Genomic DNA, 144,179 nt, shown 5'->3' with positions numbered 1-144,179 from the left:
CGTTTCAGTATGGACTATAACCGTTTTCACCACCTCCAGGACCGGCCCGGAGTTGACGTGGTAGAAGTTCCCATGCGCTGGAATAATTTTTATGCAACGATTCGCTGTAATAAAGGAATCGTGGCTGTCGATGTCATGCTTTGTTCGAGTTATATTATGGTACAGTTTTTCGTTTCAGTATGACTATAACCGTTTTCACCACCTCCAGGACCGGCCCGCAATTGACGTGGTAGAAATTCCCATGCGCTGAAATAATTTTTATGTAATGATTCGCTGTAATAAAGGAATCGTGGCTGTCGATGTCATGCTTTGTTCGAGCTATATTGTGGTACAGTTTGTCGTTTCAGTATGGACTATAACCCTTTTCACCACCTCCAGGACCGGCCCGGAATTGACGTGGTAGAAGTTCCCATGTGCTGGAATAATTTTTATGTAACGATTCGCTGTAATAAAGGAATCGTGGCTGTCGATGTCATGCTTTGTTCGAGCTATATTGTGGTACAGTTTTTCGTTTCAGTATGGACTATAACCGTTTTCACCACCTCCAGGACCGGCCCGGAATTGACGTGGTAGAAGTTCCCATGCGCTGGAATAATTTTTATGCAACGATTCGCTGTAATAAAGGAATCGTGGCTGTCGATGTCATGCTTTGTTCGAGTTATATTATGGTACAGTTTTTCGTTTCAGTATGACTATAACCCTTTTCACCACCTCCAGGACCGGCCCGCAATTGACGTGGTAGAAATTCCCATGCGCTGAAATAATTTTTATGTAATGATTCGCTGTAATAAAGGAATCGTGGCTGTCGATGTCATGCTTTGTTCGAGCTATATTGTGGTACAGTTTGTCGTTTCAGTATGGACTATAACCCTTTTCACCACCTCCAGGACCGGCCCGGAATTGACGTGGTAGAAGTTCGCATCCCCTGGAATAATCTTCATGTAACGGTTCACTGTAATAAAGGTTTCGTGGCTCTCAATGTCATGCGTTGATCGAGTGATATTCTGATACCATTTGTTGTTTCAGTACACATTATAACCCTTTTCACCGCCATAAGGACCGGCCCGGAATTGACGTGGTAAAAGTTCCCATGCCCTAGAATAATTTTCATGTAACGATCGGCTCAAACAAAGGAATCGTGGCGCTCAACCAATGTCATGCATTGGTTGAATGATATTGTGGTAACATTTGTCGTTTCAGCATGGACTATAACCGTTTTCGCCACCTCCTGGACCGGCTCGGTAGAGACGTGTAGAAGTGTCAAAGCATTTGAATAATTGTTCTATTGTGTTTGGCTGTAATAAAGGAATTGTGGCTCACGATATCATACATTCATGACACTCGTAAAAATTGAAAGGCCCAAAATTTTCAGACATTGAAAAATAAAAATATCGAAGACTTCCAAAGCCTATAGGCTTACCTTTTTATTCGAAAATGGGCCCAAAAATCAATTTTATTGAAATACAACAAAACAAAGAAAATCGAGAAATCCAAGATTTGCAATGGCGGTTTTATTGCCGTCTTACCGTTTTATTGGAAAATTAACCCAAAAGTCAATTTCATTGGAATGCTACAAAACAAAGAAAAATCGAAAAATCCAAGATTTCCAAAGGCTATAGGCTTACCATTTTATTGGAGAATGGACCCAAAAATCAATTGCATTGAAATGCAATAAAACAAAAAAAAATAAAAAAAATGCAAGATTTCCAAATGCTGTATATAGACTTACCATTTCATTCGAAAATGGTCCCAAAAGTCGATTTCATTCAAATGCAACAAAACAAAGAAAAATCAAAAAACAAGATTTCCAAAGGCTATTATAGGCATACCATTTCATACAAAAATGGGCCCAAAATCAATTTAATCGAAATGCGACGAAACATTTGGAAATAAAAAATACAAGATTTGCAATAACATTTTATTCAAAAATGGACACAAATTCAACTTCGTCGTATGCGACTTAAGTTTGAGAAATCGAAAAATACAAGATTTCCAGAGGCCTTTTTTAAGAGAATAGCAGACAGAATCAGTTTTAATAAAGTACCACGATAGATTCTGAAGTCGAAAATTACAACATTTGCCAAGGCTTACCTTTCTTTTTTGTAAGAAGTGCACCCTCAACGCATTCATATCGTTCACATGCATTGGAACCAAGCGAGCGTTGCTGCTTATATCAATGGTTGAAGAGCTCGCCTTCAGAGCGTGAGGGATTCGGTTCGAATCCCAGTGCTGCGGTGTAAGTTTTTTTCTTTGTCAGTAGGACACATTCATGCGGTTCAGATGCATTCGGTCCAAGGAAGCGTCGGTGTTTAGCTCAGTGGTTAAGGCACGCGCCTTCAGAGCGTGAGGAACTAGCAAGGAGGGAAAACAGCGCGAAATTTTGGACGAACACAAAGCACTGTCGCGCCCGTCGTCGTCTGTCTCCCTTTTGTGTTCGTCCAAAAATTCGCGCTGTTTTCCCTCCTTGCACAATGAACCAACTTGCTAAGCCTTAACCCTAGTGAGGGACTAGGTTCGAATCCCAGTGCTGCGGTGTAAGTGCTTTTTTTTTCTTTGTCAGTAGGACACATTCATGCGGTTCAGATGCATTATGTCCAGGGAATAGCTCAGTGGTTAAGGCACACGACTTCAGAGCGTGAGGGACTGGGTTCGAATCCCAGTGCTGCTGTATGTTTTTTTTTCTTTGTCGGTAGGACGCATTCATGTGGTTCAGGTGCATTCGGTCCAAGGAAGCGTCGGTGCTTAGCTCAGTGGTTAAGGCACGCGCCTTCAGAGCGTGAGGGACTAGGTTCGAATCCCAGTGCTGCTGTACAAGTTTTTTTTCCTTTGTCGGTCGGGCGCATTCATGTGGTTCAGGTGCATTCGGTCCAAGGAAGCGTCGGTACTTAGCTCAGTGGTTAAGGCACGCGCCTTCAGAGCGTGAGGGACTAGGTTCGAATCCCTATGCTGCGGTATAAGTTTTTTTTTTTTTCGTCGAGTCTTATCATGGATGATAAGGCCCTCAACTTTTTCGACTGCTTTTGGGCATCTAGTGCGGTGAAGGCAACTCATCGGGGGAATCTTAGCTCGGAAAGAAGACGTAGTATGCCCATCGCTTCAAGCTGTGACGTCAGACAAAAGTTGAACCTTATCGTGGGTGATAAGGGCCTCAACTTTTTCGACGGGTTTAGGACATCTAGTGCGGTGAAGGCAACTCATCGGGGGAATCTTAGCTCGGAAAGAAGACGTAGTAGGCCCATCGCTTCAAGCTGTGACGTCAGACAAAAGTTGAGCCTTATCGTGGGTGATAAGGGCCTCAACTTTTTCGACTGCTTTTGAGCATCTACGGCGGTGAAGCCAACTCATCGGGGGAACCTTTGCCTCGGATTTCTCCCATTGAGATACAACAATGACCAGAAAACCCAAGCAATGGGGTATGGTAGGATCTTTGCTTGATTAAACGAACTGGGTTCATTATCGCATACTTTCGTTACGCTGACAACACTGTGGTACGGTCTGTCGTTTCGCAGCGTAGATGTGCAGAGCGCCAGCACCCAGCACACCTTGGAGGTACTTTCGAGGCGGATATGTATAAGCAGAATCAAGCATTACGGTGTTACTATGGAGTATTACGTTATAGAGGAACGTCCGTCCCTCTGTCAAGTAAGACTAAGCACACACAAAAAGAAATAATTATGTAAAGCAAAAACTTCCCGTGGTGCCGGGTTTTGAACCTACGGCCTTATGCTCAGAAGCAGAGCATCTTGTCCACTGGACAAATACCGGTGCCTGCAGGAGGTGAGTATATCTGAACAAGATGAATGCGTTGTATTGGCGATACAAACAAACTATAAGATCATTTTTAAACGCGTAAGCGTTACTATGCCGAATCAAAGATAAGGCTGTGCTTTTTCGTCCGTCTTTATGTCACATGGAACGGATGATTGTAAATTTAAAAAAGTACTTTCTTGGCGGTGTTGGGAGTCGAACCTAGGCCCTAAGATCCGAAAGCGAGCATCTTAAGCGTTAAGCCATGCACCAACGCTTGCAGAGCGCGAATGCATCATGTAGCTGCGCTGTGCCGGCGATACAAAAAAATAAAAAATAACACCTTCTGCGCCGTCTCAACGAGAAAACTAACAACGAGTCACTAACACGATCGTCAGTTTAAGGAAATGTGTTAAACAATAATGAGCTCGTTTCGCATAAATGCCGGTGTCGGCGTCGTTGGTTGTGAGCGAAAAATCGAGAAAGATGCGAATAAGTGAATAATAAAAGAATTTGGGTTCGAGTCGAACCGAGGCCTTCTGTGTGGCAAGCAGGTGTTCTACCACAGAGCCACGCCATTGAGTGAAAGTGAATCGAAAAAATAAAGACTGCATGAATGTCATGTTGTGGGAGGAGTCTCCTTGACCAATTGCTTTGAAGCATGCAATATTACGTGGCAGAAGCGTAGAATCGAAGAGCGCCAGGCGTCAAAAGATGCGAATTGCGCAACGAGGGGGAGGGGGTTTAAAAGCCCACCCATTGCAAAGCGCTCATGCACAACTAATCATCATTATCAGCAACAGCACCAACAAAGTGTGCAGGTGCGCTTGGCACCCTATCAAGCGTAGTGGTTACTTCGCCGATTCGCAAAATTAAGAATTATGGGTTAGTGGGCTCTTTGCAACTGAACTTGCAGTAGGCGTTCTAGAATAGTTTGAAACCGCCAATGTTAAGCGCGCGGAAGTTCGTTCCTTTGCGGCACAGTTGAGGTGTCCATCGAGATGCGAAGCCAGGCTAGCGATTGACAAGACGATGCGAACGGGGCCCGATTACGATGTCGAGTTTTACTCTTGAAGGCGAAGCGCGAGCGTCCTCAAAGTATTTTTAGATGCGAAGCACCTTATGGCGGAGTTCAAACCGGTAGTGGTGTGCGGCGCGACCACCCTTACTGCGTATGCGCGAACCCTCTCCACACAACTCCTCTCCACTGCCCATCTCCCCCTCTTCACTATCTTTTCCCCCTCTCCACTTTCCCTCCCCCTCTGAAACGCGGGCTCGACATGCCGAAACGCTGCTTCGCATCGCCTCATGGTCCCCTTTAGCGGGAGATAGTGTGATGTGTTTTTTTTTTGCGGTTCTAAGTTTCGTACTTACGGCCCCACGCCCAGAAAGCCTGTTTACCGACTGGGCTACGCATATTAAACACGTTTGCAGAAGGTGAACATGTATGAAAATTATGAACCGTGTTTTACCGGCGATGCAAAAAGTCGCAGCTTCGGCGCAAGAGGGAAGCCTTGAATGCGATAGCACCAAAACGGAATGTTACACGAAGGTCAGCATAACAGCTTACTACTTTTTCATCCCATCTGACGTAACTCAGTAATATGCTGGCGTAAGGGAAGGCGGCTGCTGCAGCCATCGAAGCGACCTTCGTGCTGTCTGTTACTTCAATGAGAACTTAGCGGTGAGAACGCAGCACGCTCAAAGGAATGAGCCAAGAAATGAGCCCCCTGCTGACGCCTGTCAAGATAGGGGGCGCGCGACGGCTCCGGGCCAATCAAAGCACTAAGTTACTGCCGGAGTGACGCAGCTCTCCCTCCGGGACCGTAGGCTCCTCGCGCGACGAAAGACGGCCGGTGCTTTCGCTTGCCGCTTGAGCAGCGATCGTCGGCTGCCTTCGCACTCGTTCACTCGAACATAAAACAGACGACGCGCCGGGCGATGTTATCGAACCTCAAGGCGACCACAAAAATGCGACTAGAGTATGGGAAAAAATGAAAAATATAAAAAAATAGGGAAGCACCGAAATTCGACTCGGAAGATGCCACCGTTCCGATGCACAGTGTTTATTTCGCACATTTTTAAAATGATGTTTCTATCTTTGGAGGGTTGTATGCGCGGGCGACGGCTGTCGGCGTGCTTACTATGCGTAAAGGCCGAGACAGACGGTACGATTTTCCGTCCGATGCGATGTCCGACGCGGCGGTGCGGAAGCGATGAAAGGTCACCATTCCGGCAGCCGCACCGCCGCTGTCGCACGTCGCATTGGATGGAAATCGTACCGTCTGTCTCGGCCTTAAAACGTCATCTGGTCCGGCGCGGGAGCGGCAGCAGCAGCAACGATGGAGGAAGGAAACACTAAGATCGTGACTATCTTGAAGCCTATAGTCATAAAACAAAAATTTAGGGAAGAAATAGGTCCTGGTCACGTGATACTGGCATCACGCCTGTCAACGTTAACATACGGGGCCACGCTTTGTGGCTCAAGGTATTCGCGGCTGTGTACGTCGCAAAGAGCAGCTTCGGGCATTTTGGAGCGATAATACCGAGAATACGAAATGGCACCATTTCGATTCTACATATATCAGTGCTGTGTGCTTTGGCAATAAAAAAAAAGTTAAGTTGCATCGCGACCTTTTCTCGCACAGACTGCTTAGCACTGCAAAATCACTTGAAACGAGAACGTGACGTAAAGTATAGGGCCCGCAAACTATCATATAAAACTGTAAACAGAACGAGACATGCACTGAAATATTAGCTATTTCGAAAAACATAATAATATGCAGTTTGTGGGAAGACTTGCGCATTTTATCGCATAAAAGCATCATTCACCCATCTTGGCTATCTGCGATAAAATTCTCAGAGACACGTAAAGTATCTTTTACTGCGTTGAATGCGAAAGCTGGGCGCGTGTAGATGTGTCGATCGACGTCGATGCTATTTCGACGTTCATTTCACGCGATATTACGACATGCAGACATGCGAGCCGAGCGGCGTTGTCTCCCGATGGCAAAGAAAAAAAAAGGAAAGCCTCACGTGAACAAGTAATGGCGTCGTGGGATGGCATCGTGACGTATTTTTGCAACGTGGTGACATCTTCACAGGGCGGTATGCCTAATCACGTGAGTTTTCTAGACATTCGGTGGTAACGTCCCTCGCCGGACGAATGTCGGATGATTCGCTTCAAAGCGGCAATAATGTATTCTCATTAATAATAAAATAATACATATTTACTACTGAATCCGGCACACTCTATTAAATGCTTCGAATACTGCAATAGAACACCTCACAATCTTTTTTTTCGAAATTGCGTTCAACAAACTCCAGCAAGTCGTCTTATCTTTTGTGTTTTCGACAGTTCTGCAGTAGTTTTCCGTATCGTCCACAGCCTTTCCACCTTTCTTAGCCGCAATCAAAGTGTTATCTGTTATTGCTATCGTCATCTGTCTGCACGTCAAGCAGGGGCTTGGTTCCAGTCACGGCAACATTTGCGTTGTCGACCACGTCTCTTGTCGCTCTAAAGATTCAGGATATATGCACTTAATCATATTGCAAATATCAAAGGCGACTGTTTAATCGACAGGTCGTTGGGAAAGTTTGGTACACGCCATTTTCTGACACAGACGTGCTGATAATAGCCACACGCATACGTGTCAGATAATAAATAGCAGGTATGCTTCATCTATTCCATGTCACCATCTAAGGTGCTCTGCAGCATTTAATTGATTTGAAATGGAAATCTTATTCCGCAACAAGAGCATGTGTATATGTTACGAATGAGAATGTGTTTCGTAAGAAGATATCAAATGCACTTTTTTCCGACTAGGTGTTGGGTTGGGTGGTTAGTTACTATTTTTTTCTTTCATTTGTCATTCATCCTACGTCATAATACGGGGCACTTCAGTCCGAAACGCTAATTATGCGATAAAAATATGGATATGAAGCGAGCAGGCGTGTTGGTGGGCTGTCACCAAGCTGGCATGCACACCAAACATACCACGCAAAGCTAAGATGTACACCAGATCACATCACGCCTGTCTGGTGTCCGCACCAGGGCACACACACCAGACTGGTGTCCGAACCAGGACAAAGCGCTACCGGCTGGTGTATACACCAGCGACGTCTGATGTTAACGTTAGAACACGCTACAACAGGCTGGTGCGTGCACCAGAACTAGACAGCACTGTCTGATGTTAATAACAGAACACACCAAACCAGCTTTGTGGCTTTTTCAACTGGGGACGTCGACATCCGGGACACTCCGCTGCGTACGACATGTCACATTAAAGGAAAAGTGATAATGAACGAAGTACAAGTGTCGGATGAGCTAGGGGGCGTTGCCTGCCTGGTCAATCACACTGATGACACGCGCCTTCAACATCCCCAATCGGCTGTTCAACCCCGGCGCGCGCTCAACGCGGGGCCCGCCGGCGCATCGCATTCCTTTGCAGTGCTAGCGCGCCGGGGGCTGCAGCGAGCCGGCATGCTGCTTATCGAGCTATGAATAGCCCCGGCAGTGCGATCGAGGTTCAGCAACCGTTGCGCCAGCATCCAACCAATGGAACACGCGCATAGAGTCACGTGGGGGAGGGGAGAGGGCACCTGAGCCAGGGTCAAGTACGTAATTAACAAAGATTCTCCACTGCGGCGCGCTGCCGCCGGAGATTGCGTGCGCTTCTGGAACCCCGGTTCACTGCGAGAGTTCGGAGAACAGCGCATTCGCTATGTGGATGGATATAGCGCCGTTGATTGTACGGGTACCAAGTTCAGGGCGCTAAGCATTCACAAAATATTTTTTGCTCGTAAGCGAAAGCATAGATTCCCCTCCTCCCCACTTCCTCTTACCGGATTTGGGGGGGTTGGAGGACTCAAGCCGAATAATAATCTTTGGGGTTTTACGTGTCAAAACCACGACATGATTATGAGATACGCCGCACTGGAGGGCTCAGGAAATTTAGACCACCTGCTGTTCTTCAGCATGCGATGACATCGACATCGCACAGTAATGGGCCTCTACCACTTCGCTTCTATATGCGACCGCCGCGGCCGGGATCGAACCCGTGACTCTCGAGTCGGCATCCGAGCACCGTAATCACTGTACCACAGTGGTGAGCTATATACAGAAATACATGACAGAATCTAGAGAATCCGTATAATTTCAGTAAAAATAGCAGTGTGAATATATGCATTTATTGAAATAAGACACGGCACGTTCCAGTAGGTCATCTAGGCTCTAAATCTACGATGCCTATAAAAGGGATCGCTTAAATCAACTAGGAAAGTTTTTAGGTGCAGTGCAGTCCGTTATGACCAAGTGGGTGAAATTTAGGGCTGAAACTGAACAATGCAAACTTCTAGAGGAAGGGTCGAACACCTACAGACAGAGTTAAGGGACTTCAGCGCTATGGTCTTTCTCGTGGAGCATTTTTTAAACATTACCCGAGGAAAACGCATCATAATTAAACCAGAACCGAGCAATTGGAACATATCTGCGGTACCCTCATTTGTAAATAATAATAATAGTCGTTGGGATTTCTTGTCCCAAAACCACGATATGATTACATGGGCGTCGGCAGTGGGGAACAGAAGGGGCACTTGCCCCCTGAAGCCACGCCAGCTACGCCAGCGCTAACCGTTTAACCGTTACTTTTTTTGCCTTACCTTTTAGCCGTTGTCCAATTAATTTACCCTTCATGATTTAGGGCCATATTTTGAAGCCGCAGCTTCTTCTCGGTCTGCGTGGATCACAGTGTCGTAACAAGAGCATCGCAGCACAAAGCAAGCCCTAGGAGCAGCTTATTACCCGGGCCCGAAGGCCACACCAAGCCAGAGGAAAAAAACTGCGCGACAACAGCGCATGCGTACTGCGCGGTACAGGAAGACGGGGAGGTGACGCCACCCGTGCCTCCTACGACCAGCACGCACGCGTACAAAACAGGCAACCAGTGGTATGTGTAATAGAACGGACGGTGGTGTTCATTTATTGCACAGTGAGAAGGGCCTACTTCGCGGTAGCAGCAGCAGATCAGGCATGGAGGTTCGGAACCGAGGTCACCGCTGTGAGAGCGGCGGCGCTCGCATAACAACAGACATGCGCACCGCGGATTTTTCTCTAGGCATAGGCGTGCGCAAGGAGGGGAACAGGGGGAGGGGGGGGGAGGCTGCTCCCCCTATCCATTAATTGGGGCACCAGTTCTGCCCCATACATTTACCAAATCGGACTTTTCACGTCATTTTTTTGAAGCGCAGGGTTATGAGTGCGCAAGTTTTTTGAGGATAATGGGGACCAATTACTCCTGATGGTGCACTCAAAGAACTGTTAGCTTCTCACTTTTATCCCGGAAAGCCGGGAACCAATGGCATGCCTCTGTGAGAAGCGCGTCATAGCTTCATTTTCATTTTTTTTTTCATTTTTGCATCTGTTGCGGAGCTTTCTTTCGGAGGGGGGGAGGCGCTGCGGTCAAGCTTGCCTCACCCCTAATGGAGAACCCTGCGCACGCCTATGTCGTTAGGCCTCGTTTTTTCGTTTTCTTATTTTTTTCGCGCCAACCACGTCTTTTTTAATATAAAACATCTCTCTTCTCGTCTCGTCTCTTCTTCGTCCCCATTTTTTGGCTTCATTTTTTTTTTTCGTTTTTTTACACATCGCGGGGGGGACCGATCACGTGGTGCAGCGATCACAGCAAACAGCGACCCAACGCTCGCGGAGGCCCGACGACTACGTTCAGCGACGTTCTGCAGCGGCGGCGTCGGCACAGCATCATCCCGTCGACGACGACGACGAGTGGTGGGAGGGAGGGGGAAGCAGTCGACGAGGCATGCTCAGGAGTGCATGTCGGCGGTCACGCAACCGTAGCGAACGCCGCGGTGATCCCCCGCGGTTTTGTCGGCAGGCAGTCCGTGACGGACCTTCTCCGTCGTTCAGGACGCTTTGCCGGCGCGGCTTGCAGCACACAGACACACACACGCACGGTCCGCGTTATATAGGCACAACGGTGAACGTCAGCTTCACTCTGCAGTAGGAAGGGGTCTCTTTTCTGTACAGGCGGCGGGGGCATACGGGGAAGCCACGTGCGCGCGGAGGCTCTCTCGATCACACATACAGCACAGGCACACGCACACGTATAACATGCTCGGGTACACGCACGCACCTACGGAGCTCGCTGTCTTGGTCTCCTGGAAGACACCGCGGAAGACGATGGAGTCAACGGCGGTTCCACCACGGCAGCGGAGAAACACACGAGAAAGATAGAGAGAGAGAAAAAAAAGCACGTCTTCCAACAACAACGACAAAAAAATACTGTCATCATCACGACATGATGTGCCGCGTCTCGGCTAGGGCCGCGATGATTCCGGCTCCGGGCTCCTGGTGGTGCAGCTCTGGCTGGTGATGACTGTGGTGGTGATGCGTCGTGTACAGGCCGTACGGGTGGTGCGGCTGCGGCGGCATCGTCGAGTACTCGATGCCGCACGGTGGCGGCTCCGAGCCGAGCGTCTCGTACGTGGCGTGGTCGCCCGCACCCAGAGGCGGCAGTGGCGCGTAGCCGCCCGCCGTCGTGCAGACGGGCGACGCGGCTGTGGCGGCGTCCAGGAACTGGACCAGGTCGCTGTGCTCCAGGAACGTCTCCTGCGGAGGCTGGGGCGCGTACATGTGCTCCGGAGCCCCGTAGTAGGCGTCCTGCGGTAGATCCCCCTGAGGAGGACCGTACGGGGAGGTAGCCGCGTAGATGGGCGAATAGTAGGACGTCGGAGGCGTCCTCTGGAACGAGTAGCCGCTCGTGGTGCACGTCGTCGAGGCCGTCGTGCAGAGGTGCTGCTGCGTCAGACCCGGAGGACCGAGACCCCTCTGCGTGTGGGTCCGGTACGGCGGCCGGATGTTCTTGAGGAACATGGACTTGTCGTTGAACTTGCACATGAGCTGAGACAGGTGGCTGCCCGTGCCGTCGTCTATGGGACCGCAGCAGTCTTCGGGTTCCATCGGAGACAACTCGGGCGTCGGTGGTACGGGCGTCTCGTACGGCATCTCGGGCATGAGACGGCTACTGCAGTCCGGAGGGCTACCCCGGGCTGGGCTCGAGTCCGGAGGCGTCTGGAGGCCGCCGCCGTTGCCGCCACCCTCGTCGGGGCTACCAGGCTGCGACGGGCTACCCCGACGCGACCCGCGTTTGGCGTGCTTGCGTCTCCGAGGCCGGTACTTGTAATTGGGGTAGTCCTGCATGTGCTGTAACCGCAGCCGCTCGGCCTCTTCGACGAATGGCCGCCGCTCCTGCAGCGTCAGGCTGCGCCACTTTTTTCCTGCAAATGAAAAGTTGTATTAGGTCACGATATATACAACAAAGTTTTTCCATCCATCCATCTATCCATATACAATACCGCCTAGCGGAAAGAAAACAGCGCAAAAGACGGTCTGTGGTTTCTTTCTCTTGTGCTGCGTCTTTTGAGCCGTTTTCTTTCCGCTATGTCATGCCAACACGCCCAAGCATCCATTTTAGCTCCATACACAACACATTCCTGCGAACCAATGTTGTATCTTATGCAAAGATTCACGTGGCCACAAGACGGTCAGTGGACATTTGGACAGTGACAGTGAAGAGCGCGATCACGCTCAAGCCCGTATTAAAGGGGTCATGAAGCACCCCTTGGGCTGATTGAAAAAACACATGCTGCGGAAAGCTGACACGGCTATGAACTGCTCTGCCAAATATTACAGTCGTGCGCGCCGCGTAATGGCCACAAGCGGAGCGCGAAGTTGCCGTTTCCCCAGGCACCCTCTTTTCAAACAGAGGCCGGTTCTCACTCTCGTCGGTGGGCGGGGCGTCTGTCCGCTGTACGTCGCAAGAGACATAGCATGCTTATTGGCCGATAGCCGACGTAAATCGAGAGCGGCGTTCGGATCAGATGCGCTTCTTGCCGCGGGGTGCCGCCACTTGCCGGCGCCGCACTCCTCAGTACACGGTAGCCGCACTCGCGCAAGCGAATCACAGCGGGAGAGCGATCGCGTTTCATGACGCGCGCTGGCGTAACTTCTTTCCCCCATGCCATCCCTCCCTGTCTAGCTTCCAGTGCGCTCGTCGGCACGAGAAAAGAGAGAAAGCGCTGGGAGCGTGCGCCAAACCCCCGTAACTCCGCTGATTCTTGACGGATTGGAGAAATTTTTGCGGCAATCGATTCGGGAGGCAGTACACTCCGATACTGAGGCCATTAGATCATTACTTGGAAAAGTGGTTCATGACCCCTTTAAAGACTCAACTCGCATCATTGTATGAAGGAAGCAGCGCTATACTGCCAAGCCAATTGATACATGTCTGGCACTTCCATTGAGCGAAACTTCTGCAGTATAGTCCAGCAAACTATTCTCATCCGGTTGTGGACAGCTGCGCAGGAACCGTTAGCAACAAAGTACGCAGAAGCCGTAGCGCCAGTGTTACCGCCGCTCTGCTAGGCATGAAGTTAGTAACAAACGAAGCGTTAGCAGACATACGAACAAACAAAGCTACGTGTACGGGCCATTTGCGCGCACCTCGACACCGTAAGTATTTGGCATACGTCACGTTGTACGTTATAATTTACACATAAATCGCACATTCTAGCAGGCTGATATATTATCTGCCTAATTGTATAACAGAAGGAGACCAAGCGCTCGAAATTATGGTCATTAATTAATGATTTAATTAATCAATGGATTCATTCATTTTCACTTTGGCATTATGTGCAAAACCAAACAGTGGAAACAGGGTTTTGCAAAACGTTTGTCCTATGACTGCCTTGAAACGGTCAGATGGGAGTCGTTCTCCGTTCCGTCCGGATACGGATGTCACTACCCGGAGTCCAACCCAGGACCTGGTGCTTTGGCAATAGGACGCTTTTGGTTGCCCGGCCATCGCAGCCACAACCTACGAAGCTTTACGAATGTGCTTGTCTTCACTTTTCGCTCGGACGCATACAGCCAACCCTACCTAAACGTTCCCCATGCCATTTCAATAATTCCGTGTTTCCGGAAGATTCTTACGGAAATATGTGGCAAATATACGGAAGACATGCGGGAAACATATGGATTCCATAAGGGAACATATGGGAATTATGTGAATGGTACACGGAACATCTCAGTAGGGAAGTTGCGTCGAATGTTTGTCTATACGTGAATAATCAATCGGATAAGTCTTTTAATTAACAGGCTATTCGTAGCTGAAGATGGGATGACTGGTCATCTACGAGTGTTTAGGAGCGTAAGGGTTGCCAGAGCGCAAGAAAAAAATATATATATAAAGTAATGCACTTGGAACTGCCGAGCGAACCTTACTCTTTTTAGCTCTCAGCTTCTGAGGAAAGAAGGAAAACAGCTTTTTGGCAAAAGTTGTACACGAACACGCTTGGAGGCGTGCCAGAGGCAGCACCCCTGCCGCGTGCTACCAGAACTAAGAAAAACAACCGGCGCGCAAAAAACAAAAAATAAGCAAAAAAAAAGAAGTAAAACAGAAGCAACGGAGCACGAGACCAATAAGAAGCGCCAAGGCTTCCTGCCTGCAACGTGGCGCTATGGTAACAACCGTATTTGGGACGACGGTCGACTCATTATCGCGCACCCTGGGAGAGAGAGAGAGAGAGAAAGAAAGAAAAAAACAAAGATTATGCTGCGGTCGGCTGCAGCAGCAGAGAGACACACACACACAAGAGACGCAGCGGCAGCTCGAAAAACAACGCCCGCGATTGTGGTGGAGAGGAGGGGGTGGGGTCCGAGCCGGTAAAAGACGATAAGCGTGACGATAGGCGTGACGCAACACGCGGAGACACCGCCCGCGGCGGCGGCGTGGCGACCGTTGGGGACGTGCACACCGCGGTGACATCGCCAGCTATCACGCGCTGGTTTTTACTGAGATCCAAGCTAAAGCCTCATAGTCTATACACACGTATTCTTGTAGTCCCGTTCGTTACTGAACGGTGTCTGAAGTAGTAGGTAAGGCAACATCATTTTTCTTTCTATAAACATCATTTCGGCATTTCTTTTGTTACAAAAACAAAAAAGAAAAACAACAGAATAACGCTAGGACAATGTCAAAAAGCTGCGGTCGGTGCTTGCCCTCAATACTTGGCAGGAACGCGAGCTACGAATAAAAAAAAAAAAATACGCAAGAGTGACAAAAACGCCCAACACCATAAACTGACAAGCAACGAAGAAAAAACAAAATTCGCAAAGCATATTACATGAAACACATAATTCGAAACAGTGTTACGGAAGCAAAATAACGTCGAAGATGATGGTAAAGGAAAACGTCACTGCAGATATAGCAGAAAAATAACTCCCCCCCCCCCCCCCCCCGGAGAAAATGCTAATACCGAAAATAACAGTATCAGAATACTTGCAAATGAAGCAGTAGCACGGGCGTAGCCAGAAATTTACTACGGGGGGGGGGGGGGTAGTAAATTTCTGGCTACGACCCTGCTGCCACTTCATTTGTAACTGCCCCCCCCCCCCCCCCCCCGGCTACGCCAATGAGTAGCACCATCTATGACATCTATATGTGTCTAAGAGCACCAGCGGTATGGTAAGTCATCACGGGATGACTTACCAAAGGTCTATGCTGTCGTTTACAGGTTCTCTATTAAAATAATAGAGCTATGCGTCATTTAAACGAGTGCAGTGCAGCAGGCGAGACAGTGGATAGCTGTCCGCTGTCCTGTCGGTTGCGCTCTACAAGCTCCATGTAGTTTCCGTTAGGCTCAAGAACTATACAGACAGAAACGCCGGTGCATCGCCGCTGCAGGCTCCGAGAAAGGTGGAGCCCGCGCGTCCATTTGGGAATCCACAGCACGCAGTACAGCACATCAGCATGCAGAGGACGTGGTGTTCGTTTACACCTCACGTACAAGAATCCCTTGTTGAAAAGATAACGGTGCCCGCTGCGAGAGCTCAATGCTGTCGCGCACGCACACGTTACAGATGAGGTCATATCCGATAAAATGGCTGAACTGCAAGCGATGAGAAAGCTGGTGACACATATTGAGTAGCCGCAACAGCTATACACGGCCGATCTCGCATCTTTCACGTGCCTGTTCTTCGCAATGGAGAAAGAAGAAACACATGGAGGGAGCATGGCCAATGGGTATAGGAAGACAGAATGACCACATTTCACGAAATTACACAGCGCCGTAGATTGCAGCAGAGTGCATTACCACTGTCAGCTCCAAACTAAGCAAAAACCAGTCTGTCGATTGGCGGCAGCAACAAATCCGATCCTACCCGAGTCCAGTTCTCATGCACCCGATATAAAACCGGATTTATACACGACAGACAAGTGCAGACATTGCGACTCTAGAGCCATTCTAGAGCATATATCCTATGGGAATGTGCAGGTTTAATACACACTAACCGTAATGCAGCCTCAAACTGCGACAGCCTCCGCGCGTTGGGAGTCTGCGTTGCTCAGCTCGGACCTGGAGCACCAACTCTAGGCCATCCAGCGAGCCAAGGAAGCAGCCAAGGGCCAGCAAGCTTTGGCCGAAGCTTAGGCAGAGTACAGGCCCGTCCCACCGAATCGTAGGGCGCCTAATAAAGTTCTTATAGATCTTATCTGAGCAGGCTGACAACAATCTATGAGAGGGGAACGCCTGGCGGTGCTCTTTTTAGGAAAGAGCGAAGAGAAATAGAAGAAGATAGGAAGAAAGAAAGAGGAAAGGAATAGCCACATGACAGGCCACACGGACGCATGACACCACGAATCAATCAATCAATCAATCAATCAGTTGTTTCCTTTCTATCCACACAGACAAAAGTACGCAAGACCCTACTAATGAATCAAGTAATCATTCACTCGGTTTAATTGCTTGCTTCATATGACGAGAGCTTTCGTTACTGATGTGACCGATTCCTTCCGGAAAATCGAGTTTTCAACTCGTTCTTCGCAATCCGCCACGGTGCTCTAGTGGTAATGGCGCTTGACTGCTGACCCGCAGGTAGCAGGATCGAATCCCTATCGCGGCGGCCACATTTCGATGGAGGCGAAATGCTTGAGGCCCGTGTACCTAGATTTAGGTGCACGAGCCCTCCACTATACGGCGTCCCTCATAATCATATCGTGGTTTTGGGATGAAAAACCTCAGCAATTATTATTATTATTATTAGTCGTTCTGCGTAACGAACTCCATTTCACGCTGCCGGCCTATTAAGAATAGTCTTAGTATCGAAGCTTGGGCGTGTTGGTTAGACATCGGAGGGGATACAGCGCAAGAGAAAACGAGGACAAGAAAGGCGACGCACACAGAGCGCTGACTTACAACACTTTATTGCATCGGGTCGTGCCTGGCACCTATCCTAAGCGATATCTACCTTGCCCAAAAAGATCGCAATATTCTGTCCAACCTCGATGTGTCCGTAGTTGAAGAAGTGTGCAGATATGTAGATGATTTCTTGATTTTCATTGATTGTCCGAAAGAGTCATTTGAACAAACTGCGGAAGAAGTCTTAAATGTGTTTAGGCAGAACCTACTTCCGCTGAAGCTGACGCACGAATTACCCGAAAATGGTTACTTAAGGTTCTTGGCTATCAAACTGTACCTCTCTAGCGAACATGTATGTTGGTGTTTTGAACCGAGGAGCGGAAAACCACTTCTGTCATTCCATTCCGCTCATTCAAAATTAGTAAAAAGAGGAATAGCGAATGTGTCCCTCGTCAATGCCCTTAGAAGGTCGTGTCCGCATTCGATGCAAAAAAGTTTTGACGCCCAGGTTAGCCGCTTGGTATCTGCAGGGTATACGAAGGCTCTGGTTTCGGCTGTGGCGGAAAAGCTGTTAAAACAAATCAGACGTGGTGAAAATGACCGTGTACCAGTTGCGCACGTTGAAAAGAAAAAACTTGCTGTACTTCCGTACATACATGATCTGTCCCACAAACTTAAGAGGGTAGGGCAACGTGCTGGCGTTAAGGTAGTGTTTTCCGCACCGGAGAAGTTGTCCAAGCTTTGCAAGTTTGCTTCGAGTGGCAGCCGTAATGGCTGTTCTGTGAAGCATAAAAAGCAGTTTGTGCCCTGTACCACTGGCGTGGTATACGTGATTCCTCTGTCCTGTGGGAAGAAATACGTGGGACAGACTGGTAGGTGCTTAAACGACCGTCTAAGAGAGCACCACAACAATGTGTACAACACGGTTCAGGGCCACTTGGGCATTCATTGTCGTGACTGTGGCTGCGCGCCCTTCTTTGAAAAAAGCGAGGTCCTGGCCAGGCATTCTTTGCAGTTGACACGCGAAATCATCGAGGCAGACTTCATCAGAAAGTTCGATAGCAGTTGCATCAGCTCTCCTTCGATAGCACTTTCATCTCATGAAATATCATATCTGAACAGACCATGAGTGATACGCCCGTGTGCGCAGTGATGGTTGCTCTATGTATAAAGTTCAAAAAAAAAAATCGTCAGTTGCCCCGGTTGTGGCGCATGTCAGCGAAGTGTATAAATGTTCATCCTTCCCTTTCTACCAATAAAGTGTTGTAAGTCAGCGCTCTGTGTGCGTCGCCTTTCTTGTCCTCGTTTTCTCTTGCGCTGTATCCCCTCCGATAAGAATAGTCATTCACCAGAATCTGCAACACGCAAACTAGACAACGACGAAGACGACGACGACGACGACAACAACAACAACAACAACAACGACAACGACAACAACGACCACACGAGCGGTGAAAAGGTTGCAGCAAAGTGACTCGGAGGTATAGGGGGCGTTGACAGGCCGACATGTGTACAGCTCTCGGCGTGCGTGACTACACTCTTTTCAGCGGCTGCTAAAAGGAGGAAGGAGGTTAGGAGAGAGAGAAAGAGAGGGTGAAAGGAAAGAGAGGAAGGAGAGAGAGGGGTGAAAAATGCATCGGTCGCAAAAGGCGTGGAGGTTGCGACCGCGCGCTCCCAGCGCAGCGAGCGCCCTGTGGTTAGGCATATACACAGAGGTCGCCCGCGAGGAGGAGGAGGAGACCTCTTCAACACCTCGCGCGACGAGAGCCTGTAGGTTCCTTCTTGAAAGGCGTCGTGACGAGCCAGCGAGGGGACGGTGCAACAACTGCTGCGCCACGGACGAAGTGCGCGCGCTATGCATTCATACGGGCGACCGATATCTAGGGCGACACGCGTCGATGTGAGCAAGATAAAACGGCCGTACGGCACGTCATATAAGCATGGTTCAGATGAGAAACGGCCGGCGCTGTGCAGTGATTGTCTTGTTCAAAACAACGCTAATACAAGAGCCGTGAGTTTGCAAATGTATTCGCCTAAGACGACTCGAAGGCAAAATCCATCTTTCTCAGTCGATGCATTGATCCTCTGCCTTCTTCCTTCAGCTTCGTGCACCTAACGTGGTTTTTGCACTGCCTCCAGGATCGGAGGCACTGAAAGCTTTCTGCGGCTCACCTGGTTTTGCACTGCCCCCGTGATCGACCCACCCATGACCAAGCTACGATGTCATGTGATGACGTCATAATGTGACGTCACATATTTTGAGGATTTGTGACCTGATGATGACGTCCTCCCTTGATGATCTTTTTTTTTTTTGCATCAATCGTGTTGTCACCGACGCCGCGGTACGACGGTCGACGGCCAGTTTTCGCGTTTGACGAGGTATCTAGAGCTTTGGCACTGATATGGAGCAGTTCATAAATGTGTTGCGAGATGGTGAGCGGTCATATTCGATACGTCCAGAAGATGCGCAGCAGGCCTTGTTTATCACCGACTCGGAAAACTGTCATGACAGCAAGATATAGCTTTGATTCATTCCTCGCTGCTTGACCGCAACAAGGCAAACACAAATGAGTTAGCCTCGCCAATCGGTGAGGCTAACTACACAAAATCGACTAAACAAAATAACAGAAAAATCGGTTAACGGCAACCGTTCGCTTCGTTTATTATCACGTATTCCTCTCTCCACTCCACGCAGTGTCCGCTTCAGCGTAAAAATAAGTTCGGGACAGGCCGTCACCGTTTCTTCCGAAACCTACAGCTCCCGGACTTCCTTTAATTCCGCCGATAACCGATACGACACGCCCGCACGGTGTCACGGTCCATCGCCACACAACGTGCTTCCATAATCAATGCTCGCCGAAAGATCTCGTTCTTCGTCGCGTCGGAAGACGACGTTTCGGCGAACGCACTGCGCGAGATCTAGCCGTCGGCTTCAGCCAACCCGTTCGGCGCGACGCCGAAGGTTTTCCCGTGCGTCCTCTCGATGCGGCGGGCTCGCTCGCTCGCGAGGCGTCAGCTGAGCGGCCAGCCAGCCGGCAGTGCTGGCCGGCCGCTCACGGGGCCCTCTTTCCCACGCTCGGGATGTAGGCCAAGCGAAACGGGTCCGGCCTCTGACTGCCTTCCACCCCCCCCCCCTTCCTTCCACCCTTTCTTTATCTTTCTTTCGTTCATCTTATTCTTTATTTTGCTTGCTCGTACGCCGCTCGCCTGCCGTGGCTGCTTAGGAGGCTCTATGTTGTTGTTTTTCTTCTTAGCGTCGTCGGCTGGACGGACGGTCGGACGCTCGATCGGCGCAGTGCCCGCGCGTAGCGATCTATATGGGCGCGAAGGAACCATCTCCTTCGCGAAAAGCTGCAGGTGCGTGCGCGTTGTTGTAATAATACTCTAAAAAATACTTATGATAGGGTAACTTGAGCAGAGTACCTCTTCATCATCATCAGCAAATTCTACACCCACTTCAAAAGGAAGGCTTCTCCATGACCTCCGGTTTACCCTATATATCATGTGCGAGACGATCTTAAGCTGAGTATTGAAGACATGATAATAATTAACAATTGCCGGGGTTTTACGTCCCAAAACCACGATATGATCACGAGAGACGCCGTAGCGGAGGGCTCCGGAAATTTCGACCATCTGGTGTTCTTTAACGCGCACTGACATATGGCACAGTACACGGGCCTCGAGCATTTTCGCCTCCGTCGAAATATGACCGCGGAGGCCGGGATCGAACCCGCGACCTTCGGCTCAGTAGCCGAGCACCGTAACCACCGAGGTGGGCTCGTCGCGATAATTGTACGCGTATAATGTACGCAGCCATACAGGCGTCGAGGGCTAGGTCGCCTTACACGCGTCGAGTATACAAGGTCGTTTAACCAGACTGCCGAACGGAGAAACAAGAGAGCGTAGACGTTTCGGGTTTGTGAACATTTATGACGTGCCAGCATCGTTGTTGCGTGGACAATCATAGAGTTGTACCGGCATTCGGAACGAGAATGTCCCTTTATGGGTAAATTTTGTGCTGTTTTATGGTCACTGACATCTTCACGATGCAAACTATTATGTAAGAGGGGTAGCCGGAACTACACCTAGGCACCAACCTCTCCTTAGACACGTTGAATAGCAATAATAACAAAAAATGGCGCGATGGTGATACATGGACTAAATTCCGTATCATTAAATGTTACCGGTGAACGCGTGATACATGTCCTCGTTAATAAATCCTAGGTAAGCAGCTAATCCTGAAGAACAACTCAAGTTCTTTCAAGCGCGGACAACAACAACAAAACTCATCCGTGAAAAAAAAAACATGTTAACTGATAAATGCAAGCGGCATACCAAAAATGCCACTAGTAACCGCTGACACGGTGTGAGTTTATGACTCAACGGGATACTTGGCACTCGAAAACGGCGAGATATTTTAAAGCGGGAAGAAAGTCAGGCGAACACGAACGCAAGCGAGCAACAGGACATGTCCTGCTGTACGTGTTGTACAGGAAAAAGGACACGGAAACGATGAATATTTTCGAGACATATGCCAACCACGTGCATCAACTCTCCTTAAGTTAATCTCGTCAAACAAGAGCTTAACTATTTAAACTGTTAGTTTAGCCGAACGTGGGCTGTGTATACCTCAGAATTTTAGAGTTGTTTGCTTTTAGCGACGCAAAGGTCGAGCTTCTGCGCAGCTGCTGCGCGTACACATGTATCCCGCTGATGTGTGTGCTTGTCTGACTCCGTACCGGTTTAAGCGCGCCATAAAAAGCTCACAGGGCCCCTTATGCTTTCGCCTAGATTGCCTCCAAGATCGGAGGCATTGCAAGCTTTCTGCACCTTGTATGTTTTTGCACTGCCTCCGTGATCGGTCCACCACTTAACGAGCGACGATGTCATGTGATGACGTCATAGTGACGTCACAAATTTTGGCGATCAGTGAACTCATATGGTGACGTCATCATGTAGTGATTTTTGGCATCCTTCGTGTTGACGCCCACGGTCAAATTCCGTGTTTTATGAGGCATCTAAGGCTTATTTCGCCTTAATATTAACACAGAGTGCCGTTTCATTCTGAAGTGCATGTTGATACCACGGTTATATCACTGAGTTACCTAGAGGTCGGTTTCTGAGCACTAAGTGTCGCATTCTTGCCTTGGTGTTGGGCAGTTCGCACGAGGAAAACCGAGTGGAACGCCGAGAACCACCCATGTGCGTGTTTTTTTACTCGTATACCGTGTGATCTGCGCACACTGCAACTTTAAAGCGAACGAGCGATGTACGCGGCCACCGCAGCGGCGCCAGCAGCCAAGGACCCAGCGCGGCGAACCGCCGAGTGTCCGTGGAGGCCAACAAACACCACCAAGTTGAGGCTACGTAATACGCCCGCCGCGCGCATTGCCACTATACACGTTAGAATGCATGTATGCAAAGACGCTGAGGAAGTTAAAGCGCCCGACAGAAGTCGGTACGTTCTCACCCGCCGGCGTTGCCTTGCCACCAGAAACGGGCCGCCTTGGCTTTTTTATAATTCCTGCCCGCCGTGACGGGCTGACCGGCGCCGAGTCATAGGAGCGACCGCGAAACGACCGGGACTGCTATATAATGTGAACACTGCAAGTCGAATCGGCCATATTCTCAAGTTCTTGATGCACCACGATAGTCTGTAGTGGTTATGATGCTCGACTGCTGACCCGAAGGTCGCGGGATCGAATCCCGGCCGCATTTTCGATGGAGGCGAAAATGCTTGAGGTCCGTGTAGTTTAGGTGCGCGTTAAAGAACACCAGATGGTTAAAACTTCCGGAGCCCTCCACAGGGCGTGCCTCACAATCATATCGTGGTTTTGGCACGCAAAACCCCAGATATTATTATTATTATCTCTCTCGATCTCACTTTTGTTATCTTCGTAGTCTCCTTTCCCAGTATGGGGTTACAAACCAGATATTTCTTCTGCATTGTTACTCCCCCTCCCCCACTCTCTCTCCCTCTCATCCTGCTGGTACCATGGACTCTGCCGACTCGATGGCGCACGTATCATCACGTCGGCAGCGAGTCCTTTCGTATAGGAACCTGCACACCGTACAAGCCGCAGCCAAGCGACCGCTTCCTTCCTTGCCCGCTGCGGGGGAGGCGAAATCGAGAGCGGTGCGGCACGGCGTACACACACACACACATCGAGCACGAAAACCGCCTTGGCGTCGTCCGATCCGCGCCTTTGCGCACGCAAAGTGGATGCGTGCATCGGCCCGAGGCGGCTGCAGCCGCGGGATTGAGTGGGCGTAGCGCGTACAATACTACGCGGCCATGCACACGCGATACACGGACGCGTATCGCTAATGATGTGCGTGGTACAAAACACCGAGTACTTATGTACGGCGTGTGCGGTATACGGTTTTGTACGACGCGAGCCACCATCCGTTAACTCGGCGGCGAGCGCCGAGGAATAGTATGTATACCATAACGTCGCTCTGGTTATTCGTTGTGTCGGAGATCGTTACTGTATAGCGTGTGGTTGTACCTGCCAAGGAACTGTATATGAGCTATGCTGCGAAGGGGGCGTGGTTCATGTTTTCTGACGCGGCGATTATTGATTACCGCCCGTTTTGAAGGCGACGTTAAACGTAAGCTATATCAGGATCGAATCAGAATGTGCGTGAGAGAGAGAGAGAGAGAGAAGGCAAGACGAGAGGCATGTTAACCAGAAGATTATTCATTCGAGAAATCCATTCGAAATATAAGGCTAATTTCTTACGTTGATCAAATTTTCAGAAGAGCCACGGACGTCAGCATTCGCGAGATAATGGTCAGTCCGGTTATAAAGAAAGCTTAACAAACGGCTTGTTTAATTACTTCATCAGGCATCGACCGGGTATCCGGGTATGGCCGATGGTTAACCAGATGCGCGTCTGGTTCGCCTTTCTTTCTTTCTTTCTTTCTTTCTTTCTTTCTTTCTTTCTTTCTTTCTTTCTTTCTTTCTTTCTTTCTTTCTTTCTTTCTTTCTTTCTTTCTTTCTTTCTTTCTTTCTTTCTTTCTGTGCTGGAGACTGCTTTGCGATGCTTCCATGACTGGTGTACGCATTCAATATTTGTGGTGAAATTAAATGTAAAAGTGCTTCCAAGCGCTGTAAAAGTAAAAAAAGAAGAGCAAAAAAAAGATGCTGTAAGATAAGATGTAATACTAAACATTACAATGGAACCGCAGTACGTATCACAGCACATTCAGTCCGTGCGAGGGCGCCGCGTGCCTGGAATCGAACCCACAAACCTCGGCCGTATTCCGCAGAAGAACGTCGCCAGTTCGGCAGTTCGCGATGTGCGCTGTTTCGCAACATAACGCTTTCACTTTCATAACTTTCACACGAAGCGTACATATAACCGAGGTTTACGAGTTTGCTTACGTCATCGGTGACGTCGTTCTGCTCGTCGCAATGCGAACTCTCGTGCGACCGCACTACGCGGCAATCGCCTGTCTTTTCCGTTCCCCGTTGCATAGCTATCCATCATGTGTCAAAATCGCCCGACAGCGTCCCTGTTGACTAACACTGATGAGCATGCCAAAGGGGCTGTTTGCCAATCGATGGGTCACGTGTTGTGTTAAGGTCCCGAAAAAGAAATGGGGGCGAAAGAAATAATAATATTAATAATACCTAGGATTTTACGTGCCAAAACCACGCTATGAATACGCTAGGCACGCCGTAGTGGCGGGCTTCAGAAATTTCCGCTATTCTTTAAACGTCCACCTAAACCTAAGTACACGGGACTCCAGCATTTCGCCTCCATCGAAATGCGGCCGCCGCGGACGGGATTCGATCCCGCTACCTTCGGGTCAGCAGAACACCATAGCCACTACCACCCTGGCGGGTCCTCTGGTGTTCTTTAATACATTGCACCGACATCGCACAATACATGGGTCTCTAGCAGGGGCGTAGCCAAGGGGGGGGGGGGGTGTTGGAGGGGTTCAACCACCCACCCCCCCGAAAATTTTCAGTTTTGCTTGCGTATATATACACGCACACATACAAACGAACACACGAACATACATGAAGTATGGTTCAACCCCCCCCCCCCCGAAAAAAAAAATCTATTTCTGGCTACGCCCCTGGTCTCTAGCATTTCGCCTCCATCGAAATGCGACCGCCGCGGCCGGGATCGAACGCGCGACCTTCGGTTCAGCAGCCTAGGAGGGGCGATGGTACGATGATTCGGAGAGATATTGGAGCAGAGAGAGAGAAAAGGCGAGGATGAGGGCACACAAAGAAAAAAGCGACTACGGTTTGCTACCATGCCCAGGGAAATGGTTGAGGAGGATGCCTGAAGGATATGAAGCGAGATCAACGATACGGTTTGCTACCCTACCTTGTTGGTAAGGTGAATTATGGGTTGAAGAGAAGAAAATCAGAGACAGAACGTTAACGGACTCCAGGTGGTCGAAATTATCCGGTGTCCTCCATTACGACGTCTCTCACATCAATGGGTTGATTTGGGATGGCACACCCCAATAACAAGTCAAGCAGAGAAAACACTGAGGGTGTTGTTTCGTCCGGTGGTTGCATATCGAAACTATGTAGTCGCTCATTTAGGTCAGTGTATTTTTTCGTAGGAGGGAAAGAAAGGAAAATGAAAGAGGGAATGAAAGAAAGGAATTTTGTAGAAGCCAACGCATGTCTCTATAAAATCTGTTTAGCGTTCTGATTTAGTTGAAACACAGCGTCCGACGCCACGCTGTACGCTCGATGGCCGTTCGTTTTTAGGATGAGATTTTTGACTCACAAAACACTTGTGCTGCGCTACTACGGTCATGTTTACTGTCAATGTTATCTAGCTGAAAAGAGTAAAAAAACTGGGAGGCCGAGGGTGGTGGAGGTGAAAGATTGGCGTTCGTCCAGGGCGTTCCATGGCAAGAGGCCGCGGCCCAGCTGTCCCATCTCTAGTTTCCCAACAACCGAGCACCGCAGGGAGCGAGTCGAACCCACGACTTCCCAATGCCGAGGAACGAGAGCACCAGAGCTGCGGGCAGTGTATACGTGTTACGCTCGCTCGCTCCAGTTTTCGCGGCTGCAGCGCGCCCGCTGCCCTTCCCGCGTCGAAGATTCTCCCCGTCGCCTCCGCGGCAGCTAACAGGACCGGACGGTCGGTCAGTGCGCGCGGCCTGCATCTGTGGCGAAAACAGAAGAAGAAGAAAGAAAAGAAAGCAGAGCGCTGTCCGCCAAGGACGCGAAGGCGTGCGGCCGCCGGACACGACGTGGGGCCGCATTATTTCGCGCGCAACAAGCCGGCCAGCAGCGGCCACAGTGCGCGGTGAAGAGCGCGGGCGGATACACTTTCGTCAAGGAGGTGGCTGAGGAAGTGGCGGTGCAGGTGCGAGGACTGGATCGCTCGGCGTTCTTCGAGGACGAGATCACTCGCTTATTTTTTTTTCTTTCTTTCATTTATTATTATCACTATAATTTATTTATTTATTTATTTTTTGGCGAACGTGAGTTAGTAGTGAGAAAGCTGCAATGAACGCCTTCGACTATCCACAATAAGTACGCGCGTACTCAAGAACTGTTTGTAAGAGAAAGTTCTACGTGATCCTGGAATACTGGACAAATACTACGACAAACAAAACAAGCAGAGAGAAAAACACCACCCGAAAATGAAAAGTGACAGTCCCTGCAGGCAACGCTAAGCAGGGCACAGATGAAGGCCCATGCTCTCACAAGACACTAATTGAATTATACATTGACATTCTCAGTGGCAACGTATTGGTATAGCGCAGCTCAGTTTGAGCATAAAGAAAAGAGGCTTCAGCGAAGAAGGAAACACAGGCAACAGGATGAGCGCTAAGGCAACAGGATGAGCGCGATACCAATACGTTGTCATAATGCACCAACTTGCCCATTCTGCAGTACTTGTCGAGTTCTCAGTGGATTGCACCGGCTCTTGATTGCAGTTATGCGCAAGCCAGCCGCATGGAGGAAGATTCGCGAGAGGGAGAGTTTGTACAGCTTGAAGCTACTATAGGAAACTACACACAAACTCTTTCTTTACCTGCGAAGCTCTCTTGCTAGTAACAAGCCCATGTTTCCTGGCAACTGCTTGTTGCAAACGAGTGGATGTCAAATTTTCCCCTTCATGAACCTATACTAGTAGTGAAACGAATACACGTGGCCGTTAGTGAAGAGCACTTGCGAAGGCAAAGCGTTGTGAATTCGGCCCTTGGTATTCTAATGATCACACGCCAAAACCACGATACTATTATCAGACACGGCGTAATGCGGACGACTCCGAATAAGCTGTGGACATGGACCCAATAAAGGTAGCGGACAAGTAACTTGCCAACAGCAAAAAGTCATGCGTAACAATCAACTGCGTCTCAACAGAATGTATGTATAGGACAACAGGAAAAACTCTATAGATAGCTTGCACGTGACGTCATGGACGCAGCTTCTGAATTGTACTGGTACTCCACGACGGTGGTTTTGATGACACACAAATAGCGTCAATGTGAAATCGACATGATAGGAGCGTCCCTGTGCATGAATAATGAAAGAACCTGCATGTGATGTTTTGAAAAAATTAATGTGACATCGCAAACGTCGCGTCTTTACATGCTGGTGCTCCAACATGGTGGTTTCCACGACGTCAGTGCAAGCCATCTGTTGAAACTGAACTACATTCCTATGATCTTCAGCCGCCGCGGTTGTCCATTGGTTACTTTATATACTCGACTGTCGACCCGAAAGTATCGGTTTCAATCCCGGCCGCGGCGTTCGCATTCCGACGTAGGCTAAATGCTAGAGGCCCGTGCACATAGATTTATGTTCCCGCAAAGAACTCCGGGTAGCCGAAATTATACGGAGCCCTCCAGTACGGCGTCTCTGATAGGCTCAGTCTCTTCGGATCGTTATGCCGTATACAAACCGGCCAACCAAATATATGAGTAGCTTTCTTCGTAAGGGATGGTGTGTGTGTCCGTATAGTGCCGTTGCGCAGGGGACCCCATCTATGTGCTGTTGCTTGCCTCGAGGAAAGGGACCATGGACGTCTGGAGGGGGGCGGGGGTGGGGCAAGGGGGGTGGGGGGGCTGCCCCCCTTTCCCTGAAATTTCGGGTAACTATTTTCTATGCAGTAGCAATAAGCTACTCAGCTTGATTAGCTCATTCAGGTCCTGCATATCCGTGTGAAACGGCCTCCAGGATTGCCAGCCGTTATACACACTACTGACTAGTAATCTTGCCGGTCATGCCACCGCAATGAAAGAAAGGCTGCCTGTGTTAAATGCGACTCCCCCCCCCCCATGCGGATGCACCCCCCTGCAGAAAGTTCTGCGGACGCCCTTGGAAGCGAGCCCCAGGCTTGGCAGGCACGGGGCAACCCGCGCCAGCCCCGGCTGCCACCGCTGGCTGTCGGCCCCGAACACGCGTCCTCTTCCTCCCTCTCTTTCCGTACCCGTGCATCGCGGCCGGGCAACTCCGACGGCGCAGCAGCCGGAGGTGCGCTGTGCGGCGGGGGCCGACCGACCCGCGAGCGGAAGGCAGCCGACACGCTTGGACGGACTCGTCAAGGCGACCGCCCGCCCCGCCCGTTCGCCGACGCCGCCGCAGCAGCAGCAGCAACAGCAACGGCAGTGATGGCGAGATAGACGAGCCAGATATACCGAGGCCTCCTTCGCCGAAGGAAGTGTTTCCGAAGAGTCCGCGGCGACGTGCAATCGTGATATACGCTCGCGGCGCGTTCGGTCTAGCTAGCCGGCGGAGAGCGATCGGTTTCGTCTTCGAACTGCGTGTTGTTCGGAAAACGAGCGGGACACGCCCCCACGACTATGGGGTAAAGTGAGCGCGCGCGCTCATCGCAGCCAAGGGCATGCAGCTATAGACGTTGCGTGCGTGCACGCGTGGCTGCGGCAATAACGATGCCCGGCCCCCCGTCTATCGGCGGTATGGCTTCGAGTCATCCTGTAGTACGTTTAAGGCATGCTTACAGGTATAGATAGGTTGCACGTGACGTCATGGACGAAGCTTCTGAACACGTATCGGCGCTCTGCGATGGCGGCTTTGATGACAAACAAGTTCCGGTTAACCTGCTTCAACGTGACAACGACGTGGCAGGAACGCGCCTCTGTGCGTGATTAAGGAAAGAAAATGCACGTGATGTTTTGATAACATTAACGTGACATCGCCATCGTCGCGTCCCCTCATGCTGGTGTTCCAGCACGGCGGTTTCAGTGATGTCAATGGAACATCTATTATAATTCTAAAAGGAAAAATACGTTCTTTGTGCGCAAAACGTTTCAGGAAAAAAGACAGATAGGACAGAGCGCACTATTCTAAAACCGAGCTACCCCCCCCCCCCCCCCGCCCTTACCCAATTAGTTGCAGCGAAGCATGTAGGAAAAACTCCACAGCTGTTGGAGGTGGCGTAGCCGCGGTATACTGAATGTCAGCGCATGAAGCTATTGCACACTACACCCATGAAAGAGTGTTACGGGCATAATTAAGGGTAATGAATAGGTGTAATAGAGTGTCCGAACAATATAAAACAGCACTCGTATGAGTGTTAAACGGCCACTGCGCAGAAAAACAGCCAGCAACGCAACCTGCAACGAAGCTCTGAATCAGCCTTACGAATCGGAGCCCGGCGTAGTAGGCAGGGACAAATTGTATTACAGTGCAGAAGTACTGTAAGGTACTCAACTTTCGAAAGACGGTGCAGTAAAACCAGAGCGCCGATACACAGAGGTGAATTTTTTTGTTCGCTTCTCTCTTCCCGCTGTTTTCATTGCGCTGTCTAGCTAAGCTTACGTAATACTCTACCAACAGGGTCAATCGTACGCCGCGCAAGCTATAAGATATAGCTTCTAAGATTAGATAATGTTATTATTCTTCTCTCAGTCGTCGCCACTGACGTCCGAGCTGTTGCTGTGCTGGCTTCGTAACCGCCTTTCACGTCAATGTACAACTCAAATAACCTGTTTCCAAGTTTCTCATTCATTCATTCATTCATTCATTCATTCATTCATTCATTCATTCATTCATTCATTCATTCATTCATTCATTCGCTTGTTCGTTCGTCAGTTCACGACACGGTGCGCAAAAACGCAGCGCAGGTGCGCAGAAAGCAGCTACAGAAGGTTCTCAGACAGAGTACTTCGTGTTCCCAGCATAGAATAAAGTAAAAAAAATAGACAGAACACTACAGAACGACCAACCGTACTTGTTGCCGCTACACTGCTCAAAAAGTACAAAACGCTGTACACGCTGACGCCTCCCCGTCAAAGCCAAATATGGGAAACGCTGAAGGCCGAAAGTTACAGGTCTATATCTAACATGAGACGGAGGCCGCAGGAATCGCCGGCGCCAGCGAGAGAAAATCCCACGCCGGATCGGATACAGTCAAGGCGCAGAACATAGGAGAGGGGGAGGGGGGGGGGGTGCCCGGCGATCTCGGCACCACGAAGTTGATGCCGCCGAAAGCCGGTGATTTTCTCGCGCTGCTGCCAGCTGCAAATGAGAGCTCGAGTGACGTGTATACCTTCAAGTGAGTCATATGTATAGTTGCTGTATCTATAGTGCGTAGGGCTCTGGCGGCGCTGCAGTGTTCTTGCTACAGTAGTTGAGCTATGTCGTGGAGAGCGCACTATGCACGCAAAAAAGAAAAAAAAAAGAAAGAAAAGGAGAAAATAAGAATAATCCTCACTGTGAGAGTGTGAACGGGTGATTTCAATAGACACGCCGCGCAGCCACTTCCGTGTAACGCCCAGTGCTGGAGACAGGAAATGAAAGACTTGTCGTTTCACTGAAGGTGGAGGCGGGTGACGTCGCATGCTAAGTACGTGTACTATGTTACAAAGATCATGATGTTCAGTTGCATCACAATAGAATATTGTATACAGAGTTAAAGAAAAATCGCACGGTCCCTGATGCCATTCCCATATAGTAAGACGACTCGAAGGCGAAAGCTGTCCGCCGCGGTGGTATAGCGGTTACGGTGCTCGGCTGCTGACCCGAAGGTCGCGGGTTCGATCCCGGCCGCGGCGGTCGCATTTCGATGGAGGCGAAATGGTAGAGGCCCGTGTACTTGAATATCGTGGGTACAGCGCAACATCAGAAGGAAAAGAAAACGACACACAGGAAAGAGCGCTGACTTTCAACTAGACTTTATTGAAGGTGCTTCGGCCGCTTTTATACATGGTGCAGGTACCGTGCGCATGCTCTATAACACGTGTCATAGTATGTATGATTACGCTAACTAAGAAAAGAATATTCTATATCGGATAGGTGAAGAGAAGGTGTACTAATGCACTGATCCGAGGCCTTCCTGATAAAAAACGCTTCTATAATTTCTCTTTCATGCTTCGTTTTTGCTTTTTTCAGAAACCTTGTCTTATGGAATACAGGACTGCACTTGCATTCCTTGCAATGTATGGCCATATGGCTACCATACCCATTCTTGACGTTGTACGCATGCTGCCTAGCTCGATCATTAAAACATTGCCCTGTTTGACCTATATATAATTCAGCACGATATTCAGCATGAACCAACTCGCCCAAATCAAGCTCTTGTTCCCGTGTACTTAGATTTAGGTGCACGTTAAAGAACACCAGATGGTCGAAATTTCCGGAGCCCTCCACTACGGCGTCTCTCATAATCATATCGTGGTTTTGGGACGTTACACCCCAGATATTATTATCGAAGGCGACAGCTATCTTCTTTTTCATCTCGCTCGATCGTAGCGATCACCCCCTTTGCTATATGCTATATAGCATATAGCACCTGACGCTATATGCACCTGACGCGGTTTGGCACTGCCTCCGGGATCGCAGGCGTTGTGCGCTTTCGGCAACTCACGGCGTTTTGCAGTGCCTCCGGGATCGGCCCCACCTTTGGCAAAACGACGGTGTCGTGTGATGAAGGCATGATACGAACCCCCGTTATGGGACGTCATAATGACGCCACAAATTTTGGCGATCTGTGACGCCATGACGACTTTAGCACGTGATGGCTTTTTGCATCCTTCGTGCCGACGTCGACAGTCAATTCTTACGTTTAATGGCGCGTCTAAGGCTTTCGCCTTGAGAAACTCAATGGGAATGAGACAGAATTCAGGCATATGGAGCACGTCGCTTGTGTCACGAAGCCAGGTTCACGATTACATACGGCTTCGTGTGACTCAAAAGCCCGAGTGCGCATGCGTTTGAGTATAGCCGTAAGCACTAATGTCCAGATGAGTCACATATAACGTCGGAATTTCAACGCGTATGATGAGCTCTATATCACTGATACCAGAATCAATCACGCAATCAAGAAATCAATCTATGTACCTGCATATTTTCAGTATCCAGAGGGTAGCGGAGGGAATCGGTGGACTGCCGGCCCTGAGCAACGGGCGTAAAATTTATGAATGAAAACCGTCACAACCGTCAAATTTATGAATGAAAGTAATGAATGAAACGCCGGCGCGTGAAAATAACAAAGAAAACCAAAGTGCAGCAAAGCGAAGCAAAGTATGCCGTTCGCATGGTTGGCGAACACGTGAGATGAACGAACAATGTAATTAACAGCCACGCGAAAATGCTTAATTGCACGAGGCGGTTCACGACCACGCGAACAAGAAAACGAGCACGTATATTAGAATGAGTGTATATAGACCAAGTCCTACAACACGCCACTCCTGATCTATTAAAGCACCTGTAATCACTATACAAAAACCCTCAATTTGTTTAAGGTAAGGTTCCAGGTTTAAGTGAAACATTCCTGCAATATATTTCACTCGCTTCAACGGAACGATATTCCAAAACGACTTCTTTTGGGCGAGTTGGTGCTTACATTGCTTCTCACGAAATGTATTTTGCGCCACAGTCAAATGTACCAAAGCGATTAAACGGAATGGGTTTTCATATAACAACATAAGAGGGCGGCATGGCAAATATTTGATCTTTAGTGCTCTTTTTTGTTTTTTACATTCCGACAAGGCAAATATCTCAACGCTTGCGCTTTTTATTTTTTACGTTCAGACAACATTATAAGGAGTTATCTTCTACCGAAACAACCAGTGTTATCAAAAACAGTGTTCCTGTTATCTGTATCTATTATCTGGAACATCCCCCCCCCCCCCCCCCCCCATCCGCTATACATCAACATAGCTGCAATCACAGGTGCATGGACGACTGTTCCAGCTCGCCGCAGGGATTGTAAAAAGAGCCCCGAGTTCTCACGGTTATGACGTGCAGCAAAATCATATCGCGAGTTTGGTACGCAAAACCCAAGAATTTCTTTTTAACCCTTTAACAATTAAGGAATCTTGTCAACTTTTATTTCTTGCCACTGAGGGTATACCTATAGAGGAAAAAAAAAACAACTGAAATGCTATTCGAGTTATAACTTCAATATTTCCCTAAGTAATCAATTAGTAACTCGTTTGCTGAACTTTCTGCTAATTGAAAGATCATCCAGATTACGAAATATACTATTTCACAGGCCATGGTCACGTTTTCCACGAACAAATCCAAATTTAGAAGTATCTAAACAGCGTATCATATATGATACACCGGAAGTTACAGCTTAAAAGAACGTGCTGCACGTTACACAATTTTGGACTCATAGTTATTTCGAACCCGATATTTTAACACAATTTGGGACACACGGTTGTTTAATTACGTTAACTCCATGTATCGTAATGTTTAGCTAATAGTAATTATCGGGGTTTAACGTCCCAAAACTGCGATATGATTATGAGGAACGCCGTATAGTGGGGGGGCTCCGGAAATTTCGACCACCTGGGGTCCTTTAACCTGCGCCTAAATCTAAGTACACTGGCCTCTGCAGCATTTTCGCCTCCATCAAAAATGCTGCCGCCGCGGCCGGGATTCGATGCCGCGACCTTAGAGTCAGCAGTCGAGCGCCATAACTTCTAGACCACCGTGGCGGGCCTATGTTCAGATAAGACGTAAGAACAAAAACAAACCAAATATATAGAAAGCTCTTCTCTATACTTCTCCTCGAAGTGGAACGCAATCGCATTTAGGTAATCGTACGATATCTAATACAAAATTATGTTTCACTTATACGTGAAAACCAAGGAACGCGTCTGAATGATACAGCCAACCAACCAGCCAGCCAGCCAGCCAGCCAGCATCGCGGCCGTTCTCAGTGTTGCCGCGCGATGACTGAGATTCGCCGCACGACATCATCACGGGAGTAGAGAGAGGGCGAGGGTGCGTCTCTTTAGCGGCCGGCAATCGACAGGAAAACGTTTACCTTCGCTGCATGCATATCGCTTCTTTTTCTTTCTTTTCACGCCATAGCAGGAGCGGAGGCAGCGCGCGTACTGCTTCCACACAAACACGCACTAACAAACGCCAAAAAAGCACGGAGAATAGTTCCGTGCAGCGTTACGAATGCTGGAGCTCGCGCCAGTACGTGCAGCCAAGCGACTGTCCTTGCCCGACGCAGCCGCTTCCGGCCCCGCCGTTCTGCTCCCGGGAGCACTAAGCCGATGACTTGCCAAAAATGGCCTGCACGTTATAGGAACGTTAATTAAAGAATAATAAGTTAAGGTAACGACAATTCCTTATTGGGTATTAGTAAAATATGTGAGCTTATGTAATAACCGAAACGACTGCTACAACTGTGACAGGAGTTGCAGTAAAAAACCGGCAGAAGACGCAGAAAACGAAGTGGCGACGCCGTCGTGAAGTTTCCGCGCTAGCGCGACGTGACGTGACGGGATTCTGACAAGGTGTGTTCGCTGGTCGATAGTTAACGGTTTTGCCTTTACAACGGAGAACTGTGCTGTGTTCCACGAGAACCAAATGGCTTTCCTCTACTCCGAGGCCGCTGAAGTTCGAGAAGACAAATTTCAAAATCCGTGAAGTCACATTGATGTATACAAAACCGGCGCCCGACGTTTCGGCTCGGAGTCCAGCAAATACAAAACGGAAAGTTTGAGTCTTTATATTATTTGCAGTAGTAGTGCTTTTTCGTCAAACCAGTGAACATAAGGCGCTTTAAAGCAATAATTTATCAGGGTTCCTATTCCATAGGACAACAAAGACTCCCTTCCCGCTTGCCCGCTCTCATTAGTTCCCAGAGCGCTCTGGCTCCCCTCTTGGATTCGCTCAACACGTAGACATGGCGAAAGGTTGTAGTGTTGAAACGAATCATCATAATCTTTTTTGGAGAGCTTCCAATGATAATTAATTAAACAGGGTGACACAAGAAGACGCAAGGTGACCCCGATTGCCTCGCGTAATTCTGATGCTTCATTGTAACCAAGCGCACTGACTGATCTGTCATTTCGTCTTCCCGTGCTGTCGATGTGCAAGTGACCCGCAACAGTGACCAACGCGACGTTTCTCCTAGACAGGTGCGAGGCATTCCCTGAAACTCCACTGACTGGTCACGTGATCTGGCTATAAATCACGTGACACGAGGCGTTCGCTGAAACCAACGTAATCTAAAAACTTTAGCTAAAACACCATCGTCTGAGCCGGCAGGTCACGTGATCTGGCTAGAAATCACGTGACGCGAGGCGTTCGCTTGCTGACACGTCATTGCCGGAGCCGGCAGGTCACGTGATCTCGCTCTGACCAGTGATGTGCAAGCGCGCGCATTTCAAATCTCGAACTCGATCGCCTGGCAAGCTCCGCTAGCCTCCTTTACGCTGCACACATATTGCGGTGCGACCGAGAGACGGCGAGCGGGGGAGAAGGGGAGGGGGGTCCACACGGCCACACACACACCGGGGAAGGCGTCGTGCAATCGCCTATATCGACGGCTCCTATACGTATTCGGCGTGGCCCGCGGCGGCGGCGGCGGAGGAAGAGCGGCAAGAGGCGACCGTCCGTGACGAAATTATTCGGCTTCTTTCTCGGCCGCCGCGTACTCGAGAAAGAGCCTCTCGCACAGCCAAGCCAAGCCACTCCACTCCTCTCCCCCATCGCGCCTTCAGTGGCGGTGAGTAGCGAAGTAGCGAGTACGTATGTGTTTGTGCATGCGCCGCTGACAGTGAAGCAACTGAAGCGTGCAACATTTCCGAGCGGCCACTTTCGGCGGTCGGCCGTTTATACGCGAGAAACGACGCCGCGAGGGCGCGTAGGGTGAATGGAGGCGAGTCACAACAACCGCCGAAAAAGGAGCGGGATGCGCGAAACGGAGCCACGCCGATGCACGCGCAGCTAGAGGGTCAACTCTTGACGATATATATTTGCCTATAAGAAAGGTACGAGGCCGTTCATTCAGCCGGGAATTCTGGGCGGTCCGAAAGCTAGGACTTGCCGAAACGTCGTCATTCCAGCTTAATGCCACTTTGTACACTGCTAATCTATTGTATAAACCAGGCACGTAGGCAAGGGGGGGGGGGGGGGCCGGGGGGCCCGGGCCCCCCCCCCCGAAAAAATTTTCTGGCTGCGTGCCTGGTATAAACCACGTTATAAATTAAATACTCACAACAACAATAATAATAATAATAATAATAATAATAATAATAATAATAATATAATAATAATAATAATAATAATAATAATAATAATAATAATAATAATAATAATAATAATTGCTGGGGTTATACGTTCCAAAGCCACGGTATGATTATGAGAGACGCCGCAGTGGAGGGCTCCGGAAATTTCGACCACCTGGGTTTCTTTAATGTGGACCTAAATCTAAGCGCACGGGGGGCCCCTAGCATTTTGCCTCCATCGAAACGCGGTCGCCGCGGCCGGGATTCCGTCCCGCGACCTTCGGGTCAGCAGTCCAGCACGATAACCAATAGACCACCGCCGCGTGCTAATTGGTTGCAATTAGCAATACACTGCGTTATAAATGAAATATTCTTTATAACGAAGTAACCCGCAATGACTTATTGACTACCTTGCCGTGTTGAGAGAAGCTGTGGTTACTTCGAAGAGTACAAAACGAAAAACTAAAACACTTCGAACGTCTGAAACCGTCAAGCAGTGTTCGTATTAGCCGACAGTTCGCTCCAAGCGGGATAGCTATATACGGGATCGCTGTATGCGGCTTGGCTCCCATGCATATAAAGCGGTATAGCGCCTTGTTCGCAGCAACGCTCGCGAGGGGGAAATAAGAGGACGCGGAAGTGGGGAAGAGGCGACGTCGGATGTTGGCAGCCTCGCGCCGTCAAATTCTCTCCTCCTCCCCCCCCCCCCCCCCCCCCCGCTGCCATTTTTTCCTCTGCGATCGGGCGTGACATCGTGCGTGTGACCGGAAGGTTCCTGGCTGCCGTGTATGTAGCACCTCGTTACGTCCCTCTCGCTGTCTTTCACGTTTCACCTCTTTAGAAATGCACAGCAAGGACATAGAGCGCTGGTATATCGTACAGTTCACGCTGTGCGTACAGCAGAGCGGCGTAGCCAGGGGGGTTCAAACCCCCCGAATTTGTTCAATATCGCATGTAAATATACACGCACGCATATACAAACTCACGCAAGAACGTACATAAAGTGTGGTTGAAGCCCCACCCCCCTCCTTGCCTCCCGAAGGAAATTTTCGGCTACAGCATAGCGTACACACCCCGTCGCCCCCGAAAGTGGTGGTGCGACAGGCGGGAGAGAGGCGATACCCCCCGCCCCCAATCTTTAAATTTTTCATGTGTATACGCACGACAGGAGCCAGACTTTTTTCCGTGGAGTGGCGATTCAACCAACCTTTACGTATACAGTGCGTTTGTACTTGTGCGTACATATATGTGCACGTTCAAAAGTGAAAGATTTCGGCAGGGGGGAGGGGGGTTCAACCCCCTGCCGCCCCTGGCTACGCCAATGACGCATGAACATACATAAAAGGTGGGTGAGTTTGGAGTCGAAGGAAGTGCCGGCTTAGTTTTGCTTCTTGAAACATCACTGGAACAGCAATTCCTTCGACCATGGAAGCCAAGAAAGATGGATGTCTTCACTACGGACGCTGAAACAGATTATGCCGCAGAAACCCGCCGTTTGATGTAAACATCCACAGCATTGGTGAACGTGTTGCACATGTCGTAATGGGGTGTATATCTGGAACAGCGATGCCCTAAATGTGGAAATCAAGTGCGCACGCGCAATTTCCGCCACGCGCGGGTGCAGCTTTAGCGGAGCGCGTCACGTCATGCGCCGTTCGGAGCCGCCCCCACGACCAAAAGATATACATGCGCGCAGCTGACGCCAACCGCGCAACGCTTTTCCGAGTACACGTCACAACCTCAGCTCCTGCGACCACCGTCGCAGTTTGATGACGCTTGTCAGTGGCCGAGGCAGGAACCCGCTCAACTGGGGGGCACCGAAAGGGTTCGACAGCGGCTGTATGATCCCGTTTTAGTCTGAGCGAATAAAAAAAAAAGAGAAGAAAAACGCCGACCTGTACGTGTGCTCCCTCAGGTATCTTTCGTAATCATCATGTACATCAGTGGTTCTCAAATGGAGTTCCCCGTCGCCATCGTCCGCGAAAAAAACAAAAACAAAAAAACCTTTTGGAAGCGAGTTTTGACCCATTCCCTGTCCCAGGTACTGCTCCAGGAACTGCAACAACATTCTGAACAAGATCGCCTCGGCTGCCTCAACGCATCAAACAAAAACTTAGCCTGCTACATCACCCCCCCCCCCCCTCTCGCTTCTTCACATCAAGGGGTCCGCCATCACATCGACCAGTCCACAAGGGTTCCCCGACACATTGACGGCTAAGAACCAATGTACCCAGTAGCCCGAGTGAGGTGACGTAAAAATTAAGGCAAGACGCAGAAGAGGCGCGCTGTTCTTGTTCCCACTGTTCGTTATTGGTAAAAATAAAGTTACATTGTTTTCTGAGGGAGCCAGAAAGTTAACATACCTAGTTTCAAGAACTTTTATTGAGCCAATGCGGCCAAAATACCAAATGACACTTTGAATTCCGTGACGCCGACATCGGAAATTTCGGAGGGAAAGTTAAAAGCGAAGCCTTTGACATTTATTTTCTTATACATGAATAAACTTATGGCAGTCAAATTAACTACACCAGAGTTTTCAGATTATAATTTATCACTTTGCACAAATTGATTGTTTTACTTTAGTGTCCATGTAAAGCCGTTTCTTCGGGCGATTTGTGTACCGTTCATCGCGGCGGGGTGACGGGTGTGCTACGCAGCGCACTCGCAGCAGAGGAGCGAGGGTCGACGGTAGCACCGCCGGTGGCGGCCGTACACTTGTTTTCCGGCGGCGTTATTTATGGGACCCCCCTCTAGGGGGGGGGGGAGGACCCCGGCTCGTCACGCTGCCAACTCGGGGGAGAGAGTGAAGGAGAGGCCGGATAGCGGAGGAGTCGCTGTCGACAGAGACGTCGTTGAGGCCACGGACAATCCCCTCTCTAACTCGGACGTAACCTCCTCTCCCTTGACGCCACCGCTGCCTTTCTATTTGTCCGCACCCTTCAAACGTCACAGCCAGCGCGCACACGCGCGCCGTGCACGGATGGACGCCCGACGGGTGCGGACAAGGCACGTGTACGTGTATTACATGGGCGAAGGTGAGAGTGCAGTACCTACCCTCCCCCCCCCCCCCCCCCCCCAACCCCCTCCTCCCCAGCTTTCTCTGATAAGCAGCAACGTATCCAGGAACTTTGTGTGCACCAGGACAAGAACAAACGTACGGCGAGAGGAATAGATACATATACATGGCAATATACGCTTGCCTCGTGAAACCGAACGCACCTCCGCGACAAGATGAACGCTTGTTTGCTCCAGAGGCACTGATTATCCGGGGCGTCCGCAACGGAGAGTGCGTGTGTGTGCGGGGTGTGGGGGGAAATGTACAGGAGTGTTCTCCCCCCACAACCACCCCACTATCCACCTTCCTGAACTGGGCCACGGGAGGCGAAGTCCGCCCTCGGTCGAGAACCTCAACATTCCACGCACTAGCTGAATATATTTTAGCCTGCTAGACGGAACCTTGCGTAAAAATAAAGATTCCGGTAACTACAATGATTCATTTTGCGTGCTTTCCTGAATGCAAGTCTACTTCTAGGAGCGTGTGTTGGGGGGGGGGGGGGCTAGTTGGTAAGACATTGTTTTGACAACTTAAACTGCGCTGGGGACGAGACACCAGAGCAGGAAGAGACAGGACGAAGACAAACAACTGTTAGCCTGTGAGTTGTTAGTCTGCGTTCGTCCTGTCTTCTTCTATACTCTGGTGTCTCGTCCTCAGCGCAGTTTAAGTTCCCAAAATAGAACATGTCTACCTCGTCCTCTACCTCCCCCCCCCCCCCCGCCCCCTCCCCCCCTTTTCCTGGAAACATAGGAAAACAGTAGCTCCACACATTAAGGTTATGCAGCCGGTGTACTGTGTCGGCAGGACCCCGAATTACTATCAAGTGAACTTTGCTCAAGCGTTAAACGTATACGGTTCACTATGAAACACTTATCTCGTTCATTCAAGTATTCAGTCGATCCGCCTAGTAGACACCATCAGAAGTACCCAGAATGATATCCCGTATATTTCGCGGCAAAAGGCCTGTCTGTTATCACTGATCACGGACCGAGAAAGAATTAAAGAGCGTGAGGCTTGCTGACAGCACCGCAGCTGCATGCAAAGCGAAAATCCGGTATCTGATTAACGTTCCCGAATACGCACACACTTCTCGAAAGAAGAATGATGCTCGTTGCGAGGCGTTTTTTATGCGCACGAAGCGGGCCGTCCGTCCAAACAGCGAGAAAATTTCATATCGACGCCGGCTGTTATGTGGGAGCGCGTGCGTGATCGATATTTAGCGTGCGCGAGCTTTCGACGTGAGGTTATAACCTATTTTTGAAGCGTATACCCGTAAGTTTACGAGTACCTGTTTGCATACACAGCCTTGAAGGGCGCTTCAAAAGCGCTCAAGAATGCGCGTTCCATTGCTCAACATAGACGACTAAATAGACAGCAAGGTTGATAGCGGTCGTCTATAAGTCTCGTTACGATTCTCACGAGGCCAGCAAATTAGCCAGCAGCGCGATGGCGCTTTTCAAACCGAGAAAACTTAGATGGGGCGAACTGGGCAAGTTGGATCTGTCTTACGAAAACGTTCTGCACGCACTGAGCATTATTGTAGCAAGAATAGTGATAACTTATTCACGTATGGCACAGACTGAGACTTGGAGCAGTACCAGCCATGGTAGCTTAGTAAGTCAGGTGTTGCGCAGCTAAGATCGAGGGCGCGGGTTCGATCCCCGGCCACGGCGGCCGCATTTCGATGGGGGCAAAATGCAAAGGACCATTGGAGTAACCAGAGAGTGAGTTGTAACCTCCCCCCCGCCCCCCGACATTTTAAGGCTATATAAGGCCTTAAATGACTCATCAAACGCGAATATTTCCTGGCGTCCCGCGTCGGTGGCGTCAGCACAAGTGATGCGAAAAATCATCATTACTTAATGACGTCACCATATAACATCACAGATTGCCAAAGTTTGTAACGTCCTCATCACGTCACTGTGCCGTCACATCACGTGACGTCATCATATGACTTCAAGAGATGACATAATCGCTTGGTCAAAGGTGGGCCGATCACGGAGGCAGTGCAAAACCAGGTGAGGTGCCTCCAATCCCGGAGGCCATGGAAAACCACGGTAAGTGCGGAGAGCTTTCGGTGGGTGCCGGGGCAGGATCAATATATACATCGACTGAGAAAAAGATGGCTTTCGCCTTCGAGTGGCCTTACGTGAATGCATAAGACACCCTGTGAATTTTTTTTATCGAGTTTTGCATGTGCGTATATGCAAGCACATATACAAACATACGCACGAACATGCATAAAGGTTGGCTGAAGCGCCCCCCCCCACCCCCTCGAAAAAAAATTCTGGCTACGCCCCTGCAAAGAACGCCCGTGTTCTTAGGTTTAGGTGCACGCTAAGGAACCTCACACGGTCGAAATTAATCCGAAGAACCCCCTCCCCCCTCTATACGGCGTGCCTTGATGATAATCATGTCGTGGTTTTGGCCCTTAAACACACGGAATTATTACACTTAGGCGCAGCTAAGGGTGTATCCACACGACGGACCGAATCCGTCTTTTCCGCGGCGGACGGCGCATCACGTGACCCCGCGTCACGGATTTGTGCCATCCGTGGCGCGTCCGCGGACGTCGCGGACGGAAAATGCCAAGCTCTTTTTCGCATTCGGATTCGCGCGGAATAACACAACAGATTTAGCCGAAGGTGCCATTATCGGTCTGGCAACAAGCGCTGCTTTTTCTTTTTCTCGTATGGAACTCCATCTTCAACTTAAAAGAAACTCTGCGCTGTAGACGGAAACATAAAAACCTTCAATAATTTTGCTAGCGATGAATGCGTTTTCGACTTTCAGACTGCTCGCGCCATCTAGAGAAAAAAGGAACAAGCAAGCATTCGCACATTATTATGACCTCTGGGATTTGGTAGCACTCGCGCTACCGCAGATCACCGAGCTCATGTTCTGTTAATAGAGGCACTCGCTAAGCCTACAGCTCTCAGAAAACGAGTACGGCGCTCGGAAACAGTACCAAATTGTCATGAATACGTTGCCGGCGAAGCTTGAGGACACAAACCTAAAGCCGACACAATCGTCAGTTTAGGACTAACAGGCCGTGCAATGCGCGGCGAAGAGCTTAAAGATTCGAAGCGGGCAGCTCTCGCTTCAGACAGTGCCGCCATGTTTTTTTGCTGCGGCGCGTCCGTCTAATCGCTTCGTCCGTCGTCTGGATGTGCTTTCCAGCCGGACGGGCGGCGGAACGATCGTCCGCGGACGAGATGTCCGCGGATAAGTCCGTCGTGTGGATACACGCTAAAGCACCGCGAATTAGTGATGCGGAACCATCGATTGTACCATCGATACTATCGATAGCTGCGTCGTTATCGAACTATCGATTGTAAAAAAAAAACTATCGATAGTGCTATATATAGTAAACTCTATAGTACTTGTCGATAGCATAAAATCAACCGCGCGAACTAATTGCAGCATAAGCTTGCTTACCCAAGCGCGTGGTAACGGCAAGAAAGTTGACATGTTTATTATTATTATTATTATTATTATTATTATTATTATTATTATTATTATTATTATTATTATTATTATTATTATTATTATTAAATGTGTTTAAGGAGAGGTTAGTGTCTATACATGGCTCCGGCTACTCCTCTTCCCTTACTTATCAATTTGCGTCACGAACTTATTGTTCCATCACCAGAATGCTTGGGTGACACGTGATAATTGAGTTGAACTGTACAACTTTATCGGAAATGAAGCCGTTACATGCGGTGTAACTGCACTCCTTCAAATTTATATTGCATTTCGTGATTTGAAAATAAAAACATCAACAACTAAGTCTGTTAATTGTAAGATGTAACTGGTTACTTTTGGATATGAGTTTATTGATCTGCACATTACGGTATTTTCACAGCGGAAATAATTTATTTATTGCGCCGAAAGAAATGCTTAAGCGAACTAAATATTGCTTATAGACTGGTATCGCAAATGTTTTGGCACTATCATCGGCCGACAACAACACAATAATTCACAGCACTATCGATAGGATTTATTATTGGTAGTAATACTACCGACGGTACTATCCACTGCACTACCGATAGCCTATCGATAGTGGTACTCTCAACAGCTTCTGTACCCCTATCGATAGTTTAAACAATACTATCGATGCTATCGATAGTCAATTTACCGATACTTTTGCATCACTACCGCGAATACCTTACCTCATTAGCTAAACGAGAATTTCATTCGTTTATCATTAATTCACACACAGACATTTCAGCGACCCCGAATTGGAGAACGTAGACATTTAAAAATCGCGACATGTAGAAACGGTACATTCGAGTGTAAAGTTTATTTTCAGAGACATTTTTTTTAATGTCTGATTTTAATTTCCACCCGAGTCGTTTCATTGTTCATATATTCGCAGGCTAAAAATATGACAGAGCTTCATCCCGTGAAAACATGGAATGAAGTTAAATTTACGTGTTTACGTTTTGACGTAGTAATTTAGAGTAAAGATGAAATTTCGTGATTTCGTACACCGTATTAAAGCGCTATGTATAGTAGCACGCGCGAGGTCAGGCAACGCTATAGATACTTTCAGAGCCCGAACACACAAAAAAAAAAACAGAACACTATATATACCCGTTCAAGCCATCGTGTCGCGACAGTGGGCGTAGCCATAACCATTCAAGCTGTTTTGGTAGAGTGTATACTAGAATATTCTAGTACACTTTAGTTTTGGCGTTGTTCATAGATCTATCAGACATGATAGTATGTGTGTGGGTGTGTGTGTGTGTGTGGGTGTGTGCGCGCGCATTTGTAAGTACGCTTGAGAGAGAGATATCTCCATGTTTCGCAAGCATTAAACGAAGCCAATTGACAATAGAAGACGCGGAATGCTAAACTAAGTCGACGCAGATGAGTGACATTTCTCGGCCCTCTCATTGTCGTGAAGGTTGTTGTAGAAATAAATATAGACCGAGTGTGTACAGATACACATATACATCATGCATGTATACCTCTTGGTATTATAAACAAGGCGGCGCATCTGATGATGTTTGAAGCCTGCAACGATATCGACACTATGTGGCTGCCTTTTTTTCGAGGCTCTCGCGGTAGCTCATACAATAATTCTTGGGCTCTCACGTCCCGGAAACCACGATATGACTGTGAGAGACGGACTCCAGAAATTTCGACCACTTGGGTTTCAGTAACGTGCGCCTATATCTAAGCACACGGGCCTCTATAGCATTTTGCCTCCGTTGAAATGCAGCTTAGTAACGTGGCGTTTTTGGGCGTGTTGGTATGTCATATACTGAAGATTATAGCGCACGAAAAAACACGGACTTGCCCCGCCGCGGTGGTGTAGTGGTTATGGCGCTCGACTGCTGATCCGCAGGTCGCGGGATCGAATCCCGGCCGCGGCGGCTGCATTTTCGATGGAGGCGAAAATGTTTGAGGCCCGTGTACTTAGCTTTAGGTGCACGTTAAAGAACCCCAGGTGGTCTAAATTTCCGGAGCCCTCCACTACGGCGTCTCTCATAATCATATCGTGCTTTTGGGACGTTAAACCCCAGATATTATTATTATTATTATTAAAAACACGGACAAAGGAAGCGCCTGTGTGTGTCACGTCTTCCTTTGTCCGTGTTTTTCGTACGCTATAAGCTTCAGTTGAAATGCAGTCGTCGCGGCCGGGACTCGATCCCGCGACCTTCGGGTCACCACTCGAGCACTATAACCACTATGGTGGTCTATAGACCACCGCGGCGGGTGCGGCGGGAAGTCACGATAACGTGTTCACAGTTGCTGATGTTGAAATATTGCGACAAGTCGTGCGTCTTCGATACGAAAGGCCAATATATACCGGGTGTACCACTTCATCGATAACGGAATCTTTTTATAGAAATGCTGTGGTACGAGGCACAAGTTGACTCACTCATTGCTGGATTACTTGAAAGATGAGACATTATAATTGCATTGTAAATCAAAACGTACAATTGGATAATGCCTAGCAAGAAATCGCAAGTCCAACGTAGGTTGTTTGCTTCTGCTCTCTCTACAGATTAGACTTTCCTTCCAAGAAATTGAAACACCGAGTACAAAATAATATCAAATGTACTTAACAGAAAGAAGGAAACAACTCCTTTAAGATATCAAAATACTCTAAAAGGTATTTAGTATGGACAAACTTGATTAGAGTATTTCATCATCATCAGCCTATTCTACACACCTTCGCGCAGAAGGCTTCCTGGGAGCCGCCATAATCCCCTCTGGGGCTGTGGTAAAAGTCAGTGTTTGGTGGAAAGTTCAATATATATACTACGTCATACAGTCAACGGTCACGCGTATTCGTGCTTTATGTATACGTCGGCGGCATTGCTACACCGGTGGCGTGCAGTGATTAAGCCTCTCGTCCGGGCTGTGAACTTGATCGCGTCCCCAAGCGGTCTCGGTTCACTCACCCGTACAACCCGCCTTTCACAGGAGGTGTGACGCGGTCGTCGCTACAGGTCGTTCTGCTCTTGAGCACGAGGTCGCTGGTTCGCGTGGCGGCGGTCACTTTGACCGGTCGCATGCCGCGCGCAAGGTGCCTCGTTGCAGCGTCGAGAAATTGCAGCGCCACAAAGAAGGGGAAAAAAAAGAAAAAAGGGGCGATTCGCGACCGAAGCGGTGAGGAAGTGGTCTCACAGCGTCCACCTCCTAATGCGGAAGGTACTGGGTTCGGCTCCCAGTGCCGACGGGCATCCAGCGGTTCTACGAAGCGGGTAGATATGCCCCAACCTGGCCCTCTCTTCAGCTTGTCAACCCGCACCCCTCCCCCCTAAAGAACAACAACAACAACAAAAAAAAAAAGAAATCTGCGCCGCGTTGCGTTATGGTTTGCAGAAATTAAGTGTTTTTCCTACGGGAGAGTGTATTTTGCGCCTAAACAGTTCGAGGTCACGTGACTTCGAGCTGTGGCAATGCTTATGCAACGTCATGCAGAGCTTTGAATTTCATGCTAACCGTACGGAGGTGGTACGACGTCACGCGTGACGTCTTCTAAGCGGTCACGTGACCCCCAGCTGCCGAGGTGCGAATAGACCGAATAGAGTCTCCTCCCTTTTCCTAACCTCTAACCGCTAAATCCCTCTCGAAGCCCGAGAAGGAGCCGGAAGATGATACAGCAGCCAATAAAAGTCAGAAACGTCAGCGACAACGGACTGCGGGAAACAATGGGGCGAAATTGCGTGTATATATATACAGTGATGATTTGCCGTCCTCCCGGCCACTTTGAATGCCGAAGCTCATCATCAATCTCAATCAACGGGATGAAAAACTGCGTCGCCCTGAGCACCGTGCACGCACGCGAGCTTGCACTGCAGCCTGAAGAAGAAGCTACCGCCGAAACCGGCTTTCGCCAAAACGGCGACGCGCGGAAACTAGCGGTAAAGTGTAAAAGAAAGAAAGAAAGAAAGAAAGAAAGAAAGAAAGAAAGAAAGAAAGAAAGAAAGAAAGAAAGAAAGAAAGAAAGAAAGAAAGAAAGAAAGAAAGAAAGAAAGAAAATTCCTATGCCCGCAGTTCATTTGGCTTGCATCTGTGCGCTGCAGGCGACGAGGAAAACCGCAGAACGACGTTTGAGTGGTTGCACTGCATCCGCTGTCCGGGCTGCTTTTGCGCTAAAACGCACACGTGTTCTTCATTTGGCGCAAAGAGCCAGCAGCGCATGGAGCCGGTCGCGAGTGAAAGCCGACGAATACACGTTGGCAAACACGACGCGTTTAAACACGCAAACAAATACGGAGTGGAGGAGGACACCCACTGTTCTGAACCAGCACGACTAGTGTATATATGAGTTTTTGTTTTTGTTTTTCTAAAAGAGCCGAATCCAGAAAGCGGAACTGAGATAAGCCTCACGGGAACCCATAGGCGTGCGCAGGGGGGGGGGGGCAAGGGGGCGAGAAGGGGGGGCGCAAAGTCAGCCCTTTACATTGTAGGGGGGGGGGGGGGGGCGAGAAGAGGGGCGCAAAGGCAGCCGCATACATTGACATAATAGGGAGGGGGGCGCTGCGACGAACCTTCGCCCCCCCTAAAGGGGAACCCTGCGCACGCTTATGCGGGAACCTAAAGCACGCCTTAGAATCTCCGATTTTCGAGAACATTTGCAATCAAAATGGGGCCATTACTGATTTTTTAAAGAAATCGGACCAGTCACGTTACAGAATGCGGGCGGAAAAGGCGTCAGAAGGTACTGCCTTCAAAGGAACTTAGGCTGTTTTGCTGAAAACCGCTTTATAGTACCAAAAAATGTCCCCTCTGATCGTCAGGCTATATATAGGTTTGGTAAGCTAGACCAAAAAGGCTAAAAAGCGAACGCCAGGTGGCGACACTGCGTCGTATGTTCCCCACTCAGCCGATTTTGACGTCATCAGTTTCTGCTACATCATCCGTGTGTGTGTGTGTGTGGGGGGGGGGGGGGGGGGGGGCTATAGTTAATATTTCTGATTATTAAAGACGGGCCGCATACATAATGCCAAAAGGTGGGCTAAGGAGCTCCAACCATTAACCGAATCACAGGTGTAAATCATTTCTGAGAACCGCCACGAGAGTACAAACGCGAAAGTAAAGAAACTATCTTTAAGTCAGTGACGTCACATCAATCACAGTGACGTAGAAGTAAGTTCTGCAGGCCCACCCGCGTTGGTCATAGATTCAAGGAACCCTAAGGTTTCTCCAGTAACAGCTCTTTTCCGGTAACATGTAGACCAGTTAGCGCGAAACATAACGCCAACGGAGATTTAATGAAAGAGCAATTTTTTTTTTCGTCGCATTCTCTAAGATGATTAACTGTTTCTGTTTGGCGTCCTTTTAAGGAATGGTCCTTTAGCCACAACCGAGGCTTGCCTTCGCAGGTCTTCGAAAGGAAAAAAAAAAGAAAGAAAAGAAAATGTCACGGAGCTTGTGACGTGTGCGACGTTCGCCTTTTCCTGGGAAGCGATGCCACTGGAATGGCATCCCATCCTCTAGCACTTCTTTTAAAGGTCTAACGCATTACGGGACCAGAGTCACGAGGAAATGCACATATTAAATAAGCGGTATGGTTCTTATATGCTTCACGCACTTCCTCAGACGCTGAAGGGCACGCGCTCATAGAACTCCTGACACTGCGTCGTTGTCTTTTCGTTCAAGTTAAGAGCCAAAAAGAAAAATTATTTTAAAAATCACAGCATATCCACGGAGTGAATGATGATGAGTGGGCGAAGCTGCGGAGGTTCATCGGTAAACCGTGAATCTTCCGTGAATTCTGCCCAGTACATCATCACCGACGTGAGATCGGGCGCGTTTATACTAAAGGTTCGATGAGTTATGACGACTTGCAGCTCACTTTAATTTTACATCTACGCTGTGAATTTTCATTGTTTAGAAAACCATTGCTTTAGAAAACATCTGGCGTCTTTCGTTAAGCAGCTGGCGTCTTTTCGTTTCGCTTTAGAAACATCTGGCGTTCTTTCGTTTTGCTTTTAGAAAACATCTGGCGTCTTTCGTTGGTTTATTTCATCAATCAACGGCGTTTTGAACAAAATTTTTATTGTTTAATCACGCACAGGAGAAATCTCACCAGGCACTACCTTGGAGGTAAACAATGGCTGCTAATGGGAATGAGAGACAGAAGAAGTCGGCTTTTAGCTAACACTTACACTTCTAACTTCTACTAACGTTTCCTACTGGAACATGCCAATGGCTGCTAATGGGGAATGAGAGACAGAAGAATTCGGCTTTTAGTTAACGCGCACGCTGCGAATTTTTTATTGTTCAACAACGCACAGGAAAAATCTCCCACCGGCACCACCTTGGAGGTCAAGATCTGGTACTAGCGTTACGACTGGTTACGCACTACTACGACTACGAGGGACGAACGGGTACCGCTTTAAGGAGCTTCGCCCCTAAAAAAGCGACCGCTCCGTCTAGGAGGGATTCCGTATACTCTGGCTGCTTAAGAAAAACAATTAAAAAATTGAAGAAGTAGATGTGAGACGTCTGCCTGAGATACCAGCTGCGTGCTGCGGTGACTAATTGGCGTGCTCGGAACGTGTAAAAACAAAGAAGCAAGAACTTAAAAACAAAGGGAAAAAAAACAATGAAAGAAAGCCTCTCCAGACAGCGTTCGCGGGATCGAAAAACACCGCTGCTGTACAGCTGTTGGCGCCACTCTTCAATCAACGTGTTCATCCTTTCTCGCGTTTCTGAATCATCATTAACATAATATTCATCTGCTTCCTCATTTGATGATGATCATCTTCCTAGTATATTTCGTCAACGCCGTCACCTTCATAAGCGTATGACTCATCATCAACTTTTTTTACCGGCTTCATCGTAATCATGACATTCTTAATCATCATCACCTTCTTTCCTACGCATGAAAGTGCCAAAAATGACCCTGCTACTCCACTTGCGCGTATGTATCCAATTTGCGTACCTATGACCGGCAGCAGAAGATTATATAGATCATTGCTTTGCGAAGAGTGGGAGGTATGTTCGTCGTTGTGTATAACCACCACCGTATACAACGTAGTGATATCGTAATCATTGTAGGTGTAGAGCCACATGTAGGTTTAATTAACAGCGTGTTCAATTGGGTTGGTTGGTAAATCATAAGAGTAGCCGCCCCCCCCCCCCCCTCGAAATTTTAAAATTCTGCATGTCTATATATAAACAAGCACACACACAAATTGAAACATACGTACGAACGTATAATAAAGGGTGGCTGAACGCAGTGAGCTTTCGCGTCTGGCACCCGCCACGTTTTCTAGATGTTCATATTCCTGTTTTTTTTTTTTTTCTCTTGTCACCATCATTCACTTCGCGCGTCTGCGCAAATGACTTAGCGAAATCCTATTTGCGTAACAGTTCACTTAAGGAAATTCACCGTGAATATGATCTTAGCCTTCCAATGAAAACCTGCGTTAATCTGCCCGCTATAGCTTCTTAGCCTTCTCGTTATACGGTGGCTTAATTCAAGCTGTCGTCAATAGCACCTAAAACATATCAGTTCAGTGTAGTTAAAATATGTCCCACGCAAACAGTATAAACTTAAGCGTAAGCTCGCATAAATTCGATAAGATATAACCAAGCTATGCGATAACGAATACATCCATGAAAAAAAAAAAGAAAAAAGCAAAGAGAAAACAATATCGTTCTACTACAGTGACCCCCCTCCTCTTCCAGCAGACTTAGATGGGGAGGAGGACACACGATTAGGTACACACGCGCGCGGAGTCAAAACAATACGCCATTCATTGTTGGAGTACCCTGTATCTCCATTATGAAGGCATTGTCTCCTGAAATAAACATACGCTGTACGAATGCCGCCACATCACGCTTTCATATACGGCACTATAAGTCATTGACCAATTGACACGGTGAGTTCACTGAGCGCGTACGGGCATCAGCGCGCGATTGCACAATCATATCGCCTCGGTTCGTCGCGCCAGTGGCTATACAAGAGTGGGGTGGGGAGGATGGCATTGCTATATAATACAATCAGGTTGTTGTTTTTTTTTTCCTTTTAAACGCCAGGCCTGCGCAGAACACGCAGCACAGTCAAAGCGAAAGCTGGAAGAGCTGCCTTTCGAGAGCCCGCTGTAAACTTCATAGGGGCAACTAACACAAGTACACTTGCAAGGTGCCCACAACGCCATAAGCCTCTTTTACTCCCCTATTCCCCCTCCCCATGTGTAAGGTAGCAAACTGGACGCATTGTCTAGTTAACCTCCCTGCCTTTCCAACATTCCTTCTCTCTCTCTCTCTCTTGTCATTCTGAGAAGTGTGGCACCCGCTACACATCTGCACCCCACCCCCCCATCCCTCCGGAAAAGATATCTGCCTATGCCCCCGGCCTCTAGGACTTCGCCTCCATCGAAATACGATCGCCGCGGCCGGGATCGAACCCGCGACCTTCCACTCAGCATGCCGAGCACCGTACTGTATACTAGCTAGGCGGACGTTTGGGTTGGAGTAACAATGTTCCGGACAACAATGGCTGGTTAACCTGAACATGCTGTAACACGAATTATGCGCGCTTAAAAATCGTAAGAGGTTCAAATATGCGGAGCACTGTTTCATATACGTCATAATTTCATGTATAGAACGAAGCTTTATTATGGAAAACAGAAAAGAAACGACGCTAGGATGTTCTGCTTATGGCTGGCAACAAAGTGCAATGAACCAAAGTGTGCAACGTCAGTCTGCCTTAAGAAAGAAGCCCTTGCGTACACATATGTATCAACTCGATGTTGTACTGCGAGCGAATTCAGTAAGACGGCAGGAATTACGATGTAGATGCCGATACACGTATTCTGGTGACGATAGCACGCAGCTTCTAGTGACGTCCCGACGTTGATTCTGCTGCCGCCGAGCCAGTCAGTGCTCAGTATTATACAGTCACCGCGCGCGCGCATCTGTTGTTTGTTCTTCGACGATCTCCGATAAGTCGCGCTACGGCTGCAATGAACAACCATATATTGGCGACACGTGTATAGCCCCATAAAGGTTGCCGTACATAGACTCCACGAGCATGCCGGCACTGTATGTAGTAAACTGTACTCAGCGACAACCGAAGTCTACAGTGACATGTGTGCCACTGTCCGACCCAGACAGAATAAGCCTAGCTGGTACAACGTGGCCTCCGCGATGCTTGTGGCGATGGCCGATGCTGCTGCCGCTACAAGCTCCGGCATGCCGCAACTAATCGCGGAGGCCACAGGTAGGAAAACTTAGCAACCTGCAAGCACGCGTACGTACAACAGCGGTATATCAATACACGTTCAATGACAACGTGTAATGTACAGCACAGCATGCTCAGTAGTACAGATGCGCCAGCCAATTACGTTGGTTCATTCCCGTGACGTCAAGGATCTTAACGTATTTAAAACGAGTTGATTAACATACAGGTGCACACTTGGGTCGCTGGTTTCGGATCGAGAATCCGAACGCCTAGGTAAATTCTGCGACAGATCCTGATGTCGGTACTTAAGCTAAAGATAATATTTCGGACAGAAACAAGGAACCTTTACTTTCTGATAAGCCTAGTACTTAAGTCACCAAAGTAAAACAAAAAACAAACAAACACTTAAGGCTAAAGCAAACTACAGCCTGCACGGCTCTCATACATGAGGGTGAAATCAAGGAAGAAATTCTTTTTAACCTCCTTGGTGACATTCGCTTTTTTTCACGATGCCCCTGCGCATGCGCCCTTCCCCTAGCGGAAAAGTCGTGAAATGTGTCTTCATCTCGGAGGCTTTGCTTCTGGCAATACCGGTTGTCCCGGCCCCTACCAAAATCCTATACACCAAAACGGCAGAGGGCAGCACTGGAAAATGAAAGATGCGGATTCAAGTGCGCCACGGTTTTGCGGATGGAACGTCTACTGGATTATTAGGTTCTTACCGAATCAGAGAGGCATTTACCCTTTTTTTCCTTTTCGGACACGAATTGGGTCAGTATACTCAGATGCACGAAAGTGATGTTGGCTCTCAGATTTCTAGTTTTACGTAATAAGCCATGAGTGGACTAATGCCGCCGACTACCACTGCGACGTCACAGCGACTGCATTGCGTAACAGCACGGCGTCGCCCTGACAATCCCAGATCTTATTCGATTCCATTCACTCTAGCTAACTGGTCTCCATTCTGACAGCAAACATACCTATAAGAAATATCAGCGACAGCTTAATCTTGTCACGTTGAGGACAAAGCGCTGGAAATGTTCCCATATTTGTGTCTGTTCTTCGCTTCATAAAGGTCAGCGATTTGTTTTGACGCTTCTATATATATATATATATATATATATATAGGATTCGTGTGACGCAGTGCTACGCTGCTGTGCATGCGCGTATAAGAAACGTACGTTATGGACAAAGGACGCATACATGCGATCTGTTTGGTTACTGTCGTTCCGTTCACAGACGATGTGAAGCTTTTTTTTTTTGTTAATTTCATGCCGTATTTGTACACCGTCCATTGTTCGACAATGTGTCTAACGGCGAGTATTGATTTTTGTACTCCCACTACTAACAGCCTTTATAAAAAAATAATAAGTGGTAGTACTAGAAATAACAAAAACACACGCGCAGATGTGGAATAACGCATCACGCACGACGCAAAACTGAAACTGCATTATAATATGTAATTGTTGGGGTTTGACGTCCCAAAACCACGGTATGATTATGAGGGACGTCGCCGTAGTGGAGGGCTCCGGAAATTTGACCATCTCGGGTTCTTTAACGCGCACCTAAATCTAAGTACACGGGCCTCAAGTATTTTGGCCTCTACCGAAAATGCGGCCGCCGCGGCCGTTATTCGTTCCCGCTACCTTCGGGTCAGCAGTCGAGCACCACAACCAATGTTACTAGACTAGTCTAGTAACGTTGACCATAACCACTAGACCACGGTGGCGCGTTGAAACTGCATCATGCGGACGTGTGTATAAATGACGAAGTCGGCCGAGCAGTGTTATAGAAAGCACTGACGAAATAATTAATTCGACTCATCAAGCTTGACGAGTCGAATTATCCGTTTTATGTAGCGGTAACCAGCTCGCTTCCCTATGCAAAGCTTATAAGAGCAAGCAAGCATTTACGTCAATTGTCAATTCGACCCGACATTGCACACATTCACGCGTGTGCGATCCATGGTGGGTTAGATTATGGGGTTTAACGTCCCAAAGCGATTTAGGCTGCGAAAAACGCTATAGTGGAGGGCTATGGTGATTTTCGGCCATAAAGTTTCCTTAATGTGTACTTTGCTGGCGTATATTTTTTCTCATGACTTTTGTGTTGGGATATATGTCGAGGACTGGCGATAAAGAAAAAAAAATACCATAAAATTTCCTACAATATTTACTAGGTGGAACTGCGGCGCTGCGATCGTTGAGCCAGCATAGTCTTCGTGCTTGCGGCTTCGAACGCACTCGTGTCTTTCTTTGTTAATTGTTATGCTTTGGGTTTTGCTTCGGGTATAAAAGAACGGCTCGTTGTGAACCTCGTGCGACGAATTGAATTGGTGATGCCAAAAAAAAAAAAAGTCAAAGTGGTCAAGTGGGACTGCTGAACTCCTGTTCAACTTCGTCTTGCGACAAAGCGGCTGCCGGTCACATCGGAGCCGAAAGAACGAAGTTTAGCCGCGTCAATGTCCTAGCCATCATTCCCACGCTGGCTGAAGCATCATGCGTTGCAGCTCCCATAGACACTAGCGCGAGGTTTCTCTCTAGTGTAATATTATAAGACTCATGATTTCGACCACCTGAGATTCTTTAACGTGCACTGACGTCGCAGCATACACATGCCTCTAGCATTTCGCCTCCATCGCAGTGCGACAACCACGGCCGGGATCGAACCCGCGTCCTTCGGGTCGGCAGCCGAGCACGACCCACCCAAGAAAGCGTTTACATGAAGGGTTAGAGCACATATATACATATTCATAAGCCATTTGATATGCGCTAAATACGTGCATGCATGCTAGAAGGCATGCGCTGCGTATGAATTCAGTTTTCCGGAATGCGTTGCCGTGCACATCCGGCGTTCAAAGATGCATGGCCGATGCACCACAGCAGATGCTATAGAGCTTTCAGTGCTCAAAGAACGTGAATTTATAAAATTCGCGACCTATAATGCTGTTCGGTTCAAATATTTATTTATTTAGTTATTTTACAGGTATGCATGCGAAGTTTAAGCTATATCGAAAGTCTGTATATATATAGGTTTAAATAACAAGTGCACCAGAGGCACGGAAATCTTTTACAGAGGGGGGGGGGGGGTGCTGTTGAACAGTACGCGGGCATCTAGTAGTTCGCCTCCATCGAAATGCGACCGCCGCGTCCTGGATCGTAGTCGCGACCTTCGGCTCAGCACCCGAGAACCGTAATCACTGTACCACTGCGGCGGACCATTCTTCATTGCACAACCTTTAACAATGTTATCCGTTCTTTGATAATTTGTATAACTGTGTGCTGCCCTAGAACTGATAGACGAACTTTTTAGTGGCTTTTGTGATATACAGTGATTATGTCACGTGTATTTCTTTATTGTGTAATTATTAACGATATTTTCTATCGTTAATAACCGTGGGCTGTAACCGCAGGAATGTGGAAGAAAGTAGAAAGAAAGCGCGTGTAATAGATGGTTCACAAATTTGGCTACGGTTCGTTAACATAAAAAACGTGAAAAGAAATTACACAAAAATGAAACGATAGATACCTCCCTACGACTATTTTTAAGCGTAGGCGTATTATAACCTGTCAAAAAGGACACGACGCAGACATTCGTGTTGCAATCGTGATCTCCTCTTCTCGTGGCTTTTACATTTAACGCCGCATTCCGCCCATGCTTTGGATATATGCATTCGGCGTGTGTGGGCGTTGGACCTTTGACAAACTCCAGCCCGTGTTTCGACCGCGTGCTTGAGCAAGCGTCAAAATGGCTCCACGCGAAATACACACAGAACTTGGTTCTACCAACTCCGTCGTGTGTGTTTTTTCTTTAATTTCACGACGCGGGTTTGACATTTAAAGGCCTGACGAAATCTAAGAAGTTTGACGCTGCTGCAAGGCAACGACTGCCATGTGAGAATTGTGGCTGTGGAAATCAGTGCGGTAAAAACACGGATGCCATGAATAAATGCACGAACGAAGATATTTTTAAGGATTAAAAAAAGACGAAGTCGCTGTTTTTTTTTTTTTTCGTCGTGTTCGAGGGTTTGGAAAGGAGATAACGTTTTTAGACTTAGTTTCTGCAATCTGTGTCCGTACGTCTTACGTTTTACGTAATCAAGTTGACGCCAAAACGATTTCTACAAACAATCGGCACGTCACAGAGACCGAAGGACCCATCGTTCTTGAACGGGACCCAACGTGTGCCCGTGTGCACCACGCGCATATAGCTGCATATAAATATACAGTCGTGAACAATATGAAAGGGAACACTGAAATTACCTTTTAAATATCACAGCGGCTAAACGGAGTTGACAAGCGCAAAGGTGTTCGTATAACACTAAATGCTCATGCGGAAAGGTATCTCTTGAGCTTCAATACGGTCACATTCATGTCGGTACATTACAAGTAATCGTTGATTAAACACGAGCTCGGTGTTCGCTTTCATATTGCTCATGACTGTACGTATGTTGTGTTCGTGAATACAGCGATCAGCGTGCTCTCCTGGTCTCGGACGCCCGTCCCACCGCTGCCAGCATATTGTAACGGTATACCATCGTAACCGCTACCGTCAGAGTTTTTATAGAAACCCCCTGGGTTTATATAGAAGACGTGGGCCCATTTTTGAAGCTAATCGTCTTAGAGGCAACGACTATATGTATACGATAAAATATCGTTAGTTATTCCACGGCAATTACATAGGATAGTTTCTCGTACGTGTTATTTTCAATCATTTTTTTTTTCAGTGACATGCGAATTACGTGTACAGGGTTGACCGGTTTATTCCTGGCTATACGATCACAAACTGCTCGGAATATTCGACGCTTTTCTCTCACATGCGGCTATCCGCGTGAACATTCTGCGGCGACTACAACGAGTAAAATTTTATACCGCGACATATGGAGGTCTAAGGTGCAAACAAGTGACACGGAGGGATCCGTATGAGACCGTATTAAGATATGAGATAAGAAACAGAAAAATAAAAACTATAAGCAAAACTCTCCGGTCTTTACGCAATTCTATATGCGTCATCCAGTTCCAAAAGAGGCGAGAGGAGATTTGATGAGACGTATACAGGCAACGTGAATGTGACATCGGGATTCCGAAGATCGAAGCAAAATAAAAATAAATAAAAATAAATGTAAGAAATCACACCACCAGCCTCGGAAGTTTGTGACGATTGGTATTGATACATGTATACATATCTCATAAATATGCGATTGAAAAAAGGGTCTACCTCGTGAGAACTATATGTTCTTCGCGTGGTCTCTGAACGATGCGTAGCACGCAGGTGTACAGGCAGTGCGTTAAAACCGCAGCTGCACGTATATAGTTTTTTTATAGCACGTAAATTCGAGTTGTTGCTGCCACGACACCGATGTACGCACACATGAGCACACTCCTGCAGTCACGAGTGTGAGTATGACAACAAAGATCACGAGTGTGTGCGTGTGGGTGAGGTATAGATTGAACTGATGCTGTAGAGCGCAAGCGGCGGTGTTTGCATGTATTGTTGCGAGGAACAAAGTGAACGGGTGTATAGGTGAGCGTCAACGAACGGGTGCCTTTGAATAGTTGCCATTGTGAGCAGGTGTCAGTAAGAGCGGGTCTCGTAAGTGAATAGGTGTAATTAGTCAACCGGTAGAGGTGTGATTAGTGAAAGGCTGTCTTGATGAGCAGGTGCCACAACTGAACGGGTACCGTTACTGAACAGGTGTCGTTAGTGAAACGGTAGGTGCCTTAGTGAAGAGGTGTTGTCAGTAAAACGCTACCTTAATGAACGGGTGGTGATAGTGAGCAGGGGACTTGGTGAGCACGTGCCGTTAGTGAAGAAGTGTAGTTAGTGAACCGGTAGGTGCCTTAGTGAAGAGGTGTTAGTAAAAGGCTACCTTAATGAGCGGTTGTTAGTGAGCAGGTGTCATTATTGAAGAGGTGCCGTTATTGAACAGCTGTAGTCAGTGAACCGACAGGTGCCTAAGTGAACGGGTGTCGTTAGTGAGCAGGTGCCGCTATTGAACGGGTAACGTTATTGAACAGGTGCCTAAATGAACAGCTGTAGTTAGTGAACCAGTATACGTGCCCTAATGAAGAGGTGTTAGTAAAAGGCTACCTTAACGGGCACAGCTATTGACCAGGTGCCTTACCGAACAGTTGCAATTAGTTGAATTGTGCTTTTAGTGAACGGACATCTCAATGAAAAGGTGGCGCTAAGCTATAGCTGTTGTTGTCAGCACCAAAAGTGGTAAAGATGCGATAAGGTATATACCTCAAATGCATAGATATTATAAAAGGAAGAGCCGCTTCAACATTGCAAGCCAGACTAAAGTGTTTGAAAACTGATTAAGCTTTTTGAAATGTACAACCGTTCACTCAAATTCTGCCTCTTGAGTTACGCTCGTGCATTGCGGTGAAGTTCGACGAACGGCAAAAGAGGGCAAATATCCAAAATTCCGCAGCATGACTGCGAGTCTGCTTATACTCTGCCGGCATATGCGCTATACCCTGCGACGGGGATATCACTGGCAAGCGACTATAGGAATACGTTATTAATGTTACATATATACAACACAAGCCAGGTGGAAGCAAACGCAGTTAAGTGTATGCCTTCACGCAGTGCTTGTGTCGCATACATTATACAGCAAATGCATGTATACCGCATGTATTCGTGTACAAGAACCTCAAAACTTCGAAAGACCAGCTCGCAAGCCATCGTCGTGAGAACTGAAGCACTACGCAACGAGACACTGTATGGATATCAAATGTATCGATGTCTCAAATGTGCCTTCAGATAATCATCTTCACTAAGCGACACCCTGGTTTTCAGAGCAGCACCAAAGCATAGCGTGCATTTTTTCAAGTATTGACTTCCCGGAACCCGGAAAAAAGTACATGCTGAGTCTCCAGTGAACCGCGCTTAGCAATGACATACTCATCTACCAGTTTCAAGAACGAAAAACTTTCGGCGTCAATAGCAACGTCAGTGTTGCCGAACTAAGCAGTAACCTCATTTTTCTACCAAAGCGCGATTGTAAGCAGTCAACAGAAGCGCCATCTAACGCACTCTAACGACCGTTTATAAAACTTGTCATAGATCGCCAAGTATTGCGACGTTTGGGAATTGCTTGTGTTGACGATCTTTGGGAGAGCATTCGGTCGTTTCTGATGTATAGGTTGAGGACGAACATTTAAACTACATGTTAGATGATAAACCCACACGCTGATACAAACCTGCTAATCATGATCAGTAGAATATTATGATGTCCAAAAAGGAATGTGAATACGAGAGAAGCATTCCGAAAGGCTTCTGGGCAAAGGCTTTCTGTGAAAGTGAAGCCCGGATCAATGGCATTTTCATGTTCAGTATTTCGTGACGCGCGTCTGCTATGTAAATGGATCCTGCATATTCAAAGTATAACTTCCAAAGCATCCATATAGAGACTAATTGAAGGCTCGACACAATGTACTTACGTCATGTTTTCTAAGAGACATGACGTCGTAATGACGTAACAAAGTACAAGGATAGCAACCCAATGGATACTCAAATACCTAAAACCTCAAGAAAGGCAGGTTCAATCGCGTAGATAATATGAATTTGTCATAAAAAAAAAAGCTTTATCTCCAGAACAGTACTTGATTGCCACAGAGGGTTCTCCGAAAAAGCCCGTACATCGTTGCGTAACCTAACCACCAGGTGGCATCGTGTGCTTCCGAATCGAATCTTGAGATTGCATTTAAACAAGCGTGCAGAGGAAAAAGGTTTAGGATGAGACGGAGGCAACGGAAGGCAGTCGCGTTTAGTGTCAAAGGGGTCAGAAAACGACGCTCGGAAAATAAAATTTAAAAAGAAGGGGCCGTGGGAACCGGACATATATACGGCGGTGCCCACTCGTACCACAGCATAGTTAAGTATCGCGAGGAAATACTCGCAAATCAGCGTGACGAGGCCTGTCGACGATGTGCGTATGATGCATATAAGGCAAATACCACGGGAAAACTGTGGCCTAACAGCTCACGAAAGGCACGAATGAATCTAAAAAAATTTTCGCTTATTCTTATTGGCTTTCGGAATGTAGCCTATCAGCTTCCGAGCGAAAGGCATTACACGGTCGGTCTCTGAAAGGTGGAATAAAGAAGGCTTTCGAAATCTCGGTGATCTATAGCTATGCGCTCAAGTAATCATTTTACCATAGCAGCAACAAAAAAAAGCAACATGTAGAAAGAAAAGGGAATAGACACGATGTGGGGTATAGCTTCTCAAGAAAACGAAGATGAAAAAATGAATGTCATTAAACCGATTCGTAGCACAACGCTTCAAAAGAAATCGACTGATTTCTCGAATGAGAGGTTCCTATACAGTATAGACGAACAATTCGTCGAACTTCGGCATTCAAACCGAGGACGAACGCCTTGCCGATACGATCGCTAGATCGACCCACCATATAAGCTAACTAGTAGGCTAGTAGATGGACGGAGAAGCTAATAGCAAACTGTCGAGATTTTTCTGAGCCTCTTGGCTGCATCACAGTTGACACGCTTTTCTTTCTAGATTTTTGAATGAAACCCAACATAGAAAAAGTGGCATCGGTGCGTTCACACACTGCAGACCGACATGAAACGAGGATGGCTAGTCAGTCACAACCCATACAGAGTCCATAGAGAAAGCCCCGCATATAGGTTGGGGGGCGAGACACCGCTATCGCAAACTCCGCAGCAGCGCAGGTGAATACAGATCGCCGACGATCGGAACGAAGGCCTCCTCCTTCGCACGGGCACACACACGCACACACAGACACCAAAGAGGGGCGTAATCTCCTCGGCCAGGCCAGAAGAAGCAGCACGCGGCCGAAGCTGACAGGAGCCGATCATCGGCGCGATCATCAGGCTACAGGACTATACTCACCCAGCATCTTGCTGAGGTCGGCGTTGTGTAGGTCCGGGTTCTCGTCGGCGAGCCTCTTGCGTTCCCCTTTGGCCCACACCATGAAGGCGTTCATAGGCCTTCGGATGCGCTGCTCGGCGCTCCGCTTGCCCGCCGCTAACGCGGCCACCTGTTGCTGCGTCGGGCTCTCGGGCGCGGGCGGCGGCGGAGGGCCCACCACACCGACCACGTTCACGGGGTTACCCCTCTGTTGCGGCGGACACTGCGGCGGCGGTTCGAGACTCCAGCGCGACGCCCACTCGCCGCCGGCGGCGGCGGCGGCCGCTGCCGCCGCAGCGAGCTCCAGCTCGCGCGGATCGTGCTGCTCCCGTTGCATCCCGGCACTCCGCTGGCGCGCACCGCCGACCGCGCGGCCATGCTTCGGGCTCAGCGCCAAGCCGCCCCCCGCGCGCCCGGCGCGACCAATCGGAGCGTGCGCCGCGTCGTACGTCAAAAGCACGTGACGCGCGGCCAATGGGAGAGGAGGCGCGTTGCGCACGCGCGCTGGTGCCGCGGAGCGGCGCGGCGTCCGCAGCTTATCCGTGTGCGCACCCGCTGCTTGCTTTCCACAGCAGCAGCGCCGGAGTTGCGGCGCTACGTCGCGCCCGGTTCGTGCGGGGGAGGCGGGCTCCCCGACCGCGTTCCGTTGACTGGCAGCTTGACAGTGCGGCGCTCCGCGCGGCGGCCTCGCGCGCTGCTAGAGGCAACGGCCGCCGCTCGCTCCTCTCTCGCCAAACCCGACGACGCCACGCTGGAGTGAAAGGCTGAAAAAACTTTTCTTTCTTTTACGCGGACCCATAACAACAGCTGGCGCACCGGGCTCCGACAACGGGTCGGCGGCGTCGGACCGCCGGCGCTCAAGCTCTGATGGATCACGGCGCATGCTGCCGCTGTAGCGCGCAGTTGGACGTCCCGCTGAGATTTCGCGCTCCGCGGGGGGTTTTCCGCGCTCCGTTTTTTCTGAGCGCGAGTCGCCGTCGCTTCGCCGCAGCTGCTGCGGCTGCTGTGCGACGAGTAGGCTTGCGTGGAAGAGCTGTGCACAGCACAGTATCCGTCCCCGTCGTTTGGGAGAGTTTATTCCTGGTGCATTTTTCCCAGCTGCACGCTCGGACCAGAGGCTCCGCTTGTCGGCGGGGCTGCTGACCCAGATGGCCGGCCCAGATCGGTCCAGCCGCGCTGCCTTATCGGCGCCGAGTGTGCTTCCGCCTTCGCCCCCGCCGTGCCTTGCGCGTAACGCGGGCAGCACACACACACACAGGGCGCTGCGGCCCCGATGATCCCGGATCCGCCATTACTGGCAAATGGTTCTCCTCCCGGAGTTTTTCTTTATCTCCTCATTTTTGTTTATCTTTTCCTGAGGGGGGTTTTATAGCGCGACGGTCGTTAGGCGCCGCCCCCAGCGTGACCCGGGTCCCCTTTCTGGTCTGGGATCCGATCCCAAGGACGCCACCCACCCTCCGGGAGTCCCATACTCCGTGTGTCGTTAGGAGGAGAAAGAACGGGTCGTTCAACCCGAGGCCACGCCCCCTCCGCCCACTCCTTCTGGGTCCCACCGTTTTTTCGTGTGCGCCCGGAGGACACGCCCCCTCCGGAACCCCGGGTTCAGTTAACTTCTCTCCGATGCTTCTCTTTTTCTTTGTTGTTGCATTTGTCTCCCCGATAACCGCTAGGCGGAGGCGCACGATCGTGTCCTGGCTTATTTAGATGGTCGTTTTCTTTTCTTCTTTTCTTTTTTTCCGTATCCCTCGTGTAGGAAAGAGCCTCGTTCTCCCTTTGATCGATGGTCTGTCGGACGCCGTTAGGAGAAAAGGGCTGTCGGCGGGCGCGCTACGCAAGAAGCACAACGACCAGAAAGGGGTGAATCGGAAAGGTCAGATACCGGAACTTGCGAAGCCTTCGCGTGACTCAAGTGCACCGAGAAGTGTCACTAATGGTTTCGCGGACAGCCGTTATGGTGGCGCTTCTGGTGTTACGGTCTGTCTCGACGGGCCGAAGGTGTGTGCGATATTGATGCGGGCCGAAAGATAAGGCGAAGAAAACTCGCGAATTGCACGCTTAGTGGAGAAACAAGGTCGATCCGGAGCGCATTACTCTTATAAGCATAGGCGTGCGTGCGCACAAAGGAGGGATGGGGGCAGGGGACGCCCCTCCCCCCACTGGTCAGGGGGGGGGGGGCAGTCACACTCGTTCGTGGCAGCAGTATCACTACACCTGAGCGTCAAGTACCACGTGCCCGTTATCGGTGACCAGATAGGAAAGCTACACGGGGAGGAGAACCGGGCAATGTGCGATGCTTATCTCTGAAAGCACCGACGATAAGGAACGGGCAGGAAGGTGCGCGCGCGCACTCTCTTTCTGAAATTCCGTCAGCTGTTACGAACCGCCATATTTGCTTTGGCAATAGGCGGCCGAGCGCGCACACATGCAGGCAAGCAACGAAGAAGAACGCAATTTCAGGGAATTGGAAACTATACTGCGATTATAGTGATAAGAGATATCGATGATATAAACAAATCTCGTGATTGTCTCCGTTTATCTCGTCTCGAAATGACAATCTCCATCACTCTCACGTACGCTTCGTTTACTCAACAATTTAAGCGACCTATGAGTAGACAGGACGTGACGTCACAGAAGAAGCTTCTCACTCTGCTATACGCTACTTTGGTGACGTCAGTATACCAGGCATGCATCGTTTGATTGTGGCACTGTTTCCAGTATTCTCTCTGTTATCGCTTTGTCTGCCGTTGCAAGGGGCGCCGTGTCGTGCTGTCACCTGCTAGTGTCCTAATATGGCGGCCACGATGACGTCAGTGCAAGCATAGGCGTGCGCAAAGGGGGGGCAGGGGAGGGGCGGCCGCCCCCCCTAATCACCTAAGAGGGGGGCGCAAAGTCTTCCCCGTACATTGACCCTTCTAGTCACCCAAGAGGGGGGGGGGGGGCGCAAAATCTGCCCCATACATTGACTTAGTATGGTGGGCGGGGCGCTGCGACGAACCTTTGCCTCCCCTAATGGGGAACCCTGCGCACGCCTATGAGTGTGAGTGCAAGCTATCCATACCTTCATGCCAGGAATGCGAAGTTATGCTGATACGCGCATGCCTTAACCACTAATATTGTATAACATGCCATGTTTCATTATGTTCATATTAGCTTTGGTTTCGTTTCATTCTGTTTATCCTTCTCTTTGAAGAATACGTCACCTACACCCATAGGCATACGCAGGGTTCTCCATTAGGAGGGCGAAGTTTCAGAACTAATTTGCAATATTTTGTGTCCAATGTCCATGTGCTTCTAGCTGTAGACTGATTCGTCCTCGCGCTGTCAATTGCTAGCATCCTGGTTAGCTAAATTGACCGTCCGGGATAGGCGTTGGCCCCTGGTTCGACCCCCGGATGAGGACGATCGATGTTTCTTAAATTAGAAGTTTTCCTTTCTGGGAAATCCGTATGGAATTCCTTGTGGCTTCGTGCTACGAACGGGTGGTTGTCAGTTTTCCGTTTCATAGGAACGCAACCTCAGAGCGTGTGAAGACTGCCACTGCCTACGTAGAATAGAAGCTATATGCAAACCTAATCTGGAACATGTAACCATACATCAATATGGTCCAGTAGCATTGCCAAGGGGTGAGTGACACCGGGCACGTGGCACTGGCTACACCACTGGTATGGTTTGAATATCAGCCTGGTTATGGGACGTACAACCCCAGCAATTATTAGTACTCTCAGCCTCGCCGCTGATACGCTCCCGATGAAACGGCGGATGACCACGAGACGACGCACGACACCTCGGGCAGCCATGCACCTTACCCCGACGGGGAAGAGGAACCTGCAGAAGGGGCACGACGTAATAGCGTCCAGCTCACGTGATATGATGGCCAAGTTGGGGTCGAGATCAGCTGCTGCTCCAGCTTGCGAGGAGCAGGTCACTATCATAACTCAGTTGGCATACAGAGAGGAGGGTGTTACAGGAAGAAGAACGCAAGGAGAGAAGACGCGTTGGAACGGGTGTGGGGAAGAGGAAGGCGGGGAGGCGCCTTTCGGGAGCAGCGTCGCGCCCGCTGAGACGTTTTCCGCGGCACGCTGTGGCTACCGTAGAGTTTCGTCGCTATAGCTATACGGCAGCAACGAAGGATGAGCCCCCCATGCCGCATGCACACTGTGGAGCACAGCGGAGGGAGGAGCAAGCGTCTCCTCTCGTACTGCGGAACGTCCGCATCCGGCGTCGTCGCGAAGGCTAGAAGCTCCTTCTTCGGGGGGTCAGCAAAGGGCGCCGCAATTACGCGACGATTTCCGGCGCTCAAGAGAGCGGCGGCGGTCAAGCGCGGAATGGGACGACGACGTCGCTGGAGCCGCGGGCACCCCGAAAGGTTCCCAGGACGGTGCTTCTGCCTCTCCGTACACTGTCGCTGCCTTAGCGCTGTCGTCGGCGTCTGTATACGTGTGCGTGTCCGCAAATGCTTTGCTCTGGCAGCGCCAAGGGAGCATGCACGCACACAGCGAGGACGTTGATCCGTGCGCGACCCCCTTCGTTTATCCCCTCAAACTCAGCCCTCCTCTCCACCCCCTCCCCCCTCGTCCGTCTCTGTTGTCGTCCTCCTCCAACTGCTGCTGCATCATGCAGTAGCATCATCATGCAGTTTGTACACACGCAACAATCATGGCACCACCGGCAGTTAGCGTTAAGGGAGCGGCCTGCAGCCTGTTCTTCTTACTCGCTTCTCGGATGATACGAATACTGCGGCTGCTCCAAAACACGGTGCGGGCAAGATAGCGACTGGGGAACCACGCAAGCGCATGCCTTCCTCCTCTCCTTCCTTCATATTCGAATCAGGGACACTTCCGCGCGCCTTATAGAAGTGACATTCTGAGCTGACTGCAGCACTGCAGTGGTTTCGTTAAGATGGAGAGAGAGCTTACATAGAACCCCTCTACCCCTCCTCCTTCGTGGAGTTTTTCTTTTCTTTGTTCTTCCCCCTTTTTTTCCCTTTTTACTCGCGTTTAAGAAGACCGGTAGCGCCTGTCAAGGTCGGTGCTGAAAATATGAGGCTCAGCTCTGGGTGAATTAACCGTTACCATTGTATTTGGGCACGAGTGTGCAACGACGCTATGCGCCTTTATACACACGTGACACTGTGGACGCTTGTGCATGCGTGTGTGCGGACGAGAGAAGATTGTCGCCCTATACATAATGCAGCTCGCGTGCATTATTAACGCGACAGCTAGGAAGCGTCAGGGGAACCACCGTTTCTTTCTTAATTTCCTATAGCTACTTGAAAAGTTGCAGTATAGGCACTCGTGACGACTCCGTACATTTCAAATTGGCTCGACTACACGCTTGACCAAGGCTAATGCAGATTACTCTATTCGTACATTTAAACCTTTTTCAAAATGGAGCGAAGCATGAAGCGATACAGTGGATAACTTCCCAAATAGTGTAAACGTTTAATGAACGACATCATGCAACAAACAAGTCCGCGAAACGATGACCACGAAAGATGATTTCTTGATTGAGAAGACGCGTTGTACGTGGAACTGCAGGCTTTAACGCTATATACCTTCACTGCTGCTGCTCGGCAATCCAGAACTGTTCGCGTGAGCTGAAGTTTTCCACGTTCAATTGATCTGCCACTGGTACAGATATATTCCTCTGAGAAGGCGATCTGTCTTCTCAATTGTGTTTATTTCAAGTGTCTTGGGCATGCTTTATTGATTGGATGTCACCGATGTAGCTCTTGCAGGGCCTCTTCTCATTCTCCACGTGTTGATAATAGTTGCTTAGAAGAACGCTCCTCATGCCAACCTAACCTGCCTCTGATCTCATGTAAACGTATCTCTTGGTCTCGGCTGGTTGTTTAAATAACGGTTAACTCCGACAAGACAGTGGTCGGCGGTACAGGCCGCCGTATGTATATGCTACAACATAGACTCAAGGGCGGCGCAAACCAGCATTTCTTTACTGGGAAGGGGGGGGGGGGATTACTGCATGCTTTCTGCTTTGAGCATGTTTGTTCTTAGGGGGTGTGCTGCCCCTCTACACAGACTTCTGGGCGAGATTGAAACAAAGGGCATAGAGAAAGTAAATACACAAAGAAAATAATACCTATGACGACGCCACGTGCTGTTCTTGTTGCACGCTTGCAACACTTAACGAACAGAGTCGCACAGGCTGTTTGTTCACAGGAATCCGTAACACACAAATAATCGCTACATATATACGTATGTGCAGGCTGAAAACACAGTAGCCCGTTAACCGCTTAACGGCTCCTCTTTCTAAGCATTACGTCGATGGGAATCAACAAGGGCTCTAATACTTATTTTATCGTTGTTATTTGCTTTCTGACAGTTATTCCGTTTATTTATGCCCCCACCGCCCGAGCAACCACGAAAAGACATTCTTCACAATAAATAAAGATATGGCTGAGTCACGTTGAACACCGCATCCCGCAGAGTTTTCCACGCACATAAGCTGGAACCGCGCGTACCAAAGTGTTCTTAACTTGCGAGCCGTTATCAGACCGCTGAGTAATGCTGAGACAGATACCAATCTCAACACAGATGCACGCCTTGCAACGCGGCATGTTGCGGAGAGAGCCATCTCGCGAGTTACCGGTTCCCCGTTTCGGTAGGAGACAAAATGGCGGACAACGTATATGGAGTCAAAATGCCGGAAGATAAGACGAGAATGGAATGAGGAGGCCCGGTAGAAATATAGGCGTGCGGCACGCTCAAACGGAGGAAAAAGGTTGCAGCCGACCATAAAAACGCGTGATGTGAGCCGCTTGCGTCTAAGCTGTAACATGTAGACCAACGGGCATAGTTTAGAGGCAGAGAAAGAAAACGACAAAGTTAGAAGCCTCTGTTCATCGAACAATCTTTGAAAAGTAAGTTTTTCAAAACCTGGCAGCATCTGTTCTAATGAACTGCCTATGAAAAAAAAAAAAAAAAAAAGCCGCGATAAAAAAAAAATATCTCTCGTGCAAAGAACGCGACGATGGGTGTGACTCAAGTTCACTCAACATACACGTCACGTAATGCCACAGCAGTCTGTCCACATGAGCCGATGCAACACGACGGTGACTGAGCAAAACTTTAGTCGTGTCGAATACATATGTACATGACCAGAAGTGACCGCAGCGGTTTTGTTTAGAAAGTTGCAGAACGTAAAGAAAAAGAAAAAAAAAGAAGAAAAGTCACACGGTCCCTTACGCATTTGCCTAAGACGACTAGATGGCGAAAGCCATCTTCTTTTTCTACTCAGTCGATGTACTCATCCCCCAAAAGCTTTATGCACCTAACGTGGTTTTGCACTGCCTCCGGGATCGGAAGCGTTGCAAGCTTTCTGCACTTCAAGTTGTATTGCAGTCCCTCCGGAATCGGCCCACATATGACCTAGCGACGTTGTGACGGGATGACGTCATGTGACGTAACGTTATATGAAGTAACAGGGACGTCATGATAACGTCACAAGTTCTAGCTACTTGTGACGTCGCGATGGCGTCATGTGGTGACGTCATCACATCATGATTCTTATGTATCACTTGTGTTCACGCCGACGGACACTTTTCGCGTTTGATGAGGCATCTTTCGCCTTAACATAGACCTTTTCACAGACGGCTCCCCGGGCGCCGCTATAATCCTCTTTGGGCTGTGCTAAATAGTCGTGACCCCCCCCCCCCCCCAAATGCACTGCCGAGGCTGTGACGTCAGCCTGTGTACTCCCGTGCCCCAGCCCAGCATGGCGGTGTTTTTTGCTCTCCTGTGAAAATGTCTATAGCGACTACCAATTACTGATGCAGGATATAGGATCTTCGAAAAGGGCACAGTGATCGGTAATGTGACCGTTCGAGCTGACCCTCCGGTACTACTGCCACTACTAAACTAGTACAGCCAACACTACTGCCCTCTTAGACCACACTGCGCTTTCGTCTTCCGCAGAGTGGACCGGTATTGGCGCCCGCCTGCACCGTGCGCGACGACGCTTTCACCTGAAAGTGCTTGGCTCCTGCAAGCCGAGGCGACGGCCTCCAAACCGATCGCTCTGGTCGCACCTGTTCTTCCAACGGCGCGAAAGAGAGAGCGCGCGGTGGCGGTGGCGAGAGGCTGAGACTTGCCCCGGGCGGTCGTAGTAGTCGTAGTACGCTGGTCGATGCCACCGCCGAGTCCCGCTCCGTAGATCGATTTCTTCGCGACGTAATTGGAGGCCAAGGGGTGCACGGAGAAGGTGCGTAAGGGGGAGGAGGCACAGACTTCCGGCGTCTCTGTTACCGCAAACGGCGGCGGTGCCGCAGGCGCTGTGAGATAACCGCTCGCCCTCGTCAATACAGGAAACGCGTGCGCGCTCGGCGGTGAAGCCTCCCTTCGCGGGGTGAAAACAGCGTCGGCCTTCCTCCCGGACCGCTCCCACGGATCGAACGGTGTCGTGCATTCGCGAGCTCCTCCCAAAGTGAGCGGCCAAGTGATCGGTAGTTTGAACCGTTAGTGAAAGTGCGAATGAATGAATGAATGAATGAATGAATGAATGAATGAATGAATGAATGAATGAATGAATGAATGACACAACGGGTGATGAAAAAATAGTGCGAAAGAGTATAGAATAACGGCGAAGGACGGGGCGAAATGAAAGACGCCGAACTTGCCAAGAAACCGTTATTGTGCAGAAGGAACGAACGAATGAAGGAATTGATTGAGCCATTGCGAGCACTCACACAGCTATAGATGAGCTCACCGGCAGTTTGCAGCTTTAGCGAATGAATAAACGAATGAACCAATCACTCAATCATAAAGGAAGTGAACGGTTTACAACACTGAGATATGATGTAAAGTATTCTAGCACTCTTACCAGTCACAGAGGTATGTATATATATATATATATATATATATATATATATATATATATATATATATATATATATATATATATATATGTCATCTCATTTGCAACCTCTTCTGTGAAAATAAAAGGTATAAAATGATGGAACATCATTCCGAGGAACTGCCAGTGCACTATACACAGATTCAGGCATAAAACGAGGAGCGAACGAATATCAACGTTATCACTCATTCTTCATTCCACGTGACTCTTGGTCTTGATTACTCTTGGTCCCGATGACGCTTGGTCCTGGTGACTCCTGCTCCTGATGAATCTTGATCTAGATTACTCTTGGTCCTGGTGAGTATGTTCTGGTGTCTCCTGCTCCTGATGACTCTTGGTCCTAGTGACCCCTGCTCCTGAAGACTCTTGGTCCTGGTGACTCTGCTCCTGATGGCTCTTGGTCCTGGTGACTCTTCTTCCTCCTGATGGCGCTTGGTCCTGATGACTCTTAGTCCTGGTGACTCTTGGTCCTAGTGACTCTTGGCCCTAATGACTCCTGTTCCTGGCGTCAAGCCATATATCAACAATCCAGTTAGAGCGTATATAGTGTGATAGCGATGGCCGCTTATCGATCTGGAGTACACCAGGTGCCCCGTCCTATAGAGCTTTCCGTCGCAACTTCTAGACACGCGAATAATTGTGACACGTGACCTATATTGCGACAGCCCGCGTGTCATCGCACTGTAGTCCATTGCCTAAACAGCAGCCCCAGCCCAATGTCGATGCGACGGACTTTGCCATACGGATCTCCAAAAGCAACCGTTGCAGCCGTCTTCTACATACGGGTATTAACGGGAAGCTGCAGACGCTGACCTAGCTTGACCCAATCAAAACTAGAAAACAGAGAACGCGGCCGGATTAATCGCACGAGAAATTCGGCCCCTATCTCCCTATAAACCTGTCCTCTGATCTTAATCTAACGTGGCCCCTGCTATAGCGACTACAGCATCAACGCTCGCACGCTTCGTGACCCAACGGTGCGTCGTCGACCACCCCATCACGACCTTAATTAATCTCGCCAAACGTGATTCCCATTAGGAGCACGAAACTATAACTGATGCATCGCGGGACCAGATCTGGCACGACTGTATAAAAGAGATGGAACGCGCGCACAGGAAGAAAACATTCTTGCGATAGCGTGTATAACTCCGCAAGGTGCTTTCGATAACGCCGAATAACATCAGCGGCGAATTCGAATATACAGGAAGCGGGTACACAGATGTGTTCCCACGTCACGACCCAGTGCTTGAAATATTGTTGCGGATGCTTATATCTATTGCGTGCTCATTTATCGAAGCACTTCACTATGTTGCGAGCGTGCTTAAGAGACACGCACATACACACACATTTTTGCCTCATTTGCTTCGCACATTAAATTTCAGGGCCACCAACACTATCTAAACATTACGTAAATGATGATTCCTACTTATAACTTCGTTTTTTTTTTTTTTACATTTAGTCAGCGTAACGTTTACCATTTACAGCCTTTCGATCGCGTTTTCATTGCTTAGACCCTAAATAATTTCTATATTTCTGAAATTCCTTTACAAATTATATCATGGTCACTTCCACGTATCACGTTCTATTTACCTGCAAGATCCGCCTAAACACTCATTGCGACTAAATCGTTCTAAAACAATCCGCCAACATCTAAGTCTTGTGAACGCTCACAAACATTCCCTTTTTCCGTCGGCTATCTCCCTCTGGAATACCTTACCTAATGATATTGTGTGTTGTAACACGATTGACTCATTCATGAACCTCATACAGTGTATAGAATTTGCACCATGAATTTTTGACAATGTACGTTTTTTTCATGTATCCATGTACCCACACCTGCATGGGCCGTGAAAGGCCTGCAGTATATTCAAATAAAAAAAAAATGTTTTTTCTTTGTAAATGCACTTTGGGAAGCATTACTTATTCGCTAATTCTTCCTGAGGGTGGCACACGATACCCCCCATGTTATTTGTTATTTTCTTTTGTTTTACTCTGTGACACACACACGCGCGCATACCACCGTAGCTGATCGCCTGCACGCATAATGAGAAGGCTTTGGGTTCGGTTCCCAACGATGGCAAGTTGCTTTTTTGTCCATTTTAACTTTCCCCTCATCTGATGACGACTACACTTTAATGAAAAGCTAAGAATAACGACGCCACGATTTTGCTACGCTGAAAAAAAAAGGCGGGGTCTGATTATTCCGACCAAAAAAAGGACGACAGAGCACCGCGCCTCCTGTTCTTTCACGGCAGAACAGCGAAAAAAAAAGAAAGAAAGAAAGAAACAACCGAAGAAACAGCACAGTGAACACACAGGACACGGCACTTTCTTTTCTTTTTTATATATATTTTTTCTCTCCCTTTTTTGCGCTGTTCTGGCACAATATTCACGAACCGACCAGCGCACCTAAGAAACCTTGTCTCGTTTCTCACACTCTTTCTTTCGACAGAAAATGCTCTGCCACTGCGGTCCAGAGGCAAACAAGCTCTGTCATCGCACTCACGCGGTGCACTCGCGAAGGCACCGCGGTAGGGCGGCGGCCGTGGGTGCCAACGCACTCCGCGGCCGGCTCCTTGAACACACCGCGCGCGCATCCGCGCGGCGGCGGACCCAACGAGCGGGCCCGGACGATGCACCTGCTGCTTTCCGAGGAGGTCCAGGAAGAAGAAGAAGAAGAGGACGAGGAGAAGGCCCGGGATGAACCGCTCGGAAGTGGCTTCCCCGCTGCTCCCCTCCCGTTCTCCTTTAATCTCTCTCGTACGTCAGTTGGCCCCGCGTTTTCGCGCTTGTAACCCGCCCCTCCCGGTGTATACATACCCCTGCAGCCAAGGGCGCAGCTCCTACACGCCACGAAACATAGGCCGCAACGCAAGCACCTGTCGTCTCTTGCGCAGCAGATGCCCTATTATAGTACCCAAGAAAGGAGAGCTATCGTTGCAGCGAAAGACTTCTTCATATGTGCGAACATGTGGTGGCAGGGTTGTCAGTACCGCTTGTAATAAGCGGAACTGGGCTTCTTTTTCCACCGAGTCGTTCGTAGAATCTGCCCGTAGCTTGTCACGTTTTTCGAGCTTATTCAAGCTTTCCCTGCAAATATATTTATCTTAGTGCTCGCCACGTTCATTAAAAACGCGCTTGTCGATGAATGAAACGTACGTTGGGGCAGTCTAGAAATAACGTTATTAAGGCGAATGTTTTAGACGCCTCATCAGAGGCGAAAATTGACTGTCGACGACGTCAAAACGAGCGACGCAAGAAATCATCACTCGATGACGTCACAGATCGCCAACATTTGTGACGTAATCATGACGTCACATAACGTGACGTCGTACGATGACGTCATCACACGACGTCGTCGCTTAATCAAAGCTGGGCATATCCTGGAGGCAGTGCAAGGCCTATCCACGTTAGGTGCAAGAAGATTTGTACAGTCGATACAATCAATTGAGATCAATACAATCGATTGAGAAGAAAAAGAAGATGGCTTTCGTCTTCGAGTCATCTTAGGCGGATTCATAAGGGACCCTGTGAGTTTTCATGCACTGGCATGAATAATGTGATTCATTGACCCCCCCCCCTCCTCATGGTGCTGCCCCTTCGTGCAGCGTTGGTCATTTTCAATGAGAGAGAGAGAAATGCTGGGAACTAAGTATTTCATACCTTGCCTCCTACTCGCGCTAAAAAAAAACAAAAAAATAAACTGCGATCATTTAGCGCACTTTTTCGATACTGTACAATAAAACGTCGCGCATGATCCCACACACATGCATGCGCGATTGTATAACGTCCACGCAACAAAAACACCAACCTGCTGCGATCTTCAAAAATGAAAAGAACAATAGAACATCGATCTTTCGGTGATTCGGGAAGGTTTCGAAGTCGCACGCAAACCAGGTCAGATAATCCGTCTTTCTCTCTTTTTTTTTTCTTTCTGTTTTGCAGTATTTGCGTCAACTGACTGGTCACGCCTTTACTGCATGCGCGGATTCTGTTGCTGCTTCTGCATTCTAAAGCAATGTCGCGTGATTTCGAGCCTGAGTCTGACGTTTAGGAAATTATTATTCTGGAGAGCTTACGTGCCATACCATATGTCATATAGCGGTGGCCGCGCATGTTACCCTTTATAGAATTACTTATCATGTTTTTAATCCATCGTAAAAAAAAAAAAACCTCACGAGAAGTTTCGTAATAAAAGAAATGTAAAGCGACCCTAATTTTTCTTCTGAGTCGATGTACGGATCCTTCCCATGCTTAAATGATCATTACAATCAGGGGCGTAGCCATGGGGTGGGGGGTGGGGGGTGGTTGGGAGGTTCAGCCCCCCCGAAAGTTTTAAATTTTGCTTGCGTATATATAACGCACACATACAAACGAACGCACGAACACACATAAAGCATTTGAACCCCCCACCCGAAAAAAATTTCTGGCTACGCCCCTGATTACAATCTTTGAAACTCAATGTAGAATATACGATACGGTGGGCATTACTATGATTGTATATATATATATATATATATACGCAGTGAAACAGGCGCGCGTACGAAGCGATTTATTGACGTTTCGGCCGCGGGTCCGGCCTTCAAGGCCGGACCCGCGGCCGAAACGTCAATAAATCGCTTCGTACGCGCGCCTGTTTCACTGCGTATATTTACCCGGACCTAGAATCATCTTTTCTCGACACACACACACACACAACACACACACACACACACACACACATATATATATATATATATATATATATATATATATATATATATAATATATATATATATATATATATATATATATATATATATATATATATATATATATTGTAATGTAGGTAGTGGACATGCGGCTTGACCAAGAGAGAAGATAAGGACGACGACGAGCGATCGCTACCCGCGCTGCTAGTTAGCCCTTGTCGTAGTAAAACCGTTGTCCAGTTGTCGACACTCCTGCCTTTAATACAGCCTCGTTTGAATTGGTGGAGGTGCTAGGTACGCCCGGTCTTCATCCTGGAATTGCGTAGCCGGACACTACCGCGACCCATCACGATGGCTGATGCGGGACCGTCCCATGGCGCTCCCGATGCCGCACCAACGCCTGTTTTCTGCCCTGGCGCACTCCGGCAGCGTGATCCTCCCATATTCACCCTCGTCTGAATATATATATATATATATATATATATATATATATATATATATATATATATATATATATATATATATATATATATATATATAGTTTTGCCTGCGTAGCGCCAAGCGACGACAGCATACGAGAGCCCGAGCCCCTAAAGTGCTCCGCACTTAAGCCTATTGACATGACAAGGGCGGCTATGACTTAATGCGACAGGGGTACAGCGCACATCCGAAGAAAAGCCGTCTGTGTAAAAATCACCGCATTTTCCCTCATTTATTTCCGGAAAACATCGTTAAAGGGACAATATATAAAGTGAAGCAATGAATCAGTTTAGATTGATAAATCATACTCTGAAAACTCTATTGTCGTTAATTTCACATCATAGGTTTATTAATAGGGGAGAAACGTCAAGGTCAAAGTTCATTCCTAAACTTCGCGCCGAAATCTCCGCACGTGACGTCACGGATTTCGAAATGTTTTAGTCGCATTTAGGCCTCACTGGCTGAACGAATGTTTCTGAAACTTAGTATGCTAAGCCTCTGGCCCCCTCAGAGTACAATGTACTTAATATTTGCCGATTAGGAACTACGTAAGCACTAGCGGACGCTGTCAAAATCTATGACGTCACGACGATTGGTGCAGGAACTTCAATAAGGGGTCGCCACTCGCATTTTCTTTTCGCGCGTTTTCTCGTTTACGAAGCGTCTTATCGCGGCAAGCGTGGTGGTTTTGGTATTGTGAAAGAGTAATTTACTACATATAATACGAGAAAAAAATAGATTTTCCCTTTAGTGTCCCTGTAAATCGAATTCGGTGCCATGAAAGCCTCGTTATTTCTAGTTGATGACAACATTGAACTCCATGGGTACCTTCCGGGGAATGGAAATTTCTTCGTTAGATCGGGAAATTCGTAAAATCGGGCTTTGTTAGATCAAAATCCGACTATATATATATATATATATATATATATATATATATATATATATATATATATATATATATAGAATGAAGGAAAGAAGATGAATCTTAAGGGCTCGTTTTCTTTGTTAGACACAATATTAATGAGAACTAACAGACTACAACGCCAAGAAAAGTATAGGGGGTGTTATCTGTAGTATTTGGAATAAGAAAGTAAAGTGGACGAAAAGATAACATATATATATATATATATATATATATATATATATATATATATATATATATATATATATATATATATATATATATATATATATATACGGCAGTGTATGTGTGTGTGTAAAGCGCGCAACAGGCGTGAAAATGCAGCAGAAGCGTGTGACGGTGTATCGCGTAAGAGAGGAGAAGAGACGGCCTCCTCTCCCTCTATTTTTGTTCCCACGGGCGGCGCACGGGAAAGGGTGCGAAGGGTGGAGTGAGAGGGCATCGCCCGCAGCCAAGAACCTCGTGGCAGCGTCGGCATCGCAAAAAAGAGGGACCCGACCGCTTGCAGAAGTGTTGCGCGCGTCCGACGGCACCAGTGGACTCTCCGCCGGACACCACCTACATCAATCCGAGAACCAAGAGCGCCGGATTATCCGTTTGTTGCGTGCAGTGTAGCGTGGCCAAGCGCGCAAGTGCTTGGCTTAGTTTAAAAGCGTACTGAATTGCGAGCCGCTGAATGCAACTGCCAGCCCGCCTCATTCCCTTCTTTTAGTGACGTCACAACTTACTCCAAAACTGCTACCCATAACGATGCCCCCCCCCCCCCCCCCCCGCCATTACTGCATCCGGCGTGGTTTTGAACTGCCTCCGAGATCGGCGCGCCTTGATGATGTCACGCTGTGACACCATCATGCGACGTCAGGGTGACTTCGTGATAATAATAATAATAATAATAATAATAATAATAATAATAATAATAATAATAATAATAATAATAATAATAATAATAATAATAATAATAATAATAATAATATCTGGGGTTTAACGTCCCAAAACCACGATATGATTATGAGAGACGCCGTAGTGGAGGGCTCCGGAGATTTCGACCATCTGGGGTTCTTTAACGTCCACCTCAGTCTAAGTACACGGTCCTCAAACATTTTCGCCTCCATCGAAAATGCCGCCGCCGCGGCCGGGATTCTATCCCGCGACCTTCGGGTCAGCAGTAGAGCGCCATAACTACTAGACCACCGTGGCGGGGCTGACCTCGTGACGATGTCACAAGTTTTGGCGACCTGCGACGTCAGCACATTACAGAAGTGCGCGTAACTGGGCTGGATGGCACATGAGTAAGACGAGAGAAAAACAGCTCTAAACACGGGGCGGAGAAGAACGACAGACACAAGCGCTGAAACTCGGCGCTTGTGTCTGTCGTTCTTCTCCGTCCGGTGTTTAGCGCTGTTTTGCTCTCGTCTTAGTCAGCACATTATAATTTTCTGCACACTCGTGTTCAAGCCGACGGTCACTGCTCTGGTTTGATGAGGCATACAATGCTTTCGCCTTAATAAAGACAGAGCGGTGGTTTCAGAAAAATTATCTCCGTTCGAAGATTCACAGCCCACATACCTGCTTCAGCGGCGCGCCTCATCCTGCTTCATCTTGCGCCTCGTGTGATCGTCGCCATTGCGGAGAATCGATCCCACGCGCGTCCATATCCAGGCACGTAGCCAGGATTTTTTTTCGGGTGGGGGGGGGACAAGGCCTGATTATTCGAAAGAAAGTCTTTTCATCGCAAAAAGAAAATAAGAAAGTTGCCCGGGAATATAGAAGGCTCTACGAATTTCGGGGGGGGGGGGGGGGGGCGCCCCCCCCCCCCGCCCTTGCCTACGTGCCTGTCCATGTCTATACTTCAAGTTTACACCCCTCCCCCACCTCATTTAGAAGAAAAAAAAACGGAAAACAATCCGGCAATACGAAACGCCGTCGATCCACTCGCGCAGCGCTCGGGGCTCCCACTGCACGCAACTCTGCGCAATCATCGACGTATAGTCGCAGCCATTTCGAGGTCCGTTCGAGCTGCCGCCACCGGAGTTCACAACAGCGACAGCGGCGGCAAGGCGCCGAGCCGAGAAAGCATAGAAGAGACCGCAGGCAGGCGGCGGCTAGTTTATGCCGCCAGAGACGGCGGCATCTCCGAAGCCGACGCGAGATCCCAGCTGCCGCACATAGCAGCAGCAGCAGCAGCAGCGGTATAGCGACGACTCCGCCGTTCCCAGACAATGCGCCTTTTCATATTTCACGCCGCAGTCCGCCGCCGCTTGTAGCGGCCGCTGCTGTGCTGCGTATAAGCGGGAGGCCTTCCGGCCTGATGCATCTATTCCTCGTATATACTATACTGCACTGGCAATATAGGAAGGAGGGAGTCCCTCTCCGACTGGCCTGTCTCTGCAAGCGGACGCGTAAAGCTTCTTCCGCACGGAAGGACCTCCGAACGTTGGCCTTCGCAGCGCGGGCCAACGCTCGTAAAGCCGCCCCGAGGTCCTATATACGTCGAAGCCTTCCATGCATAGGACGCGTGGTTGAGAATGGGATGCGTCAAAGGCCGCGGCTTCGCTTCATTTCGCGGCCGTGGCTTGGACATCCAACGACGGACATACCAGTGTGTGTGTGTGTGTGTGTGTGTGTGTGTGTGTGTGTGTGTGTGTGTGTGTGTGTGTGTGTGTGTGTGTGTGTGTGTGTGTGTGTGTGTGTGTGTGTGTGTGTGTGTGTGTGAGAGAGAGAGAGAGAGAGAGAGAGAGAGAGAGAGAGAGAGAGAGAGAGAGAGAGAGAGAGAGAGAGAGGGGTGAGGTACTGCAGCCATAACGAGTACCCATCGATGCTCTTAAGAGCAAGGGTCCTTGCTCGTAGAGAACGGTCGCGGCTTTCGGTAGACGCTGGGATTAACGAGGGACATCCCACATTCCAAGCTGTCAATCCTGAAAATCGACACGCTGTCCGGGAGTCGTCGAACGCATACTCTGCTATCGTGCAATTGAGGGCATTGCCCCCTGTAGGACTGTGTAGTCACATCGAACGTACCTATGCTACAGAGTTTTTGTAAGAAACCACCGCGGTGGTGTAGTGGGTATGGTGCTTGAATGCTGACACGAGGGTGGCGCGATCGAATCCCGTCCGCGGCGGCCGTATTTCGACGAACGTGAAATGCTGGCGGGCAAAGTGTTTAGATTTATAGTGCACGTTAAAGTACCCCAGGTGATCTACATTTCCAGAGCCCTCCACTACGGCGTGCCTCATAATCATATCGTGATTTTGGGACGTAAAAACCACACACACACACACACACACACACACACACACATACACACACACACACACTGACGAACATACATAAAGGTTGCCCTCCATTTTCTCCCCGAGCAAATTTCTCGCTACACCCTTTGTGCCCCAGCTTGTTCCGATGCTGTAGAAAGGTGGTCTCCCGCACACTTTCTCGACGTTCATGCTCTTCTACAGTTTGTCGACTAATGCGACGTCATGCGGTCGACGCGACAGCGCGCGGGAGAAGCCTCAAACCGCCACGCCGCACGCGGATACCACGCGGAACGAGTATTCTACGTGAAACAGTACACCACACACTCGCAGTGCAGGGCAACGACACCGCGCTGTAACGCTTATACGCGGGGTTACACGAGGTGAAGCCGCGTATAATAACGAAAGGCAACCAGTAGCCCGTATAAACGAAATCCCTAAGAGAGATCTATGCGTTTCACGGAAAAGAAGAGGCGAAGTGCCGCAGGCAGTACAGCGCTGACGCGTATGTATACTACAGAAAGTGAAAGATGTTAAGAAAGAAAGAGAGAAAGAAAGAAAGAAACGACCTCCTTTCTCTTATACGCTTCTTATTCGGTTTGACAGGACCGTAACCTCTGGTCAGACAGCACCCCCCCCCCCCCCAACTACCCCTCTATAAGGGGGAAAGGGTGCCTGGCCAGACACCCCCCTTATCTGACGCCACTAACCCCTCTGACTCCAAATCCCAGCGTGCCCCCATAGATGGCCCGCTTGACTTTTGATTGGCTATGATTTACACCACCAGGAAGAGGAGAGCAGAAGTTCCGAGCGGCGCCTTCTTGGATGTATGTGCGACCGGCGGCGCGCTGTATGCGAAACGTGGAGGAATAACCTACACTCTCTTTTTCCCTTTCTCTTTCCTCTTTCCCCCCCGCTCTTTCACACCGGCAGCGCGTCATCCGCTGCTGCAGCATTGGCTTCCTCCCTCTGAGGCGCTGCTTTGCTTTGTGTTGCTTTCGTTGTCCCGGTGTTTGTTGCCTCGTGACGTATGCTTATTACGAGCCCTAGATTATGGGCCATTCCGAAGGCCACAGAGGTGACAGGTTCGTTTTACCTCCACCCCTCCTCCACCCTCTATCCTCCTTGTATTTTTTTTCTTTCTTCTTTCGTTATGGCGCTGCCGTTTTGTTATTTTTTTATTTTGTTTTCTTGCTTCTTCTTTATTCGAGTGTAACACCGGAACTGAGTTTACTAAAGACCGCTTGCACGGCGCCTAAAGGTCAACACCCTCATAACAAGCAAAAAAAAAAAATCTCGCAGGCTTTGTAAACCCCTGTAACCGGTAACCCCACTTGAACACACGTGTTCCTATGCATATAAAAAGACTATGTCGGTGCGTTATCTTTGATTTTATTTATTGCATATGTTATGTATACGGCTCGAAGGCGTCAACTTCCTCGACATCGACCTAATACATAGACATGACAGAACGGTAGCTTGGGCTAGTTGGTGATTTAGCGTCGACATGTTTACACGGCGCAAATTGAACGAGGACAGATGAGAGGACACAACACAGCGCCTGTGCTGTGTCCTCTCATGTGTCCTCGTTCAGTTTGCGCTGTGCAAGTATGTCAGGTGATGCACAGTACTCACGGATCGAAACAGGACAATTTAGGGCTAAGTAACGCACATACTTTCGTTTCTACCGTCTTTATAGTTCGGGTCATATATCGGCGTAATGTCGACTCGGCCGCGTAGATCAGAGCCAACATTATCTTTAGAGGTCAGATTCGCCGAGACATGACGTGGTTAACTCGAGCAATTGCGCGTACAAGTCGTCATACAAAAAAAAAATTGATGTCGCGTTTGAATGCGTCAGTACAGTACACACGTTAGTGTGGTAGACGCGCACAACTGACTGACAAGAAAAAGAAGAAGGCTTTCGCCTTCGAGTTTTAAGTAAATGCATAACCCGTGTGAGGGTTTTTTTCTTTTTCTTTTTTCACAGTGCCGACTAACAGTGAAGCCTTGGTAACGGTGTACTTGTATTTCACAAAAAGCGAAATAAAATAAAAGCCTGCACTAAAATCTCACTGTCTTCGTAGGGAGGTTATTTCCATAAACAGCCGCAGAGTCACACATCTCGCTTATACGCAGATCTCTGCTACGTAACTGCGAAGCCCGCTGAGCATTCTGGATCGCGCTGCATCATCTAAATGTCGCTGCCAAGCACAGCTGCAGTTTCAGCGTGCTTTGTACAGACTTCCTCCCTTAGATTACGCGTTGCCTACGCGTTTGGCCAGAAACGTGACCCTAAGGTCCGTATTCAAGATAAACAAGGACATTACTCGGCTAAAACGAGCTCTTTATTTGTTTTTTGTTCTTTTGTAGATATATATTTCTCTGCACAGCGGCAGTAATTGTTTTCCCGGGAAACCGCACTAAGAGTCCGTGCATATAGTATGTGTTAAATATAGGAGTCGTGCCGATGACGTAAACTAAAACAGCAGGAAAGCGACGCCGGGATTCGTGCAAAAAAAAAATAATAATAATAATAATAACTTACGTGTTGGCAGTGCAGGTGCATACGACGAATGGGAGTGCTTTTACGTATAGCATTATTTACTTTTCTACATATCCGTCATATCTTGGAATGTTTTGCCGAACTATTTTTCTGGCATTGAAGGTGTTTCCCTTTTTTTTTTTTTCCTGGAACGTGCAAACTCATCTGCCCGTTCAAAGGAGTCATCGAAGTTTCTATAGGACATATACGGGGACGCGGCCACCGTGCGCGGGAATCGAACCCGCGTGCTCTGGAAATGAGTGGACATAATTGGCCAATGCATTTACAAACAATTTTCTATTAAGAGTGACTGGCACGTGCATGCAACTGTCGTACATTGTCGCTGACTCCGGAAACACGCAGCGTATATAGTATAGCTTTTGGATTTATTATCATAACTGTTTGTAGTTTTACGCGCCGAAACCACCATACGATTAGGAGGCATGTCTTAGTGGGAGGACTCCCAATTATTCTCGACCACCTGAAGTTTAGAAGGGTGGAACGTTGGGCGAGTTGGTACATAGCTTGAAGAAATAATTGTGTTTTTGTGCCCCAAACTGAGAACGAGGGAAAAAAAAAAAGAAGACCGAGAGAAGAGAGGATATGGCGCCAGATAATATAAGGTGGTGCTTGGTTGATTGAAAGAGAAGATTGGAAAAGGCGCCCTTTCTGTCTTCTCTAGTTTTTTTTTTTTTTTCTCGTTCTTAGTGTCAGAATTCTTACGTTAACCTGAGGTTCATTAACGGACACCTCAATCTAAGCACACGGGTGGTTCTCTGCATTTCCGGCCGTCATAATGCGGCCGCCGCGGCCGGGAACCGAACCCACACCCTTGGCGGCTCCTCAGATTTCCTACGACGTTCGGTGCGTGCTACCCATTGAGCATGCAGAGCGCGAACGCGCAAGAACCCGCGCTACGCGCGCTCGCTGATCCGGGGAGGGACGCACGCACAGCGAAGGCGACGGGAGGCCCCGGCTTCTCGTGCGACCGCACGAGCGAGCGAGCTAGCGCGGCAGCGCACGGAGGTAGTCGTGGTTGGCGGGAGGGCGAGGGTGTGCTCCGGCGGTGACACTGACGTCAGGGACGGCGGCGATTAAGGCTCGGGCCAGCAGAGCGTGTCCGGCGCGAGGGGTCGGGGGTCAAGGGGACCCGTCCCGCTTCCCTCGGCGGCGACTGGGCAGCGCAGAAAATCACCGTAATTGCGGCGGGTGCCCCCCCCCCCCCCCCCCCACTTCTTCCTCCTTTCTTTCGTTTGCCGTTCTTTGTTTTGCCCCTCTTTCCTTCTTTCTTTCTTTGTACGGAGACACGCGCGCTCGGCCTCTCCATTCTACGGACGTGCACGGCTCCCTTGCAGTCCGTCCCGTCCTCGTTGCTCGTAACTGCAGGAAGACGAAGAGATAGTAGCGGCAAGGAACGACGAGACGCGACGCCCAGTCCAGCTCGCAAGAGAACGCGCGGAGAGTGAGAGAGTTAAGGGAAAGGGCCGAGGAAGGGAAAGGGTTCCGGCGACGTCGCGCCATCCCTCCTCCAGCGTCAGCGACGGCGGCGCGCCGCATCGCGCGTCGAGCGCATGCCCGTCGGAGCGGCGCAGCAGGTTGAGGAGGTAAACACCCGTGGAGTGACAGACGGAGTGGCAGTGCGAGCGTTTCCGCTTCCGCGGGAAACTCGTATGAAAAGTTGTTGTTCATGAAGTTACCTCTATTCACGCAGCACCTACATACTGCGAGGTGGTCGGTGGTGGTGTTCTCTTTATTAAACCGAAAAAAAGAGGGGACCAGCGGGAAGACTGGTTGCGCTGGCTTGAAGCATCGACACATAACTGGCGACCCGCGACGGTGGTCTAGTGGTTATGGTGCTCGACTAGCGCTGACCCGAACGAAGGTCGCGGGATCGAATCCAGGCCGCGGCGGCCGCATTTTCGGTGGAGGCGAATATGCTTGGGGCCAGTGCCCTAGCCATCGTTTGCCCCGGTTGCAGATATATACTAAAGTGATTCGCAGGCGGCGGTCAGAAATTATGCACAAGGCAGAATTTCAACAGAGGCCGCGGCTATCCTCAAAGCGAACGCGAACTATATCACCTCTGAAGAGACGGAAGAACGACACATTATATGGTTCCCGGTTCATATGTCCCCTCACACCCCCAATGGAGAGGTCCACCGCGTAGCGCGAGGTCTCACGTTCCGCGCCCGTGTAGAAAGGTCCTCTCCAAGGGATGGAAATCCAGTGGAGGGCTGGACAGAGAGGGACAGAATGACTAGATACTGTGACATCACAAAATTTTATCAAAAATCCAGGCGTATTTATCCACCCCCAAGCCCCAAACTCGACAGGGCCCAATCGGTAGATTGGAGGCAATTACAAACCCAGACCTTCCCCAACCCCGTTCACCTCAGGGGGATATACCCAGACGTCTATCCAGACGATAACTGCAAATTATGCGGCTGGACTAACGCATCTCTTAGGCACATTCTCTGGGAATGCACGGTTATAGGCGAAGAAAATGCAGTCTCCCCAGCTGAAGCTGCAGCGCGGTGGACGGCCGCGCTGCGCAGCTCAAACCGCCAAGATCAACTGTGGGCCATCCAGCAAACCAGTGAGGCGGCGAGGAGACAGGGTCTCCGGTCCTCCTCGGGGGCGGCCTAGGCCCAGGCCACGAATTTGCCGGATTTCGGAATAAAGTTGCTACCACCACCAGTGTGCTTAGATTTAGGCGCAGTTTAAAGCGCCCCAGGCGGTCGACATTTCCGGAGCACTCCAATACAGCGCCCCTCATAATCATATCGTGGTTTCGGGACGTAAAACGCCAATAATTATTATTACATATAATTTGCGGTTTGCAGTATTTGAGTACACGTGGAGAAATAATTGAACGTGTGTGCCGTAAACTGTACTGTACACCCAACAACAAAAGTTTACGGGACTTTGGCGCCACAACAAATGCGGATTTCTGCTCTATATTAGCGCGCGATGCTTTTAATCTAGCTGGCAACTGTATATGTTACAATACCAACTATATAGAGGCTGGAATAACAAGACGGATTCTTCTAAATCAGACCAGCTACAGTAAAAGCTCGTTAATTAGGATTTCACGGGACCGGAAAAACTGTCCGAATTAACCGAATGCCGAATTATCGAAAGTAGCCAGAAAACAATTAACAAATGTCTGTTTCATCAATGCACTTTCACTTTCTTGGGGAATACGTAAATCCAGTAATTATTTTGCATAAGAGCATCTGCAAAAGCCGCAATTTTCGGCATTTGCGACTTCGTTCACATCGTTAAGCGCAGCTCAAGGCCCCGCGTGTCTTAAGCCGAACCGTGCTCTGAACTCATACTTCATTACGTACCAGCAACGTGATTGTGGATGGCGACCACGTCTTTACGAAAGCCCGCGGCCGTTTCGACTGCCCGAGAACGCCGTTTTCGCCGCATTGCGGCGCTTCGTGCTTGGCGCGCTCCGAGGATCGTCCGCGAATTTACCGGATTGCGGCCAAATATGACCGAATTAACGAGACCTTGATGCCACTGAACAATGCATACGCTGGCCGGGGCCAGAGATCACGTCCGAATCATCCGATTTTCCGAATTAACGAGTGTCGCATTAACGAGCTTCTACTGCATTTACTACGCGTCATTATGCGCGTTAAACGGTGCTGCACCGTTCTAGTGGGACACACTGAAACGTGTTTCGCACAGTTGTATATATATAGTTAAAAGCCACTTCCGACGGGACCCCCCCCCCACCTTTCTTCTCGTCACGCGGCGCTAACAATAGCAAAGAAAACGTAAGTTGCGCGCAGTACGGCTTCAAACAAAGAGTGTGTGTTTGTATATATACAACATAACGACGTTGTGCGAACGGACAAAAGAGGGGGGCCCGTGTATAGAGGGTATTAAGCTGTAACGGTGAACAAAAGGCGGCATACAAGAAAGACCCGGGCGCTAACAATAAAAAAAAAAGGGCGCATCACAAGTGAAAGTGATTAGGTTTGTAAGACAAAGCGTTACACAAAAGAAGTTGTGTTACTCCGCGCCGTAAAGAGCGTCCCCTTTGTGACGATTGATAAAAGGCGAGGTGACAGACGATCGTGTGCAGACTGCCAGTCTGTCCGTTGAATACTCAGCACAGCCCGGTATGTACTGTATGACTCGGTTATCGATTCCTTCTTCTTATCTACACTATATCTTATCTAATGAGGACAACGACTACCTCGGCATTTTCCGGCCGCATTCTGAGACTGGGTACGACGTCCGATTTCGGGCGAATAGACTACTGGCCGATCCCGAAGGTACTACCACGCATTTAAGCAGTCTATCTCTCATTGAATCACGTGGCTTCGACTACCGCGTATTCTTGTACACTACCAGCTTTGAGGTGCTATTCTGGACACTGTCGAATTCTGTCATATCGTAAAAATTTGTAATGGCGGCGTTGTAAGCCAATCACAGAGGCCGTAGCAGCCCTCTGGGCCAATCAATGTTCACTAATGGCGGATTTTGACACTGTCCTGAATAGCACCTCTGATCGGTCTCAGGACCAGCGCACAACGTTCCGTATACACTGCTCATGATCGATTGTCATTTCTGTCGTTAATGGTTCCTTAAACGTTTACGTTGTTGGACATCTCACGTTTATCGATATCTCTGCTTCATCGTCTACGAATGGAGTGTCGCCTTGCTCTTAAAGGTGTACTCATAGAAAAATTTTATTTATTTATGTATTTTTTGCGTCAGATGAAAGGCCAAGTCCTCAAGATCCGAGATACTGTACTGGTTAAGCGCAAGTGTGGCGTGAAAAATTGATTGCGACATGTTCTTAAAGGCTAGTCTCGGTTCCTACCGTATACCCTCACGTCACGACGCGGTATGGGCTTCTCGTCACGTGTTCGCGCAAGATATCGTGACGTTTCCATGACCTCACCGCACCGTGGCTCCGTTTGCGACGCGGAAGCGGTCATTTTGCATGTTTTGGTCGCCGACGTCATCAAAACTAGCCATATTGACGTGTGAAGTCGCCAGAATTGATACTGTAGCCGACTTCATGGTGGTGTCGATGTCGGTAGGTGCGCCGCGCGATATATGACTAATGTAAAAATAAAATATCTCATCGGCATTTCCTGAGGTTCACCCTTGCCCAAAGCCGTCTCAGCATGCAGGAGACTTGTATGGCGGAGTAACGCCAGCTTCGAAAAAACTGGGGGGGGGGGGGGGGGGGGGGGGGGGGGAGGGGAGCACCAAGGGAAGGGTGTTTCAGCTCCACTAAAGTAGGGTCGAGGCATGCAGTGTGCGCCGGTGTTTCCCACAGCAAAATCTTTACTCTTCCGTGCTTTACTCGCCACCGGTCTATGTATACGCACACCATCACTTTGCAGATGTGTTTCAAGAAGTGGTGTTTCAAATAGATGACTTTACTGTAGAGATGCACGTTTGTGTCTCTGGTTTTGGATAAGAAACTTAAGCGCCTTGGTGAATTTCTTCGGGGATTCTGACACCGCCGCTAAGCCAAACAATGTTTTAGGCAGTAACGACGGACCTTTTAACTCATGATAGTCATAATGTGGACCGGTGGCGAGTAGTGGGATTTTTACCCAATTTGAGGGGCGAAGCACCTAAGGGTCTCGCCTTGTCGACGTGTATATATATATATGTGTGTGTGTGTGTGTGTGTGTGTGTGTGTGTGTGTGTGTGTGTGTGTGTGTGTGTGTGTGTGTGTGTGTGTGTGTGTGTGTGTGTGTGTGTGTGTGTGTGTGTGTGTGTGTGTGTGTGTGTGTGTGTGTGTGTGTGTGTGTGTGTACAGATGCAAAATTCAAATATTTTCGGGGGGTTTGAACAACCCCTGGCTACGCCAGTGGTAAGTACCCCCTTTAAGTGTTCAGGAAGGGAAGAACGGAGCTTAAGCTACCCGCCACGGTGGTCTAGTGGTTATGGTGCTTGTCTGCCGACCCGAAGGTAGCGGGATCGAATCCAACTCGCGGCGGCCGCATTTCGATGGAGGCGAAATGCCAGAGTCCCCTGTGCTTAAATTTAGGTGCACATTAATGAACCCCAGGTGGTCGAAATTTCCGGAGCCTTTCACTACGGCGTCTCTCATAAACATAACGTGCTTTTGGAACGTAACATCCCAACATCTATTTTTAAAAATACATTGAAGGTTTAACGCCTTAAGAATAATAATTCTCTTCAAATGCATCCCTTGGCCTACGCGACCGTTCTTGCAGGACGATGTGAAAACCGAATGACGGCCGCTCCGGTCTGCATCGGGAGAAGTACGAAAGTCGGCTTCATGTATATAAGGCACGTTATCTTTTATTTTTTAAACCGCGTTTCCTTTTTATTCTCCTCTTTTTCTGGCTTTTTATTACACCACCCTCCACAGGAGCCAGTGGCTCGGCTTTCGAAAACGACTGCTACACACAGTTGGGAGCTCGCAAAATAGAAAGAAGGAATAAAGAAAAAGTAGGAACGAGGAAAAAGCGCAAGACCGTCATAAACGCGCGTGCGCGCACACACATCCTGCCGTCGCCGCCCTTGGATGGCGGCGAGCCGCGATTGGTTGGAACTCGGGTTCGAGCTCCGCCCCCTAGCGTCGATGACGTCGCAGCGAGGGAAAAAAATGAACAAGCTGCTCCGCGCCGCTGCTCCGGCTCTGGGCTTGGAGTTGGCGTCGCGTTTGCTTTCCATTTCGAGCGGGAGCGCTTGCTTCTATACATATCTACATAGCACGTTGAGATCGCAGGAGCATGCTATGTAAGGTCGCACACAGCATAACAGTCTGCGAGAATAATATCGCACGATTGCGAAGTAACCGCCATTGTGGCTTACATAGGCGCGCGCAGGGTTGTTCTGAAAGGGCGCACTACTTCGAAATACTCTAAGAAAAAATCGAGTATTCGGGGAGTATTTCTGCCACACAACAACAATCGTCATCCACCTCACGTACTTTCCTCGCGTTATCACCGCGGTCCCGGCACTTCCCGGTCACGAACGGCGCGCGCGTTATCAGCGTGACACAGCATTCTTGATAGGAAAGTGACGAGAGCCGGGTTTTCAAGAAAGGAAACGCGAGCAAGCCAGATGACGATTATTGTGCGCCAGAAATACTCCCCAAATACCTTATTTTTTCTTAAGAGTGTAGAATTATCTGGGTATAACAACTTACGTGCACCCTTTTCACACCCTTTTTGGTTAGCTGCATGGTTCATGGATGCAAAACTTTATTGAAAGTCCTGAGGTGCGTGACCTTTGGGTGTAGCTTTTCTTACTGTGATACAGTCAGAACTCGGTCTAACGAAACCCGATTTTACGAATTTTCCTATCTAACGATGAAATTTCCATTACCCGGGAGGTACCCATAGGGCTCAGTGTGTTGTCGTCAACTCGAATTAACGAAGCTATCGTGGCACTAAACCCGATTTAACGAAGCTTTTCCGGAAATGAATGAGCAAAAAGTGCACTCCTTTCTTTCCAATTTTTATAGAGACGGATTTTTCTTCGGGCTTGCGCTGTAATGCTGTCGCATTAAAACATCTATCGGCCCTACACACGACGCTATAGTTTTATTTTGACTAGGCTGCATGCCGCGCCCATGCAAAGAACAACGGACTTAACCGTCGGAAGCGCTTTTACGTACAAAGTGGCGCTATATAGGATCGGTGCATGGTATAGTTTGTTGTCCCTGTAAATGCTCCCACAGAAACACAGTGGTTGATTTCGTTAGTTAATAATTTATGCAACAGATGGCGCTGATCGTCTCCTTGGTACGTTCTTGCTCTGCCTACATCGGCAGCATGCCATATATATATGTATATATATATATATATATATATATATATATATATATATATATATATATATATATATATATATATATATATATATAATCTTCACGTTACCATCTCCCTCAATTTTATCGCCTAGACGTGGGGGGATGTCTGTGCTGCCCTCGCGGACTTTACAGACGCGCAGGCGTGTGTCAGTGGCAAATAAAATGCCGCGGTAGCGTTCGCGAGTGCCGCAGCGTTACAGTTTTAGATTCCGAAGGGCCAAGAAATCCCTTTCTCGATTTTACAAACTTCCCGATTTAACGAAGAAAGAAGTTCGGGGCAAGATAAGATGGAAGCTTGAAGGTATGAAAAATTCCTCAAGACGCGGGTGTCACTGGGGCCGATGTTTCGACTAGTGGAGTTGTCTTCTTCAAGATTCAATTTTTCATACCGATTTAACGATATAATTGGAGTGCAGCCGTCACTTCGTTCAACTGAGTTTGAACTGTATTCGTAGATTAGGCTGACCCCCTGCCGTTGAGCTATACCGCTGGGGTCGAGAATGTGTCCGGAAAACTGCGTGATTACCGATGGGCGACCGTTTCAGCTTTGCAAACAACACCTATGGAGGGAGAGAGAAAGGGAAAGAGAGAGAGGAAGATAGGTATTTCTGCGGCTGCAGCAGTAGCGGTGTCAGATAAGGTGTCGTTGCATTTCTCGACGGCGCGCAGGAGGACATTTTGGGAAAGCCGCGCTGCGGCTGCTGAGCAGGGCTCGATAAGAGAAGACCTTGTTTATCGGTTGCGTGCGATCCACCACCCCCTCGTCGTTGTCTCTTCGGCCTTAATCTCCGTCGTCGCTGATAGTCGCGGCCGATTCATGTCGCTGCGCACGACGCGTGTGCTGAGCTCCTCACGGGGAACGTTCGCAAAATGTCAACGTATTTCAATAGCGCCAGCTAATGTTTAAGCTCGGGGTGATTCCGGCGTGGGACGCAAAAACTCGGCGGGTATGCGCCACTGAAAGCGGGTATGTGCCAAGCAGCTCCTAGTATAGCATAGTTATGTGCAGTACAGTATAGCAAGAGGGTGGGAAAGGGTAGTGAGGGTGAAGAGGAAGGAAAGGAGGAGGCGAGAGGGCAAATCATGGCATAGCCTTGTATAGCATAGCTTATCATGGGGATGGAAAACGGAAGTAAGGGTGAGGATAATAAGAAGGTGAGAGGATATAGCTACTATATATATAGCCCACCCATGTACAGCCTAGCATAGCGAGGGATGGGAAAGAGACAGTAACAGCGACATTCTGTTCAGTTGATGCCTGTCGAATGATACACTTGACCACTGCAGTTCTTTGGTGCTTCTCGAATGCCAGCATTGCCGAAAAAAAAAGTTACACGGTCGCTTGTACATTTGACTAAGACGACTCGAAGGCGAAATGCCATCTTCTCCATGTTTTCAGTCGACTGTATTGATTGATCCCCCCACCGAAAGCTCTCTGCACCCAACGTAGTTTCGCGCTGCCTCCGGGATCGGAGGCATTGGGAGCTTAACTGCACCACGTGGTTTCGCACTGCCTCTGACATCGGCCCACCCTTTACCAAGCGACGAAGTCACGTGACGATTTTATCATGTGACGCCATAGTGACGTCATAATGATGTCGCAAATTTTGGCGATATGTGACGTCATCACGTGATGATCTTTTCGCATCACTCGTGTTGACGCCGCCGACGGTCCATTTTCGCTTTTGATGAGGCATCCGAGGCTTTCGACATAATAATGCCTGGAGTTTTACGTGCCAAAACCACGATATGATTGTGAGGCACGCCAAAGCGGAAGGCGGCTCCGGAAATCTCGACCATATGGTGTTACCAAGTGTATATCCAATGATACCTACAGTTGAACACCACACTTCTTTAGTGTCCCTCAGATATCACCATTGCTGAATACAACGAAGCATTCCAAACAGCGAAACAATGAGGCCTGCACTCCAAACGGCCTCTTCGCCGTCTGCTAGCACGTCTGCACGTCGCTTCGTTTCCGAGAAATGCGTGTCTACGCACGCAACTGCCATTCCCGATACGCGTCGATATATTAGTTAGCAGGCGCCATTAATCGATTATGATTACATTTCCGTCTCTCTTTTGTTCCCGTTTTCATTAACTTCGCGTCACCCCCGTCGCGCGCCCTACACAATTGTAATGACGATGTTATATAGTTGTATTTGATATCCATATACGCGCGCGCTATTCGCCGTCAATTAGCAGCTGCGAGCAGAGAGAGATGCATGCTTCGCGAAGCTTCGTGGCAGACTGCTGTAGCAGACGACACGTGTGACGAAGATCCTTGCGCTGCAGAAGGCATGCCTGTCTGGGAGCAGCCGCCGTTGGAACTTCACTTCTAGACAAATGTTATTGGAACACATAGGGCGAGCGTGTCGCAATACTCTGTTTACAACAGAAGAGTCGTCGCGTGCTAAGAAGAAAAGAAAATTTTTAAGACGGAAGGCATTAAAAGCCATCACACGCTGCTCCTTGACGCTCGCGCTGTCGCCTGTCGGCGCGCTTCGTTTCGCGCACGAGTTCGATATTTTGAACTTTCGGCGAGAATCGCAAACGAGTACAAGTACGCTGCATGCGCCGTGGTTGCAGCAAAGGACGCGCCGCTTGTAAGTATACGACGCATTTCGTGCGCATGCGCGCCACCTGGGAACTGTACTGTCACAAATTTACTCGCTGACAATGCATATCAGTTAGTTATGTCTTAAAGGGACTTGTAAGGCCACGTCTGAAGTTACAAAGAACGAATGCCCTGACCTCTCCCGGCGTTTCCCGTCTTTTCGGCGCACTTCGTGACGTCGCGAGTGTGATTCACGTGACGTCATTAGGGTACCAGCTGTCGAAGCTACTCTACAGACTGCGAAGCCACTCTACATATAAGACACGATATGATTATGAAAGACGCCGCAGTGGAGGGCTCCGGAAATTTCGACCACCCCCATGGGGTTCTTTAACGTGCGCCTAAAGCGAAGTATACGCGGGCCTCTAGCATTTTCGCCTCCATCGAGAATGTGGCCGTCGCGGCCGGGATTCGATGCCGCGACCTTTGGGTCAGCAGTCGAGCACCGTAACCACTAGACCACCGTGGCGGGTATGTCCTTCTGTCTGAAGAAGAAACTGGTCTGCGCCCATCCTGTGCACTTGTGCCTTTCTTTATCTGTGTTTCTTGTGCTGTTTTTCGAAAGTCAAAGTACGAACAAGCTGCCCATTGGAGCATCCGGGCTTGGAGGGGGGGGGGGGGGGGGTTCACCCACCCCCTCCCGAAAGTTTTCGATTTTGCATGTGACTATATACACGCACAAATGCAAGAACGCGCCCATAAACATACAGAAATGCGGAAAGGTCCTCACATAAGCGTTCGCATTGAGACATCAGTGTTCGTGTCTTCGTTGTAGAAGCAGCACGAGCGTGTGGTGTGTAAGCACGCCTCAGGAGGCATGAATGAACAGTTCTACGACTCAAACAAGGGAGGGGGTGTGGCCGCGTAGTATACTACAGTATATAATAGTGAATGGAGCAGAGAGAGAGGGAGAGAGAGAGAAAGGGAGGGTGAAGCACGCGAACGAGTTCTTTTGTGTGTGTCTGTGTGTGGGCCACCACAATGCCGAGCTTTCGTCAGTTTCTTCTTGTTTTTTTTATTCGACCACCTTTTGTTCGTCCTGTGAACAAAAGGCGCGTCACACGGACTCACTGGGCTGCCAAATGGCTCATCACACAGCGAGCTAGTCGTCGCCGTTTTTCTCTTCTCTTTTCTTTTTGTTCACACGACACATTGTATAGTACATGTAGTCTTGTTCAGTGCGGACAAAGCGGCAGCTACAGCCAATTCGCATGTAAACACAGGCGCCTCAGCGCGCGACTAAAGAAATGCGGAGGCGTGTTTATACCGCACATACGCCTCTTTTAGCCACCCCGATAGAGTTTTAGTGCCCCCCCCCCCCCCCATGGGGATTGCGTACGCAAGTCCTCGAGTTCCTCTGCGTTCTTTTTGGGTGCCGCTGTCGAAAAGAAGAAAGAGGGGAGGAGTAATATAAAACGCAAGAACGCGCGGACACAACGGCTAAGGTTTCACGGCACTAAAGCTTCTAAATAGAGAGTTTCAGTGCCGGGGACCACAAGCGCCTTACGTACGCACGCTCTTTCGTTCCTTTGTACTTCCAGCCGCAAACATGGAGAATACAAAGGAACGCAAGGGCTTGCGTATGTAAGCCGCTTTGGGGCCCCAGCACTAAAACTTAAAGCGGCTAGCAAACTCTTTTAGAGAGTTTTAGTGCTGAGGCCCCAAAGGGGCTTGCATACGCAAGCCCTCGCGTTCCTTTGTATTCTCCATTGGGGCGGTTGGAAGTACAAAGGAACGCAAGAGTGTGCGTACGCAAGCGGCTTGGGGTCTCCATCTCCATAATCGAGAGCTTTAGTGGCGGGGTCTTAAAGCGGCTTGCGTACGCACGCGTTTGAATTGATTCGCACTTCCACTTGCACCCAAGGAGAATACAAAGGAAGGCAAGGGCTTGCGTACGCAAGCCACTTTGGGGACCGGGTGCTAAAAGTATCTCATAGAGAGTTTCCGGCACAATTGGTTCCGGCACGAAGTTGAACTGCAGGCGCACTTTTATCGGTACACAGTTTCGCGATGTCGCCAAATCACCGTAAAAGCTCCTTGTAAACAGGACCGGCACCCATTGTTCCAGTCTTCCTGCCAGGCTTGACCGAAACTACAGAAAAAAAAAAGATACTTCTGCGCAGTGTGCAACGTCATATCTTATCGCTCACGAGAAGTCATAAATCACGAGTAATTTTTTTGTCGGAAACTGTACAAAATTAACATTGTGCGACAAACACATCAAACAGCGTTTTCACAGTAACACCAAGACGTTATAAAATACCCGGCACATACAACATGCGATATACAAGTTAATTATCGCGAAGACATTGCAAAAGTATAAAAAAAATACAATAATGTGACGTTATAAGGTCTCCCGTCAGTGGGTAGCACGCACGTGCACACCGCGGCGTTAAAATAAAAGGAACGATACATTGAAAGCAATTTCGCTCAATTCAAGAATACGGAGCATTTCTTTTGGCCACGGGCCCAATATTTCTTAAACTGAATGGTCTGCCGCCTAATGACGTTCATGTTGACAAACCATTCTTTTTTCTTACGCCAGGAATTCTTCATTATAGGGGTCATTTTATCATATAAGCGCTAGTTTAGGTAGGAATTAATGTAATAATTTCTGGGGTGTTACGTGCCAAAACCACGGTATGATTATGAGGCACGCCGTAGTGGAGTGCTCCACATTAATATTGACCATCTGGGGCTCTTTAAAGTGTATCCGAACCTACTAAGCACAGGTGTGCTCTTTCGTATATCTCATATACGGTCATATATATATATATATATATATATATATATATATATATATATATATATATATATATATATATATATATATATATATACACATATATATATATATACATATATATATGTATATATATATGTATATATATATATATATATATATATATATATATATATATACATATATATATACATATATATATATATATATATATATATATATATATATATATATATATATATATATATATATATATATATATAGAGAGAGAGAGAGAGAGAGAGAGAGAGAGAGAGCTTTTGTTTCAGGGTTATGCGTAAGGAAAAAAATGCTTTAGAACAGTCATGTCTGTTTAGCTCAAACATACTTATTAAGAAATTCGGTTGGTTGCTCAAACTTTATTATTAGTCCTTAGAGACGCGCTTAAAATATATATATATATATATATATATATATATATATATATATATATATATATATATATATATATATATATATATATATATATATATATATATATATATATATATATATATATATATATATATATATGATCGCACATGACAAAGTACAATGCACTAGAGCAAGACGAAAATAAAGACATGGAGGACATGAAAAAAAAAAAAAACCGTAACTAAGGTAATTTCATAAGCAGCACTTGAACATGGAGACAAAACACCAAGACAAGAAGTAAGTAAGTCATGTGCGAACCGGGTTGCCAGCAATAGGTCCAGCCACGGCGGTCTAGTGGTCGTGGTGCTCGACTGCTGACCCGAAGGTCGCGGGATCGAATCCCGGCCGCGGCGGGCGCATTTTCGATGGAGGCGAAAATGCAATTGAGGCTCGTGTACTTATATTTAGGTGCACGTTAAAGAACCCCAGGTGGTCGAAATTTCCGGAGCCCTCCACTACGACGTCCCTCATAATCATATCGTGATTTTGGGTCGTTAAACCCCAACAATTATTATTATATATATGCCAGAGAAAGGTCCGCGGGTGGCGTCTTTGAGACCCCTGGTATAGGAGTATCGACTCTGTCGGCCGCAACCGCAGTCGTCAAGGGACTGTAAGTCGATGTAGACGTACAGCGAGCGCGGCATCCATGCACGGGCGGCGTTCCAGTCGGGCCAGGAGGAGCGTCGTCTTCGCGAGTGTCGGGCTCCCGTCGACAAGGACGGGCGTCTCGGACGCGCACGCCTGCAGGGACGTCAAAGAACCGCGCATGGTCGCCTCGGGTGTCGCGTATCTGTCGGCGACGCCGACGCCCGAGCTCGTCTACGGTGCAGCGAGCCATCGTAGGGAAATGTGGTCCATCGTAGAAAATCTTAAAAAATAAAATAAAACAAACACAAAAAGACGACGCTATTTGTTGCGCACAGAGCTTGTACGCGGTGTTATTTGTGTGTTCATGTGATCGCTGTACACTCTAAGAAAAAAAAAGCAAACACAGAGGCTACTCTAATCCTCGACTTAGATGCCCTGGTGTGTGTGCCCTGGTGTACCCTGGTGTGCCCTGGTGTATATCTCGGGTTAACTGTGTTTCGCACTCTGCCGGAGCTGATCGCAGAGGACACGTAGAAACAGGCGCGTAGTTTGGATCTGCTCCTCCAGGTGCCACAACGATCAATTAATTTTCCTGAATTATCCTGACAGTTAATTGCCACGTATGTTAAAGTTTTGCTCCGATATCATACGTAACCAACGTAACTCTCGAACCAGAACCATCGATTTCTATGATTTAGAAATATTTTTAAATAAAAAAAATGGAAGTAAGCGCTGGACCGTAAGTGCTTGGAAGAGGAGCAAGAGCGTCAGCTGGCGCTCGTGCCACCGAAGAAAGATTGTCTGTTGCTCTGAGCGGCAAGTCCTGACTTGCCACACACACACACACACACACACACACACACACACACACACACACACACACACACACACACACACACACACACACACACACACACACACACACACACACACACACACACACACACACACACACACACACACACACACACACACACCTCCTTAAAGAGACCCGCTGAATATCTTTTAGAGAGCCGCGCCTGCCACGACTCTTCGAAAAGAGTGTAATTGTCTCCTAGAGAGAGTTAAAGTATACCTTTGAAAAATTAAGGAAGCTTCGCACTACTGGCGCCATGCCTAATTAAAGTGCGGTGCTGGGCAGCCTTCTTTATTTCTCTTCTGTTTTCTATTTCTTGCTTCCTCTCTTTCTTTTTCTCTTTTCCCGTTTTTTTCTGTCTTTCTTTCTCTCTTTATTGCTATTTATTTTTTCCTCTCTCTTTATCTATTTATTTCTCTTTCTTGCTCTTTCTATTTTTCTTCCTGGTTTTCCCCTTTCTTTCTCTCTCTCTTTCTATTTCTCGCTCACTTCCTCTTTTTTTATATATATACGTGGTTTTGCCCGCGTTACGCCAAGCGACGACAGCATATGACAGCCCTGAGCCCTAAAGTGCTCTGCACCCTCATCAAGGCGCTCGAAAAACAAGAGGAAGAAGACCTCCAAAAGCAGTGAAGGAGAGAGGAAAAAAAGAGAGTTAGCGGTAAACGTGTTTGCTCTAGCTCGTTTTGCGATAAGCACGGTTAGGAGACTAATGCGGTTACGCCTGCCGTATATAGCTACTCGTAACCGTGGCTAGCCGTAATCCTAGTAAGCTTAAACGCGGTTAAGGCTGTCCGTGTGACAGGGGTATTAGACGAACGTGCGGAGCGGACGTCTGCACGCTGGTTCGACTGGTCGAACGAGCCTCATAGCATAACAAGTCAACTTAGCCATCTTAAGCGAACAGCACCTTGGGAGGATGCCCACACACCCCAAAGGTTGTCACTATACTTCCTTCCCATGCAGTCAGGATACACAGCTTCGAACTGTACAGCTTCCTACCGCGCTGCACAAATTTAGATGGGACATCTCCAGAGCGAGGCATGTTGGGAGAAGGCTGCTGCCTGCCGGCGGCGGGCAGGTTTCATGTGGTGTCGACGGTGTCATCTAGCAAAGGCAACGACGACACCGATGCCGAGACGACGCGCCGCAGCGGTAGGGACGTGACTCTGGGCGCGCATCGGATCAACGCGTTCCTCCGAGCTGAAATGCAAGCGCTCGAATGTCCCCCCAGCGAAGGTCAGATTGGAAGTCAAACGTCTTTACATGACAGCGAGACAACACGTCGAACAACAACCGCCGGTCCGCGATGGCGTGGTGTTGATGCAAGCTGCGCAGATGCCCGGATGAATCTCTTGCAAACAACGAACTGCGATGCGAACGACGTGCGAAGGATGGAACGAAAAAGGATAACCGTAGCATTAGCAGATGGGGAGAGAGCAGAGTGGGTTAGAGAACGAATAGTGGTAGCTCGACACTGTAAGAGAAGCGATGGTACGCAGCGTAAGTTATCTCAGGCATAAGACATTAGAACACGTCGTTATTCTCGGGAGAGACCGCGAATATCAGGATGAAAGTGCAGCGACTGCCATCTTGCGAGATAGAAGAGCGTATAAAACCTGCTGCAGCGAAAACCCGTCTCCACGAGATTTTCCATCTCTCCAAGCTACCGTGTTTCCGCGAACTTCTGCTTAAAGCCATGGTGGCAAGCATAACTCTATAGGGCAAGAAAGGATCGCCTGACAAGGCAAAACAGACAGGACGCGGCACTGCCTGTTGTCTTCACCTTATCCCTTGCCCTCTTTTTTTTTTGCGCTAATTATTTATGCGCGCGGTAACGGATGGAACGATGTGGGTATACGAAAAAGAAAAAGCATTCCTGGCCTAATCAGCCAGAACTAACTTGAGCCCTACAACCGAGCGAAAGGGGTGACGAACAACAGTCCTCGCCGGGTGCCAGTCGTGGTATAAGTGCGCGCCCCGCAAATCTTCTGTGACGTCGACAATACTCGCTTTACTCGTGACACGTCACAAGAGGCCTCGATCTACGTCATAACAGTGGCGATGTCGCGAGGCGCCGCCAACTCAGATGAGCACTCACGCTTACTTTAAAACCAAATTAACATATCTCAAAGCTAACGTCCGCCACTAATAATCGGCCATGTATACAGGGCAATAAAAAAAACACAAACGTCCTGATGTTTCAATTTTGGCGGCAGGGGTCCTTTAAATTGGAGTGAATGGCATCCACGGACGATGTAGTGTGAATGAACAGCGTGTAATTATACGGTCGGCACATTTGCGCATTCCAACGAGAAATAAGCAACATCGGGAAACAGGCACGATCCTTCAAGGGCCGCTTTCCGTGTCGCTTTGCGTGACGTTGAGCCTCTTGCGTTGTCAAATTACAGAAGCGAATACCCGCCCGCCCCTTTCCGAAGTCAGCCAATCAGCGCGCGTTGCATGCGAGCGATACTACCGCGATATCTCCAAAATGCGATCGTTTCAGAATACACGGTTTTGCGCACGGACAAGAGCGAGTGTGCGATCAAACGTTCCCGTCCAAGTCAATCCACCGTCATGTCGATCGGTAGCCGTCGAGCAAGAGAGGCATTGAGGGATGGATCGCAGGTGGCATTGACAACGAAAAATAAGACACGGGGGAAAGGGAAGACAGAAAATGCAGGGAAACAAACAAAGGGGGAAAAATAAAAAGGAAATCGGCGATTTCTCTGAGTGGGCGTGTACAGATGTCAAAAGTGGCAAAGACCACGGAGGCCACGTCATTATTCGGGCCTGGAGAGGCACGTCCGTATACGCAATAAAACGCTCGGCGCGTCAACGGCTCAGGCGAACCGAGACGAGTTTAAAAGCGAGTATACCGGACAATGAACAACAATACTTCGATACAGCGAGCAAGAAGCCGAAATTCCAGTTAGTAAAAAAGAAGAAAAAAAAAATAACCCGGGCCGAAAGAAACTAGCCGGCTCCTGCATCTTAGCGAACCGCAGATAGTGAAATCTGTGCCTGGAGATTTTAAAATTCAGCCTTGGTTCACGACACTCAAAGCAATATTGTACTGAACCGAGATTTAAGGAACTCAAAGGATCCTTTAGGTTTATGCCTTCGCCTAAGATTAGTGGAGGGTGAAAACCACCTTCTACTTCCTCATTTTATTCACAGACGATTGTAAGGATCCAGGGGTGTAGGCAGAATTTTTTTTCGAGGGGAAGGGGGCGGGGGCACCTCTTTTATTTGGAGTGGGGGCCCGGCAGGCAGATGTGGTCAAGTGTCATTTTGGGCTCTGTATGCCATCGCAAAAAAAAAAAAGAAAATTCGGAGGGGGGGGGGGGAAGGCAGGGGTCCGGTGTAAGGATCCCCTCGCCCCCGAAAGCTTTCTGCACCTAGCGTGGTTTCGCACTGCCTCCGGGATCGGAGGCGTCGCAAGCTTTCTCCACCTCACGTGCCTCCGGGATCGGTTCACCCATGACCAAGCGACGCTGTCACGTGGTGACGTCACAGTGGCGTCACTATGACGTCACGATTACGTAATCACACGATGATTTTTCGCATCACACGCGTTGACGCCGACGGTCCCTTTTCGTGTTTAACCCTTTCGGCCCTGGCGGTGTCAATTGACACCATGACACAACATTTCCCCTAGCACCTCGGAAATGAAACCAAAACTGGCCATCCTTGGGGGAATACTTCTTCAATGATCCCCACTGCGTTTGACACCAAAATGGTGACATGCTTTTGGAGCTGGGAGCCGTAGTGAAGAAGAAGCTTGACCGAAGTCATGCGTGACGCCGTGGCGGGTAAGCCGAGGCGACTAAGCGCAATTTTCGGGTCGACGTACCGAAGCTGTTTCAATGAGTATCACATTGAAAAATGAGACGTGGTTCACATTTTGTGTACTGTAGTGAAGAGCGGGAAAAAAGATGCCATTTTTCTCACTTCACAACCGCTGAACCCTGATGACCTAATTTTATGCCATGTCTGTATATTCATTAATAATTGCACCACTGGCTCAATTTTTCGTTTGTGGTCTTCTGAGGTCATAACTATTAGGAAAACAAACACAAAAAATGTCCCCACCAAAATAAAAAATCCAGGGCTGAAAGGGTTAATGAGGCGTCTAAGGCTCTCGACTTAGATACTTCAGTCAGTCAGGCAATGATCTTCCGTTAGCCTTGCCATGCAAGACTCACTCTGTGTCTGAAATATTTCCAGATAAATAAAAGAGATCGCGTATGGATGGATGGACACGAAATGCGAGACAGAAAGACGCATTAAAGTATCATTAAGCACATATAAAGCAGATCAACTTACATGAAAATCAACTTGCAGAGGAGAAATGGAATGACGTCAGCTATTCGAAACGGAGTCTTTTATTGGGCGCCTTTTTGTTGAAACGCTCCCGATCAAACAAAACTGTCGATCGAACAGCCATTTCTGGGTTCTCAGGATATTTCTGTGAGTAGCCCGAAAAGAAAACAAAATTCGGCAGACTCCACGCACTGTGGGAATCGATGTAATGCGAAGCAGCCGGCAAAGAGCTGCATACATCGCCTTGTTTGTCTTTGAGCCAAATGAAATCATTCATGCCATGGCATCTAGTCCACCATATATCGCATGTTTGCCATGCACGTTTGCATGCACAATCTAGTGTACACCATGCCAATGAAACGCATATTCTAATATATAAATGCATCACCTGTCGTTTATGTTAATCACGCACTGGTGTCATGCCATACCAACTTTGGTATATATCACGTTAACAAAACGGCCGGAAGCGCACCACGACAGAGGCATGTAAATCATACCGTACATGACATGCATAACATGATTCGCATGTTAAAACCTCTTATTTATTTTCGTCATACAGTCACATCGCGCAATACCAATTTTGGTGTATATCAAAGGAGCGAAATGGCCGCGAGTGCACCATGAGTAGAGCATGTAAATCATGCCATGCATGACATGAATATTATGGTTTTTCATGTTACCACCTGTCACTAATGTTCATCATACAGCCTCATCGCGAAATACCAGTTTTGGTGTATATCAAGCTATCGAAACGGCCGCGAATGTACCATGAGCGTGGCATGTAAGTCATGTCATACATGGCATGCATGTCATAGTTTTCATGTTACCACCTGCTATTCATGTTCTTCATACAATCACATCGCGCAATACCAATTTTGGTGCATATCAATCTAGCGAAACGGCCACGCGAGTGCGCCATGAGCATGGCTTTAAATCATCTCGTACATTTCATGCATGTCATGATTATCATGTTACCACCTTTCATTTACGTTCGTCATACAGTGGCGTCGCGCAATACCAATTTTGGTGTATACCAAGCTAGCGAAACGGCCGGGAATGCACAATGAGCGCGGCATGTAAATCATGACATACATAACCTGCATGTCATGATTTCCATGTTACCACCTCTCATTTACGTTCGTCATGCAGACGCGTCGCGTAATACCAATTTTGGTGTATGTCAAGCAAGCGAAACGGCACGAGTGCGTCATGAGCATGACATGTAAATCATGTCGTGCATGTCATGTATGTCATGATTTTCATGTTACCACGTCTCGTTTACCTTCGTCATACAGTCGCTTCGCGCAATACCAATTTTGGTGTACATCGAGCTAGCGAAGCGGCCGCGAATGCATCATGAGCGTGGCAATTAAATCATGACATACATGTCATGGTTTTCATCTTACCAACTGTCATTCATGTTCCTCATACAGTCACATGGCGCAATGCCAATTTTGGTGTATATCAATCTACTGAAACTGCCGCTAGCGCATCATGAGCGTGGCATGTAAAATCAGGTCGTACATGACTTGCATGTCATGATTTTCATGCTACCACGTCTCACTTACGTTCGTCATACTGCTGTGTCGCGTAACACCAATTTTGGTGTATATCATGCAAGCGAAACGGACGCGAATGCACCATGAGCGTGGCATGTAAATCATGACATACGTGTCGTGGATGTCATGGTTTTCATGCTACCACCTGTTATTCATGGTCTTCATAAAGTCATATCGCACAGTACCAATTTTGGTGTATATCAATCTAGCGAAACGGCCGCGAGTGCGCCATGAGCGTGGCATGTAAATCATGCCATAGATGACATGCATATCATGATTTTCATGTTACCACGTGTCAGTTATGTTCGTCATACAGAAATGTCTCGTCATACCAGTTTTCGTATGTATCCCTTCATTTAAACGGCCGCGAGCGCCCCGAGACCATGTCATGTAAATCATGCTGCACATGACATGCGCGTCATGATTTGCATGTTAGGACCTGTCATTATGTTCGTCATGAACTCTTGTCACGCCGTACCAATTTTGGTATATATGATATTAACGGAACGGCCGCAAGAGCCCAAAGGCCGTGTAATGTAAATCATGCTGTTCATGACATGCGTGTCATGATTTTCATGATATGACCTGTCATTTATGTTCGTGATAAGGCCATGTTATGACACACCAATTTTGGTACACATCCGATTAACGGAACGGCCAGGACGCCCAAAGGCTGTGGAATGTAAATCATGCTGTTTATGACATGCGTGTCATGATTTTCATGATATGACCTGTCGTTTATGTTCTTGATAAGGCCATGTTATGACACACCAATTTTGGTATACATCCGATTAACGAAACGGCCAGGAGAGCACAAAGTCGTAGGCGGCTAGACAGACAGACAGACAGACAGACAGACAGACAGACAGACAGACAGACAGACAGACAGACAGACAGACAGACAGACAGACAGACAGACAGATAGATAGATAGATAGATAGATAGATAGATAGATAGATAGATAGATAGATAGATAGATAGATAGATAGATAGATAGATAGATAGATAGATAGATAGATAGATAGATAGATAGACAGACAGACAGACAGACAGACAGACAGACAGATAGACAGATAGATAGATAGATAGATAGATAGATAGATAGATAGATAGATAGATAGATAGATAGATAGATAGATAGATAGATAGATAGATAGATAGATAGATAGATAGATAGATAGATAGATAGATAGATAGATAGATACGCTCAAAGTCGCAGAAGTTCGCTAAGAAATGCTTCGCATTTAAAAAAAAGGATACCGGTAGTTGGTTAAGAGACTGACGCGCTGACATATACTGTCAACTCGCACTCACTCACTCACTCACTCAGTCACACACACGCGCACGCACACACACACACACGCGCGCACGCGCACACACACACACACACACACACACACACACACACACACACACACACACACACACACACACACACACACACACACACACACGTGTTCTTACAGTCACATATTCAACCATGTGCACTTGCTGCTAAATGTTTGTCGGTATTTCTCGTTTTACCTTCCCGCTCTCGTCTTTACCTTCATTTTACTTCTCACCTTCTATCAGACAGACAGGTACTGTCCCTTAGCTCTTATTCCATCTATCTTACTACGTACCTTCACAGGATCCCACTCTTTCTGTAAACACGCAGCCAGAGCGCACGTGTGTTTCCTCGCTACCTTCTATTCTCTTTGCATGTTTCTTTGCTTTTACTACGCGCCATATCATCCTGGAAATGTATGGTATACGTTGACGCCTAAGAGAGGAGTGACTCCATTGCTGCTGGCTAGCAGATTGATAGAGGTTTGAGGTCAGAAGAGAGACTGATTTCTCCAGTCTATACAAGGGAGCACTGTGCAGGATCGTAGGATGTCGGAGGGAGGGAAGGAGGGGGGGGATGAGACATATATGAGAGCGCAAAGGAGAGGACACCTTTTTTCAAGATAAGGTGAGTACACGTACACTACATCCATTCGAAAAAGCGAATTCCCAGCGCGAGAATGCAGCGACTCCCACCTCCCCCTCTCAACCCCCCCCCCCCCCAACCCCACCCCGCCCCCTACGTTAACGCTACCCATTAAAAAAAGCGAATTCCCAACACGAAGAAGCAGATCCCTCCGCCAGCTCCTTCTCCCCCTTTTCGTGCCTTCCCCTCGACATTCGCGTTCCCGCGCTGCAACCAACGTGTATCTTCTCATGCCCGATCCATTCTGAGAAGCAACACACAGCTGTACGTATATAAAAGAACACGCGAGTCAGTACGTTCGTACGAGGCACGGCAGAACGAGACAGGAGGGCACACACTTGCGGCTCGAGCTGTGTTCCTCCCATCAATCTGCTTGGTGTCATCAGTGACGCGCAAGTTTTCCCTGTCTACCTGCGAAGGCCAGAGGCCCGGCTTCAGTTCCACCCCGGCCGTGGGCCCCCCGTACAAGCATGCGCGGAGAGGTTGCAGATAGGGCTTTTCGTACGTGAACGGAACGTCGTTGCCTGGCGACGGTCCACGATGTTACAAAGCGCCCCTAAAGCGACATTAAATGTGAATCCTAAGATGTGTAAACTGTATGAGAGGTAGGACAAAGTCTGCTTGGCGTGTCAGTATTTATGAAGGCGATAGCCTTACATGCCTTATCAAGCGCGAAAATTGCCCGTCGGCGTCCACATGAGTGAAGCAAAAAATTATCATCACGTGAGGGCGTCACCACATGACGTCAGCACGACGCCACAGATCGGTAAAATTAGTGACGTCATCATGACATCACCTCACGCGACGTCACATGATGACGGGATCTATCTATCTATCTATCTATCTATCTATCTATCTATCTATCTATCTATCTATCTATCTATCTATCTATCTATCTATCTATCTATCTATCTATCTATGTATCTATCTATCTATCTATCTATCTATCTATCAGTGAGTCCGAGGGGTTCGATTATCGTCTAGCTGGTCAGCGGCTTTATTGTCCGGCATATCCCCTGTATGTCCCGTAAAACCACGCTATTTTACGGGGGCCATCATTGATGTTTTCTAACGATAAGTAAGAGTCACGATACTGGCTGGCATTTGCGCTTGCCTTGAAAATCCATTAGGCGAAAAACACGAACAGATGAAAGGCAAAAAAATAAAAATAAAAATAAAATAAAAAAATGCCTACCACCCTTTCGCAGCCCGAAGACAAGGAAATTCACGCGAATTTTCTCAGAAACGAAAGCTCATTACTTGAATAAAAATTCGTTCTTGCGAGATTCCGCCGAGCTTACTTGCAGCGCCTGCCACTGGGTATCTTCATTTTATTTCTTGTTTATTTTTTTATTTTTTAGTTTCGTAAAATATTCCATTACCATCTCCAGCTATACGCATTTAGAACGCTTTCATCTAAGTCTCATTTGGAATTCAGTTTAGCCCATTTCTGTTTGCTTGTAATATTATTTCTTCCTAGAAAATATCTGCTCGCCAACCATTTATATATTTAGTTGTGCATGGCGTTGGGGAAGCTTTCGACATTGAAAAAAAGAAAAGAAAGAAAGCGCGGATAACACCTGTACATCTTTAATGTAGCAACACCAGCGTACACATTACGCCTAAGATAGGGTAGCCGCAATATTAGGACGTAAACCTGCGATACAGGGTATCCGCCGGTACCGCTTATTATAATCACATTTTTATTTATACGAGTACGCCGCCGCGCTCTTCGCTTATTCGCACTATATATTGTACCGCTGTTCCTATATGCTCACGCAATCTGTCTTTATCGCAGCCCTCTCTACTTCGCTTTTTCATCTTTTTTTTTTCTTCTGACGTAAAACAAATAGCGCAGCTTGCAGTGAGTCGCGCAAGGCTGTGATACAACAGAGCAGGAGGGCACCTAGCTGGCCCTGGCTTGGCTAGGCTTGACTCTCGCCTCTCTCTTTCCCACCACTCGCTATACTATACTAAACTATACTATATTATACATAACTATACTTTGTATTTTTTCTATCTCTTTTTGGTGTCTATTTCACTGCCTTTCTCTTTCTGTCTATTTCTTTCTCTATCTTTATGTCCGTTCCTCTCTATTTTTCTTTTTTCTTTCTTTCTGTCTTTCTCTAACTGTAGTTCTCTTGTCTTCTATCTTTTTTCTCTCCTATCTTTATATTACTCTTTCTTTCTCTCTCTCTCTCCGTACTCGTTCGCTCGCCCATCACAGTTATCGCATCCCACGCCGGAGAAACCGGCGCGCACGTGTTCCGGCAGCGAAGCAGGAAAGGAAGAAGAGAACGAAGAGAGCGCGCGTCACTTCGTGATGGTGATAGTTTTCTATCTACGAGACGCGACAAACCTCAAGCATTACATCTCTGTCGTATAAAACGAACACAACATGCACGATGTCCGCGGCTAGTCCAGCAGGCTGTATAAGTGAGCAACATGTGTGACAACAGCGGGTGGGCGTCGGCGTTGCTTATAAGTCGAACACGCAGGCGGCAGCGCCGACGCAAGCCGCGGCTACAGGACTCACGCGTTGAACCCTCAACAGTCCCAAACCCCGCACGTCTTCAACATACCGCAAACGGTCCTTATGTTCTTCGTTTCATTTCATTGCACACAGTCATCGTGATTATTTCGTCTTATAACGCGGCTTCTGCCTAGATCCGCATATATGCATATAATAAGAGAGTCGTGTTTCGGTCTAATAATCGACGATTAGAGGACGTGATTTCTCGCGCCGCTGCTCTATAGATGAATTGCGCGTGACGTCACGAGAGCAGCTGACCGTGCTAGTGCCCAAACATGGCGGCCATGAGCGATGGCGTCGATCAGTAGAAAAAGACATTGCACGCGCTTCGTTTTGAGCTTGACGGCTGTACCCAAATGTTTACGGGGAAAAAAAATTCAAAAAAGAAAGAAGAGAGAAAGTTATTTTCGCCCAGCACAATGTCTTAAACACTTGGATCCAGCATGGACCAACTAATATAGCACAACAACATGTTTTGATAAATTGACAGTGGCAGCGTTTTTTTTTTGTTTTTTTTTCAACGTATTATCATACTGTTATCGATTTGCCTACGAGCACGCGAAGTGTGACTGTCGAGATGCGGCTTCTCGACGTGCTAGCACCCTAATGCAATAATAATAATAATAATAATAATAATAATAATAATAATAATAATAATAATAATAATAATAATAATAATAATAATAATAATAATAATAATAATAATAATTGTTGGGCTTTCGCCTACGAAAACCACGATATGATTACGACAGACGCCGCAGTAGAGGGGTCCGGAAATTCTGACCATCTGGTCAAAATCTGGAAATTTTGACCATCTGGTTCCATAACATGCACCTAAATCTACATACAGAGGCCTCGAGCATTTCGCCTCCATTGAAAATGCAGCCGCCACGGCCGCGATTCGATCCCGCGACCTTCGGGCAAGCAGTCAGCACCATATATCCACTATGGACCACCATGATGGCGGGTCTAGTACCTTAATGTTGTGGCCGCTACAAGCACCCCGCAATGAAGTTCTAAAGATATGGCAGTGGCGCCAGAGCCCACAGCGAGCAGAAGTGGCAAAATTGGGCCCGGTAGCACATTTTCGGGGGGTCGCGCATCTTTACAACAAACCAGAATGGAAAGCCTCTATGGCCTTTTGAAGGCAATTTCAGTGTTCCTTTCCATATCGCTCACGATATATTCCTTTCCATATCGCTATACAATGCGAACTGCGTTCAACTCCTTTCGGGGCTTTTATACGAGCGAAGGCCAGGATACAAGTATGAACGCACGCCGTAGTAAGGTACCCTATATCAATTTATCAATTTTCACCACGTGGTGTACATTAAAGGGACACTAAAGAGATAAGCAATTTTTCACGTATTAGTAAACTACTCTTCCCCGATGCCAAAAACACCACGGTTGCCGGGAGAAGACGTTTGGTGAGCGAGAAAACGTGCAAAAAGGAAATGCGAGTGGCGACGCCACCTTGACATTCGCGCGCCAAACGCCGTGACGTCATAGATTTTTGACGGCGTATACTATACGTCCTACGTAGTTACTAATCGGTAAAAATGTTTGGTTGGTTGGCTTAGTTGGCAAAAATGAAGTACATTGACCTCTAAGGGGGCCATAGACGTAACATACGAAGTTTCAGGTAATTTTGTTCAGCCAGTGTTGCAAAAAATGAGACAAGTACACTTCGAAATCCGTGACGTCACGCGCGCAGATTTCGGCGCGAAATTTAAATGTGTCCCTTTGACCTTGCTTATCTCCTCTATTACTAAACTTGTGATGGTGAAATCAACGACATTAGAGTTCTCAGAGTACACTTTATCAATCTAAACCCATTCGTTGTTACCCTTTAGTGTCCCTTTAACGTGCACCTCAATCTAAGCACAGTGGTGTTCTTTGCAGTTCGCTCACATCGAAATGTGGCCGCCTGCGTGGCCGGCAACTGAACCCGCGCCATTGTGGATATAAGCCTAACGCCGTAGCACTATTCATAAAAAAATATTAATTAAATCACCGCAAGAAAAATTGTGAACCGCATGGCATGCGTGTATCAAGAAATGCAAATAATCACATTTTCCGAGACAGTTCCCAGACGAACTATGTTTGGAAACTTTTAATGACATATTCAGATTACCGTTAGATTTTCCAAGGTATTTCCTATCCGACATTCACATACTAGAGCGTTCCTAAATAATATAGTTAAGGTCGACACCGCATTAAATATCAGCTGAACATTTTCTTTTAGGAAAAGGTCGCACCAACACTCCGCAGCGTATGTTCGGTATAAATTTAATTAAAGAGGCTTTAACGTTAATGTATGCACACATACATTGCCACATAGCAAGGTCTCCTAGTGTTTCATTTCTCGATTATTTTATTTTATTGGCCTGACTTGCTTGATCAGCAGATATGCGTCTAATCGCAAAAAATGCTGGAGGTGGAACCTTCGGTCGCAGCAACAGCCAATTTTAGTGGCGCAGTTGTCCACCGCCGCCGGTGTGCGTAACCGCTATCGCGCACAATGAGGGAAAAGAAATGTCCAGGATCGGATGGGATTTGAACCCGGGCCCTCTGCTTGACAGTCGAGTATTCTACCACAGAGCCACGCCGCTGCTTTCGCGCTGTTTATTCGTTCGAGATGGTGCTTGAAACCCTTCGCAATGGCTCAGCCATATTTCATCGTCTCAGTCAGGCAGAGCATCGACAAAGTGCACACACTGCCTTACAGATGTGTAGCGGGTACCTCGCTTCTCCGCAGAATGCCGAATAACGATATAGTGGGCATTTCCTCCCAAAATTATGATAGCTTATGGCGTAGTGGGTACTTCGCAACTGTGTTCGTAGTAGTCGCCCCATAAGAGTTTAGAACGGGCTCTAGAAAGACCGCTCCTCCGGCTTTCGCTGTGACTGTGCTGCATGTGCCGTGCAGGCCTGGCGGCTACTGTCATATTTTTATATACCAACAGCTTACTGTTTAAGATCGCCGTTGCGAAAGCCTCATTATTGCCGCAGCTTTTCATTATCATCGTTTCGACATTAGAACAGTCTGACAGTTGTGTACAAGCGGGTTGCACGAAAACAGTCTCATCTTGTTTTGTTTGTGTGTTTGTTTGTTAAACGCGGCGAACATTTCCTTTGTATTGTTTATTTTATTCGCCCGTTTGTTTGTTCGAATCCGGACTACGTTTGCTATGATCTGTGAGCCTTATAGAAGGAGTAGCGGGCGTCACACCTGATGTCGAACCCTCCCACACCGATACTTTAGTCAAATAGTCAAACATTTCTGACCCTAAGCAAATAAACTAATGATGGATCCAACCTAGGCGGTCTTCTGGAGACGTGTTCATGAAAAGCTCTTACGATAAAGGGTCCCTAGTAATATAAACCACTCCGAGTTCAAAGACGAGAGTGTGGTTTCCTCCTCGCCTTCACTACCCTTCTTACAGGCGATATTTCTTTTTTTTTCGCCACTTATTCCATCTTAAAGCATGTGTGCAATGCCAGCATAAAGCGTTGAGCCTATCAGAATATCGCGCTTTTCGACTGAACACTTATCTCCGCTTGCGCAGTCGAAAACGCACAAAACGAAGTGAAATCAGTTGATAGCGCGGGATAGTCAGGCGAGACGAGGCGCAGAACGGGTGTGCGACTACGTGGCAAAGCAGGATAAGAGACGTTTCAAAACTGATATCCCTCGTGTAAGGACCAATCCCTAGCTCGTTGCATCCTGACGTCACGTGAACAGACTACTGGCGTCACGAATTGAGCCGCAAAGACGGGAAACGCCGGGAGAGACTAAGGCAATCGTCCTCTGTATTTTAGGAGATCTTTTAGGGGCCCTCAAAGGATGTTTTTGTGTGAGAGAGAATTCCAACCGATATCGATGCCGCATATATCAACGAGGGCGGTCGTTAAGTAGCAAAAAATAAAAAAGAGAGACATATGAAAAAAAAAAGATCTTCGCGAGCATACGGTCTCCGATTTTTTCTCTTACGCATCAGGGACATGGCCTTCGAAAAACAACGTCATTGAGATTATGGAGTGGGGAATCGAAGGCGGGAAGCTTGACCTTAATTATTAACCGCTAATCAAATGCTTAAGTCTTCTTTGCTCTTTATCCATAGAATCAGGACACACTTGGCAAAAAGGTCATTAGCTCGTTCAGGCTGAGCTTGTGTGTTTTTTTATTATTTTCCCCTACCATTTCTCCTGTATTGAAAGGGACACCTAAACGAAAAAAAAAATAATTCAATTTATACTGATAAATTATACCACGAAAACTCTAGTGTCGTTAATTTCACCAGCGCAGGTTTATTAACAGGTGAGATAAATCAAATCTAAAAAGTTTCGCTTTCAAATTTCCCGCCGAAATCTCCGACGGTGACGTAACGGATTTTTAAGCGTTTTTTTTATCGTTTTTTTTTTGTCACGTTGGCCCAACGAAATTTCGTGAAACTTGATGCGTTAACTCCCGGTTTAGCACAGCGCCTCTGCTCGCCTGAAATTGACGCCGCGCTTCCCAAGAATCGCCGCAGGTTATCGCTGATATGCAGTGACTTGTTCTGCCTGGAGACGGCGCTTCCATCGACTTTATCAAGTCAAGGTGAAGCGTTGAGTGAAGGGGCGTTCTAGAATACGGGGTCTTGGGCTCCCTCCGCTGACAATGCACTCCATTTTTGCCGATTACAGGACCTACGTAGGCCTTGGTAGACGTCGTCAAAGACTGTGACGTCACGACTGGTGCGGGGACTTCAAGGTGACGACTCCACCAGCCCTTGCGCGTTTTCTCGCTTACAAGGCGTCTTCTCGCGGCAAGCGTGGTGTTTTCGGTATACGTGAAAAAGTAATTCACTAATTTGTTCCGTTAAGATATACCGGACAAATAAAGGTACAGTACGAGCGGCGCTAGGACGCCGTTAAAAGCGCGTTCTTCGCTTAAAAAAAACCAAGAGTCTCATTAATTTAGGCGTATAGTACTGAATATTGTCGGGAGACCACTTCCAGTTTATATTATAAGCACGCTGGTTTTTTTCATAGCCTGGTTCCCTGTTCAAGTTAGCAGCCACCCACTGCCCCTCCACGTTTGTTATCACAGAGCTAGTTAATCAGTCGAGTAATTAACCTATACGTAATGACGTAGTACGAGGTGAGACCCTTTGCAGCAGTAATTAGTGCAAAGAAGGATGCGCGGTTGACATATCGTGCCGAGGAACCGCACGTCCGCCTCCAAGGAGTCAGTCACCAGTACATACGTCACCGCTTTCGAACTATTATTTAAAAGACCATGACACCAAAACTGAAGCCTCGAGATGTTTGTGTTATTTGATTGCCCTGTATACGTGGACACTTCTGACCGATTATTTGTGGCGGACGTTGCCTTTAAGACATTTTACGTTGGTTTTAAAGTAAGCGTGAGTACTCATCTGAGTTGGCAGCACCTCGCGACATCGCCACTAGTTTCATGCAGATAGGGCATGGGATGTAGGGGACCCTGTGTGACGTTAAAATAGTAAAGCAAGCATTGTCGACGTCACAGAAATGTTTGCGGGATGCTCACAACGCCACGATTGGTACCCGACGGGGACCACTGTTCCTCGCACTCCCCCCCCCCCCCCCCCCCCCCCTATCGGTATAGCGAATTATATAACGAACATAGGTGCAACGAAATACCAGACATATAACGAAACACAAATGACTTGTCTATATTAGTGTTTTTACGACTATATGGTTGACTTCGTATAGGTAACGAAAGTATTTTCATGAGTTACTTCAAATTGTCCACACTGAAGGAATGTGCATTATCGGCTGTGTCTGTGTATGTGCGCGCGTGGTGTGTGTGCGTGCGTATGTTTGTGTGTGTGTCCTTACATATTTAAACAGAAATGGATATTTTCCCACACAGCATGGTGCAATCATGAGTCGAATTCAGATTCAACAGCAAATAACATTTGATTTTGATTCGCATTCTAAATCTGAAACAGTCGCAAAACCCTATAGTTTGCATGGACCTACTTTCATAGTTCTCTCCATTCAGGAGTTTCCGCGTGTGTATACATCCATGTCATTTTCATCGCCTTACCCGACATACTGTCACTCATGTTCCTGTCAAAGCACGTAACGTATATACTCGCTTAGCGCGTAACAATGTTGTCGATTCTTCCATTTGAAACAGTGTACTATACACCGATGATTGCATGCATTCGCACACAATGGTCCTTCCTATTATGATCGACGTTTAACAATGCACGTTGCCGTTGTTTCCAGAGAACTTCGCAATACAACAATGCACATGAAAGAAAAAAGCTTTTAATATCAACATTTCATTAATGCTGTCTATATAGAGCTACGCATTGATTCAGTCGTTTCTTATTTTGCCTCTGTACGCCCTTCGCCCGTGTGCCATATATACACGATGTATAGTGGTACACGCATTGTTACTTTGATCCATTGTTGTCTTTCCCCATTCAAAGTTTTCTCATTAACGTAAACACGTATTCCATGTTTGTTGCGGTCGTGTGCTTCCTCCCAGACGCAGGGGGCGAGCGTCTGTAGATTGTTTTCGGAAAAAGGCGCCTATAAACTGGAGCAAGTTTCCAAGAAACTGCGCTGAATACCCAGTCCGCCCTTTTTCATCGGATGCCACGGCGCATGCGCTTTTCCCCTAGCGGAAAAAGTTGCGAAACGCCTCAATCTCCGAGGCTTTTGTTTTGGCCATACCGGTTGTCTCGGCCCCTAACAAAACCCTACCAAAACGGCAGAGCAGGGAAATGTGAAAGGCGTATTGAAAGGTTTATTGTGTCGAATACTCTTCATCGCTTGTAAGTGGTAACAATAATAATTGTTGGGGGTTTTGACGTCCAAAAACCAGGATATATGATTATGAGGGACGTCGTATAGTGGAGGGCTCCGAAAATTTCGACCACCTGGGGTTCCTTAACGTGCATCTAAATCTAAATACACGTGCCTCTAGCAATTCGCCTCCATCAAAATGCGGCCGCCGTGTCAAAGATTCGATCCCGCGACCTTCGGATCAGCAGTCGAGCACCGTAACCTCTATACCACCGCGCCCGGTAGTCGTAAACGGTAGATTATAAGAAAGGAATTGAATAGATCAATGGTAACGTTATACCATCCTCACTGGCAATCCTCGGTTAAACTCAAGAAGTACACGTGGCATGAATTGGGGCACGGTTGCGATACGATTTACCGCCATATCAGTCTGCTTGAAACGGTCTTGATTCGCTCAGAATGTCGAAGGATTAGCATGGGTATCGCTGATCATTGAGATACGATGTAAAGGACACGCAGCCATTTTTTTTTGTGCATATGTAAATGTGCAGTCATCAGCAATGTGAGAGAGAACACTGATATTACTTTTCGAAGGTCATGGCGGCTGATCGCAGTTGGGAAGCGCAAGTGTGTTCATAACCCTAAATTCCTAAGCGGAAAGGTATCCCTTGCAATTCATTACGTCGCATCCATATTATTTCATTGGCAGTAATCGTTGATTAAACACGAATTCAAATGTTTCCTCTGAGATTGTTCACGACCGTACGACAAGACGAAAATATCAGCCACCACTTCCCGATCAAAATGAACGAATGGTTCGCTATATTGGCTCTATTATCTTATATATAAGGCCCAGAACTGCGTACCGCCCTGAACATGGCCTACGTGTTTCGAGAGAAACACGCACGTAAGCTCGGGAAATGTCCATACCTGTAGCACCTTATCTATATGACAACCAACCGCTTCCGTTGTCGTCGACGGCGCACCCACGGATCATCTTTGCCTCTGTCCTGCTGGCAATGCGCATGCGCGTACCCTCATCGATAACACGCAGGCCGTTGTCGCTAATAATTGTTGGGGTGTTACATTCCAAAACCGCAGTATGATTATGGGAGACGCCGTAGTCGAAGGCTTCGGAAATTTCGACCACCTGGGGTTCTTTAACAAGCACACGGGCCTTGAGCATCTTGCCTCCATTGAAATGCGGCCGCCGCGGCCGGGATTCGATCCTAGACATTCGTGTCAGCAATCGGACACTATAACCACTAGTACACAGCGGCGCAGACCGTTACCGCGAGGAAATGCTGCAAGCGTCTACGTGTAAGGCCTCGCCGGCGTTAACGTGTATAGACAGCGCCAACAGTTTACAGACCGCGTGATTTGAGAAAGCACTTCATTTTTAGAGCAGCTGGTGACCGTATCCAGTCACACTGCACAGTACTACTATTTTCGCTTGTACCAGGCCGTTTGCCCAGGCCTCTGAAAGATTAAGCGTATTGTTCGCTGATACCAAGGTTCGTATAGGTTTTCGAGGCTGACTGTACGCGAACATCAGTGCTTTTTATTTATTTTTTTTTGCGGTTCGCAGTTTATCTTAGTTCGATCGTTCGTCTCACAGCGCGCACACTTTCTCGACATCTGACCTATAGTTTAGAGTTCTTCGGAAACATCGGCTCCTGGAACTGGCATGCCACCCATCACGCATCTGCGCGTCGAGCGCCAATGACAAGGCAAAACTGATAACTGCGAGTGTTAAACAGCTCGCAGCTCAGTGACGGGGCTGCAGATGTGTGCCCTTCAACAACGCCTGTGCGTCGCCGCTGCACTTCTATCATTCAAATAACGCGGCACCTGTGATTAAAACGTGAAATGGCAGTTAACCCCCCCCCCCCTCCCCGTATGCTCCCCCGCACCACATTTGACGAGAAAAAAAAAAAAGACTCACGTTGACGCTGAGTTCCAAGAACAGCCCTCACGTTAACGTTGGGAACATGTGCGTCAGCACGTTCGGCGGAGGCATGCATGAATCCAGAGACGAGTTCTTTATTGTACATTCTTTGTTCCTCGCGGTTTTCCTGGAACACAAAGGTTGCGCTTGCCGTTCTCTTAATTGTACTTTTGTCGCGAGGGTTATTCTTCATTTTTTTTTAAAGGACGAATATTTAACAAAAGACAAAAAAAAAAATTAAAGAAACGATAATAAAACGGGCGCATACTTTGACTTATCTCCCTTGCCTCCCCCCTGTGACGTAGGTCGGACATTTCTTTTTTTTTTTCTTTTTCGAGGGTTCACATACACAGATCGACGCCTCGGAACGCGACACATTTGATTATATTCGCGTCCGACGTAGCATGGAACGCGTATACTGGGAGCAAAAAATAGTGGCTAGCGACAACTTTAAAAGCGCGAGCTGAATTCTCGGAAAAGTGATTTCATCAAAACACTTTTTTTTTTCTCGGTACACCTACACTTGTAGACGTAATCAACGGCGGACGTACAGCGGTTTTCACTTTGCCCTTACCTTATTATTTTTTTTTTTTTTACCTCGGCGAACGCGTCGGAAAAGCAAACACGTCCTCAACAAAGGGCACGTCATGTGTGAACTGCTCGGCAGCAAGGCACCTTATGGATCGGCTGCTGAGTCAGCAAAAAAAAAAAAAAAATTGGAACCGCGGAACACGAAAGGCTGATGTTATTTTGTCGTTTTAATATAACTTGGGCGATGGTTCTTCGGAACGAAGTTCAACAGCCCGAACCAAATCGTGGAATTGAAAAGAGTCTTAGTGGGATGGCTGGCGGGCTAATAGAAAAAAAATTCTGGGGCTTTGTACGCGCCAGTACGTACCACAATATGAGTCATGCCATATAAAGTGGTGTAATTTTAACAACTCATGGTTCTACAACGTTCACGGAAGCCCAACGAATACGCGCATTCGCAGGATTTGGGAACATTTGTGCGTGGCGCCATCTCTCGGCGGCAGCAACGGCATCCTGCCATAACTGAATGGGCAATCGGCGAAAAAAAAATATCACATCTCTTGAAAAAAGCTGGTTATCAAAAACGACTGCGGGTTCTATACAGCAGAGGCGTACTGGAACATTCTGGCAATATAGCAGTATCGCACTACGAAGCGTGTGGGTTCCCAGGACATTGAACACCGCCCATTAGAAACACATGAGGCCCCATTGTAAAATATTAAACACTCTGGGAAGCCACGCGGATTGTAGTGCGACACTACTTTTAACAGAATGTTCAAGTAAGTCTCTGCTGTATAGAACCCGGAGTCGTTTTTGCTAACTAGCTTTGTTCGTCAGATATGATTTTTTTTTTCGCCTATTTCCCATTCAGTTACGGAAGGCCACCGCCGGCAGGCCACCGCCACCGTGGCCGGGATTCAAGCCAGCGCCTTCGAGCTTAGCGGCGCAACCCCTGTCACGCACGCGCTGGAACGCAAGTATCGGCCAAGCAACTAGCGTTCCAGTGCTGCACCAATCACCACGGAGGCTCGTGGTTAATTGGTACCGCTGGATATTATTCGCCACTGTTTTCCGATACGCATATACCACCACAGAAATAAGTGAATGTCGGAGTTCAAGATGTATTTACGTATCTGTCATATGGAAGAGTGTGGACCGCTCGCCCTATATGTACACCTTCAATCCACACTCTTCCATTGACAAGCATCGCACAACGCCTCCGGACATCACGATATAACGTGCAACCACAAGTGACGAGGCTGTGCACGCGTACTTTAGTCAAGTGTTTTCTACAGAAGGGGACCTTAAACATTTACATTTTTACACCCCTAAAGGTGTTCCGTTGTTCCGTAGGTAACACCAGTATGGCTACAAAACTTTTCATACACAAGGCAGCGAGCTCTAACTACAGGTGCGATGAAAAAAAAAAACAAAAAAAGGCATCGCTGAAAAACTGCAGCGATTTCGACCACACATTGATGTTGCATACAGAATTAGCTGGTACGAAAATTGGACCGCGATAGCTACGACAATTTGTTTATGGCAATTTTTGCGTATTCCGATGCAGCCATCATACGCGCAATGAAAAGTCTGCAAACAAGAATATTCCTGCCTAAGATTCGATCTCGTATAGCCAGTGAACGCAGAGGTGTTAGCCAAGCAACAAGTTGACACAATCATACAAAAGGATAGTTAAAGGGCCATGACACCGAATTTTCTATCATAATCTGCACGCGGACTAATCCTTGTGCGTTCACAAACAAGGTGGCGAAATTTTAGCACATTTGATCCAGCACTTAATTTATAATTGAATATATTTATAAACACGCGAGCCGGCTGAGAGTCAGGCAACACTGGAGCACTGGCGAGTCGTGACGTAACACGCTGCTTGCTGTGCGAGTGTCTGCGTTCCGGCGAACTATTTAGTTCCGTGCTCAGCTGCGCGTGCAATCGAGCTATTTAAGCTTTCTTCAACTTGGTATTGAAGTTGAACGATTTGCCGTGACTGAAACTTTGGTAGAAGACGACGGCTCCGCTCCATAGGCAGCACGTGACGTCACACACGCCATGGGGGAAATGGCGGTCGCCGGCGGTGGGCGGGGTTTATAGCCGGCGACCTCTAGGGCTTATTTTGCACTGAAATACAATTTTACAATCCATTTTTCATAACTGTATAGGCACAATTAATAGACCCTCTACTTCTATTTTTTGCTGAAAATCGCAAATCGTTGAGTGGCCGTGTCATGGCCCCTTTAAGACACTGCGATAGCAATCTGGGCCGGGTATTGGTCCACCTGTACGCTTTCTTCTCTGCTCAAGAATCCTCCATCAGCGACTTTCTTTGCCATGCTTCCTTGCAGTCGTCTTGGTTTAACCGACAACACCTCCATACTTCCTTTTCTTTCAACTAGCAATAGTAGCCCCTCAGTTTGAACTTCATTGGGTACGACACCGCCCCTGCGCAAAGCTTTTGTGAAATGCACAAGCCAAGAGGGAATCGGACTTCACAAACAGCGCCAAAAGGTGCTGGTTTCTGAAGTTCATCGAGATCCTTCAGTCCGATCATAGGCACAAGGGGGGCAGGGGGGGGGGGAATCCAGAGGAGGCGCCATGCCTTTACTTTGTTCGATCTGGTGCAGGTTGTGGGCACGCATGTATTTCACGATAATGGCGGCCTAGGACTACTCATTTTGCATTGATACTTTTCACCTTTATCCCTAGAAACCCGGGGACCAAAGGCAGGCCGTAGCAAGAAGCACGTCCAGTTCTCATGTGCAGCCAATGCGGACCCTGTCTTCTTTCGGAATGGACCAATGCGAAAAGGGGGGAATACCTTATGGAGAATACTGCGTAAGCCTATGGGCTCAATCAGACCCGTACAAGAGATATTTCTTGAAGGGGGGGGGGGGGAAGGGGGCAATTGCTGAAGGCCTCGACTATTTGAATAAACCACCTATTCCCCCCCCCCCCCCCTACACTCCACATCAAAATTTAGGGTGTGGGGGCCCTAGCCTTCCTGGCTACGGGCCTGGGCCCAATGTATGACGAACGTACGCAATGAATGAACCCGAAGGATGTCATCCACCGCTGAGCCATTGAGGATTCGAGTGATGCGACGAGTAACAAGTTCGGAAGCCAATGCGGCGAAAGCGTGGCACGGTTACGTTAGCATTCAGGAATCACTATTGTACTCGAGAGTCCTGTATTCATAAATACAAAACCCACGCCTGACAAATGAGAATGCTATTATGATATGCGTCTCGTTTACGGCCCGTCTGTGTCTCCCGTCTTTCCATTAAATGCGCCCTTTAGGCTTCCCCAGGTTTGCCCAAGACCTTGCGAAATACATGAATCGGAGATACAGCCACGGACAACCGTGACAACAAAGCACGTCAACATGTAGAGCCGCAGATCATTGTTTGCGTGATCGTATACTTTGCGAAACTACCAAATGTGACTTGAGTGACGTGGGACAGGCGGGCGTTTCAGAAGTCGATCGGATCTTAGTTTTATCGCTGTTCGTTAAAACAGGCGTGCGATCGCAGTCGCTAAGGTGAAAGCCTTAGACAGCTCAATCAAACTCGCAAAGTGGCCGTCGGTGGCATCAACAAGAGTGACGCGAAAAATCGTCATGATGTGGTGACGTCATAACGACGTCACAGTTCGCCATTTTTTGTGACGTCATCGTGACGTCGGTTGATGACGTCATCACATTACACCGTCGCTTGGTCAAAGGTGGGCCGATCCCGAAGGCACGTACTGCCAAAAAAAAAGACAAAAAGAAAACACGTGAGGTGCAGAAAACTACCAATACCTCAGATCCCGGAGGCTGCGCAAATCTAAGTTGGATGCAAAACACTTTCGAGGGGCTGGGTCAATAAAATCGTCCGAAAGGAAAAGGAACAAAATGGCTTTAGCTTTCGAGCCGTCTTCAGCGAATACACAAGAGACCCTGAGAGTTTGTTTACATCGGAAACACGTTACATTCGTGTTGGAAATCTTTTAAAACCCACTAGCCAAGGATGACAAGGCGCCCTTTAGGGAAGGCAGGTCCACTTATCGAAACGTCTGCCTGCCTGTCTGAGGTACTCTATTCCTGCTTATACGGAACCGATATTGCGCGAATGAAACGTTTATACAGTTGGGTCAGTCTCCGGTTGAAAGCTTTTGCTGCGCGTTGAAAAGGTCGCGGTGTAGAGCATTGCCTCGGAACGAGCGGAGTTTTTGAGATATATAACTGTCCAAACTAAACTTGGCGGCCTTTTTGGTACACAAGACCTAAATTCCTGTGAAGCATTGAAAAGGATCTTGATTACCCCAGGCCTACCCAAACGTCCTCACATTAAATCTTGCTGCAGCCACCCGCACCACAAAAGCCTCGTGGTGATTTGTGTGTATGGCCGTCTATAGGCCTACTGTGGTTAACAACCCTGTCTCTCCTCTGCCCTTCTCTCTCCCTTTCTCTCTGGCACTGAGTAGCCGATGTATATAGTGACAAACTACGGTGTCAATATGCACTTTTGAATGGAGCGGCGCTGTTTAAAAAAAGGAGGGAGATAAAATAAATAACAAGGAAAAAAAACATTCACTACCACAAACACAGACGAGAGCATTCCATTCAGAGGCGTTCTGACAGGCCAGTAGATTGCAGGAAGCCTAGTAGCGCTTGTAAGGCCTTCTTCAGCGACGTATAGTCTTTCTTCTGATCGAGGCTGGTCGTCTAACTTGTTGACATCGTGACAAAAGAGATTGTGTCTGTGTGCTATACTCCCGACAGTAGCACAGAACAAATGACACACACAATACAGGCGCTGAACATCAGCGCCTGTGTTGTGTGAATCACTGTTTATTTCTCCGCGTTTCTTAAATTTTGCGCTGATGTTCTCAAGACTTTAAGAGTAACACGCCGTAGAGGTATACTCTTGCCGCGAGAACTACACGCAAACAGGCGAAGTCTGACTTGTGTGGGATTTCGGAGGGAGAGTCCTGCGCCACAGCTGGACTTTCGACACGGCAAGCTTAAACTAGGATCGCACTATATGGCGCATTTCATTTTTTTTCCCCTGATGAATCGTGCTTTCCAGTTGTTCTTCAGCGCTGTCCTGCCTTTTGCTTGAGCCAGTTCACACGTCGTTAGTCATATTTTTACGTATGCTGCCGAGACACACCCACACCCACGCTCGCTGCTTGCTTCATTCGCGACATAGAATGCAGCAATGACGTCAAGCGAACTAAAAATTACACTAAGCAGACAGATTTGTTGCTGGGCTGCGCTGGTGAACGTTACTGACAGATTCACCGCCCCTAGTCTCTGAGGATCTCAGAAGCGCCACGGCACGGTGCTACTGAACGCCACCAGATCGACTACATATCGAGTGAGAGAAAGAGAGTGGAATGTAATAAGAAAATCACAGTTTCGTCGCAAGAGCGAAGCACTGAATGCGATAGCATAAAAATTGGAGCGTTATACAAAGTACGGCTAGCAGCTAAGTACATTAGGATCCGATCTGGCGCAACTCCACAAAATGCTGGCATAAGGGAACACTGCCGCTCCGGGGGGCGATGCTGCAACGTCTGTTGCTTTCACGCGAAGTAAGCGGCGAGGGCACAGCGGGTACAGGGGTATGAGCCGTCTACCTATCACAACCGAGATAGCGACCGCGACGTTTTGATCGAATTTCGCAGTTGCTGCACGAACGACGCAGCCCCCTCCCCCGTCACCCTTTCATGCTCCTCCTTCGCATGACGAAGCCGGCCGGCCGGCGCGTTCCATCTCTGCTTGAGCCGCGCCCGCCTGCAGCCTTCGCAAGCTTTCTCTCGCATAGAGAACATACGACGCGTGGGGGGCAATCTTATCAATTTGAAATTTATACGGAACATGACGGCGACGGCGAAATGTGCGCCTCGGGCGTCCATATAGTTGCTATCGTAATAAAAGTCCTTTAGGCCGCAACAAACTGAGATGATGCTGAAGTTCTGTCTAATAGATTTTTTGGAAGAAAAAAATACAGATGCCACGCACTGCATCATTTATTTTGGAGCAAGGCTTTCGTTAGTACCTGCAAAAACCGATGCTCTTATTAAATTTAGCGGTCATTTAATTGCAGAGCACATCCGACCAAGTTAAAATACATTTTCACTGAGAGACGTTTTACTTCACATACAAAATTGATCTCCATGCTTGGTGACGATGCAATGACGACGGTATGAGGAAAAGTGAAACGACCGAGAAAACACGACGACAACGGCGACGAAAGCTATGACGCAGTAACGATGGCAGAAATATGACGGCGGTATAACGACATCGCGACGGCAACACTGGAATCACTGCATATGGATGACGACGATGGCACCCGAACACAAGATGCATGTGACGAAGAAGGTATGACAACGACGCCGTGATGACAATGAAATTGCGACTCTCATGAAGACGCAATGATGACGGCACTACTGTATGTCTGTCTGTCTGTCTGTCTGTCTGTCTGTCTGTCTGTGTCTATCTATCTATCTATCTATCTATCTATCTATCTATCTATCTATCTATCTATCTATCTATCTATCTATCTATCTATCTATCTATCTATCTATCTATCTATCTATCTATCTATCTATCTATCTATCTATCTATGAAAACCCGACAGTTAGGATAAACGAAATGAGTGAAACGGAAAAAGCTTTCACACCATGACCTTTCTTTTCGCAGTTGGAAAGAGTATGCCAGCGATCAGTATAGATTTGACTTTTAAGCGCGACAACTGTTTCCAGCTGTCAAGCGAGAAATCGTGCTCTCAAATTCCAAGACGCGCAGTGCGTCGAATTCCCGGATTATGTGACGTGTGTTCCACAGAATCCTGTAATACCATCGGATCGTCAGGGGTAAATAACTAAGAAACATTTTGATAATGATTGGTGCTCACATTGATGACTCCGTACAAGGCCTTACGTCAAGCAAGACAAATGGCGTTTCAGAGTAAATGGAGTTATTTTGATTTTTTTTTGAAATTTTATTTGGGAATGTTTCAGACACAGATCAGGTTTTGGATGGCAAGGCTGAAGGCAGATCATTTGTCTGCCTGACCGAGACCTTATAGCGAACAGCTAGATCAACGTTGAAACTTCCACGTGTCATACATTTCCAGCGCTTAAAGGGACCGACTACTGGACAGAACATGTGATTAGATCCTGGTAGAAATGAAAAGACCGTGAAATATAGTAACAGATTCTAGTATCTTTCTCGCGTTGTGAGTGAGATTTATATTTTTAAATGGTGCTTAAAAGTAACAAAAACCGGTATGTCGCGCAGCCTAGCGGGGGAGCCTTGAAACAGGATCATGAAGACGGTCACTTTGCTGTACGTAGACCGATGCTGTCATGCGCGCCATAATTGGTCCTCAAAGTTAGGATTATCTATCCCCGCTCTGTTCTGTGCTGCCTACGAGGTAAAAGGAGTAGCACGGTGAGAAGCGGCGCTGCCTTCGCGGCTTCCAGTGGCCCATGTCCAGCCACGGCGCATGCGCGCGGAGTGCACGCACGCGCAGTAAAGCGGCACGCTCGAACACGAACAGCTCTCGCGCTCACTGTTTGCAGCGTGTGTTGTCAAGTGTGTATAAGACTTCATATTCACCGCAGATAGAAAACTTCTAATTAAAAATGTTCCACGGCGTTTTCCACGGTACCATTCCGTGGCTGGACACTCTTACCAGTTAGCCTTCCAATGCGCTAAAGAAAACAGGTGCCCTAAAAATTGGTTGTCAGTCCCTTTAAAAAGAATTTGAGCAGAAAAAAAAAAGAGCTGCACGATCATTCGTTTTTTTTTTTTCGCACATTAAGGGCAAAAGTCTTAAGTGCCACCCGAGACGCGGAATTTAACCGTCCAGCGGTGTCGACAACACATGCGGAGGCAAAGTAACATTCTTATCATCATCACGATCATGATTCGTAGCATCAACGAAGACGCTGGCCTAAAAAGCCTCATCATCATCAACCGCTCCTCATCATCACCAACCGCAGCCTCAACAAAGACGCTGGCCTTGAAAAAGCGGCACGCTGCACAAAAACTAACGTCACCTCCTCAGCACTGGTGATGTCGATGGCTTGTGCTTTCGAGTCGTCTGAGGCGACAACTCGCAGATAACGATAGATAGGGTTGGATAACGAATGATAACGGTAGGTCAAAGTATACAAAGGCATATAGAGTCACGTGGACATAGGTGAAGACAAGAGAGCATAGATAAGACTGATCAGAGCTGATAAGATCAGATATGATTGAACATTGAATATTGGTAAAACAGGTGGAGGGGAAAATGTCTGAGGCCCGTGTACTTAGATTTAGGTGCGCGTTAAAGAACCCCAGGTGGTCGAAATTTCCGGAGCCCTCCACTACGGCGTCTCTCATAATGATATCGTGGTTTTGGTACGTTAAACCCCAGATATTATTATTATTATTATTATTATTATTATTATTATTATTATTATTATTATTATTATTATTATTATTATTATTATTATTATTATTATTATTATTCGCAGTCGGCGGCGAGACACTGTCCTGTAAACTGATCATCCGTCTTTTGACAGATTTCCTGGTTCTCCTGAGGCTTTTCCTGTTTGGCTGACAAGCTGCTGTTCCATCGACGCCTGCCGATGCTGCTAAGCTGCCTTTCAAGCTTGGAACCTGCTCTCCTACAAAACTCGCCCGGTTCATCAGGATAAGAAAACGCCCCCTTCGTGGTTCACGCCGCTGCTCCGTACGGGACCTTCGGACGGGCAGGCTGCGCTTTCATCGATACCTGCCGACGCCGCTACGCCACTGTGGATTTCAGCATCTCGCTCCTCTGGCAACGTTGGCATTGTTCACCAGGATAATACGCCCACCCTATGCGGTTCGCTTCGCAGTCGGCGGCGAGACACTGTCCTGTAAACTGATCATCCGTCTTTTGACAGATTTCCTGGTTCTCCTGAGGCTTTTCCTGTTTGGCTGACAAGCTGCTGTTCCATCGACGCCTGCCGATGCTGCTAAGCTGCCTTTCAAGCTTGGAACCTGCTCTCCTACAAAACTCGCCCGGTTCATCAGGATAAGAAAACGCCCCCTTCGTGGTTCACGCCGCTGCTCCGTACGGGACCTTCGGACGGGCAGGCTGCGCTTTCATCGATACCTGCCGACGCCGCTACGCCACTGTGGATTTCAGCATCTCGCTCCTCTGGCAACGTTGGCATTGTTCACCAGGATAATACGCCCACCCTATGCGGTTCGCTTCGCAGTCGGCGGCGAGACACTGTCCTGTAAACTGATCATCCGTCTTTTGACAGGTATATTGTCTTTTTCCACCTCTTACTTACTGTATGCCATTTGCTGCTGACTGCCAAGTTTGTTTTTTGCTTTTTTTCGTTGCCAGTTTGCAATGAGTGAAGAAGACTTGTGCATTTCATGTCAAAAGACTGTGCCTTGTGACGGTCGATTTATGAAATGTCTCGAATGCAAATATTCCTATCATCTTGGATCTAGCTGCTCAGGCATAGCTCCCAGTACATTTACTACTATGGGGCAGTCGAAAAGAGACGGTTGGGTATGCAAAACCTGTAGAGCCAATAAAAAGCAAAGTGCTTCTGCTATATCTTCCGATGCACCGCCAACGCCAAACAGCAGCGATTCTATTTTAGCTTTGGTTGAAGAAATTAGAGATATGAAAAGAAGTTTAGAAGTTCTGCCTGCACTAAGTCAGAAAGTTGATTCCCTCTTGCTTCTTAAGACAGAATTTTTGCAGCTGTCAAGATCTGTCGCTGACCTTGATGAGTCAGTTTCTTTTCTTTCAAAGCAATATGATACCACCTGCGAACAGCTCAAGTCATCAGAGAGCGCTGCAGAAAACAGAGACAGAGAAATTAGAAAACTGAACGAAACTGTCGAGGCTCAGGCTAAAATTTTACATCGTTTACAACAGGAGCAAAACGAATCTGACCAATACAGTAGACTGTCCAACTTGGAAATTCATGGCTTACCAGTCACCCAAAATGAAAATTTGAAAGAAATGCTCAAAGATCTTGCTGTGAAACTTGAACTGCATGATTTTTCTGATAATGATGTGGTTGCCGTGCACCGCCTTCCTGGCAAGCAGGATTCTTCTCCAACAGTTCTGGTGCGCTTTTGCAATATTGCTATGAGAGAAAAATGGTTTAACAGGCGTGGTAAACTACGAGAGTTGTACCTCTCTAAGGGGCTGCCCAAACTTTTTTTCAATGACAACTTAACAAAGATCAACCGACATATGTTCTGGCTTGCTAGGTCGGCGGGCAAGGAAAACTACAAATATGTTTGGGTGAGAGCGGGCAAAATATTTGCCAAGAAGGATGAGGACGCTTCACTCATTCGAATAATCAGTGAAGCTGATATTGAAAAGATAAAATGAATATGGTTCCATCTGCTCCACTTGTATTTTCCAACTTTGATGCCTTTAAGAGCAGCTTCGGTCCTAACTCTGATTCAGATTTTACTTTGGTTAACGTAAATATTCGCAGCCTGCGCAAATACTGGGAGGAGTTCAAAAGATTAGCAGAAGACGCCAACACTTACGTGGATGTTTTTGTACTCACTGAAATTAACGTTCCAGATGCAATCCTGCATTTATTTGTGCTGAAAGGTTTCACCGCTAAATTCTTGACTCGAGAGCTCCGTAGAGGTGGTGGTATTGCTGTTTTTGTGAATGATAAGTATACTGTTTCTGAAGTTAACGTTAGTTTCACCCATGCTGAAGTTTTTACTTTGAAGTTGTGTTCCCTCCATATATGTCTTACTTTGTTAGCAATCTACCGCCCCCCTAGCAATAGTGTCAGTCGCTTTATTCTAGAACTAGAAGCTGTCATGAAGCGTTTTAGCTGTGAAGAAACATTTTGCATCACGGGTGACTTGAACATTGATATTTTATGTCCAGGAAAAATCCAAGTGTCTGATTATCTTTCATCTCTGTCAGCTTTTGGCCTGGAAAACACAATTACAGCTTTTACACGAGAAGAAGTTGTAAGCGGTCAAATAAAACGCTCTTGTTTGGACCATATAGCAGTACGAGCGCCGAATCACACTCTGAGCTCCTGTGTCATAACGCAACGCTTAGCAGATCATTATTTTACTTCCTGCCGTTTTTCTTCGAAAATACTGCCTTCTGCCTCTTGCTATTTGAAAGCGGACAGTTCCCGTAAAGAAATGCGTGTGACAGTTATTGATCAACGCAAATTGGACTCGTTAATTAAAGAGTTCGATTGGTCTTCTCTTATTATTTCTGGTTCTCCTGGGGAAGTATATGATAGGTTTTGCTCGAAAATGCGTAGTCTGCAACATTCTTGTACTCGTATTGCTAGGGCTAAGCAAAGACGTAGTCACAATTGGCTGTCGCCAGACATTTTGGAAGCAATTGCTGACAGAGACTTGCTTTGGAAACGGTTTAAACGCTCCCCTGGTAATGAAGAACTAGGTATCAACTACAGAATCGCAAGGAATAAAGTGGTTGCCCTTATCCGATCCGCAAGACGACGATACTTCCATCATCAGTTTCAGTTATCTGCCAGAAACCCGGCGCGGATGTGGTCACTGATAAACCACTTTCGAGCTAAAGAAAATAGCGATGCTAAACCTACTGATGCGTTTACTGGTGACCCTGAGCATACAGCTGATCTTTTCAATCGCCACTTCGCAAATGTGTCTGGTGGACTTTCTTCGGTGCCGAAAGGCCGTTCTCGTTTAAATAATTCAACACCTGCCTCCGCCTTCCTTCCGACTTTAACAATAGACGAACTCGCTAGAATAATTTCCGGCTTCAAAAGGCAGAAACCAGCAGGTATTGACGGTATCTCTGTATCTTTACTGCAGCGGAATCTGGAAGCACTATCAGAGATTCTGCTTTTCATGCTTAATGGATTCCTGGAGACAGCTTCTCTGCCATCAGACTTAAAAACAGCAATTGTAAAGCCCCTATTTAAAGGTGGACCAAAAGACAGCGTTGACAGTTATCGACCTATTTCAGTTTTACCTATCTTATCCCAAATAATTGAGAAATTTTTATTGCAATGCATGACTTCTTTTCTAGATAAATTTTCGCTCATTTCCAGTCGCCAGTTTGGTTTTGTCGCAGGTCGTGGCACTACTGATCTACTTGAAGAATTTTCCGATGAACTGCATGATGCTTTGGAACATAACATGTTTGCCTGTGCCTTATTTCTTGATATCTCGAAAGCATTTGACACCGTAAACCACTCTATATTGCTTGAAAAAATATACCTTCTTGGCTTCAGGGGCCCGTTCTACAACTTTCTTAAAAATTACCTTTCTGATCGTTCCCAGGTAGTGCGCTTAGACAACCAGTTACCTTTCAGTAACAGACTTCCCTTGAAAGCTGGTGTACCACAGGGATCTATTTTATCTCCTCTTTTATTCAATTTATTCATAAATGATTTTACGGCTGCTGTTCCAAAATGTATTGTATTTCAGTATGCAGACGACACTGTTCTGTTAACGAAACATGTATGTTACCATAAAGCGATGTCACTACTACAAGACAGTGTTTATGAGGCTGTACCATGGTTTACGAATAACTGCTTGGTGATTAATCAGAAAAAAACGAAATTAATTTGCTTTAAAAATCCATTGAAAGCAATGGTGACAAATGAACCCCTACTTCTTCATGCCCGCGATTGCGCCTCCTGTAAGTGTACTCCCATTGAATATGTAAATTCTATAAAATATCTTGGTGTATTCTTAGATAGCGACCTGTCCTGGAATGATCATCTGGCTTACATTTGTGGCAGACTACGGAAAATCTCATGGTTACTTTTCAATATCAGATCAATTGCACCCACCAATATTAAGGTGACCATCATGCTTGCTCTTGCGTACAGTATCCTGCGATATGGCATCACATTATTTGCTTTCTGTTCTTCGCGATGGCAGTGTCGGGTTGACAATATCTTAAAAAGCATGTTGAAATCCATTGTATACAATCGTTCCTCAACAGACAATGCAAATTTATTTTCTCTACTTCGCCTGCCATCTTTCCAAGCGTCCTTCAATCAAACAGTTGTATTACGGCATTTCTGGGGCTCTCAGTTCAAAAAAGAATGCATTGCCCCTCGTATATTAAGAAAAACTTCCCGCTTTTTGGTACCATTCGTTAAAACACGATATGGCAAAGCTATTAGAAAGGTCTATGTCCCTACTATCTTTAATGACCTCCCCGACAGTGTATTTTCTGCAACGACGAAACGCAGTCTACGAAACAGCCTAAAGTCGCTTTAACGCTGCATCATTTATATCGTTTATCACATTACTATTGTTTCTATTTTCTTGCATGCCGGGTATAATCTGTTTAAAGTTGTTCAATCCTTATCTTCCCATTTCTGTTGTTTAGGTAATAATGCTTCCGCTAAATTGATTCTTGTTTGTTATTGTGTTTCAATGTAGCGTAAATGAGTTACATGTCTTCTTTCTGATTATTTTACGTGACAAGCTCTTCAATATGTATGTCATCTCTCGTTTGCCGATGTGCCGGGCCTAGTCCTCCAAGCCACCGTCTGGCTTTGACAGGCCTGTTATCTGTTTTGTACAACTCAAGATGACAATAAAGATTATTATTATTATTATTATTATTATTATTATTATTATTATTATTATTATTATTATTATTATTATTATTATTATTATTATTATTATTATTATTATTGGTAAAACACACGTGAAATACCGAGAACAGCCAGAAAAGGGTAATGCCACGCCACACGTCCCAGCCATTTTGGCGACCAACACAAACGAATTGGAAAAAAAATCGTGCCAATTTGTTGCAATGAAAACAGTGAATCGCTAGAATATTTCGGAGAGAAAAATATTTGGGGGTCACATGGGAGCCTCTCAAATTTCGCAGAGTGTCGTCTGATTGTTGTTTGTCAGAAAAATTATTTTGAGAGTGTCGTTGCTCGTTTAAATACCAAATTTGGCACACATGTTAATCGAAGGCGTTTGTGCAAGGTGTTCGAAGCTCAATAATATTACTGCAATTTTTCTGCCATATACGCCTTCAGAAATTTCGCCAAAATGTTCTATGTTCGCTTTTTTTTTTCGTTTTAATACTGCGCTATGACGAATATCTGAGTAATGAATACTTACCCTACGGAAGGTATATTTTGCGGTAAAAATATCTTCAGAGCACCGAGGTTTCTAAATTTTACGATAAAAAATCACAAATTTCAGAAAATCATTATATTGGTCCACATTGCGGCGCAATTTACACCGCGTGGTGCTCCACTTAAAAATAGGCTTTACACCTAAATCGGCAGCAAATGAACAGTTCTTATGTGGCAAGTGTTTACCATTACATTTTTTGTTTTAAGGAAGAAAATATTTTTTGAAGTTCCTCAATCACGCCTATCTTTCGATTTGGTACACGGCAGCTTCTTCATTGCCACGTTATGATTATGAGGCACGGCTTTAATGCCCGGAAATTTCGACCACTTGGTGTTTTTTAACGTGCACCTAAATGTAATTACACGGACCTCTAGCATTTTTGCCTCCACCGAAATGCGGCCGCCGCGAAAGGGATTCGATCCCGCGACCTTCGGGTCAGCAGTCGAGCAAGCACCATAACCACTATAGACCACAGTGGCGAACTTGGGGCACCATGTTGTACGGTGACACCTCATCAGGTTTGGAAGCAACAGCGACGTCGATGATTCCCTTTTTTTTTTCTCGGAATTGGCGTAGCGGCAGAGTCTTTCATTAAGATTTCAGAGTCATTTAATATCCATCGAATGACCCCGGCAGTACGCCGATAACACGATGGACGCTAAGTACCAGACCGGTTTTACCCTATTAAAATCGGGGCTCATGAAAATGTCGACAACATATACATTATGCCGGAAGCAGAGACCTTTACGCGCATAAACTGATTCGCTTTTAAACGATCATGAACGCGTCATTAAAAAAATAAGAAAATAAGCACGCTAAGCACGTCACAGCTGTCTCATGTACATACGCGCCCAGTCATTTAATCACTCGAATATGTTGCCCTTCGGATTCATCGAAGCCAATCGAAATGCGTAGTATATACTAAGTCCGTTGACAACGTCACAGCAATTCTGACTACAACGTCCGCCGTTCCAAGAAAGTGCGCCGCTCCACAGCAGCACGAGGATAAGAACGAAATTACACACGGCGAGCGCATAAAGAGCCTCGTGTTCTCGAGTTCGTTCTTGTACTTAGCGCACTCAGTCTGCTACCAGCTACAAACGTACACTCGACGTCACAAGTTTAAAGACCACCACGACAGAGAAAATTCTGGATTTCCCCAGCGAATCTACAATGATTGTTGCGGTTCTACATCCCAAAACAAGAATATTCTTGAGGGACTCCGTAGTGGAGGGCTCCGGAGATTTCGACCACCTGGGGTTCTTTAACGGGCACCTCAATCTAAGCCCACGGACCCCTAGCATTTTGCCACCGTCGAAATGTGGTCGCCGCGGCCGGGATTCGATCCCGCGACCTTCGGGTAAGCAGTCAAGCACTGCATAACCACTAGACCACACGCCGAGTGTACGCATATACGGGATGACTGAATGCGGCGGGATTACTTATAGGTTTCTTTCGTGTTCGTTTGCTTTTAGGGGCGAAGCTCCTCTTAGTCTAACCTTGTCCGGCGTAAGGCGTAACTGGCAGTATGCTACGACCCATCACCGATCCTTTGCAAACTACCCACTACTACGTCTTTGCAAACATCCCACTACGACCCATCACCGATCCATCACTTCACCGACCATAAAGCCGTTATAATGAAGGGGGAACGGAAGCCACGTCTAGCTACCACTTACGATGAATAAAATTTCTTGTATAAATATATACAGTGTTTGTCACGTGTTTGATGATGTACTGGGCTATCGCTCTGATTAACTGCTGGGTGAAACCACTGAAGATTTCACGGTGTAACCATGATTGCTTCAGGAGCTTCGCCCAAGCTCTTCATCATTCACCCGTGATTATGCTGTGAATTTTTTTTTTGTTCAACGTCTGTTGCTAAACACACATGCCGAGCGCACACATATGCAAATAACTTCACGCTGCGAGCGTGCTCGCGACATTCTCAACACGAGACAGCGATAGCGTTTTTTTTTTTTTTTCAAGTACTCACGGGCATCCGTGAAACGAGCCGTAGCCGAAGCGCAAGTGCCAAAGGAACGCAAAAAGAAACAAACAAAGGCAACGACAGAACACGTACTCGCTTTGGACGATGCCGACACGCGAATGGACGGCCGGCTCACAGTTTTGAGAGTATTTGAAAGACGACGCGGATTTCTGAGTACAGAGAGCTAGGGGCGCCTGCGCAAGACTTAATCGCATCTGCACGCCGTCTTAATTGTTCCTCGCCCTATCCGCGACGACAAGGGATCGTCGAAACAAAGAGCCTTCCATTTCGCCAGAAGTTCCACGTGTGACATTATACTCGTGCTCCCCGCGCGCGGCAATACCGACGTATACGCATCACGCAGACTCAAAAGAGGCACAAAGCCCCGCGGCGCGTTTCATTTGACGGAAAGCCGTCAGGGGATAACAACACAATGACGCCTAGTCGCAGACAATATGCGTAAGAGGACGTGAAGTAGAGAGATAGACGTATGGAGAGATGTAGGCATAGAGCGAGTGGACCTTTCCCCTCCTTCTCCTGCGACAATAGAGAGATAGATAGAGATCCATAGAGAGAGCGTGAAAGAGATAGGCATATGGAGAGATGTAGGCACTGAGCAAGTGGACATTCCCCTCCCTCTCTCCTGCGACAATAGAGAGAGCCAGAAGACATATCCATAAAGAGCGCGAAAGAGAGATAGGATTACATAGAGAGATGTAGGCACTGCGCGAGTGGGCCTTTCCATCCTTCCCTCTCCTCTGACGAGAGGGAGAGAGAAGGGCACGAGCAACACTGGACTGAAGGGAATCGAACGCAAAAACAATGCGAGTCAAGCTGCCGCACCACGTGTCGCTGTTGTTGGCCCATTCATATAGTGATACCGGCTCTCGTCACGTCAAGTTGTAAGCATGATCACACGATTGTTGTTAACACACATATACGTCTAGATTTACGCATCGCAAGTGCAAATATTCTTTTTGCTAGCGCGACAAGCGACGGCTGTTACATAACGTCCACTATAAGCATACAGTGCGTACAAACGAACACCCTAACACATGATTACTAATGCAGGAACACACAGGCAAACAAAGTAACGTCTATGAGTTCACAAGGACACACAAACATACTCGGACCCACACGACACAGAGACATGACCCCATTATTTACTTAATGTAGATGCAAAATGTATAGTAAGCAAGTACTAGTGCACATACACAAACACAATCAAACCAGCGAAGCAGTAACACCACCAGATGGTGATGCATACAAAGAGATGAAAGAACAAAACACAAACACACACCCCCAAACACAATGCACGAGTACGTGTGAACATCCACAGACACAGTCACACTCGCACAGAATAAACACCACAGAGCAGTAACACATAGAGATAGACATGAACACAACACAAGCACACTCTTTCAAAAGACAGTGCCCGATTACGAGTGCACATGCAAAGCACAGTCAATTGCACACAGCCCAAACAACGCACAAGAGTAACACACACACATATACACATGCGTATTATCTCTCAAACACACACGCACGAAAACGATTGCACGCTCAACCACACCTAATACAAAGATACACGCTCCCATTCTCTCGTTATTGCCCGTGCGACGACCGCAAAAGACGGGTAACAGTGCCCATAAAGAGTCAAACTGAAGCCGCACAAACATGTCAAACGTAAACGCGCGCACAATGACACAGGAGAACACGGAACAAACGTCCATTATCTCTCAAACACATCGGCGTGACACGCGAGCGAGCGCACACATCTCACACCATACACAAAGTATACACAAACACAGTGCCACAGTGCCCTACACACGCACAAACGCGGGCACGCGCCTTGTATTGCACCCCGGCACGCGCGAGCAGACAAGCGCCAAGTTCATTGTCTCTGTGTGTGTGTATATATACCACACTAAACATTGCGGACATAATCCATTGTGCGCCTCTGCCGACCCGTAGAATACCACGAGGAGAAGAGGGCATTGTGATGCCCCGTTACGAGGGAATTCGCCCCCCCCCCCTTCTATTGTGCGTTGTGTGTTACGCTACGGGACCACAATTACGAGATAAGCGTCCGATTCACACTTTCTCCTTTGTGAATGAACAGCTGACGTGGTAGGGGCAGTGAACCCTGACTCTCTTCACTATGAATGAAAAGGAGGGAGGGGGAGTGGGGGGCAGCTTGTAAGCGGAAGCACTTTATGCAAGCACTGCGCGAAATAGCACTTTTCGCTACAGATTGCATCCCGTAAGCTGACTTTCCCGCCAGAAAAAGAATATTATGCCGTTTTACGGGGCAGAATTGAGCGAAATGCTGGCAAGTTAACCCGACTCTAAACATATGCTTTGCTACCCTAAGGGGAAAGGGAAAGAAAGATATAAGGAAGAGCGGAGAGGCGAGGAACGTGATCGGGATAACAAAGCCACGATATCACTATGAGATACGTCTTAGTGTGACTCCAGGTTAATTTTGACCACCTCAGGTTCTCTCTAATGTGCAAATATATTATCGAAGTGCATTCGGGTGCTTCTTGCCTATCGACCCCATCGCAGCCGGGGATCGAAACTGCGTCCTCGGGCTTAGCAGCGCAACACGTTAGCCGCTAAGATACCGCACCGGTTAACCGTTATGAGAAAAGCAGATTGAATAAGAACAAACACAGTAGGAATGCTTCTGTGTCAATCGACACGTCTCAGAAATTGGGCAGACGAAGATACACATAGCGCTTCCTTACAGAAATAGCTCACAATGATTCAGATGTGGGCGCCCGTTCCCTAATAGAAATCAAAGCGCAATCAAAGCAAGAAAGCAAGCTGGAAACTGATTACCGGAAAGGCAAGCACGTCCACATGCTTGGAGAGCACAGGTAATAAGGAAAACAATGAAGACGGTGATTGGTTATCTTCGAAACATGGCGTTATGACCACTGTGACGTGTCTCCTGCTTCCAGCGTATTCAACGACCAAAAGCGTAGCCTTCGAGATCCGGTGAATGCACAAACAAGCGCGACACGTATCTAAAGGGTACCATATGCCTTGTGTTACACGGACGGATGCGCATTGTCAAGAAAAAAGTCGGCATTTCGTCGGAAGGGCGAAGCGATGAATGCGACAGCAACAAATCGGAACGTTGTACGCAGTAAGGCTCCTTTAGTATCTGACCTGGCGTAACATTACAAAACGCTGGCGTATGGGAACACGGCCGCTCCAGCGAGCGAAGCGACATTCGTGCTGTTTATCGCCTCAACGCAAAGCGGTGACAGCGCTGCACGCCTGCTAATCTCGGTCGAGAAAACGCGTCACCACGCCCGTTTGATCAACGTTCGCCTGCCGGAGCGACGCACCCCCCCCCCCTCACTGGCGTACCTTCACGCGCCTTCACCCGACAGAGACGGCCGGCGCTTGAGCTGCGGCCGGCGGCTGTCCGCGCACGCTTGCACTCGTACATAGAACGTACGACGCGCAGGGCGATGTTATCGATTTTGACGTTACACGGAACGTGACGGCGACGGCAAAAAGCGTATCGGGTGTCCATATATTTGCTATCGCAATAAGACGAAACTTTATCTTTTAACGACTAGACCGAGTCGTCGCTGTCGCAGTCCAGATATGTCTTACATTATGGAGGTCAGCTCATACTGTGGACAATGGAGATTTACATACACACACACACACACACACACACACAAAAACGGCAAGAAATGAAATCGGAAGGAAGACATATATTTGTGTGAATTATCAAGTATCATTGTCAAAAGGAATGACAACTCGACGAACACTGTCCGCGGCGTTCTATCCCGCCTAATTAGACACGCGCCCGAGGCGTCGTGGTTCGAGAGTCGCGCTTCGGTTCAAATCCCGCAGTCCGAAAACTGAATATTTATGTCTTGTACAACACGCGCTGCGCTGACGTCACTCACGTGTGCATGTGCTTGCGTGACGTCACACACAACGTGAATGCTTTTGAAGTGACAGTGCTTCAGATAGCCCGCACGTAAATATCCCTCCCATTCGTGCATCAACGCTCAGAAGCTTCAGTTTTACAAATATTCGATGATTTCTCGAAGCATCCTGTATCACTGAGCTTATCACGGGCACAAACGTCGCCTTACCCTTATATAGGGAAGTGTACGAGAATAGCCGCATAAAATGGTTCTAATATGTTCGTCTACGTCCGCGTACTTTTTTTTATTTTCACTTGTTCCTTATTAAAGGGGTACTGGCTCGAAAATTCTCAGTTTTCTTGCGTCAAATGAAACGCCAAGCCCTCAAGAGCCTAAAAGGTGTACTGGTAAGCATGATTGCGCCCTAAAATGTTAATTACGTTTTTTTGAAAAGCTAGTTTCGGTTCTCGTTGCGCCGTGGCGTCACGACACGGTGTGAGCTTCTCGTCACGTGCTCACCCAAGATATCGTGACGTTCCCACGGTGGTTCCGATTCGTGGCTGCGTTGGTGACACACAAGCGGACACTTTTTTTAAATGTTTTTGGTACACAACTAGCCATGGTTATGTGTATTGCTAACGCGTTGAGGCACCTCTCTCACACCTTGTCCTTTGTTATGATAAACCGAAACTTTGCATTTTCCTCACAACGAATTACTCCATATATCGTTGAACCCCAGGTGAACCTTATCTTTTAATAGATTTATAGTTCGATCGTCCTTTAAATGTTTATCCCGTGGCACAACGCCTAAATTATGTTATCCACTAAAACCTACATATCATCAATACATTATATTATTGAACGCTGTAATTTGTCTCGTTACTGTACAAGCTACTAGCATTAGAGAGCTTGAGAATTGGCGACCCAAGACGCTGGACCCTCAAGCTGCGTTGGGCATCCTGCTATTGCGTTCGGATGATCAGCAGAGTTTGAGAATTGGGCCAACGCAGGCTGCGTAGGGTCAAGCGCACGGGGCGCCACGCGTGACGAAATTTAAAATCATGTGAGACGCGGGCCATACCAAGGGCCATACTGCGCCGTGGCCCGCGCCGCGTCTGTGTCTTCTCGCTGGTGACCCAAGACGCCTTGCGGCCCCAGGCTAGTTTTGCATTTTTGCGTCTCGGGTCAACGCGAGCGCAAGAGCCCAAGAGTGGCTTGGGTTCTGCGCATGCGCCCTGGCGGCTCGCAAGCTTCTTGGGTCCCCAAGCTCCTTGGGGCCCCAGTTCTCAAACTCTCTCTTATTCCTCTGCCTGTGTACGGGTGGCGCAAGGTTCAAAGCATAGAGTTTTATACAATACTTACTAGAGGGAACTCTGGCGCTGGTGTCTATGGGAGCTGCAACGCACGGCGCTTCAGCCAGCATGGGAATGATGGGTAGTACAGGGATTTGTCTAAACTTCGTTCTTTCGGCTCCGTTTGGCTCCGAGTCGCCTGCATTCGTTTTGTCGCCAAACGAAGTTCAGAGAAAGTCAGCAGTTTCACTTCCCCACTTTAACCCTTTTAGGCTCACCAATTCAAATCTGGTCACGAAGTTCACAACGATCCATTCTTTTATCCGAAAGAAAACCAAAACACAACAATAAACGAAGCCACAAGTGCGTCCGAAGCCCGCAAGCACGAAGACTAGGCAAATCCGTGTACTACCCATCATCCCTATGGTGGCTGAACGATCGCAGCGCCAGAGTCCCCTGTAGTTAATTGTAGGAAACTTTATGGTTCAAAGGGCATGCTCACGTGACTCGTGACGTCAGCTTTCGTCTCAGCGCCATGAGAAGTGTGCATTCATGTACTGTAAAATAAAACTCATCTTTATTATAGTCCACAAATGAGTCATTTTGTACCGTTTACATTATCTCTCTGACGATATCTGTATTAAGACCTTAATGAGACTTTGAATTGAATTGAACTTTTGTGATGTAAGTACAATGCCCCTACGCAATCGTCGCCCTACTACGTACTTAGACGATTTTCCAGGATAAATAGAATTGTTAAAGGTTCCGAAGCAGGTCAGATTGTCACGTCTAGTGTCTATACAGGTTCTAATGAGGCTTCGAAATGATTTCGTTTTTATTGTTAGCCGATACAGTAAGTACAGATATATACGCACATGCGCGCACACTCTAGGAAGACGATTGTTCAGGGAAGCCACTATATTTCTGCTAACACTATGTAAATATATCATGGAATGACAGCTTCAATACAGAGCTTCCAATTAGTCCCGCAAAATAGAAAGAACACAATAACGATTGAAACCCCACTACAGCGCACCTTTCTACGTGACCTGGCAAGCCCAGTGGATAGCCTACATATAACCAGTATAATATCTGGTATTCTGTGATATCCACAAAACCATACGTTTTTAGTGCACAAAATGAAAAAGAAGTACTGTTAAAAGAGATAATCGTTTTCAATTAAAGAGAATTGATTTTTTTTTTGTTTTTTAGTTGAACGATCGACACCGTTAGCGTGCTCTTGCACGATGTTTATTTCTGCGATGGGTGCGTGCAAAATCCGTCCCCCAAAATTCGTAGTAGCATCAAACGCCATCGCCTTGGCTAACATCCCCATAGCTTCGCATTAAAATAAATAAATACCCTACTCTCAAAGGGAAGAAAACGTAAACTACTCCGGATCCAGTTATTTGCGGAGCTTTACTAATCGCAGTCCCCCCCCCCCCTTCCCTGTACTAGTTACTTCAGTTTAAGGCTTTCATGCGTAAGAGTAATCTGTTACATTGCAATGTAAATCGCCCGACGTAATAAACTCGAGTGATAAAAAGAGCATGCATCAACAGACAGCAAATGCCGCTTGTTTGAAAATAGCCTAGAAACACCTAAGAAGCACTTATGCTTCTTTATTATATATGTTATATTAGGTGTATTATAATTATACTAATAAACCTTACACTGGTGCCATGCAGTCGGATCCAAAGCATGGGAGACAAGTGCTTTTTTTTTTTCTTGTTAATGCATAGGCTACATAGCCCTTATACATAGCCTTGGCTGTTTTTTTTTTTTTTTAATCAAAGTAACGCTTTCTTCGGCTTTTGCAACACACGCATACGCATCAGATTTTTTTTTTCTTTCTTCGATATCTTCAAGTTTTCTTTTTTTTTTTTTGCCGTTGCGACGTGGCAACGTCTCTTTGACAGTCGTGGTCACAATTTCCCGACTCGAGAGCTCGCAGCTGCAGAGTCGCGGTGTTCAGCTGCTCCACAAGAAGCCAAGTGAATGTTTCGGTGTGAAAAGTGCAGTTAAACCTCTCCGCCACGAAATCCGTAACGTTGACTGATAAATCTCTAGATGTGGAAACGAATTTCTTCATACACACGCATACATACATACATACATACATACATACATACATACATACATACATACATACATACATACATACATACATACATACATACATACATATTAGAGAGGGAGAGAGAATTTTAACCGTATAAAACCGAAATTTTAAAACAAACAGAATTTTTTCTTGCCGCTGATAAGGGTCATAGACATTCATATTGCACCCTCTACCACGCCACGCAATCGGATCGTCCGCTTCTTTTCCTTCTTTCTTTTATTTTCTTTTTTTTATTATTTCCGGTCCTGCCGTGCGGCTGCCGGAGGCAGGGACACCGGAAGCAGCGTCTCCGCTTCACCGCTCACTGGCGCCGCCGCTCGGTGAGGCGATCCGACGCCATGCGACGTGCAAGCTGCGGCGCCGCGGTCTCGTTAGCGTCAAGGTGCACCACGCGACAAGGCCGAACCGTTTTGCGGTGAACGCGGTCGCGGACTCTATTAACGCTGCACAGACAACCCAGAGACGGTTCTCCAGGAAAGTCGCGGGTAAACACACGTACGTACGCATACCGACAGAAGCGCGGCATGTGTAGTAAATACCAGCGAGAAAGGCAAAATCTGTGAGTGCGTCCAGAGAGCTGGCATGTTTTATACAACAGGGTCCAGGAGGTGGAGAAGCGGTAAAGAGTCTACCTATAAGTGATGTACTGGGTTCGATTTCCAGTGTCATGGGAAATTCAATGGGTTTTCTAATATTGAGTTTTCTTTCTCTCTCTCTCTCTCTCTTCAGAGCCCCTTTAATATGCGCACCGTTCCAAGGATGGTGCGATCCAACCATCGCGCGATCCAATCCGCCTTTTTCACGACGCCCCCGCGCATGCGCTCTCCCCTAGCAGTAAAATCGCTAAACGTCTCATCATCTCGGAGGCTTTGCTTCTGGCAATACCGGTTGTCCCGGCCCCGACCAAACCCCTACCAAAACGGCAGAGGGCAGCACAGGACAATGAAACAGGCGGATTTCAAAGTAAGCATGATCCAAACATGGCGCGATGCATAAATTTCAAAACAACCGCGATCCAAACATGGTGCGATGCATACATTTCAAAGTAAGCGCGATCCAAAGGTCGTGTGAGTCAGATTCCTATGTGTAGTGGACATAAGGTGGGCTGATGACGATGAATTAGAGACGTGAGTTAAGCTAGTTGGTGCGTATGATGATGAAGAAAGAAAGAAAGAAAGAAAGAAAGAAAGAAAGAAAGAAAGAAAGAAAGAAAGAAAAGAAAGAAAGAAAGAAAGAAAGAAAGAAAGAAAGAAAGAAAGAAAGAAAGAAAGAAAGAAAGAAAGAAAGAAAGAAAGAAAGAAAGAAAGAAAAGCGACACAAGCAACTAGAAAGCAGACAAGAACTAAAGCCAGAAGCGGAGGAGCGGTTGCGATCTCCAACACCAACCGACGTCCCATGCACGTAAAGCAACCAAGGAACTACCGGACGGTCGTCGTTGCCACGAGGCGGCGGCCGGTGGCGAGTGCTGTTGCGGCCGCAGGTAATTATCTGAGCGTCAGATAAGGCCCCGGTCGAGCGCGTGCTGTCGCGCACCCGGCGCCATCTCCTGGACTCGGGCCAACAGTCCACACCACGTGCGTCAGCGAATGGACAAGAGGCCGTGCGGGAGGGGGCTGGCTGCTCACGCTTCACAGTTGCGCGGATTAGTTTGGCTTCAAGAACGCGAGGATTGCTCGCTCGAGGTACTTTAACGTGAAACGCCGGGAAAACAAGCGAGCCGCGTGCACGCATAAAGAAAAAAAAAGAAGAAAAAGAAACCTAGGCATGCGAAAACATGTCCCCAGCAGCCATTCCTGCTGTTCTTTCGTACTCATGTCATTTTCTGCCCTGTTGATAGGAGCTGAGGGTCAAGTTGATCATGAACACACTACTGCAGGTCCTGCGTCCTACTCTGTGGCTACTCCACGTCCGCCACATCCCGGGGCGATGGCGTATTCCCCACCTATATTCCCGTCATAGGTGCGTCACCTCTGCAAACGCAGACGGCTTGGACTATAGCGTCGTTTTCCTCTTTACATTGTTCACACAGATTATAGCCGATCGGCCATTAATCGGATGAGCTAAGATGATTAGTTCATTCATAAAGTTGTCTTATTTCTATAAGCCCCACAGAGCCCCACCTATGAGGAGTCATAATAACATGAATAATTGTTGGGGTATAACGATCACGATACGATTATGAGGGGACGCCTTAGCGGAGGGCTCCGGGAATTTCGACCACCTGGGGTTCTTTAACGTGCACCTAAAAATCTAAATACACGGGTCTCAAGAATTTCCGCCTCCATCGAAAATGCGGCCGGGATTCGATCCCGCATTATGAGGAGTCTTGCAGAGGACTCTACGGTAATATGTGGAGGTGTCAAAGTAAAATTGAATCGCAGCGAGAAGTGCGCGATTACTTTGGCAGCTTCAACTGCAAAGGCCGCAGAAGACCATCAAAACCCACTTATACGTCTTAAGTTATTTAATGACGGTTTATCTCCAGTCACTGCTTAAGCGTTACGAGAGGGCGCCTTATGAGTCAATATTATACCCTAAATAAGAAGCACCAATCAATACGACGGAGTAATCCGCGAATCGAGAACAAACACAACTCGGCGATGCTGTGCTGACTTGCATCGTCACAAACATTACAGTCTGTGACACGCACGTCGATACCAATCATACAACAATACATAACTCTTTCATTCCTTCATTCGCTCGTCCTTTCGCTCCCTTCTTGCTTCATCCTTTAGTTCACTGGTTAATTCCGTACTCGTTTCATGTTCTCCCTCTAGTTCGTTTATTACTTCCTTCATCGGTTGCTTCATTCTTTCTTCCGTTTTTTTTTTGTTAGCTCCTTCATCAACTCGCTAGTTCATTCCTTCTTTCATTTTGTTCCGCTCATTCTTACCTCGCTTCTTTTAATTCCTTCATTCATCAATTAATTCATTCTTTCCTTACTTGTTTGCTCGTTCGTTCGTTAATTAGTTTTCTTTCTTCCACTCGTTCGTTGCTTAGCTTCTTTTGGTTCCTTCGATCTTTCTCCCTCTCCATTCCTTGCTTCACTCATTTTCTTCCGATCGTTCATTCGTCGCTTAATTCCTTCATTCATCCTTAATTCATTCCCCGCTTCCTCCTTTAGTTCGTTCATCCATTCACTGCCCGGTTTTCCTTCTTACGATGCTTCCTTCCTCAGGTGCATTAGTTGCTTCTTCATTCGTTCCTTCATTAATTCTTTAGTTCATTCGTTACTTCACTCCTTTCCTCCGGGCCCGCTTGTTCGTTACTTCCTTCCTCGCTCGCTTCTCTGGTCCTTTCGTGGTCGTCCCTGTCGGAGGTTTGCGTATGCAACGCCGAGGCACGTCGTCACCCCTATCCTGCGGCACGTCGGTCGTCAAGCTCCACTGCGTCGCCAGAGTGGCTGGCGGTGATGGCCCTGGCAAAGAAGAGAGACCCAATTCCCTCTCACCCCCCCCCCCCCCACCACCACCACCACCACACACACATACAACCGAGAGCACTTACATGCCTCCTGCAAGGCATCCACTTACGCGCTACACCCCCCCCCCCCCCCGACAGGAAAAAAAAGAAGCCCTCCACGGCTCTCTTATATACACGTGCGTGCGTATGTGTATGCGGAGGCTTCGGGGACGCCGGGCGCATACACAGCTGAGGGAAGAATCTCTAATGACAGTAATTACACTACGGCTAGGGTTCCACTTTCGTTTCCTCCTCATCCTCTATTCCCTGCATGCCGCGGCTCGGCATCGTCGTATTCCTGCCGAACGAACGCCGCATGCATGCAGCTACAGAACGGGCATGCGCGCGACTCTATATACCGCGCCTTGCTGTGTACTACGCAGTGGTTCCAGTAATAAAAAACTTCCTGTCCCGTAGGTGCGTGCGCGTAATTCAATTGCTGCCTGACGAATACGCGGTAGCCGGAGTACGGTGACAGCCCAGCGGGGGGGGGGGGGGCGCTGCCCATGTAAATCCGCATGCAGCGCGTGTGCGCTATCTCGGCAACGACGACGCATGCCGTTTGTGGAATATAGCGCAGAAGCACGCTCTCCGTGGTTATCCTGGAGACGAGGGGCTGTGATCTGCACGCGCACGTATGCATACTACAGGAAAACTCGAGCTTTAGTGGCTAGGATCTGGGAGTACAGCGAAACGAACCATGCAGCAAGCTTCATATAGCTATTCAGAGACGCT

At 47.8% G+C, this 144,179-nt stretch overlaps 2 protein-coding genes, 1 long non-coding RNA gene and 1 pseudogene across 3 annotated transcripts; 1 reads left to right on the top strand and 3 right to left on the bottom strand.

The window, feature by feature from the left end:
- Positions 1 to 9,696: 9,696 nt before the first annotated feature.
- Positions 9,697 to 61,693, bottom strand: LOC119407131 (transcription factor Sox-18A). The gene is made up of 2 exons (XM_037673994.2): positions 60,991 to 61,693; positions 9,697 to 12,042 (listed from the first exon to the last, which is right to left on the bottom strand). Exons 1-2 carry the CDS (start codon positions 61,343 to 61,345, stop codon positions 11,057 to 11,059), a joined length of 1,341 nt encoding a protein of 446 aa, XP_037529922.1. The 5' UTR covers positions 61,346 to 61,693; the 3' UTR covers positions 9,697 to 11,056.
- A 20,060-nt stretch (positions 61,694 to 81,753) lies between these two features.
- On the bottom strand, positions 81,754 to 132,799 carry LOC125760068 (uncharacterized). The gene is made up of 4 exons (XR_007417731.1): positions 132,763 to 132,799; positions 130,662 to 130,712; positions 115,982 to 116,111; positions 81,754 to 82,016 (listed from the first exon to the last, which is right to left on the bottom strand). It is a non-coding gene; the product is annotated as an uncharacterized LOC125760068 (long non-coding RNA).
- On the bottom strand, positions 118,912 to 118,984 carry LOC119372820 (U4 spliceosomal RNA; annotated as a pseudogene).
- On the top strand, positions 126,239 to 130,138 carry LOC125760067 (uncharacterized). The gene is made up of 2 exons (XM_049419708.1): positions 126,239 to 128,487; positions 128,622 to 130,138. The coding sequence occupies exons 1-2, from the start codon at positions 126,918 to 126,920 to the stop codon at positions 128,651 to 128,653; spliced, it is 1,602 nt and encodes a 533-aa protein (XP_049275665.1). The 5' UTR covers positions 126,239 to 126,917; the 3' UTR covers positions 128,654 to 130,138.
- Positions 132,800 to 144,179: the final 11,380 nt, after the last annotated feature.

The sequence above is a fragment of the Rhipicephalus sanguineus genome, chromosome 10 (genome assembly GCF_013339695.2).
Source record: "Rhipicephalus sanguineus isolate Rsan-2018 chromosome 10, BIME_Rsan_1.4, whole genome shotgun sequence".
In the NCBI taxonomy this organism is placed as follows: domain Eukaryota; kingdom Metazoa; phylum Arthropoda; class Arachnida; order Ixodida; family Ixodidae; genus Rhipicephalus; species Rhipicephalus sanguineus.
This window is presented reverse-complemented; position numbering and strand designations above follow the sequence as displayed.

Coding starts and splice junctions, on each gene's coding strand:
- LOC119407131 (XM_037673994.2), bottom strand. CDS start 61,345: ATGCAACGGGAGCAGCACGATCCGCGCGAGCTGGAGCTCGCTGCGGCG. Junction 12,043..60,990: donor CGACCTCAGCAAGATGCTGG/GTGAGTATAGTC, acceptor TTTCATTTGCAG/GAAAAAAGTGGCGCAGCCTG.
- LOC125760067 (XM_049419708.1), top strand. CDS start 126,918: ATGAATATGGTTCCATCTGCTCCACTTGTATTTTCCAACTTTGATGCC. Junction 128,488..128,621: donor TGTAAAGCCCCTATTTAAAG/GTGGACCAAAAG, acceptor TCCAGTCGCCAG/TTTGGTTTTGTCGCAGGTCG.